A 144,179-nucleotide genomic window follows, 5' to 3' on the forward strand; every position below is an offset into this window, starting at 1 on the left:
ATTTCTTCCTAGAAACCGCCAAGTGCTGCAAATTTTGAAGCGCTATTTTTACATAATATTACATCAGATATTAACTAAGTTTCAGTGTCGGTAAGGTGCTGTATAAATAGCAGCCAAACATAAATAATATTTAAAAACGTAACTCACATGTAAGTGCAAAGCAAACTCTTAATTGTCAATTATGACTTTTTTTTATTTGAGGCGATGTGGGCAAAAATTGTCAGGTCAAACTTATTTCCAATTTTATATTTTAATAGATTTCATTCCAAATTATCAAACAATTAAATTAAACAATTCGAAAATTTTAGTTTATCTGTTTTGTACTACCTTAGAAAAATTAAATGGCCTTTATATTTATCGTTAATCTAGCTTATTAAATCATTCTTGCAAATAACAGGTCATGTACATATCCATAACGTCAAAATAATAGGAACATCTGTACACATTTTTGGTTCAATAAATTGATCTCTTCACATTCTGTCGAAGCTTATAGTTTTTCTTTAGTAAATCATTGTGTACAATATGTTTCTTTTCTGGTGCCCTCTTTTTATCTTTCTGTAAGAAGAAATGTTGATGTTTATTGGTAAAAGGAATGAGTACACTCCTCGTACATAAAGATAAGCACTATGCTAAGGACCAATTAGTCAGCTTGTGATCAATCATTGGCGTTGAAGTTGGTGAAAAATTATTCTGAGAGACAGAGAGAGAGAGGACAGAGAGAAAGAGACCCACTTTCTCTTAAATATTACTTTTTTAGTGTCATTTGCCACGAAATATTCACAAATAGTTTTACTTAATTATCGTTTGGTTAGGACATTTAAATGTCACTATGCTTCAAGATTTCAACAAGTGTCTGTAGAGGTAGAAAAATATTTGGACAAAAATTTATTCTCAAGGTATTCTACATTCTTTTAACATGATAGATGTATACACTGCATTTCAAGAAGTAATTATAAATTTGATAAAATATTAATTACATGAGATCAACAGTGTTTACTGAAATGTCTTAACGATATATCATATCGTTACACACACACACACACACACACATATATATATATAAATTCGACCTGCATTTGCACTATAATTTCAACCTCATGATTTGTTGTGGCGGCGACATGCTTTTGATCCCGGCGAAGTTACCGGCCGACTGAGTCTAGCGAGCTGCTGACGTAAGCATTGGCTATCACCAAGTGGCAAAATAGACAGTATTTTTAAACGAGCTCTATACACTGAAGTTGAGATTCAAAAGATTTTATGCATTTTAACTATTCACCCATTTTGGCCCCGCCCTAATGCCTTTTGGGTCATGTATATCACAATTTTTGAAGAGGGCTTCATATACATTAATTTCTTTTTAATCTATCAACTAAGTAGCAACATTTGCCCTGACCAAGGGGTCGTGAATTTCACTATTTGGTTGAGGTCTTCATAGACATAATATAAATAAAGCATTTTTAACCGCATGAAGATTTTTGAAACGTTGATTTTTTTTTTTGCATAATTGGACCAGTCCATGAGGCTCGGAAAGGGTATAAAAGTCATTATTTTCACAATTTAAATTCCTTTTATCTTAGATATGCTTCAAACAAAAATTGGTAACTATTGGCCATGTAGTTTTCAAGATTTCAAGAAAAAGTTAAAAATGTAAACACTTCTTGTTTGTAGTTTAATGTATGGAAATATTTGGTAAAACTATAGTTAGACAAAATAAATTAGAGTGTTACCATTAAACAAAAGGATTTATCCGAGGTATCCAGTCAATCTATCTTAAAATCATGGTCAGTGGTACCCATAAAGAGATCTAAATGTCAAAACAAGTTGTACCTAAGTAAATGTACTACATTTAGGTAATTTTGGTCCAATATTTAATTAACTTGCAGTATAGAAAGCCTAAATAGATCTACCAACTTTAATCATAAATGCTATTCATTCAATATAAATTTTCGGCTTCAAATACACAACACTTCTACGATATGTATTTAATGTGATGAACATTAACTTATCCATCTTGATCTTAAAAATTTACACAATTGGTCTCCCGGCTACATATACCGTTTAATTATCGTTTTCTTCGGAACCGCTTCCTTGTTTACATGATTTTCTCATATACTAATACAGGAGTATAAACTTTGTACAAATATAGGGGAGACGCCGAATGCATTTAAATTCTCACTCCTCTACAGACTTTGAAGAAGAAAATGTCTTCGAATATCGGAATTACATGTAATTGTTCAAATCGTGAACAATGAGATAAGCAATTGGAAGATTGATCTAGATCAAGTATCGAACACAAACATAGTACATTCTGATAAAAACTCTCTCTAGATTAGCAGAATAAACTTGCAAAAACGAGGAGGAAAACTTGCTTATAAAACATTTTATGAAACAAATTTTTATTAGCATTATGATAATACCTTCATTAAAATATTTTTGCTTGTTATAAAAAAAAATTATGTCGATTAAGTGTTATAAACTTCCAGACTACAACTGGCATTCACAGTGTAATGAATGATCAGGTCTTGGACTATTTACATTGAGCTTCACGGGAATCTATTCCATTCCGACACTTTATAAATGAGTGTGTCAAGAACCGAACTGCTTCACAGTTGACAGCAATCATATCACCGTTTTTTTCTTGAACAAACTTATTAAAGATATGATTGATATTTTGCAATACTGACGTTGACGATACCAAACGGATTTTCATTGTTATTTTTTTTTTCTGCGACATTTTAGCAATGTTAACGTAAAATCTATTGTAAAAACAATCAAATTTAAGTTTAATAGATGATGAAAACCTCCATGTTTTATAACTTGTGGGGATGAAATTTTTTTGTTAAGTCCATCTTGTAAAGTTTTTGGTGCTATTTTTTTCGCTGATTATTTCGGAACTGATTTGTTAGTAATTATTATCTTCTTTAATTCAGATACAAATATTGATTATTTTTTCATTTTAATCCAAACGTCCATCTTTAAAGCCTGTGTATTGCCCAAAGCTGTCCGGGAATTTGTCTCTTATTTGCCACACACAGCAGCTGGGCACAACACGCCTATTCCCTGCACCTAATCTACCATAGTGCCACAAGATAAACTGGCGGAAGGCTGTGTGGCGATACCCCCTGTTGACATCCTGGTCCCTTGGTCCCTTGGTACTACCAGAACATCTTCTCTGTATCTCTGGGCAATGGATAGAACTGCCTCATCTAGGACCAACATGCCATAGTCCTGAAATCATTGTTACATTATTTGAACAATCAATTAATCTTTTCATGTATGGAGAAGATGTAGATGTAATCTCAAGAATATTTAGCCATTGCGTATAGTATTATGGAGACATTTTATCTATTCTTACTGGCAATAATGAAGAGCAGTTCTCTGGGATTTGCTGACAGCACACCCTCTCTATGTCAGAAGGCATCTGCTTACAATTTCCACACGTTCACCAAGATGGTGCTTCACCTGGTGGAGGATGGTACCCTCCATGCCCTGATATTTGCTCCGACGATTCATCTAGAATATCGAAAACCAACGAGGGATCCCTATCACAGAGTTTCGCAATGAGTTGACAACTCTCACCTGTTAAATTGCTAACTGTTTCCTAAATTCAAATAAAGACTAATTAATGATAGTCAATAACATAACTTCTTAATCAGGCCTAAAAAAAAAAAGTACTGTGTGTTTAGGGTAACCCGACCTAATCTACAAACATGCCCCGATCCTAATATTTTTAGATGCATGTTTTTATTCGATTGTGATTTTCATATTATTTCCATTAAAACCCATTTTATGCTCACCGAGGCGAAGTCAGGGGTTGCTTATGCTATATCGTCGGCTTCGGCGTCCGGACCTTGTTAAAGTTTTTGTTGCAGGTCCTATATCTAAGTTACTTCTTGTCCTATCTTCATCAAACTTGCATGGATGATGCATCTGGACCTACATGTAGACTTGAAAGACGGACTTTGTTGAAGTTTTTGTTGCAGGTCCTGTATCTAAGTTACTTCTTGTCCTATCTTCATCAAACTTGCATGGAAGATGCATCTGGACCTACTTGTGGACTTGAAAGACTTGGATACTGAATCTGGGCCATGAATAGCATATGCTAGAGGATAAGGCTTTTGGAGCAGGCGAAAGTTTTTGGTGCAGTTGCCCTTTGATTGCACTTTCTATGTAACTAGTGATACTAACTTCACCAAACATGCATGAATGGTACGTCTTATGATACTGATGCACCAGACAGGCTTGAATGCTGATTCTGAGCCATAGGTTTTGGATGCTGGATGAGATTTAGTTTTTTGGCACAGGACACATGTTTTATAGATATTAACTTGCATAGTTGATTTAATTATGATTTAAATGAGTTGCAGAGGAAGCTTCAGATGCAGAGCCTCATCTCCATTATCAAGGATGCTAAAAAAATCTCCTACCTCACTCAAACCTGCTTGATAGATGTGTTTGTTGGTAAAGGATACAACATGATTCCTATGATATAGTAATATATGGTACACTATTATTTTATATGATACAATATCATATCATATCGTATCTTATATTGTAAAAAGTTATATGATACAATATGATAGTGTATCAATTATTTGTACATTATGATGTGATAATGAATCATAATATTGTTGTGTATAGTATTGTATATTATGATACAATATTGTAAAATATAATATTGTATATACTATTTTATTACATGATATTGTTTTATATGTTATTGCAATACATAATATTGTATCATATGATACAATATTATATAATGCATCATATGATACGATATTGTATAATATATAATATCATATGATACGATATTGTATTATACGATATTGGTTTATATAATATAATATCAAATGTTTTAATATTGTGATGTATTATGTGATATGATATTGTATCATATTTTAATACATTATTGTTTCATATGTTATGATGTTGTATTATGTGATCAAGTACAATAATGTATTTACATGATACAATGTCATATTTTATGCTACTATATCATATTGTACATTATTTATTACATCATTGTATTGTAGTATATGTTATATATTGTAAGTATCATAGGATGCAATATCATATTTTATATTATTGTATTGATAAATATTGTATCTTATAATACCGTAAGAAATGAACATATGATTTCATCAGTCTCCATGTATATCCAAGATCATTAACTATGATTTTCATATAATATGATAAAGGTGATCTAATAAAGGTGATGCCTCGTCTCGGTGAGCTTTGCAATCTGTGATTACCTACGTTTAAATATTTAAAATAGGATTTTATATCTGTGTTTGTGCCCTCATGCAAAAAAAGTATGATCAAAAAATCCCAACCTACCTAACCTAATTTTTTTATCAGTGTTACACTAAACACAATTTTTTTTAGGCCTAACTGAATTAAAGTGTCAAAGCATAAGAGTTATAACTGTTTGTTAATACACACCAAAATATTTTTCTTTCAGTTTATGTTCAAGAAAATTTAATTGACAAGGGAACCAAATTTGGATATGTGAATGTGTAAAATGAAGAAACGCTGTTCAAACTTGGTGTATGTAAAATCAAAATATTTTGACTTGGAGACAGTTAATTTTGAGACAGTTATTTTATGTCATACCTGTAGTTTCTGCTTTCTGGCATTTAAAGCATCCTGAAGGTCTCGAACCCTCTTGCTCGTCATTCGTTTACCTCCTCTGCCCCGGCCTCGTTTTCTTGATCCAGCAGTTTTCAGTTTTTTCTTTTGGCAATTTTCAGAATTTTGTGAAGGATTTATTTGCATTACACCAAACTAACAATATTACTGCTACTGCAGTATACGTTTAAAAACATAAAAAACTGCGTGCACATATGCTGGCAATACTGAAGTGTACAAATTTAATGTAAAGTGTAGGCCCAGAGTGAAATACATGCTATATGTGCATATATTTGCCTATCACAGAAGATCGTAAAAATACATTAATTAAATCTGATTATTTTTAAGACAGGCAGCGGAAAAAATATATTAGAAAATTTCATCGATAAAGAGATTCTAATTAATCCATTTTTAAATTTCTTTACGAGTCAATAAAAAATAACTGATTTTGCATTTTACGCATTAACCCATGGGGGCCTCTTTTCGTTATACAGTGAATCAAAGCTTAACGTTTTCGTTATCAATCGTCATTCAAGTAATTATCGATCTATATATTCACAAGTATTAGCTTGAAACATCGTAGCTAATAACAAAAATTAACTTTCAGTAAGACTTGAGTTAAAATTCATTCAAAGTTCGGTTGCAATCGTAAGTATTGTGTATAGCTCAGCATCCATATTTGATGGTTGACCTCAGTTGACTCGAATGATTGACGTCCAAAAAATGGCAAATCTGCTGCACGTCGTGATTGAAAAAACACGCTGTTGCAAGTTTAAGGTGGCTCTTTACACCCACTTTTTGTTCCAATTTTCAATAGAAGACCACAAAACATATACTTATCAAATATTAAAAGGATGATAGGGATACTATAGGTATTTTAAAAGATTTTTTTTGTCAGATAATGGATATTTCCTTCGGACACTACTTGATTTTATTGTTTATTTCGATAAATAATACGACACAACGTGAAGGTGTCACATACCACATTACTTGTTAAGTAATGAATTTTCCAATTAAATTAAATCTATTCATTTAACAAATTTTCAAAAGAGCGGTCCCCATATGATTCGCCTCAGTTTAAATCAGCCAGTACCGGATTTGCATTTTTCCAGATTTACCTTTTTGTGTACTGCGTCATCAAAAAGTGGTGTATAGAGCCACCTTAACTCAGTTAGGGAATTGTTCTTAAGCCGTTGTATGCCGAATGTAGAATTAAACTATTATAAAATGAAACATATATAGATTTATTTGTTTGTACCAAGTTGCAGCTCATATTGCTTTAAGTAATTCATTTATTTACTGGAAAATTTTACGGGTTAATCTCGTTTTCATATGTCGTATACATCTTTGTAAAATCTTGATATCAAATTACAATGTACTTTCTTTCTTACGCTTAGACTGAGAGTAATTTTTGTAGCTTATCGGGGAAAATAATTGAAAATCGTTAACTGTTCTTTGAAATCTATAATTGGCATCTGTCACGGTTGAGTTATTTATTTAGAAATACATTTAGCTAAAGGCAAATAATGATGAATAATAGATTATTCATTATATAGGGTTTTTTTCTGGAAAGTAGGAAAAACCCAGCTTACTATAGTTCATGTAGTCTAGAGTAATTCATGATATTTAAACATTTAGTCAATATTTATCAGTGTATATTTATTTTGGCGATTCCTGGCTTCGAGTGATTTATCTGTAATTCGATTTTTGTACTTTATTTCACCATTTCCATTCATACCAGACATGACACTTATAAATTTAGCATGACTTTGAACTTGCCCAAATAACCTTGGGTCAAGGTCTTAACATACCTTCTGGTCATAGGCAATATTTGAGTGAATTAAGATTTCAAATGTTTCTCAAGAAGAAAGACATAAACTAGACATAAATTATGTACTTTTCCCGCCAGTGACCTTGAACTTACCCGAATGACCCTGGGTCAAGGTCATGACACACCCTAGGTCATAAGCAATCTTTGTGTGAAGTTAGAATTTCAAATGTCTCTCCGTAAAAAAATATGACCCGGACACGAATTTTGCTTTTATTTCTGCCAGTGACCTTGCCCGAATGACCTTAGGTTAAGGTCATGACACACTCTCTGGTTATAAGCAATATTTGTGTGAAGTAAGAACTTCCAATGTCTCTCCAGAAGAAAGATATGGACTAAACACGAATTTTGTACTTTTTCTGCCAGTGACCTTGACCTTAACCGAATGAACTTTGGTCAAGGTAATTACACCCTCTGGTTATAAGCAATCTTTGTGTGAACTGAGAACTTCCAATGTCTTCTATAAGGTATGGAACGGACACGAATTTTGCACAGACAGATGGACAGAGGGGCGGACGGGCAAAGTGATTCCAATATACCACCCTTAACTTCGTTGGGGGGGGAGGGGGTATGATAAAAACAAATTATAAAAATAGAATCAGACGAACAAAGAGCAAACGTAAGATATTAGATTAATAAGTTTCTGAAAGTCACAAAAATAAATCGCCCCCAATTTGACATTTTTCAATAGTTTTTGGAAAAAAACTTAACAAATTTTTAAAATGATAAGATGCCAGTGGGTGGTTTATTACAGAATTTCAGACAATTTGGGACAATATTGTTACAATTATGGACATCTGCAGGTTACCAAGTCTAGGATGACTAGAGATGGAAAATTTTAGTCTTAGAAAGTCCACTGAAAACTCGCCAAGCTTGCTTTGAGAAGTCGCTGCCTTATTGCGGCTTTAACTGGGATTGAGAAACACTATATTGCCTGTTGTATTTAATCTAAATTGATTCAGAATCAATTTTCAGACGGATTATCTTCCTTCAGACGACGTACAACGTAACCCCCACATCAACTGGATATATCTCCATATGCCATACCCAACAGGGTCATTGAAAAGACATTTTACTTTTTATCACAACCAACAATATCAAAAGATTTGAAACTATCTAAGAAATGGTGTTCAAATAGACAGAAATAATTTCGGTCTTTAAATTAAAAAAGAACGTAAAATCAGTAACGTTTCTGTATTAAACAAGATTTTTTTTAAAACCACTTATGCCCCCTCCTTTTGAAACATCTCTGAAGAAAATAAACGGAAACTGCAAATAATTGAATTATTCAAAATTAAACTTGACCTAGATATTATCTTGATAAACCTGTATACCTAATTTCATTTCAATATGTTTATCCTCTGCAAAGAAAATGAACGGAAACTGTTGGTGGACCGACCGATTTTAAAAAATGTCATACTTTCATAGTTTTTAATACAGCACGTGACTGTCGAATTAATGTATGTCCGGAAAAAGAGAATTTGTTTTTAGGCAATATGGCCGACGTTCGCTCATTTATCTCGACATTTCATATTATAATGCCCCCTTTGAAGAAGGGACGGCATATTGCTTTTCTGCTGTCAGTCACTCTGCCCGTCGGTCGGTCCAACAACAGTTTCCGCGAGAAAACAAGACTATAGCATATTATAATTAAAGGGACTTGGACGCAATTTGTAAGTTAAATATTGAGTTATAAGCAAGAAACAGAGTTTGAAATTTTTCTTTGTTAACAAAGTCTTAAAATTGTTATTGATTACATATGTGTTTTATTGTTAAAAATTTCTATCAAATGTTGCTTTATTCTGTTTACAAGCTTATCTTTTAAAAAGATTGATGAGCTAGCGCTGTAGCCATCATAAAACACAGAAGCAGATTTCTAAAACATTTGTTTAAATTTCTGAATCGATTATTTAACAATAGGAAGGCACAGGGGTGTATTGGAATTATGCTGGAGTGGGGTCTCAATATAGAATTGTAAATTTTTTATAGAGTGGTCTTCACATCGGCAATGTCATAGCTCATTGACTGTGCCTTAATCATAATGTATCTACTGTAATTTCAATTTCGAGGTGAAAATTTTCAGAACTATTGGTACTGTTTGTATTGGTAGCAATCGTATCTTCCCGGGCTTTTCCGGCAAGCTCGGAAATGTTTTCCGAGCTTGAAGGAATTTAAGTTAAAGCTAGCTATTTATCACGATATTTAAAATTACACTTTGCTTTATAAGACCTAAGCTACTGTTACTTTTTGACATTTACAATAAAACACAAAACTTCATGTGAAGATGCTAAAACGAAATTAAAATGGTACAGTTTATCTAAAATAGTGCAGTATTCCCAGAATCCCCCACTATGGAGTCGAGCATGCGTATTCCAGTGAAAAAGACTAACGTAGTTGCTAGCGCTCGAGAGCGCTAGCAATAATATTATTTGCGAACACGTGAATCAGTTTAACGTATTTGCCACGAGTCTTTTTGTCAAAGAAATTGTTATTCCATACTTTACATTATTCGTAAACACATACAAGACTCGAGCTTACATAACAATGAAAAATTGCATCTTTATCTCTCTTAATTATGACTTGACTTCTAATATTCCAATTTTGGTCAATCCTTCGAAATGCGCGAGTAAATTAATCTAAAATCGTGTCTTAGTCCTCTAAATAAATGTGTTATAGTTGTCAAAATGAAGCGAAATGTTTGTACTCAGATATCAACCAAATTTGTCTCTTTTAATGTTTGTAACAAGTTAACGTTTCTTAAAGGGACTTGGACACGATTTGATATCAAAAATTTTATTTTTATTTTTATGTATAAAATGGTTCCCTGGTGCATTCTAAACGATTGACCAATTTAATGTTAAAGTCAAGTTACAAGGGAGATACAGAGGTAAGAATTGACTGTTATGTAAACAAAGCTCGAGTCTTATAGTTGTCTACAAAAAATGTAAAGTAGAGAATTTACCATTTCTTAGACAAAATTACATGTAAAAACAAGTAAAACTTATTCAATATCTTCATAAATACTATTATCAACAAAAGAAATATACATTTGATTAAAACTTACACCAATACAACACATATGACAAAAATGACAATATTCGAGTTTTGTTTCCACAAAGAATTGAATTATGAACTCTGTATCTTGCTTATAACTTGATATTTGACTTTCAAATTTTGATATTGCATTAAAACTTCTATATTTATCAGTATAGACACAGAAAATGGAAATTTTTTTTATTTCAAATTTCAGTAAAAGCGTGTCCAAGTCCCTTTAAAGGCATTTAGCCCAATAATTTCTATAGTTTTAATTAGTAAAATGTTATGAGTAATGTTAAAGGACATGTAGGACGGTCCTAAAAGTGGGTAACTAAAAATTTGGAAAGAATCATAATTAAACAATCACAATTTGTCACCTATATGTGGGAAGAAAGGAAAATGGAAACACTGCGTGTAAACAAAGTCTTGGGAGAAAACGAGAAATTCATCGCTTCCCAAAAGGATCCATGGTATATTGCAATGACTGAATGACGATTGCAAATTTTGTTAAATCAAATATCTGTTGTCTATTTAACACTCGGATTACGAAGGCGCGAGTTTTATATGACAGGGAGATATAGTTACGTATTCCGATTTTTATTAACAAGCTTGGATTCACAACCGACACGTTTGCTAAGTTAATAACACTTGTTTTAAAATAACGAATAACTGTGTTGGCGGTGTGGTTGTAGCTACAGTGTTTATTTATCATGGCAGCAAGCATATCATTTCCTCGCGGAAAACTAATAAAGTTAACATGCTGAGGAAATTCATTAGTTTTTAAGGAAAGTTGAATGTTCAACAATTTGAATTACCAATTTGCGTATAATTTTTGTTCTTCATTTGGCTATATATTGTTCTTCAATTACTCCTCTTTTTAAGTAAACAAGAGGCCCATGGGCCACAAATCGCTCACCTGAAACAATTTTATCTTTGGCATGTTTTTATTCATAGTTATTTTACACATCAAATGAGACTGAAATTTAAGCTCTAAAATACCCATTTGCAGTAAAAAAAAAAATCCCATTTCACTGAAAAAATTGAAAAATATTCGTTAAATAATTAAAAGATCATATTAGCATCTGTTTTGTATTTCAATCATTAAAAGCTTCTTTATCGATTCATCAAATAAAAATATTGCAGGTGTGATGAGGACATTAGACATGTTAGATTTTGCATTCTCATCGATCATCTGTCTTATAGACTAAACTCAATAAACATGGAAAGTCTATATATAGTTGATAAAGTCTATCAATGATTCCTACTTTTTTTCCATAACCATTTTTTATCTTTTGTTCCTTTATCTTTCCTAACTGTGTGTTTGTGAATCAAAACTTCGTAAGAACTAAGATCCACACCTTTTTGAAGTTGTTTGAATTTATGATCCTCGATCCCGATCACTTGGATCCCGATATGTAAGTAATTGATATTGGGATCGAAATTCCAAAAAAAAAAACCCACAAAAAACTAGTCGATAAACATATTTCCAGATAATTTATCAATGATAAACTTATCATGGAAATTTCTTTTTTCTTTTTGAATACTTCTTTTAATAAAAATGATTTAAACAATTAAGAATCTGCACTATCTTAGAATGATTGCATAGTAATCTCACAAACTGTAGCATTGTAATTCTTAAAAAGAAGAGTTTAAAACATTTTCCCATTATATAAGTCTATGTTAAACTTTGAACATCTTTTAGAGCCGTACGTAGTATTAGTCCGGGGATCACGGTTTTCACAATTTAGAATCTACACTATATTAGGGTACTTGTATAGTAATCTCACTAATATTGCACTGTAGTCCTTGAGAATACATTTTTAAAAACATTTTCCCCATATATTTCTATGTTAAATTTGTCTTTTTTAATCAACTTTGAACCCCTCTTGGGACCCCAGTATTGACCCGGGGATCGCGATTTTTACAATTTAAAATCTTCACTATATATACAAGCTTTGGTGTAAATATTGACATATCTGTTGCAGTGGTTCTTAAGAAGAAGATTTTTTAAGACACCCACCCAATTTTCGCAGTTTCGCAATTATCTCCCTTTTAAAAAGGGTTGTGCCCTTTATTTTAACAATTAAGAATCCCCTTCCCATAAGGATGCTTTGTACCAAGATTGGTTAAATTTGGCTCAGTGGTTCTAGAAATCAAAAAAAAAATCAAGAAATCAAAAATGTGAAAAGTTTCCAGACGGACGGACGACGGACAACAGGTGATCAGAAAAGCTCACTTGAACCTTCGGTTCAGTTGAGCTAAAAATCTGTAGACGAGTTACATTACTTTTGAGGTCTTAAGATCGTCATCGGAAAACTTTTCTCATATCGGTGAAACAAAGCTTAATCAACAGTGGGTTTCCGATGCCTTTAAAATCGCATGGTCATAATTTTGGTCTACATGTATATTTATTTATTATTCTTTTGGTCGTCGTCCATCCTGTATTAACAGTTTTACATTAACGTCTTGAAACTACAAGGCAAACTATTAACTTCTCTGGGATAAAAGGATTGTAAATTGTAAAAGTTTTGATCATACTCCCCCCCCCCCCCGGAATCTTATTGGCTTGGCCATATAAGCAATATAGGGCAACATTTTCAAAACTCTTCTCTGCTATCAATAATTTTGGAGAAAAAAACTATATGGATGGTATGATGTCCATGAAGCTTTTTACCTAAATTGTGAAATTCATGAACCCCTGGGCGCGGGGTTCAGGAACCCTATGTAGGGCTAATATTGCCCATAGTGTAAAAATATTGAATTGTTCAGTCACACGAGTCACAGACAACCTATTTGAATTGGTCTTCGTCCGTCATCAAGCGTTGTCTGTCGTTCGAATACAGTTTTACTTTAACATCTTAAAAATACAATGCAAATTATTACCATTTTTGGTTTAAAGCATCTCTGGGATAAAAGGATTGTACATTGTAAAAGTTTTGAACATATTTCCTTAAGGTTTCTCCACCCTCGATGTTTTTATGGTTTAATCTGTGTAATTTTTGTTTAAATTTGATGATTAATATGCAAACAATCAAATTAAAGTTAAATATTGGTATGTTGCAAATATTTTGTTCATGCTGTAGGAGCTAACACAAGTACACTATCAGGACAGTTATAGCAACGACTGCTCTCTTATCAAACATCACATTTATTTTAACTAATTTCGATATAATAAAGTAATTTTTAAAAGAAATTAATCGCAATCCTTTATTTTAAGTATTTTAACATTTTAAGGCCATTTAAAATTGCCAGTATGAAAGCTATCACATTTACAGTGCATTTTGATACGATTTTTCAACCATGAATAAGTACAGTTTAGCAACATAAAACGTCTATAACTTTTGAAATAATGGTTCAAACTCACTGAAAATTGGTACATTTGTAATTCATTATATATCCTATCGAAATCTGCAAAGAAATGTTTACCTTGCCTGGTAAAAAATTATGAATTGTGGTCTCTGTCAAGTTTGCCTATATACGCTTTTATCAGTTTTTCATTGAATTCAGCGATTTCAACTCAAACTACTCTCTATGAATTGTTAAACATTGGTGTCATTTCACTTTACATAGCTTAAAATGTGTTAAACACAAGTATAAATCAAGAAATATTGGCAAAACTATGCACCACATAACACATTATTATAACCGATAACGGTAAAATATTCCGGATTGCTCACAATGACGTCACACGACAATCGAAAGACCTTAAATACCCTACACTAAAACATCGACTACCATTAATTTTGGAAAAACTAAATCCATGATGTCCTCTACCTAAATTATGAAATAATTCCTTACCCCTGGTTCAGGAACCTTGGGTAGGGCCCATATTGCTACATAGTGTATATGTATTGAATTTCTCGGTCACGGAATCTCTCAGACGACATTTTGCAATTGTTCTTCCGTCGTCATGAGTTGTCCGTCGTTCGTTAACAATCTTACAGCTTGAAAGAGGCTTTTTATCCGTATATCGAGCCAATGTCAGATAAAACATGACACGAACCGTTTGCATAAAAAGGTATGGTGAGCTCTGTATCTTGCTTAATAAAACTCTACAATTGACACTTAAATTTTATTTGATCAAATATTCATTACTAAAGCATTTTAAAAAATTAAAATAGACAAAAAAAATTGATCAAAATCGTGACCATACGTTATATCAAAATCAAAAATATTTTTGATAGCTCCTAAATGGGCTTCCATACGACCATGCCTCTTTCACTTGTTCTTCAATTAGTATATACAAGTTCTTTCCAACTTTCTGTTAGTAAGGCGCAAAATGGCTTTAAAAACTGTCATTACAGTCTACTGATAAGCTGGCAAGAAAATACGGAAAACAGAATTCAGTACTTGGAAAAAAACCACCAATGCAATAACATAATTTTGGTGCCAAGAAGAGGAAATGTAAACTTTAAGATAGGACAGCTTGTAAGTTGTATGGAACCAAAAAGGTTTGTAAGAAATTTAGATCTCCTTGGAAGGAGATCCATTGCCATTTGTTGTGACCAAATGCATGCAAGGTTAAAATAAATCGATCACACACTCCCTGGATGTATCATTTTGATCGTTAGGCATTGCATAACAGCAGATATGTTCAAGTGCGCATTCTGCAGTTCAGTAGACGGCAAGGGTGTTCAACAGAGACACGGCACAACACATACTCAGAGAGAATTATAATTAAAAACAATATTGTACAAGAGAAACAAGAACACATAATTGACGCAAGCGTCAAATGAGCCGCAAAAATATGATTGCTGTATGAATCATCATTGGTTGTTTACATTAAAACACACCACAAAGAAGAAAATAACGAGTTGGTTGTTGTACAGTACTAATTTTTATGGTAAATTTAAATAGATTTGTACATTATTAAAATACAAAGTTCATCATTATTTTGATGGAAATTATGTATTTCAAACCATTTTTGTTTTTTTTGCACTGTATTGAATTAGAACTTAATGTATCAGTTAATATGATTTCAAGGGACCACATAATAAAATAGAAATGGATTATCTTAAAGGTACATGTGCGATCGTGCTCATCCGTTAAAAACTGCACAATTCATAGTACAAAATAAGCCGGTAATTTTTTCCCCAGATGGAATTACAAATCTTATCTACACTTCATTTATGAAGGTAATCATGGTTATTTAATTGCATGAGGATCTCAAAGGAATTAAAAATAAATCAGGTCAGCTCAAATTTCAGGTCAATTCAAATTTTCAGATCTTTCATATTTTTGAGTAAATTATTGATATGGATGTCATTTCATGATATCTTCCTACCACATTTCACATGGAAATATAATAAATACACACAAAAGAAATTTTATTTGATGCAGAACATAGAAATTCAAATATATCATTTATATAATAGTTCATGTCATTCAGGTCTTTAGTGTTTCAGGTCTTTAGTATGCTCCGTATACCGATCCCGATAGGCTACATTGTTTTGAAAAAATGAAAACCTCCGAAATTTTTCGAATAGATAATAGTCTCGATAAAAACGCGTCTAACACGACAGTCTATGACCTACTTTACATTTACAAGTAAAACAAAAATATGTAATATTTTTTAAAGGCATAAAACTACATGCAAATTTACTTTAAATTCATAAAAATTAGCATGATATTAATTCTATAAAAAAAAACTATCCCGCAGAAACGCAGTTACAATATCTAAATGTATATCAAATAACGGACCGCCTTCTGGCGGCCCGTAACAAAAAAAAAACTATTAGTAGAAGTAACGTAATTAGTGGGAGATATAATGTTGTTGGAAAACGGAAGACGACAGAGTTAAAGTCCTTTCCTATTCGTACAACATTAAGCTTAAATGTAACAGGTCTAAATTTCAGAGTGACATCCAAACTTTAAATAAAGTAAATTAGAATTTTCAGGTTCTAGTCCTAAAATCCGATGTTGCATGCCTGGGAGTTCTTCATTAAATCAAGAAAACGTTAGACTTTTCTCTTGATAGAAATTTCAATTTCTTTCGCTACCTCATCTGCAATGCAAATACTTTAAAGGGATATACAAAGGAAAGGAATATGAAGATTTGTAACTGTGACATTACCGGGTTTGTACAAAGAACCTGCACCAGAAAAAGTTTCTAGATTTGATAGAGCGATGAGCAGTAAATCGTAACACTTGACTTGATTTGAACATATTTTTATTGTACAAAATTACAACTTCAAAAACTTAGATCATTTTTTAACAATGACCTTGGACTCTCTCAATTGATTTTGGGTCAAAGTCATGACACACCCTCAGGTTATAAGCAATCTTTATGTGAATTAAGAACTTCCAATACTTGTCCATAAGAAAGATATGGACCGGACACGAATTTTGCACTTTTTCCTGCCAGTAACCTTGACCTTGCCCGAATGGCCTCGGGTCAAGGTCATGACACGCTCTTAGGTCAAAAGCAATCTGTGTGAAGTAAGAAATACAAATGTTTCTCCATTAAAAAGATATGGACCTTGCCCGGATGGCCGTGGGTCAAGGTCATTGTCCAGAATGAATTGATCATCCGCGTTTTGGCTTGGTAAGCTCTTTGTAAGCTCTTGGTAGTCTTTGACGAAAACGCGTGAGATCCTCAGTGAGGAATATAGAGGTGTATTTTTTAATTGCTTTTTTTTTGCCTATCGGGTGCGATCGAGATACCTTCAGTCAGCTGGATACCACGTTTGTCCTTGCACAGGTCGATGACCATACCATCAATGTAATAGAATTTTTTCGCGTTACGAAGTATAGCGAAAAATAATTGTCCTGACGACATGTAAACAATTACGAAAGTGTGGGGTTACTAAGTTTACCTTGTTATGGAGTATTTAGCCAATGAAATTTCAGTATTGAGTGTACGTGTTCGAATTGATTCATGGGTTGTCAGTAAGGTTCACTTTCTAGCGCACGCCGTCCCGAGCAAGTCGTGTTTTTCGTCATGGACGCCAGACAAATACAAAGCTCAATTTCAGAAGAAGTAAACAGAGTTGTTTCACGTCAGCAGTCCGAATTGTTAAGTAGTTTGCAAAATATGATGGACAGTCGTTTGTCAGTTTTTCAACAAAATATTCAACAAATTTCCGCGTCTCAAATAAGCAAAATTGAGGACAATCTGAATGAACATTATGTGTTTCGTAAAAAAGGAAACGAGAATCAGTATAAGCATGAAGCCCGAGTGCTCACGAATTTAAAGGAGGCCAGGGAACATTTAAACTGCGGGAGTGACGATGGAGTGGAGTCGGCAAAGAGCAGTATCGCTGAAGGTATTGAAATGGTTAAAAATCGCCAGAAAGTGATTAAGTTGGCAGATTCGTCTCAGCTTGGTTGGAAAGTAGTCCAGGAGTATCAGGCCAACCCCATAGCAGACGATTCGGACGATGAGAAGAAGATGTACAGAGCACAGATGAGAGCCGAGCGGAAAGTTTTCAACGGGAGAAAACGTCAGAGATTCGAACCCTATCAGAAGAAACCAGCGACCGTCTCCCCTATGGAGACAGATGAAAGATCAACGAGCAGTGGAAAACCCGGCAGATGTTTTGACTGCGGAGCTAAGGGACATTGGAGTCGGGATTGTACGAAGAAAGATGACAAAGCAAACAAGATAAGTGAAAATTTAGAAAAAAATTTGCCTATTTCAAATTTGGCGCTTTTTAATGATATAAGTAGTATCATATCTCCAGTTGGTCGTTTAAGATCACGTTACAGCGAATGGGATAACATTGGGACAGGTAAAACAATATTAGATATTATAAAGTCAGGATATAAAATTCCATTCAAAACAAATCCTTCTTCTATTGAATTAAACAACAATAGGTCAGCAAGAGATGAACCAGAATTCGTCACAGGTGAGATAAGGATTTTGATAGAAAAGGGATGTGTGTCACGGGTAAGGGAAAAACCAACAGTTGTAAATCCTTTGACGGTGGCCAAAAATAGAAACGGTAAGCGAAGGTTGGTACTGGATTGCAGGCACGTGAATCCTCATTTGCACAAGTTTAAGTTTAGATACGAAGATGCTGTCACTGCAAAAGAAATGCTTAAAATGGGAGACTTTATGTTTACTTTTGACTTAAAATCAGCCTATCACCATATAGAAATTTATGATGAACACCGACAATATTTAGGTTTCTCATGGGAAGAAAATGGCAAAATTTCATATTTCGTATACAATGTTTTACCATTTGGCATTTCCACAGCAGGGTACATTTTTTCAAAAGTTCTTAGAGAACCGGTGAGGCATTTAAGATCAGAAGGAATAAACATTATAACATTTTTAGACGACGGTATAGCTGCAGGCAGCAGTTTCGAAGTGACATCAAACGTAAGTTATTCAATAAAAATGCTTTTTCAAAATTTGGGTTTCTTGTTTGCAGACGACAAATGTAATTGGATTCCAAGTCAAAACTGTGATTGGTTAGGTTTGCATTGGAATACAGAGAAAGGTCAAGTTCACATCAGCAACGACAGAATTTATCGTCTAAATTTGTGTTTAGATACTATACATGGTGAGGTACAGAAAAATGTATTGTATTTTCGTGCAAAATTTTTAGCAAAAATTGTTGGTCAAATTATTTCCATGAAAGTTGTTTTTGGTGATATTGTTAGAATGAAAACAAGATTTTTGTATTACTGCATATCAAGCAAGGCTAGTTGGGAAGCTCAGGTAAAAATAACAGCAAATGCTTTGAGAGAAATTGAATTTTGACGAAAAAGTGTTTCAATTTTGAATGGAAACGGTTGTTCCATTGATTTTGTAAGTGCATCAGATGTATGCAGCTTATTCTTATATTGTGATGCCTCGGATGTAGGCTTTGGTGGTTATTTTGAATGTATCAATGATAACAATGAAAATGTTTTTATGGGGAGTGTAGTAGGAAATTGGACAGCAGAAGAAGCGATGCAGAGCTCAACATGGAGAGAATTAGAAACTGTTAACAGGGTCATGAAAAGTAAAGTCAGTATTATGAGAAATTCAAATTTAAATGTTATATCAGACAGTAAAAACGTTGCAAAAATCATGCAAGTTGGAAGCAAAAAACCATATTTGCAAATCATTGCAAGCCAGATATTTGAAACTTGCACCGAAAACAGCACTCAAGTAAGTAATGTATGGAAGCCCAGAAACGAAAACAAAAGAGCAGATTTCTTAAGTCGTGTAAGGGACATGGACGATTGGTCAGTACACGATGATGTTTTTAACAGTTACGAAAAACTATGGGGTATGCATACTGTCGATAGATTTGCTACACATTACAATAAAAAGTGTGAAAGGTTTAATTCTAAATATTGGTGTCCTGGTACAGAGGCAGTCGATGCGTTTACCCAGGTTTGGGTAAGTGAAAATAACTGGTTAGTTTTTCCGCCCAGTTATATACCAAGAGTTATTAACGAAATGATAGCAGAGAGGGCCACAGGTACATTGATTATTCCGGAATGGAAGTCGTCCTCATATTGGCCTTTGATATTTGAGGGAAACTGTTATAAAAATTTTGTAAAATTTTGTTATTATCTACCTGACAAAAAATTGATAACGCATGGCAAGGGTAATAAATCAGTTTTTGCAAAATTTCCACTGAAGTTTAAGATGTTGGTATTGAGAATACAGTTTTAGAAATAAATACATGTTCATAATATTAAGATATTTCATTTTGGTGGTGACTAATTTTTTCCAGGACTAGGAGTACAGTCACATATAAACAAAGCAGTTACCGATAGCGGCGTTTCATTGGACAGCAAACTGGGGACTTTCAGCGAGCACATGTGTGGGTACCTTTTATCATCAAAGAGTGACAGTACCAACAAGACCTACAAACATGGTTTTCAACGATGGAAGAAGTTCATAAATGACCACGGACACAGTGAGATTCCAGCACAGCCAATTCATGTTGCTTTATATATTACTTATCTGTTAGATTCTGGTGCTTCGTATTCTACAGTACACACTACAATTTATTCAATAAAATGGATGCATGAAATCAGTGGTTATCCAGATCCCACAGATAATTCCTTTGTGAAATCACTACAAGAGTCGGCTAAACGATTAACGGGTAGACCAGTGCGCAGAAAGGATCCCGTCGACCGTCAGATGCTACAGACACTGTGCGATTCGCATACAGATACTACGGATGTTCTTATGCTTAGAAATTTCAGGCACGTAGCATCAGGGGGGGCCAGGGGGGGCCTGGCCCCCCCACTTTTTCTCGCAGCAACAATTTTTTTAAAATTTACATATAAAAAAATGAAGTATAATGGAGTTGGCCCCCCCCCCCCCCACTTTTTTGGAAGTTAGAAAAAAATTGATATGAAAATTAGGAAATGAGTAGTCAAATTGAAGTCCCCCCCCTCCCCCCCCCCCCGGATTAGGAATTCCATGATGTGGAGCGAAAAAAATATTCGTATGGAAGAAAATTTTTTTTGGAAGTATAGTTGTGTCCCCCCCCCCCCCCCCCCCCCCCCCCCCCCCCCCACGGATTAGGATTTTGAAGATTTTTGGAAAACTTTAAATTTATTTCCCTGTTTTTTTTTTTTTTGGCTAGTCAAGATTTTTTGGATGGGTCTGGCCCCCCCCCACTTTCAAAAACGATGCTACGTGCCTGAATTTAGCTATGATTTTGATAGGTTTTGCAGGTTTTTTAAGATTTGACGAACTAAGTTCCTTGAAATGTAAAGATGTCATTGTTGAACAAAATTATTTGCAAATTTTAATTGAAAAATGCAAAAATGATCAATACAGAGATGGAAACGAAGTACTCATCGCAAAAGGTTTTACTAGTGCTTGCCCATATGACATGTTTTTACGTTATACAAAGGAGGCGGGAATTGATATGTGTTCTGATCATTTTATTTTTAAGCCCGCTTTAAGAAGCAATGGTATTTCCAAATTAGTGACAAAAAATAAAAAGCTTAGTTATAGTGCAGCAAAGCAAAATATTGTTTATCTTTTAAAAACTGTAGCTCCGGATTTAAATATCGGTCTACACTCCCTTAGATCAGGAGGGGCAACTGCTGCTGCAAATGCTAGTGTCAATGAAAGATGTTTACAAAGACACGGGCGATGGAAATCGGTGTCTAGCAAAAATGTTTATGTGAAGGATTCTTTAGAAAAAAGGTTATTTGTGTCAAAACAATTGTTATTATGATTATTATATATATTTTTTCTCTTCTTTTCTCTCCCTTTCTTTGGTAATGTCTAGGATCAGCCTGCTCGGTGCGCTGCAATGCAATTGAAGGGTGTTTTTATTATGTGTAGATATGAAATGAAGTGTAGACTAGAATTTTTTCGCGTTACGAAGTATAGCGAAAAATAATTGTCCTGACGACATGTAAACAATTACGAAAGTGTGGGGTTACTAAGTTTACCTTGTTATGGAGTATTTAGCCAATGAAATTTCAGTATTGAGTGTACGTGTTCGAATTGATTCATGGGTTGTCAGTAAGGTTCACTTTCTAGCGCACGCCGTCCCGAGCAAGTCGTGTTTTTTGTTTTGTTTTTTAACTATATATATATTTATATACATAGGTGTATTTTATATTCCTATTTCTATAAATTATTCAAAGAGTGAGGTTCCACCACTCGCATGTTTGCTGACTCCGCATTTGGCCGCGGATACACAGGTTTCCATAGTATTTTCAAAACATCTGGTTGTTTTCTATCTATGGTTTTTCCTGGGCGGCGGAGGAGGCTTAAATCATGTCATACCATAGTATTATGGATGCACATATTGTAATTTTTTGTTACTCAATATTAATGCCTTTTCCAATGGCTTGTTTATGTGTTTGAAAAATAAACCTGGCGTCAGCCTGCTCGGTGCGCTGCAATGCAATTGAAGGGTGTTTTTATTATGTGTAGATATGAAATGAAGTGTGGACAGGGTTCTAGTAGGTACGGAACAGTTATAAAAACGTAGGAGTTGCGTCTATCTTACTGTTCTATGTCAACCAGTCTCCTCAAAACACCATATTTGTTTCAGAAGATGTTATTTCAGTGTCTTCAGCCATCTTACCATCTTTATTTTATCTTTCGGTTAATCTGTTCAGCCATAATCGTAGTGAAATATTCACGGTCGTCTCGAATGTGCGAAAGAGTCTTGCTTCGCTCTTCAGCTTCATGCATTGTTTGCAAATAATGTAGCATTAACCCAATAAATGTATAAAACAGCACAATTTTAAACCCATGAACGTTCCGGGAAATTTTAATTTTTTATATGAATATATCTTAGGAGCGCCAACGACCGCATAAAAAAGTTGCACAAGGTCATGTGGCCTCGAATTAAACCTTGATAATTTTAAAGACTATTACTTGTCGTAACATAAAAACAATAATGGTTGATATGACGTATGTGTTAGTTACATCAAATCAGTTTTCCGCATTTAAGATGGAATGCTACACCAAAATTTTATTTTATAGATCGTTAACGTTTAATAGACATTTCTGAATATAATTCCGTTGTTCAAGGCAGAAAATATATGCTCTCAATTATTTTTGACATTATTTTTTGTATGTATTTTTACGAGGAAGTGGAATAACTGTTTTGGTTGCAAGTAATACATTGAAGGGATGGAAATTTGTTTATTTATAAATGCATGATAAAAAATATCTAAATAATCATGTCACGATAAATTGTGTAAAAATAATTGTTAGGTGTAAACTTGAATTTGTCCATAGAATTCCAGGACAAAATTACGCAAAACTGTCAAGCAATTTTACTTTGTATAGTGAATGCCATCAACTTTCCGAAGATCCATGAAAAACATTCAAGGCATTCATCCAATTTTCAAGGTTAAATTTCTCAAAATCAATTGTCTCCGTTTCTTAATATTTTTTTGAAATATTAATTGCTCGTAAAGACTTGTCGGAGCTCAGTTCCAATCGATCACTCCAGTTTGCGCTCTTCCTCCGTTGTTCATGCAAATATTTCTTGTCTGGGGGCACTGCTATTATCATTCTAAACAATGTTACGTCATATTCACAAATGCATATTTTTGTGATGTGGAACGATTGGGTCAATATTATTTTAAAAAGACGCTACGTCCGCCATCTAAATTTTTATGCTGCTGTCTAAAGAATTTAGACGGCATTCACGTGACGCATTCACATTCTAGTCTGAAGCAAAACAATAAAATGTTGATGTTACAACGATGATGTCATAAATCCTTTGTTTACTGTTTTGTAAGAGGAACATGGTATTAACTTGAGGAATTTATATTGCTTGGCCAGATTTAGTTTTTCAGAAGTCATGATACAAACAAGATATAGACCTCAGGATTCTTTGGCTGTGTACACAAGGTTCAGAACATGTTTGTTTATGTTATATTAAATTATGTTACACCTGAACCATTGTATCCTATGCATGATTTATCACAATATCTTAATCTTTTTGTCATGGCAAGTACATGTGAATTACAAACAAACACGCTTAAAACGTTAAACGTGATGATTTGACAATTTTGACTATTATTATGTCAGAAAACTGCAAACGAATCGATATCCGCGAAAGTGCCAGGCAACAATATATGTGCAATTCCAGTAACCTTAAAGCTTGCCTAGGACATAAGGGTTGGAGAGTCCTGTACATGTAATTTTTGTAATTATCCAGTTGCTGCTTGTACATCATAAGTCTCTTTACTCTTTTTTACATTTTGCAACTACATGTATAATACAAAATTTAGGTACAAATCGCACTTGATAGTGGTAATATCACGTAGTGTGCGTGTAAGTAATCAGCAACATTCTTTACGCACAGAAATAGAACGAATCTACGGAGTGTTTACTTATTATTATTTGTAAGCCAGTTCAATAATAGGTTAAAATACAAGCAACTTCAGAATTCATCTTCTGCATAATTAAAGATACAGATATCCTATAAACGACTGCATCTTTGTCGATGTTAAAAATAAAGATTCTAAAATAAACCCAAACTTAATTAACATTTGATTACATGGGAACTATTTGATTTTTAGAATCGTTCTGTAATAACGTTAATAACATTTCCTATTTTGTATGTAACGCACTATGAATCATTTTGTAAAGAATAGAATATATTTAGAAATACATTTACCATATTGTGAATGACGGATTTACTAGGTGCATTAAAAATCAAAATTAAAATTACAACAAGTTGTCACATTGCATATATTGGTTCTAAACCAGAAAAGTAAATTCAAATTACAATTTGAAAAATAGATGAACCAAGAAACATAAATATAAACTTCTAAATCCTGAGTAACAAACTGTCATTGGTCGTGTGTTCCTGTAACGTGAATCATCACCTGACAATAAGCACTGGACTGGATAACTATGCCAGTGCCAAGGTGGCGTTTTTGCGCCCGCTTGAGATGCAGTTTCTAGAATTCCTTATAATATTTTTTGTGACTTCATCTTTTGTTAAACCGTGTCCAGAAAATCTACTGTCCTGCAACCATCAAATAAGTCACCTGTAGCTGTCCAAAAAGTTTCTACTCACTAGACGTCTGCAGGTGACATACATGACTGCTGAAAATAATTGGGGTATACACAAACTCACAGAAAAAAAATTATAGGAGAGAGATAATAAAACTAGTTTCTCAAATTACAGGGGAATTAATCAGCTTTTAATTAACGTGCAAACTGCGCTTTATATTCATGAGAATTAATTGCAGACGTGACTGGCATAACGAAGAGGAAATTTTGGCAAATCAAAATAAAATCTCGCACTAAATTTTAAAAACACAAATTTATTCAGTTAGAAGTGCATAATTAACGTTGTTCTTTTGTATGAAATTGGATCAGAAAAGATTTCTTAATCAAAACGGACATTCATAAATCCATGTATTGACATTTTAATCCTATATAATCTCACCATCCTCTACCGCTATTTATACAAAAATGATCAATGTGGACTAATAAGACCAGTGCAAGAAACTTTTTATGTAAACATAAACATGTAAACATATATTGGGACTTCCATCGTTTGATCTGTTAAACCTTCGAGTACAGTTTAAAGATTTTTTCCATTGCGTAATAAAATTATTGAATATGCATAGAAAACTGTCCTTATGAGTTACCTATTAAAATCGGAAAATCGGGACATTACTACAGTTTCTGCTTTAAGTGAAAAACGACGTGTTATGATTACAGATTGTCATCCGATACCCCCGCGTGTTTGCTCCATAATACACAGAGAAAACGTAATATAAACAGACACATTAGGCCTGCATCATCAAATATTAACTATGACGACAGGTCTTTTGAAACTTCTTTTAAAATTTGATTATGACTGTTCAACGTGTCTTTCGTGGTAATATCCGGACGTTTAATGTTAAGCATCCTAAATTGTAATTAAAGTCAACGTTTAGAGTGAAGACCAACCCAATTATAAAAACAATGTAATTTATTATAAAACTTTCTTTAATATTACATATACACTTAAAACAATTATGTATAAGCACCCCGTAATGGCCGACATCCTGTCTGTTGCTGCACTAACCGAACGCTTTCCTTTCGGACTCCCCTTCCTCGTTGTAAAATCAAGAGATGTTGCTATTGTAGTTGTAGATTTCGTTGTCGTAAAAACGGATATGTCGTCATGAGGATGACGTATAGAACAGCGGAAGTCTGCCCCATTAAATGATAACGACATTGATTGGTTAAGAATGTTAAAGTAAGTGTCTGCGGCTTTCATGGAACACTGTAAAGCCGTGACGAGATACACACATTTCACGTACTCGTTAGTGACTCTAAATGCAAATATAAATTCATTAAAATCCTCAATTTCGAAACTCGAACTTTGTAATTGTGAATTGTTGAAGGAGACTGGATGGTCAAAGATCTACTTTAAACTTAATATATAAAAGTTTTGGCCATGACCTTAAAATTAGGTAAAGTCAAAATCCAAATATTTTCAGCAACATCCTAGTCATCTTCGCTAGCCAAGGGTTTACGATACGCTTCTCTCCTTCAGAAGCGACGACTTTTCGACATTCAATGTCTGCACTTTGTGTTCCAAGTCAAATTCGATCTTTGACAATTTGTTCAATTTAGAAAAACAAAACCCACAAACGTACTTCGATAAGCCATCATCATCTCGTGGAGTATAACCTAAAACTTCTGTAAGTTGAGATGAGACCCCGAATGTATGTGTAAAAATTGTTCTGCGGTTTTTCCCAGGCAAAACCTCATGGCAAAGCCTGCACACAGCCATTGTTGTACACAATTCTCAATCGTCAAGACTCTTTTTTCGAACATAAATATAAGAGTTCAGAAGATTTAGACTAGTTGTTTACACATTCTCTCTTCTTGGACGTGGTCGAACGTAAAACACTTTTTGATTGGATGCAGGGGTTAGCCACTGCGTCAAATCAAATAAGTGAAGCTACGAAACTGGTGAGAACTAAATCCGCCAAAGGTTGTAGAGGAGAGAAGCGGATCGCAAACCCTTGGCTAGCGAAGATGCATCCTAGTATATCCTTATAAAGAGCTCTTTTGGGAGGTAATTATAGCCTTAATGAAGGTCTAAATAATAAAACAATCAAAACATAATACGTTTTTCTTCTATCATACATATACATGTTTTGCATCTTCAACAAGAGCGTTGCATAAGCATAGAACACTGTGCCGGTAATTGTACCAGTGCCAAGATGACATTTTTAAACCCGTCTTAGACTAAATTTTAAAAAAAAATTAATCATAGGAAATACCCCTGCTTAAATGATATTAACCACTTTACTTTTTGATGTATATCATATGTCAGGTGAAATATTTACGTTTAAAAAACATATTCCTACAGAAAAATATTCTTTTTTCATAAGAAAATATTTTATATGGAATTTCCTACTGGAATAAAGGAACTTACTATAGGAATTTTGTTTTCAAAAGGATTTTAACAAAACTCCCATAAGGATTTTAAAAAATGCGATGGGAAGTATTTTAGTTCTATAAGAAAACTACCTGTTGAAATTAAATTCCTAAAGGAAATACTTTTCTCCAATAGGAAATATAACTCCTATACATATGATTATTAGAAAATCCTATAGGAGTCCAATGTTTCCTGTAGGAAAATCATGTCTCCTATTGGAACTGTCATGTGAGACATTCAAAACAAAAATAGTTAAATATTCTCTTGGCAATGATGTATCATTTAACTTAATATATGGATTTTTTCAAAACTGCATCTTAAGCGGGTGCAAAAATGCCATCTTGGGACAGGCAAAATTATCCGGCACAGTACTAGTGTTATAACTAACATACTCGCATATTTGTAAATTATATTGGTCCTCCCTCTTGAGCTGGTTCACTCTGGCTTGTCTCCTCTGGTGGCAAGATTTGTACATTAGCATTTGGTGGTTGAAGCAGTTTCTGTGCTTCAAATAATCTAGAATATATAAGGACATAATATACATACATGTACAAGTATAAAGAATGACAACTCTGAGATAAAACTTGCTTCCATGTACATTTATATCACACTGAGTGTTATCTTTCCTAGAACTAAGTCTGTAAATTATGATCGAAAACTTTGTTCCCACACATTAAAAACCTAGTCCCTTAAAACCTAAGTCACTATAAAATTGTTTTTTCAAGCACAATTATTAAGACATTTTATTAAGCAATCGCAGAATTTAAAGTTTTAAAGTCTTCACATGTCACACAGATTGGTCCTTGCTTATTACCTTTTACAAAAATGGGTGGCTAAAACATTAAATAAATGAATTAGATGGTACTGTACCCTGGTAGTATGTCCCACAGACAGGCAGGAAGACGCTGTGCAGTACCTGGATGTTTTCAATTGTATTGATGTCACATCCGTTTGTAATTGTTTTGGAACAATTCTGATACTGGCTCACTAAGCTTTGAAATCAAAACCCTGATTTTGAATGAATTCGTATAACATTTTAAAATGAGCTGCAATTTTCATGTTTACTTTTTTAATACGAAAATATAATTTACTACTAAAATGACAAAAATATTATGGTTTTTTAAATTTCTCTTAGTTATATTTTGGTTGGAAAAGTCGTTAAAAGGCCTTAATTAAAGCAAAATTAAATTATATAATTGTCGTACTATACAAAAATCTATCTGCTTTATAAAGAAAAATCTTTCTTTTGAAAAATATTAAAGGTTTGTTCAAATTTTACTTATATTTTATGCAGACTTATCATACTAGCAAGTTTTTGCAGCAAAATAAAATTCTAAAAAAAATATATAGCTTTACAAATCCCTATCAAAGAATCTTAACGAATTCGTTGCGATTTTTGGAGGAGAAAAAAAATATATATCAACAAGAAATAATAAATTTCGTTGTTATGCCATACTTCGGTTTATACCTGCATATGTTGATGAGTTCTGATTCATTATATGCTGTATAGAATCCGGCGAGGGGAGGTAACTCTCTGACGTATTGCTGTAGACGTTGGGCCGGAAGTAGACACGTTTCTGTGAAAGACTCTGGACACACACTCAGAGCACCTTGTACCAGATACAGGACTAGCAAAAGAATTAAAAAAACAATTATCAAAAGAACTCGGCAATGATATTTCACCTTAACCATTTATTCAACCCTGCAAAGAGAAGTATGCACATGTATGTAACGGAATACAGGAAAATAAAAACATGCCATTGGAAGACACAATGCAGGCACAAATATTTGACGGGATACAATCAATTAAATCCAGAGAGACACAATTTCTTCTCCCCCGCAAAACTGGGCCCTTGACCGAGACAAGTGTGTACATTAAGCCTCCGAGGAAATATGGATTGCATGCGATTGTTGTTAGATTTAGTGTTAAGCTCACAGAGCGTATTACTCTTATGTACATGTATGTCGGCTTTATAATGCATACAGAATTGCAGCACTGTTCTATTTATTGTCAAAAACTTACTAACACAGAACATAATTTTTTTTATCAGAAATTGAAGGGATTCTCTTCGGTGTTTAATCTGGGTAAAATTCAGTATATTTACATGTGTCAAAGCTGCATGTCCGTAGTTGTACGTGAAATTTTTTGTATACAGTTTCTAAAAGTTCTCAAACTAATATCCCCTATAGAAATAATATTTATTATTCCACATTCAAGTTTGAGTATACATGTAAAAAGAGTAATTGATGAAATATTTTGACTTGATGTGACTTATTTAAGGGCAAAGTATTCTTATTGAAGATGCATGAACTGCAGTTTAAATAAAATATACCAATAGTTGGACAGTCACAGTGACACATAAAAAAATTACAATTAAAACTTAAGTGTAAAATGTCCATCAGAATTCAATATAAGCTATGTATGTTTAGCAAAAATCAATTTTCGATAATACTTTTAAATTATGATACAAATAGGTGTATGCATGCCAAATACTTTGAAAGATTTTTATGCAGTATTAGGACTCTAATGTCCTTTTTAAGATTTTGGTCATTGTTTTCTGATGGTATCAAGTACATGTATGTTGAAAAAAAGAAGACGAAAATATTGTCGTAATGACCCAGAAAACTTCGAGACATTAATTTGTATCCAAAATATCGAAGACACTAGAAAAAGATGAAAAAAAAAAACAATCTGTGCCTTCGTTAATGAAATTGATTTAATGTTGCATTTGTTGAGACTTGAAACGAAGTACATGTAGGCAGAGCAGTAGAAATATACAAAACTTAATATATGCTTGGCTTAAAGAATTGGGATTTAACGTTATTTTGTGTTATTTGTTAGGATAACCTGTCAATTAAAAACATATGACTATAATTTGAAATATTGCTTATCATGATTTCAGTAAAAGTTACTATGATTACAAACAGAAGTGTTTGTTATTTGGTTAATAGTTGTTGATAACTTTACTAACTAATGATTAGCAATAAAGTTTGGCTAAAAGACTTCTGTAATTGACTTTTTGTATGTCGTTGCTTTTGACGTGTCAAAGACAAATTGAGAGACCGAAAGTTGTATTTAAAATAAAAAATGCATAATAATAGATTTTAAAAATAGTATTTAGACTGCATACTTGACGTTTGGAATCTTGGTACCATAAGTGCAAGTAAGGTTCATTGTCTTCCATTACAAAATGGGGAGAAAAAACCGAAGTCGTGGTGTGAAATGCTATTGATTCATCTGATATAAATTCCATAATCTGGCCTCTGAGAAATGAACGAAGCCATAATAAGACGTGCAATATTTTGTTTTATATCAATTTTAATACAAACTGACATCTGCATTCATTCTTTTCTTTCAATTATTGGATCTCACGTTTCGTCTCATTACTTGAACTTGCGGGGAGCTGTCTCTTAGTGTTAGACCGTATGGAGGGAATTTGAAATCTTAGATGTAGAAAGACCGTGGACAAAGGTTAACAGACTCTGTTAGACATTGCTCAGGTATCGAACAAAATCATAATCTCAAGATAGATTATGTATTTCCAAGGAAGAATTATGTTCTTGTTACATGATTTTGGCAGTAGAAAGGTAAACGATATCAGAATGATACTGTAATTGTGAGTTGCAAAGATTTAAAAAGACATTTTAAATATTCCAGTACTGTACAGTGTATATATGATATCAGAAAATATTTGTAACATTAATTGTATGTATCACTATATACGATTAGATTATTTTGGCATTTTGTAGCCTTTATTTTAAACCAATTATGAATATTCTTATTGATAATAAACTTTATGTTATAATAACATGCCTTTTATACATTTTTCATCATAATTGCAACAGCTTTACGATATTTTACGAATACAAAACCTGGGTTTTTTTTAACATCATTTTTACAATTACATTTCCTAATTTCGTGTTTTAAAAATATGATAATTTCAGTATATTTTTCGGTAATAGCGCTTACTTTTTACGGGAATCTAAACAAATAAAGCACAACTAGCTACTACAGACTTCTGTTATTTTTTGTCGAACAAGCGCTGACAATATCAGAATATCGGCTCGTGATTCGCCGTTCAATGATACATTCCAGATTGCCTTTCCGTAGCAATAAATAGAAAGAAATGTGTGAAAAATGAGGTTTTATATCTTTTTCTTGCCTTTTTATTGATAGTTTTGCTGTTTCTTTTGTATAAAAACAATGAGTGGAATTAGTAGCGCCCGTGCTCAGAATGCCAAGATTTGGCCGCCATCTTATCGACTCTGTCTCGCGTGCAAATGATCGCACTTCACGGGATTGAATGATAAATTGAATTGAAAAGGCGACCAATTTTATTAGTATGCAGCGGACCAAATATAATCTTTCGATTGGAAATACCCAAGTTGTCTTTTTCATTTTCTCGGAAGCTTCGAAAAGAAGAAGAGGGGAAAAATAAGTATCGAATGAGAAAAGACCCTACAAATGGTATGCTTTATGTTATTATATCGTTTAGATGAAGAATTGTGAAAGCCTTTTGATGCAGAACTTTTTCAAAAACAATGAATGGATTTAAACACATTGTAAGGTTTGGAATCGTATACAATAAACCAATAGCCAAAATTAGCTTTAAGAATGATTGCATTTATGACAAAATGAAAACAAAAAATATCTTTTGATACAAAATAAAGCCAACTTCATCTCAGGATCAAATTTCACACTAGTTACATGTATATCCTTTGTTTTTTAATTGTAACCACATTATTATGAATTAAATCATTTAAAATAAGTTGTTTATTAAAAGCCTGTTGCGAAAAAAAAATCATAAGGAGACAAAAACCTGCATAATCGAATACCCCCTTCCCAAACCATCCTTTTGATTCACCAACTCTAATGTTTTATCAAATTATCTCCACTTCTTCTTTATCATTGACAAATCGTTGTGAAGATTTTTGATCGTCTACTGTGTTATTAACCGTCTGCTGTCTGCCGAATTCCATGTTTCCATTCCACATACGAAAACATTTATTTCAACACATTGGCCGGCCTGATGAAGTGGAATCAAAAGCGTAATTTTCACTTCCGCTATGTACCGTCTGCGTTAAAGTAGATGATGCGTGCTTTGCGGGTTGGAATCCGAATGTCCGATCTAATGATGAAGCCGTACAATCGAGGAACCGCAGAATTGGTAATGATATCAAACTAATGCTTTCGATATTGTAACAAATAAGTTGGGCCTACTATATGGTAAAGAACGTTATGGCCAAGGGTCAAATTTACATAAAGGCCATTATTGTGAATATAAGAATACATTATTAGGCCGGATAGCAGGATTGAAGCCTCACGCGAATGTAAACCGGTTCGATAGCTCAGTTTGTAGAGCACCTAACTAGAAAAATTCAAGGGACACAGGTTCAAATCTCGGTCTGGTTTTTTATCCCATCCCGTAGCAGAAAGTTTAAGTACCCTATTTGTTTGAAAAAATTGTCAGAAAGTTACGAAATCAGAACAGTCGCAAATTATGTTGTGCAGTGCAATACATTTCAATGTTGCTAAATATATGACGATGTCGAAATAGTCCAGGAAGGATAAGCTTAATAAAAATTTGATAAGACAGGGATAAATAAAATTCCATCAAAAGAAATTAAATCAATTAACAAATGATAGTATAATCCAAACTTTGCAAAAGTTGTTTGTGGGTTCAACCCAAAGGTCAAAACTCAACTTTTCCCTTATTTAGGCTACCTAATATTTGGGCGTCCTGTGATAAAAACTCTTTGAATTTAATTTATTCCTTCAATGTATAGGTTGTCCTATCCTTGGGCAATCAAACTACACAGCGGAAACGGATTTTTAATGTCAAATGACAAAATACAAACCTCTAAACCACAAAGGCTATTGCGAGAAATCTACCGGGTTTTTTTCACTCAAAGACGCGGCCAAGGAACATAACAACTTTTGTCATGTCTGGATTGGTCTATAAACTAGAAAAAACCCACCGTATTTCTAAACGGATATATCCAAAGCTGTAGAGAAGTATTATAGAAATCATTGCTTCAGTCGAATAGAATTCATATTTTATACACTGTGCTCAATGTGATGAACGTACTAAGTGATGCTGGGAATGATAGAATAATGACGTAATTGATAAAATAAAATAGTCGAAATAACTTAACAAATTCAGTAAAGATTTGGAGACACCATAAATAGATAATGAATTAAAAGGCACCGCGCTAGCTATAAAAGAGGAATAAAAGACTGGGGGGAAAGTGTTCAAATACTACCGAGCCAGCAGGTCCTAACAGATTGCAGATCAATTACTACGGCCATCTTGCAAACATTAAAAATTGATTCCGTCAGAAGCTTCCAAAAAGCTGCGCCCCCTGTATTAACTAACAGTCTATAATATAACCTAATAAAATCTCTATATTAGGCGCTTGTATTACATCGCTATTCTGGGGGTAAATGTCTTGGATTCATTTTGTCTAAATTAGATAAAGATTAGCAACAGACTGATTTACATCAAGCCATAAGTTCCCACTTTGTAATTGTCGGTGTCCATCGATTGAGCCCCAATACATCTCTAAATCTTAATTTGAAGACAGCGGGAGTCGAGCTCGACACCTAAACATCTAGGAGTTAATCAGGATTTAGCAAGGGAAACTCTTGATGGGTGAACTTTGGATAAAATAGCTCCAACTATTTATATGATTGGTTTGGTTTGTTCGGAACAACATTTCAAACAAATTATTTCTTGAAATTATATGTGTGTGAAATTACACCCCCCCCCCCTCCCCCTTCCCTACATGTGTGCATCTCAATTTAAATATTTGCACCCGACGTGAAAAAAGTGTTAGTGTTTACTTCTCTCAAATTCACAAATAGAAGTATATAATATAATAAATTTATTAACAAGTCTCAGAACGTCATAAATTGATTTTAGATTGCGTCTAGTACATTTCTGATATCCATAATAAAAGTAATACAGCCCCCAGTAAATTAACAAAAAATAAATTTCGGAAGTTTTCTTTAATACTAATGCACCAATAGAAAAGAGTAGAACATGATAGTGAAGTGTCATTCAACCGAAAACGTGTTACATGTATTTCACCTCTATTTACTACACCGATTTAATCTTTCTCCACCGGATCCATAAAGAGTGATATTAAATACCAATAAAAAACTCAATTTGAAAAAAACAAAACACTTTTTCATAGCATTAATACATGTAATGGATAATGTTGTCCATTATTCATATGTGTGTTTACTCTTCACAAATGGATTAAGGTTTTTTGAGTACTGGATACCTTTTTTAATTCTATTCAAAGATGAAATAAATCACTACAAAAGACACTTCCGCTTTCACATGTACATTGATGATAGGCAATTGTTTGAATATTTCATTGTCGATTGGTCAAAGATATTAAAGAGGGGGTTCACTTTTACATGTGAATATCATTTTACCAACAAATTTGAACCATAAAACTGAAATAAATGCATTTTCGGAATTATAGCATAGAAGGCAAAATATGACCAAAAAAGATGTTGTTTCGCACAAATACTATACCTGTTCTGTTGCGGACTCTAAAATAATGGTCATAGACACGTATTTAGCTTATGGAAGTTATTTTTATAATTATTCATTGTTTTTAAAACTAAACATTATAATATACATTCTAATCACGCGTCAAATGTCGTTTTTTGATACTGTACACGTCAAAAGCCAATAATTACACAATATTCCCTAGATCCCTTGGTATTTTGTTATAAATAATGGCACTGTTCGCCTTAACATAACGTAACTTTATTATTTCTCACATTTCTAGATATAATGAACAGAATTCTGATAGAATATATACAAGACAGAAAAATACACACATAAAACGTCCTGTAATTGTCACCTACCACGAGAAAAAATGATCATTAGAACATTCTATTTATAAAACGTACTATCTCATCTACCCTCATGAACAATAGATTTTACGAAATTATTAACTCATCTTATAAGTAATGAATAAGATCATTATTAGACTACGGTGTATGCCACAATTATCATAGAAAAAGTTCAATATGTGGCAAAATGGACAAGAGCTGGTAACACATGAGATGCTACCAGTTTATCTGTTAAGTTAAGAATAAAATCATTATAAGACTATTGTATATGCAACAATCATCATAGAAAAATTTCACTATATATAACAAAATGGGCAAGAGCTGTTACCACATGGGATGCTACCAAATATATAACTCTAAAATGAATTAAAAGCAACAAAATGTCACTTGCAACTGCATACTGCAATTAACAATTTATGATCGGTGAACCCAAATGCGTCTACACTGTTGTATTGCTGAATGAATCCAAACAAATTTGATAACTGTTAAAAAGGGTATATGTAATTTGACTGAATCTATTCTATCGTCCTTTTCGTCCGTTTTATCGATGTCTTTAATTCAATATCTTAAGATACAAAAGACTCCAATTTCCGGCAAATCATTTTGAAGACATAACGAAAGGTAGTATTGATTTTTAATCCAGTTGCAGATTCTTTTTGTATGGATCTTTTACCAAATTCTTTATCTAATTTGGCGCCATGAACTTTATCAAACCTCTTGGTCAGATTGATATGCACACGAGATCTGTGACATGAATTCCGTACAAGTCTGTCTCAGAGAGAGAGAGAGAGAGAGAGAGAGAGAGAGAGAGAGAGAGAGAGAGAGAGAGAGAGAGAGAGAGAGAGAGAGAGAGAGAGCCAGTTGCCAATATACAGCTTTATAAAGTAATGCTGGAATTTTACTACGGAATCTTTGAAGAATCCACACATCAACAATAACAATGGAAACTTCACACATTTTCTTGATATTATTTTATCACAATGAATCATATTAACAAGTTGTGAAAATTAAGACAGGTGAACCTATAAATGTAGCTATCTGGCTCCGTTAATGAACCTTGCAGTCTAACCGACAAAATGTTGAACTTTCTACGTATTCTTGTAAAAGATTTACATGGCCCTTGTGGACAAATGACTATGGCAGAACAAAAACCAATTATTTTCAACCAAGGATACTTGTCAAACTCGAAACTACCAATTACAATACAAATGTTTGCCAGCAGTACGTTATATAGACTTCGTTATAAAATTCAAATGAGCTGTTTTTGCAAGAATTTTTAACAAACCTGTTTCAAAATCCTAATCGACATTTTGTACAAAAATAAGAAAATTTTGAAATATATACAATATATTTTCCAATTGAGTTCGAAGAATAAAGGAATAAAATTAATAAGGTCATCAACTTACCTGGCAAAATAAGAAGAGATACGGAAAGAGTAGGGGGCGAATGTCCTCGGTACCCCATCAGAGAACGTGTCCCCAAAGGAATCCACCGTACCAACGATCAGATAGCGTGTCTCCCGACGTCGGAACAGCCAAATTTCCAGAAAATTATCAATCAGCGTTATATTAGAAGCGCCGCGGCAGTGTTCCGTTCCATGGTAAATGGATATCAGAATGATCTTCCTTTTCAATTCCCCAAATACCTAATATCAGTAGATTTTATGTGTCGATTCTTCATATACACAAAAAAGAAGTTCATGATCAAAAGTTCAAACATGAAATAGCCTTCCCTTTATACCCGCATGACCGGACCCGCGAGGATACGGAATGGTTAAAACCACAAGTCCTTATAAAGAAAACGGTGCACTTAAGCATAAGTTATCGGTGTGCAATTTTTTGGTGTGGTATTCACTTAATTTCCAAAAGTAGAATCGACAGTACGGCCCAAGACTATCGTAACTATGACACAGAAACGTTGTGGAACTCGCACATAAAGCTTCTCCAAAGTGTTGAATCGGAAAGCAATAAATACATCACTGCCTTGTATTTATAATACATCACATCGCCAATGTAGCGTCCGGCTTCTACATCCACCATTTACTGGACCAAGAGTCTGAAATAGGTAGCATTAATTGCATTTCCCGACATCTGGCTTGTCGGGAACGGTCCCTGGGAAATCGCTTGTATGTTTAACTTGTCAATAACTGTTATTAGAAAAGTACCCAAGCAAACAGAATTTCAGATAATACGAGGTACACCGGACCGACAATAAGAGATAGGGAAGGAAGTATTGGTAGAAATTATGAGAGAAGTGTTCAATATTGATAAAACAATTACTAGGTCTGATGTTTGGCCCCAGAATGGGTACAAGTACATGTACTAAATGTGTACGCGTTTTTTCTGATTTATACACGAAACAACAAATGTACATGTACAGGTATAGGTTCGTGTAAGTTTAGGTTATAAGATTAAGTAGACACAAAACGCGCGATTACAGTCTATCTTTTTTTGCACTAAAATTCTGGTTTGTACATACTAGTACTACCTTGCTTTGGACGATTAGATGCTGAATAAGTTGCGCCTCCTGTCCTCTGTATGTATGTCAGCAACAAGACGTCATAGACTTTAAAGGGTCACGGTCACGATTTTGGTCAAATTTTATTTTTCTAATTACAATGCTTTATGAATGCATTTCTAATGATCAAATGAAATTTGTGTGCCCGTCGTTGAGTTTTAAGCTAGATACAGGGTTCACAATTCTTCGTCATGTAAACAAGGCTCGTGCCCAGTTTTTGTTTACACAGGTTCAATATACCGGTAAAAATCTTTTTCAAGATGATTTGTCTATATTCTTATTCATTTTAAGCATAAAAATACAGTTCCTAACGATTAACACATTCATTTTAGGTCTAAAACTGGAGTTTTCCCTTCAACATTCAAAATGTAAACAAAAGCTTTGTTTACATAGCGAGGAATTGCAAGCTCTTTAACTCGCTTATAACTCAACAAATGACACTCAAATTTTGGTTGCCTAGTGAAAATGCCTTACTGAAGCATTATAAACATTAAAATCGAAAAAATAATTTTTGACCAAAATCGTGACCATGCCCCTTTAAATGATAACGCACAGTGTGTATGCGTAGGATAGAAGGAACACTTTGTTTTTTGAAATGATTAAGAAGCTGCGGACAATTTAATTTGTTAACTCAAGTTATTCTAAAAGTTGGTTCACAAGTCCAGTAGCATGTTGGGACAGTTTATTTTGCTAAGTAACATGTATTCTTAAAGGAGGTTTACAAGTCATGTGCCGATCCAGAAAATGTTTCCTGAAGGAGTGGGTCCATTGGACATTTAACACTGCTAAAGGGGGTCCGCGGCATCTTCTTAGTAATGTGGCCATGTAAAAAGAAATTTGAATTTTCGGGGGGGGGGGGGGGCGTTGGAATCCACACATGCAAGTCTACTACTTGAAGAGATGAAAAGTGTAGAACATTGAGATGATTGATCTTGATCTGGGAGTTTCTATATGTACATCTTTGATTATGAAAGTTTATGAAATTTAAACTATTATTATTTATTTTAACAAAAATTAAGCCAGTACATATATAGGACATTATTGTTGATATTGTTGATAGAGGAACATCATATTCATAATATATTAAAGATTTAAAAATTTTAAACATATTTGACCATAAAATGGATTAATTTTTTTTTAATTCTTTGAAAGGTAAAAATATGGAAATACCAGGACTAACAGGTAAGAAGCTGACACTAAAACCCCTTGTACTACGTTGTTAGACAGCAAAATTGAGAATAGATAGATCTATTAAGTTATAATTAAACTAATTGTTTAATTCGACGAAAAGTACGTCACGATAGGGCGGTGGTTCCTACCTTCTTTGTTATTTGCGTCTCTGAGTTTATACCGAGCGCAGCGAGAGGCGGGCGAAGCCCGCCTCGCGAAGCGAGGATTAATGGTAACACGTATATATAAGAAAATCAGTGAAAAATGAATGTTCAATCAGGGGTACTAAGGCCAAAAAAAAATTCTTCCAGCCCTGGGCGCCGCCATATTGGCAGCCATTTTGTTTTTAAAAAGTTAGTTCAATCATTGATTGACTGGTACTTATCGATGTTTATTGCCCCTAAACTCGATTAAATAAGTTCCGGTGTTTCAATAGAAGTTAATTTGAATTAAAAGAAATTAAAAAGGAAACCAGATAAGTTTTAGTAGTGCTTCAATCAAGAAACACGACTTGATCTATGTATGTCTCATATAATTATCAGATGGAAAATAAAAATATTAACGTCAAGGAACTGTTCTTTTAGATACTGAACAAAGTATGTAATTTTATTACAGCGACATTCATATGAATTAAATTGATGAAAAATAAAAGAAGAAATGAAAAAATTCGGAATCACGTAACTCTCTTCGGCTATTTCCGAAGACAAAACTTGAACGTTTTACGTCTGAAATATGACATCATAATGTAGACTGAGCACGCGACGTTTAGTTAAACTTCGGCTAATAATTTGAAAAGGCAACTAGGCGGATCCTACTGTGTGCGTTTCAAATAAATTTTATTCTACAAAAATCAAATTGCACTGTGTTAAATCTGCGCTCGGTCCAACGGTCCCACCGTTTACATATTATAATTATTGCAAGCTGTTGCATACAGTATACACATTAAATTTACTTCTCTCTAAAAAGTCAAAATTACTACATATGCGAGGTCGTACCTCTATCCTATCGTCTCGTTTAATGCGCTTTTTATAAGTTATTAGTCATCTACCGGTTTTCACCGGAGGGGACTATAGCTTTCCTCTGCGTCCGTCAGTCCGTCTGTCTGTCCGCCCGTGTCTGTCCCACTTCAGTTTTCCACACTTTTTTCTTTATGCGTTTGAGGAATAATATGAAATTTGCTGAACAGCTTCAAAATGTCAAACTACATATCAAGTTTACACTTTTGTAGCGTCTGGTTGACATATTTTTGAGAAAATTAATTTTTTATATTCCAGTTTTTTAATGTTTCGGGTTCGTTATTTGGCTCGGTGTGTATCAAATAAACGAGGAATGTATGTTGTCAGTAATAATATCGTGCATTTCTTGGACCATTCCTTTTACTGTTTCTAACAAACAAATAAGTTCTGTAAAATAGTGTCAAGCATTGTGTTGTAAATTTAATCGACAGGGTTCTATGTATTATTACAATCGGGTTCGTTATCGGGTTGGTCTGTTGAGACGGTAAGAAATGATATTCTGCATAACAGTGCGTTGTTTTCACAAATTTCTACAAACCGGTAAGGGACGTTTATTGCTTATGCAATACTCTCAGAATGCTTGTTCTTAAAGTACTGAATGCATCTCTTTTCAATTACTGATTCGCGCGCTCAAGCTTGTTTTTATTGTGGTTACGCTTTTCATGTTTTCAAAATATTGCGGAAATCATGGAAAATCAAACGACGAAATATTCACTTGAGGCAACATTGAAAATTCCATAACTTGGAATATGAATATGAAGGATTGCGAGTTTTGCAAAGATTACGTCATCAAATGAATTCGGGATCACTTATTCGCTGAAATCTGCTCCAAAACCTAGCAAATCGTAAAAGCAATATGCAAAATATTATTAGTTCCAACTCGAAAATTCAAAACAATCTGTCAAAAAAGCACGTCAACAGCGTTCCCAAACCACCCTCACGCTATACGTTCCCCTGACAAATGGGACCGTACTACTGTATTAATTGCTGACAGGAAGTCTGTGGTGAGGGTTCTATAATTACTTAGTTCTGTGCATTATCCAGTCTAACCCAGTGTCAGCATCTTGTGTATTCGGAATTCTGGCACATTTTAATGAGTCGTCCTGGGTTTTTTTTTTCATAAAGCGGTGGATCTAATGATATGGGTACGACATATGCATCTAGAAATTCAAGACTTAATGGTACAAAACACTTTTAACGGATTCATTATTAATGCTTCCATTAAAGTGTTATAAATTGCCATTGTAATATGACTTATTTATGGGATGAGAATAGACTGACATATTTTGTAAAATGATACGTGATAATTATCCCAAATATTATAAATTGTGCCATTTCAGTTACAATAAACTATCTTTATTAATACGCCACATGATTACTATTTTCTATACATATTACAAAACGGTAACATCAAACAACAAAATGAAACAACAGCATGCAAATACAAAACAAAGGTAACGAAACAAATTAATTGAAAGAAAACACTTATATGATATGACCTTCAAATGAACATTAATACATGTATCATTGATATTGACAAAGGATCCACAACAGTTTTACCAAAGTATTCTTACAAATACTGTAAAACACTTTGAAAAGGTGTACCTCATTGCATTATACGCAAGTCTTCGGATTGTACTTTAAAATTTACCTTAAACGAAAATAAATAAATCTTAAGGCTATACCACAGACATTTATCCAAGCAATGACGAACTTTTTTAACCAATAGAAATAAAAGATATTAGATAGAAGAAGGTCATAAATGTACGAATAAAATGGAGTAGGCCAGGTTAGATAAAGTACATTGTCAAAAAATTGAATTTTAAATTTGGTAAGAAGATTGAACCAAAAATAACATTAAATTCATTTATAACAATACTGTATATGATGTAACATTCTCAAGCTTCTAAGCTGTTATAGAACGAGGATTGTTGGACATTGGAAAACCAATGCTCAACATCTAGCGATAAGTTTAACTTTTATCTTTGTCTTGGAGTTTTCATTTAGTGTAGGCATAAGTGAGTACAATGGCGCTATTAACGCGTCAATTTAAGTTTAATAAATTGCAATTGTAATAGGATTAACAGCATGAGAGTAAAATAAGAAATTTTTGGTGCAATGAAATATTGGCATTATCTCAAGAATCGCCAAAAAGTTGTATGACTATTCGTTAAAAGGGTGACATGAAATTAATAATTTGAAAGAAACTTATTTAGTATTTTACAACCTAATGCTTAAAAAAAAAGCTTCATCACTAAATATTTTTCCTCTCTCTCTCTCTCTCTCTCTCTCTCTCTCTCTCTCTCTCTCTCTCTCTCTCTCTCTCTCTCTCTCTCTCTCTCTCTCTCATATCAATCCATACACCTGTGTTTTTATTTACAGCGATTCGCTCCATTTATTGTCATACAGTTCGAAATTTAAAGCTGAGTCATTCACTTACACCTTCTTAGACATCTCATGATTTATGGCTCGTGGTTTTAAATACGAAAAATATTACAACAGATAATCATGTCAGATCCTAAAAAGAAACACATTGAATCAGTTTTGCTACTGTATAAATTGTCCTGGTCACATTCATTATTTGGAAGTTTTAAACTGATCACAAAATTTGAATTTGTGCAATAGATAGCTGTCTCTTGCAATTGAAGTAATGGTCCTGAACATGTATGATTATAACTAATAAGATTGGTTAATTAACAAACTAATATTTGTACAATGTACTTTATCAGCTAGATGAAAATTAGCAATCATTTTCTTAAAATATGACTGATTACTTTTTATCCTCCTTGCTTTAAAAAATTATTTTTGGGTGAATTTATCACCAATTGACTGCTAATATTCATGATATAAGAATTCAATAACTACTTTTAAAACATCCATCTTTTAGGTAAAATCGGGCGTTCCGATGGCAAAGGCGTAAATCAAGGTACAAATATCATTCGATTTGTATTTGCAAAACCTCATGTCACGTCTGAAATTTTCCGTAATTCCCCCACCCACATTTTGTTTGACCCTGATTGACCCGTGTGTGGCGAGCTACTGATGACGAATCCCATGGGGTTTCAACAGACTGTCCCTATAAAGTATTTCGCTCTGTGTCCTGTGGTCGCTAAATGTCATCGTTGATTGTTGACCCAACACTTAATATGGCTGACGAATCGACAAATATAAACGTCTGGGGCTTATCTGTCTTTTAGAGGAAGACAATTGATTTTGATCCGTCTGCCTGTTTGTGTCTCTATTTGTGTCTCTTTCTGCAACGTAAATGTTTTCTGTAGAACTGTAGCTCTTTCAGACCTGGAGCTACAGACCTGCAGCTAAAAATAAAAGAGAAAGGCCATGGACAAAGGACTTAGGTAAAGGTCAGTGAAGGGTCAATGTCTTTAATGAAGGATTTGCTTCTATTGGATATAGTCATCGTATGAGACAGCGTTATACAAATATTATTATCGCGTATTGGCATGCAGCCAAATACTAGTACTGTACACGTGTAGAGGCTGGGTGGTCAACAAATTAACAATCAGGCCTACCTTTTTTATTGATGTCTTAAGCTTTAAACTTTTATTTTGTTAAGAAATATACTATATCTTTTACCGTTAAAATTTCAGTATTTTTCTATATTTTATATAGAGATCTTATTCTTAAGAAAATCAATATTTTAGCCTATAAAGGCCACGAACATTGAGCCCTCTTAATTTTAACCTTTCGCAATTTCTTCCCCCCCCCCCCCCCACCCCCTACCCCTTTCTTTCTTAAAAATGTCCACTCTTTAATTAATATTGGAAAAGGAAAACTGAGGAGAGTTGCATAAAAACTGTACAGATCAATTACATGTGGTTTGATGTAAAACATATACGTCGGGTAACACATTCATCTTGCAATGAAGTACATAATTATTTGATTGATACAATTTTCACAACTTGCCAAAGAGATACAATAGAAAACGCAAATTTTGATTTGTACCCTAATTGTATCATTATTTCATAAAATTTCTGTAAAATTGGTGTCTGAATAGCGCAAATTCATAATTTATATACCCAGGCATTCTGGAAAAGGAAGGTCTGATAATTAGCCACTTCGTTTCCTTTTATCAAGTGACACTTAAAGAAATAAAATAGGGGGTTATATCCGGAATTTTTGGAATATGGAGCGCTAGATTTTGGGTTTTCATTGTAAACACAAAATTCACTAAAGGAAGACTCTAAATAAACGAGCATTTCTCTAATTAGTCAATCATTATTGATAATCTTTGAAACACCCTTTAGTCATACTTGATTTATAAGGGCGATTTTGTTAAATTAAATGAAACATAATAATTTATCAATTTAAAATTTTCAGTCTGAAATGATATAATAACATTGTTATTTACAATTTTTTTAATTCCACCAAGAAAAATATAACTTGTTTGGGTGTAGATAGTGACAGTTCCAGTGTGTTTGTGGTTTCATAAGTGTGTAATACTATGTTTTTAGTGCACAAAAACTTTTAAATTGTTAACGTTAGCAATTACTTATTACTAAAACCGATTTGGTTTGACTTTACCGATCGCGTCGCGTTCAACTCTTTCAGCTACGTCATACATAAACAATACCCAATTGGTGGATTCAGCTTACCGCTGATTGGCTGCTGGTTAACTAAGACTAAATTATGCACGGACAGAACAACAACATATCTGAGAATGAAAAATTCACATGGGTACTCGTGACTGTCGAAATTGGGCTATTTTTCGAAAGTGTACACTTGTGATAAAACAATACATACGGTACATAACATATATAGCTGTAGCTCTATGTATAAATTTTGGGTTAGAAAATATAAAGCTACAGTGCATACAATACTTACATGTACAAAAAAACTTTACGGCAATTTGCCGCATATAAAAATAACGCTATTTGAAAAAAATAATAATTCTTCATTTAGTTTACTACTGTTAATAATTGTGTTTTACTTGCCCCAAACTTTCTCCTATTAAACAACCTTCTTCCGTACTCGGAAGGCGGATCAAGAACTGTATTTTTTATGTATGTAAACAAACCATTGTTCATGTATGGAGCTGGTGATCGGCGGTTCAGAGACAGGTAGAATAAAGAAATCTGCAGTAAATGGTTTGTGGATATTTTAGTCAGTGTATATATACTACACCGAAAGTGATAGGGCAACAGAAGAGAAACGAATCGGACACTTGTCTAATGAAGACGCACATGTACAAACCCCCTTGCACTCTCCACTTCCTTCTTTCACACCATCGTTCAATTCTTTTATTGACTGTCGATTGCCGATCGAAAGGTGTAGAAATCGAGGAATTCATATCTATCACTTCGACTGGCAAGTTAGTAGGTAATACATGTGCATATTACACATTTACGGTATTTACATGAATTGAACGCTGAGTTTTGCGCAGAATTTAAACATAGGGGATAGTCGATTTTGAATGAATAATATTGGGGGGAAATGAACTGTTCTGAGAAATCCTTCAGCTCTGGCATTGCATAAGCATGTACTAATAACTCCGCCTAACTCAACCAATCATAAAGTTTTCACAACGGCGGCGTGTATAATTTATGCATGACGTAGCTTACAGAAATGATCGTGACGCTATAGGAAAAGTCAAACCAAATCGGTTTTGATAATATTTACAAAATAAAGTTCAGTGAATAAGATTTCGAGATAACGTTACTTTATTTGAATGAATAATTATTGGATTATGACGATAGCAAGACGATACAACTTAAATGTAAGAGTTAGCAAGAATACATAGTAAACGAACGAATTATCTATGCTATATGCATTTATTTTTGTGGTTGCCGGGGGTGGGTGTCCAAAGAATAATTGTGTTTGTCGGATGGGGGGGGGGGGGGGGGTTAATTACCGTGTGAAACTAATGAATATGAATTTTCCAGGATGGATTCGCCCCCATCCCCGTTCCCTAGCCCCAACCCCTTCTCAAGATCCGCGCATGCCGTTACTCCATAAAACAGTAACTGGATTTTTAAGGATATACGAGGGTTGTCCAAAAAGTTCGTGGACACATGTAATTTCATTCTAAATAACGACGCTATATTTAGAAAAGTATTAAAATCTTTTAATATAGACTATAATAATGCATGTGTATAAAAATCAGAACAATGTTCATTCTCATAATGTAGTTATCACTACAAAGACATTGCGTGTACAGGCCGCACGGCCCAGTCTGACGGTTACACGACGTTTTTATAACGTCGTACGTAGCGCGTTGGTGTCTGTTACTTTTCAACGTAGTCACCTTTGCACTGCAAACACTTCTGCCATGAATCGAACACATCCGAATACCATTTACTGTCGATTTTAGGTATGTACAATGGTTCGAGTAGCATATTTAAGTTCATCAGAATCCTCAAATCTTACTCCTCTTAGCTGTGATTTGATGAAAGGAAAAATTGCAAAATCCATCTGAGCAAGATCCGGACTGTATGGCGGGTGTTCAAGACGATCGAATCCTAGGAGTTCGATTTCCAGACACGTGGAAGCTGCCGTATGTGCAGGTGCATTATCTTGGTGTTGGCTGATATTTCCAAGGTCCACAGCCATGGCAGGGCGTTTTTTCTTAATTGCCTTTAAGTCGCGGCGTAACACCTGTAATAAATAAAACCAATGTTTCGTTTGGTACACTGTATGTGGCTTTAGAATATGTGAATTTATTCAAAATAAGTCAAAATTAAGATTAGAATGTCCGGGTATTAAATTTATGAATTACGATATGCTAAATGTAGCGAAATGGACGTTTTTAAATCTGTAATTACAATTTAAATGTGATGAAATGGGTAGATCTCTACCTTGGAGTAGTATGCAGCATTCACCGTCTGACCGGGGGGTACAGCGTGGACCAAAATCATTCCGTGCCGATCAGCAAAGAATATGTACATTTGTTTACCGACGGATTTCGCAACCTTTGCCTTTTTCGGTGCTGGTGAACCCCGGTGTTTCCAAATGCTGGATTCTGTTTTTGTTTCTGGATCAAAATGATGCAGCCAAGTCTTTAAACTTTTTTCGATGATGCATTGAAAATAATGTTACTGATATCTTATCACTACAGTTCAGTAAATATGACCTTGAATGAGAGACTGTTCTTAGGTATTTGACTACTATGAAGCCGATACATGTACTTCAGTTTGACTAAATTCATAAATACGTACTGTACACGGTGAACATTAATTGATCAAAGCTATGAAATTACTTGAATTGTCACTCAAATTACAAAATCCTGTCACACAAAACTATATTTTGAAATTTGTGTTTAAACAAATGGAACGCATCTCACTGTAATATTTCAGGGTCCATGGGGGCCCTTTTCTGAAATATTTTCCATTCCAGTTATTCCTTGATACGCCATTGATACGCCTTAATCAACGTCGCAAGCCACGGCCAACATGTACATGTTAGACTCTCTCTCTCTCTCTCTCTCTCTCTCTCTCTCTCTCTCATGGAGTGATCTATGCGGACTCCCAACCTTGGCTTAAGACGAAGACAGTATTGATTTTAAGATAACATTTTTAATTTATCGTTATGCAGTTTTAAAGCGTTAGTACATTTATGATTATTATAACTTTTAATGTAATTTTCATGTATGGATATAGATACATGTATAGCATAGTATAATTAGCCTCATGATTGTATATAAGTACATTCAACGCTTCTGAGGGTAAGTGATGTGTCAATCACTGTCAATATTTTTCACATACATTTCTAAACAACATTTTTCAAGCCTCAGTTACGAATGTGAACGCACGTATGATGTTTATTTATCACCTCAATTCAAAGATGGACAACAGTGGCTTGCTCCGGAAAATGTCACTAAAGTTATCTCTCTTTGATGGTGTTTGCCCTACTCGTGAATTACTGTTGAACGTGTACAAAAATGTCACAAATTATGCGAGGCAAAATCATTACATGTTTATGAGAGTATTAGTATACACACTGAAAGCTCCATGATAACTTCGAGAATCTTCAAGAAAAGTCTGTACGATCAAGTTGCAAAGAGAGAATGAGGTTATGGAAAAAATTCGATCCCGTATATTTTTGGTCTAATAAGTTGAATTCTTTCCAACATTTTATCATCAATTTCACATATGTGAATAGAATCAATAACGTTTAATGTAATCAAAAGAAGTTTAGAAAGTAATTGTGAAATTTGAACTCCTGTATTGCCATTTAAGCTATTAATAAAACCGTTGAAAATAGTTCATGACAATGACAGGGTTTTTTTTTAACTGCATAATTTAGTATTGCGAAAAATCCAATAAAAAATAATGAATACAAGTTGCTGTCCTTTAAAAAAGGACTGTAATACGTGGACCATTTGCATGTGTTTCCAACGAAAACGTGGAAGCCTTAAAATTCACAGGGGCTTGGTTGTTGAATAGTGAATTTCCTAATTATTTGTTCCCGAAGAAAAAAATGATTAAAATTGGTAATCTTATGTGTATTTCTGTGTATTGCAATAAATAAATTCACTGAAACCCCCCGTTTCAGTCATTTTAAAAAGTGTATTCAATGTACATTTTTTTAATCTACATTGAATACACTTTTTCACTTGACTGAAACGGGGGGTTTCAGTGAATTTATTTATTGCAATACACAGAAATACACATAAGATTACCAATTTTAATCATTTTTTTCTTCGGGAACAAATAATTAGGAAATTCACTATCCAACAACCAAGCCCCTGTGTTAAAATTATCACAGATTCCACCGACTCTAGCCCCCTGCTTTTAACTACTAAATTTATACGTTGTATTGTGTATGTGTATAGTTGACTTTTAATCTCAGAATTTAAAGGGTTCATACTTCTAAAATAATTATGATCTATATTAATGAAGATTGCATGTATAGTATCAGGCATTCGGCGAATTCTACTATTTGCGCACATTACGCTTCGCACTACTTTGTTAACTATGCAGTGACAGCTTTGCGTAAATCATTTTCATATTTTGATGCATTTTTCTTGAGATTTAAACTTTTATACAGTGACATAATTATTCAATCATGTATTATATACAGTCACATAATTATTCAATCATACTTAAATGCTTAAATAATTTTAATCGGGAAGTACTCTAGCCTCGTCTTCTATAAAAGTAAAGTTCAGCTACATGTGTATTCAGAAAACAACAAAACATTGCAAATTATGATATTTGATGCATGTTGTAGTTTCGGCATAACATTACCTTATTTCATAATACTGACAGTTTATATCGCATGCCGATCATTTCTTTAAAAGGAATACTTTGTTTCTGTAATGTTTACCGACAACTTTACAATTACAGCGTCTTTGAACTTACATGTACATATGGCATGGAATCCCAATCCCGATTCAGATAAACCTGTGCTAGCCCTGTTCCCTGAGCTACCCATTAGTCACAGGAACCAGGCTAGCTCATGAATTTTCCCCATAGCATTCGGTTTAACCTCGCCTATATATTTTCTGCGTGGACCTCAGGGTCCACGCAATAATACAATACCTGCGTTGAGGGTTGAAAAAAAGAGGAAAAAAGAAAAAAAAAAGGTAAAAATGATATTTGAAAAGACACTGTGTTGAAGGGCATATACTAGAAGTATTTAGTGTGCTTAACAATTTTATTTGACAATTAATTGAATGATTTTTTTAAGTTTCGTGATATGAATGAATAATAATGCTTAAACTAATAAGACACATTTATGACGTCAAATTGAAAGTTAGACGTACATGTACAGTAAAATGTTAGTGTAATACTGTAAAAAAATCAAATGTTAATGTAATATAAATACTGCAAAAATAAAATTCAATGTTAGTGTAATACTATAAAAATCAAATGTTAGTATAATACAAATACTGTAAAAAATGAAATCTTAATATCATACTGTAAAAAATCAAATCTTAGTATAAACCTGTAAATAATCAAATGTTTTCAAGTTCTCTGAACTCATGTCAATCGTAATTCTAAATCTCAAAAAAATTTCGATGCTGTTTATTCCCCTTATTGTCTTAGCCCCTAAACTCATTACAGGTACATAAAAACAAATTAAAATAGATTGGCGATCGAGTAATTAAGAAACGTGTATACAATGAAATGCTATTTTTGCATTGGTGCGGTCATGTGTGTTTGTTCTATTATTAGGTTGTTGACATTCTTTTTTCGCTGTGAACGATTGTTTAACTTACCCTAATTATTTGCAGGTCTCCATAATCAAACGTATGCATTTTCAAAATTACACAGCGGAAATGAGGCTCGACTGACTTGGATGAAATCATTTAATTTATTGATGTTTTCAAAAAATATTATTGTATGTTTGTGGTACATGCAAATATAAAAGTTTGCACTCAAATCTAAACACACAAACGAAGTTACAATTGATAAAAGTCCAGAATATGTATTAGGACTCTACTTATATATTGTATATGCTAAATGGGTTTATTTTACGCTTGAAAGTCGAAGTGCGTGAAAGGAATTTTTAAATTTTCAGATACGTAACATATGTTTATACATGCACATGCATGTGTATGGCATGCTTACTTTTTCCTCTGAACTATGATTTTCTTTAATTGTCTAACATACCGTAGATTTAAATATCACATTGTGTTTCTTTATTTACATCGTGCGTGTAAATTAAAAATTGTTTAAGATTTTAAACGCGTTTTTTTTTTATTAAAATAAGTATAAAGATTTGTATATAACAATTCCCTCCATAATATAGACTTTCTTCATATTAAGCAAGTTAATCGTAGACAACATGATTTAAAAATAAATCTGTATGTTTTCTTTTTCTTTTTTATTTCCTCTCCAGAACGCAGAATGTGGCAGTTAATCCTGATACTGTGTAACAGTTTGATGTCAAATTCTATGATCGTAAACATCGTCTCGAACGTCATCAATGATTCTGTGACCAACGGGGGGTTCCCCTTTTCGGAATGTAATGTACGTATGTTATTCGTCTTTTACATACATGTATCAGGTTCATATGTACTTACATGTACATGTAAGCTTAGAAAACAACTCCACCTTCTTTAACATGTACATTACTATTTTCACTTTAAACATATGATTTTATAAAAGAAAGTATGTGATATAAAAACAGTAATTCAACAGGTTTAAGCCCAAGATAAAGCTTAAACCAAATCAAGGGACGGATCGGGAAGGAGATCAATGCTACGTCTTTATTAAACGTAATGCGGTTTTTAATTTACGAATGGTGCAATGTAGTTAAAAAAAACTATGTGTAACTTTAAAAAAGTTACAACTATCTTAGTAACATGTGTGCACACATTGCATCTCTGTGATAGATAACAACTAATAAGAATTTATTCATACAACTTTAGAAAAATTTGTCCTTTAATGCTTCTTTTCCCTTCAAATGTGTTGTTTTAATTAATTCCAATGAACATGGCTGTCTGGATTTCAAAACTATGTTTATTATCACATCTACAGGGAAAACTGAAAATGGCGAGTGAAATCCAATCGTTTTCTTCCTTAAACTTAGAATATGTCAGCGATTTTAAAAATAATTATATAGCCGTATAACATGTCAAAGTCTGACGTCATACATTGTTTTATTTGATCATAAAGTTCCTTGACGTGCTATATCTGTTTTTGTCTTTCATTAATATTTCTTATTAATATGAAGTCAATAAGAATAAGATTTTCAAGCGTTTTGTAGTTTATTTTACAAGAAATAAATACCAACAGAACATATCAAATTGCTGCGGCGCTGCTGTGTTGCTCATTGACACAGAAGCAGAAAAAAATCTTTATGATTTGTATAAATAACATACAAAAATAACTTACAACAACAAAAGCACATAAATGAGATTCAAAAAAAAGAGACATTCATAAGTTAAATAAAATACAAAATCAATTCAAATGTTCAAAGAATCTAGAACACAAATATGCTCAATTAATACGTTATTTTCCGAGCAAGTCATACCGCCAGTGAAGTTTTATAAAAAATCAATTGTTAATATAAAAGAGCTTTCCAAATTACTTCGAGTTCTCTTGCTTAAAAGTTTAATGGTAATACTTTGAAGAACAAGCTACCAACCATTACTTCGAATACAAAACTAAAACAAACTTTCAACCCCCCCCCCCCAACAAAAATTTCATGTGTTATTACCAAATTAAGAAAACAGAATATGAAAAAAATTAAGTAGTTATATGTAACCCTCTCACGTAATCATATGCATTTTAATCCTCAGTATGTACAGTACATGAATATTTTACAAGGAAATCATTTCAAACACAGCTTTGCATAATGTACAAAAACGATTTTTTTTCTTCAAAATTTGTAGTCTCTCTCACCACTGTCTTCAGATACAATAAATAATCACAATCATACAATATAATATAAACACAATTGTGAGGAAAGAATTCTTCCTTTTATTACTCTTGCTTGTCTTTGTCTTTTCTCCCTATGCGCGTTTTTCGCCATTTTGGAGAGACAGAATCTACGTGTAAGCGCATGCGCACGTGATTCCAAACAGTTTGGGACTTGAACACACAAAACTGACTAGAGACTGCTAGTCAAACGTCCAGAAATTTGCCAGCATCCGTGAATCCATGGAAACTGTTAAAAACAGCCATATTTTTCTCTGGATGGTCTGCGTGAATCTTTTTTGCTGATTAGCAAACGTCATTTAATACAGTACTTAATTCTTGCAATTCTTCGATAGTCAGATCGAGTGCCGTTTTTCCCTCACTCTCTCCATTGCAACCCGCGAGAATTTGTACACAAGTCTTCTGCCTTCAACTCTTTCCAAAATTCCCCTCTTGTAGTAGTGTCTGCAATACATGATAACAACTAGGTAAAAATCGATAAATGTTTTGTCAAACAACCAAAAGTGGTAAAAAGAACATTTTTGAGACAAATGTGAATAACGTTTTCTTAGAATGCTTGATTTACAGTCCTGGAAACTTCTTATCGAATTTATTTACGTCATTATTAAGAAATTACACGATTCTAACTAACACTGACTAAACATGCTTTTACGACAGTAGTAAATAGTGACGAAGTTGTCAAGTCGATACGACAATCACCTTCTGTTTGCTTTACGAAAAAATACCCTAGCCTAGATTTTTAATAAATCGCAACAAGCGGATTTATTGTCTGATTTAGAAGAGGATGTGTAGTAGATTTGTTTTAAGATAAACCTACTTTCACGGTCAATACAGCGTGGGGGGACATGCACGATAAAGACATAATTATGAGTCAGTCGTACGCCCATCAGCTCGATTCATTCATGTTATTTGTTAATCATTGTGTAGATCGATTCGATTATCAACTTTTTATATCGACCTTATGAGAATTGCCCTGCACCGAGACAGTGAGTAGACAACATAAGGAAATGGTCAGCAGTGGTTTGTAATGAATCAGATCTATCCATGCGTGTCTCGTAATGGCATGAATGAACAGAAATAACTCTTTTTTACTATAATTAGTCAGATTTGTAATGCACTAGTTACCTCATTGCTCGGCTAAGTTTTTCGTAGGTCATATTTTCGTTGTTTTTCAGGCCTCCCCATAACTGAGCCACTGCCTCGGATTGAACAAAACGGAAAACACCTTCCCTCTGGTTCTCCCACCTAAGGAACTGTGGGTTGTACATAGGGTTCATCAAAATCTCGTAAATGAACTCCCATAGATGCTGGTTCTTCGCTACAACACACGGATAAAAGTAAAAGAGTTACTGATTGTCTGCTTTAAAAACGCGTACATCAAAAGTTAGGATAAATACATCAACGTTGGCCTAGAGTAAAGTTAAAGTATAGTTACCTTTCTTCTCTCTTCCGTTTTCCTCGTCATGATGTTGACTCTTGATTCGGGGACGGCCCGGGCGCCGACGGATGGGTTGGTGAATGTGTTCCTCGTGTATGTAGGGCAGGCGTCTGGCCATGTTGAAGTTGGAATACATGATTTGGGAGGGAATGTGTCCGTATGGGGGTAGGGGGTGATGCTTTAGTTGTGCAGCTAGAAGATAAAAACCGCAGCGTTACCAATCAAAGTCATGAGAAAAAATGTTGAAGTTCTAGTGTAAACATAACTGTTTTAAATTTCTTGATTATGTTGTTTTACCTTGGAATGGATTTGGCATCGGTGGCATGTTTTGGCATTTGTATTGGGTCATTCCCGGAACTTCGTACATATATTGGGATGGGGCGGACTCCATTTTCCCCATATCTAAAGTTAAATAAAAATTACAATATGTGTTACGAAAAAATACAAAATGAGTAGTTATTACTTCAAGTTTAGTCTTAGAAATTATGATGAATAAAACGCCTTTTTGAGAGCTTAAATTTACCTTGGACGGAATAGTACGAAGGAGCGAGAGGCGTGGAATCGGAATTCATAGTTATGTGTTCCCTTGGCTTTGCTGGGGAGAAACTTAGATCGTTAGCCTTTGGACTTAGGTGCCCGGGATTTTCGCTTCTTTGTTGATAGTACACTAAAGCAAAAACAATTAATTAATCATTAAATTTGAAAAAAAACAACCCCATTTGAAAACTGACGTTAAAGAGAGAGAGAGAGAGAGAGAGAGAGAGAGAGAGAGAGAGAGAGAGACTTACATCCATCACACAAATCCCTGAACATTTTATAAAACAGGCGGCCGTAGGTAGGCTCTAGTCGTAAGAATCCTTCCAGACCCATTTTACAGAGGTTGATTCCGGCAATGTTACGGAAATTCTCCGCGTACAAGTGTTCGCAGTCAATTCCATTCTTCTCGGCGGCGTAAAAGACCCAGTCCAGAACTTCCTGAGACGACCAGTGTTCTGGGTGCTTATTTGACCAGCGAGCGAATTCATTGGAATCTGTTTTAAAACAAAGAATAAATGAATTAATAAATATGATGTAAGATATAAACGAAATGATCTTAACATTTGTCACATAAGTGCAATTTCTTATTCTTTAACGGGTTCTTTGGGAATTATGAACGTTGTTTAGAATCAATCAAATTAATGATTATACCGAAATAAAAGAAAATTTTATTGAAAAGATGATTGGTGAAAACAAGTGATGATTAGACGCAATGATAGGCAGTATTCTACGATCAACGGGTTATGGGCATGTTGGACAAGAGACAGATTTGTGTTAACAACTTCAGACACGGGTTTTTTTCTTTTGTGAACTCTTTTTTTATCCTTTGTTTTAATATCACAATACTTTTTCGGGGTGAAAACGGTACGTTTTAGAGCTGAAACAAGTTGGGGCCAGGTCGAATCAATTTTGATCTAATGTATTGGGAGTTAAAATTAAAATACAAGCGTTCTTAAAAATTTTTGGATTCCTTCTTAAAACGTACAGTAGATGCGATTAGTACATATGCATATATTATCTATAATATAATTAAATCTAAAGCTAAATACAACTTATATTAACGATTATTATCGCATCGATTTTTTTTTATTTACAATTGTGATACATGTACTTTAATGAAATTTTAATAAATAAAATATACAACATGACTATTTTGAAATAGTCATGTCGAATATTTTATTTGTTTAAATGAATTACATCAGAGAGGACAATTGTACTCAAAGAAACCTTTTACAATGTACGAGCGATTAATATGATATTGCCCTTACGAACTCGAACTCGAATCGACTTCGAATTCTTTTCATTCTATTTTAATATTTTAATATAGAATATGTTACAGAATCCTAGCAACAAAGAGCTCTTGTTTTTCTTTGAATTGATGCATTGAATATTACATTAAAACGTCAAGCTACAAACAAAAAACTAAAAATTTAGTACAATGATTTTCCCCTTGAGTCACTTAAATTTGGTCGTGTAAAATTAATGACATCGAATTGACACGGATGATTTTACCATTTTCACAATTTACAATAGACTGATACAATATACAATGTATTGAAAATGCCACATTCTTAATTAACGAGCCAGCTCAACTCTGATTCGTTGGGCGCTTGAGCTAAAAATTAACTATTGAACAATTATCTGCGCAACATTTTCGTAAATATTAAAATTCAAATGATCTTTAGGTTGGCGTTGCTTTCACCTGCATTTTTCTCGATTAAAAGTGCAATCGCTATATTCACTTGTTATATGTACAAGAAATTACTCTCGTAAAAAGTACCAAATCCCAATTACTTTAAAGTATGAAAACTGTATTTGAAATAAAAAATCAACCCCATCGAAAAAGTTTCCATGATAGTTACAAGTAATTTGATGATAAAATTTAAAAAAATAAAAGTAATAAAACACAAAACTTCTGCATACCTGACATTTTCGCTCTTTTATTTGGTGGATATTGTCTGTCATAACTTGCGTTTCTGTCTTCACACACGGGACTACTATCCATTAATTTAGCACAGTAAGGCACATCATAATTTCCCGGTTGCGTCAGTCTCTCGTGACTCTCCGAGTAGTCTGTGGGGTAGGATTGGGCAGGGTACCCCTGGTAAAAGTCTGTTGAGTCCGGAACTTTGCACGCTGTGTCCGGAGATTCTCCCCGCATCTTGGCAGGATCCGTTGTGTTATTATTGCTACTGGAACAAAATATAGGCTCCACGATATTTTCAAAGTGATTTTGCTGCTGTTGTCCCGTGTAATCAGTGCCTTCTATGTATGTCTCCTCAAATGGGAATGGATCAAGCATATCGCAAATCTGCAAATGCAAAATGACCAAAGAAATTAATTGTCAGATATTTAAGAGAATATCGAAATAAAATCTTATTATTTTTCGAAAACTGCAATTTAGATTAACGAATGCACACGATAAATGGACTTCCTTATCACCTTCACACATTGTGGCGCAGAAATAATCATTTTGAATCAGCTAAGAAAAAACAAGTGCATCTAGTATCTTGGATACATACATATTGAGATGGGCTAACAGACGGCATTGTCAAATTGGATGTCACATGGCCAACAGGGAAAACTACGTCACTTCCTGTAAAACAGAACAATACAATTGGATAATCAGACACGTGTAGCTAGATATAAATAAACGACGCTCTGTGCCAATGAAGGCCGCCAGGTAATTTGATTGGCTGCTTGCATAGCCATCGAACTATTTCATTCACAAATGTGTGTCACAACTACAATCATTTAGCGTTGACAATACAGGTAAAAAAAACAAGTAGCCAATGAAAAGCATGAGACAGCCGGAGAGCACTTGACCTGTTTAATGCATAAGTTGTAAATACACACGGGCAGGTGACATAGCATGCAAGGGGAAACAGGTATATTGAAATTAATAAGCGCTGACGAGAGGAGACCGAAAAAAAAGACAGACATCGTGGCAAATTACGAAAAGTCAATCGATTTTTTCTTTTAAAATAAACAGGTGTTGTTCTGAACTGTAATAGTGATATAATATAAAACACTGTTGGGTTATCAATGCTTCTGTTCATTAGATTTAGACATATTAGCCTGCAGTCTGCATTGCGTGATTTTAGCGGTTTATTTAAGGGGAAAACAATCAGTAGGGATTAGAGCAATACACGTTTTGAGTTTTATTATACAGTGTGGGGACGATAAGAGGATTACAGAAATGGGGGTGGGTGCCTTGCAAATATTTGCTTTTACCGATATTATCAATTTCTTATTTTCAAAATTACAATACTTTGTATTTTGCAAAAATTAATGATCGTGTCAAGCGTATTTTAAAATATATATTGCTGACTATTATGCACTAACTAATTAACTTGCTTACATGTACATAATTACATACTGAAATTCATTTAAGTAGTAATTAAAAGCTTCTCTTTGTTGTAAATATTATACAGAACAAAACACATTTCCAACGAATTCATGATTTTAACTCTCCAAGCAACAGCGATCACGTGACAATGCGGATATACATTCATAAGATAAATGAATAATTTACTGTCGAGGATTTATCAGGCATTTGTCGGAAGACTCTGTTGTATTTTGAAATCTTTGTTATTGTCAAGGTGAACCTTTTTTTTTCTTAATTTAGTTTTTGAAAATAACAGATGCTTTTGCATGTTAGTTCCTGACTCAGAAATAAAGGCAAGGTGTTTTTAATAGATAAATGACTACTACTATAACTGAACGAGTTCCTTATACCGTATAAATTTCAGTTGTAGTTAATGTTAATCCTTTGAGTTTTAAAAATGATATTTCACTTTAATAGGTCTTTCATTTTGTGTAAAAAGTTCAGGTAGATGCACATTTTAATACTCATTAAGTGGTGCGATCAGCGTGAAAAAAATGCCTGTCATAAACAGTGTGTTGCCAGTGACGAATGATTTTTTTTTTCAATCTAAAAAGAATAGGTTCTCTAAAAGCTTCCGGTGTACATTCCAAATTGCCTCCCACAATTTTATTGAAACAATTACACCTAGTATTTCATTGCCACACAAAGGGAGATCCGGAGTGTTGTCATCCAAATCAAATGTCGCCCCCTTCAGCTAGTAGCCCGACCATCGCGTGTCTGAGAGCGGGGGAGGGTGAAGGTACCGACTTCAAAGCCAGGAACCTCTCTCTCTGCAGGGAACTTAACAGAAATGGCACTTCGTTTGTATATACTTTGATGGAGTTGGGTGTTATGGTAATATATTTTTTATTGTTGAAAATATCGACTAATGGCCTGAGGCGAAAGAAATGTAGTTTGACTTTCACTTAAACGGTTATTGAACAAATGGCTCATGTGGGGATAAAGTCATTTTCTACATTTACCGACTCGTACTCATGCAAATAAAGAGTCTATATATATTTTTTAGAGTTCACTATTTAAATAAACTTGATTTTGGGGTAGGTTTTTTGGAGGGGGGGGGAGGGGGGTAGGGGGTAATGAGTTACACTAAATTGAATATCATGAATTCATAATAATAACTGCGATTAATAAATTCAGTAAGATAGGTCTCGACTGTGTTGTTTAATGAATCCAATACATGTATGATTTAATGATCCAAAAATTATCTCTTTCGCCAAGAGGCCAACGAATGATATCAAGCGGCAAGGGCGCCTTTAAAAGGTGATTCTGAAATGTTTTCTATAATATCTTTTCAATCGAATAAAAAATAAATTGCGATTTGTCAAATATTATCTCATATTATATGATTATCCTGTTAATTGCCAATCTTCAAAACAAATATTTTTTAAGTTCATCACGACAAATTCGTGTACTAACCCCGCAGGTGCGCGTGCGCTTGTGTTTCTTTGCATGTGTCACGTGTAGAACCTTGTTATTTGCTAAATTACAAAAAAGTTGTGTAATTATTAAAGTGCTTCATATTGCACTTTTTAGGCAAAACGCGATAAAGGAAAAAATGAAAAGTTTAATTTCAAGTTCATTTGTATCTCTCAAATCAAGAAATAATATGAATTTCTAGCCGATTTCAAATTCTCTATCAAATGTGCCATCCACGTTTATCCTGGAAGATTTTGTAGTCTACATGTAGTGCAATGCTGTAACATCAACACATAACATACCCAGTTATAAGATTAAATCTTATCGAAAATTTATAAAAATCAGTATCTATCAAATTTCATTTACAGAGTTGAGCTTGATTTATCCTTGGATGTCAATTTTATTTTTGGGAGTTGATTTTAATCAACTCTCCTATGCACTTACTCGGGCAAAGCGAAAGTGAAATAGTGTTTGGACCAAAGCACAAATCAATACCGCAGACAACACTTACTTCTTGAAAATAATCGATAAATTCGATGTTATATATTCTGAAGCATTGTTTTTCAAGAAAACTTATTTATTAATACCATGAACATAGTAAGATTTTAAATTGTACAAACAGTTTAGATATTTCAGTTTAGATATTAGATATATATATATTAAGTCGTATGTATTCCTACGCTAGATCAAAGTTGTCTTGTTCAACCAGACGCTTGGCTGTCTCCGTTAATATCCGACAAAAGAGTTTCTCTTGCTTGTCGGAATTAAACGGAGATAGCCGAGCGTTTGGTTGAACAAGACAAGAGTTCAATCTTGCCTGGATCCATACATTTCGATTACTGATACTTCTTGTCATGCAAAATCACATATTTGATTTTGAATAAATGATAATCGATAAAATCAACTCCCGTCAGTACTTCAGTACTTTGATTGAATCTGCGATTTAAAAAAAAATATAACCGGATCTTGGTCTTCTTTTCATGGCCTTTTAACCTTGGATTTTCCGTCTGAATTAATTTTAGAAATGAAATCAAACATTGGTTAGCACAGCTCACATACTCTTCAATACTCTGACTCATCTGTTATATGCACCGAATGTACAATAGGGTGTTTTTAGTTTTCCTTGAAATTAACTTACATTGTAAGTTACAAACTGGCGCACGCACCTGTGGTAAACAATAAGTTTAAATTGTGATTAACATTGACCGAATAAACATACATTAAGCAAATAAAATAGTTTTTGGCAAACTTTGTTTGCCTCCGCAATTTAAGTCAGTCAATGTGTGTATTTTATGGTACATGTGGGATATGTACCCGTTTCCAACCGAAGGCAAACATCAGATATTTTATCTCTCGATGCGATAATATCTACGCAAGATTATATTGATATGTTGAACGATCGAAGAATAAATTTGGACGAAATCAAACAGACAACATCAAACTATCTCTTAACAGAGATAGACAAAATGAGTTCATCACTCTTGCAAACTGCAATTAGACAAGTGACCTTTTAAAGAAAAGCATTTTTTTCCGAACAATACATCAATAATTGTGATAGAATTTACCTTGAGGATTCTGGGACTCGACTGGAGCAAAAGCATCTGAAAGAATCAAATAAGGCATATACAATTTGTGTCGCAGCTAAATGACTCGTACTTGACGCTTAACCTTAAGCAGATAAGAACAATTAGCATCACGTTGCCGGTTGTTGTTTTTTTTTCTGCTAAAGAGCGCACAAAAACGAAGATTGCCCACCGAGACACCTGTTCACCGGAGATATACTTTTGCTTTCCTAGAAAATTACTAAGGACCTTCATACACTGTACATGAACCTCTGCGGGATGATTATGTTTTTTCCCTGAATTTTTTCGTCCTTGAAGATGTCTTAATTTTGGACCATCTTCAAATTCGAAGCTCGTTTTAAATGTCATATAAAATCCTTATCACACTACTACGAAACAACACGATAGAACAAATACACGTATTTTAAGATCCGAATTGCGTATGAATTCCAGACAGATATTTCGTTTATGATGGAATTAGTCTCTACAACACGCCCCAACCCCCACCCCAACTGGTTATTAAAAAAACCCCACAGTATCAGATTTCAGATTAAAAGATTAATTCCTAAGCGAGCAAAAATAGTTTAAACTTTGTCAAAAATGAAAAATGATATGTAATCATGATCATGTAGATGTAAAACCCCTCCCTCATCACCATAAAAAAGACACGTTTAAGAAAAATAGAACAAATTAAGAAAAACCTCAACAAATATAATGTATTAAAAAAAAATCACTAATTACTCCTAAAAGAAAACTAAATCAGAAATAAACACAAATCAAAAAACTCAAAAAACCCACTCACTTTTTGGCATTATGAATGCCATGGACGCGTGGAACTGAATTTATTCAGTTATCATTGGCTGAAGAGTTTCAAAGTAAATATATGGTAACTCCTATCGTAATAGGATATTTCTCTACACTAATTAAAATTTGAAAAAAGGAAACGACTTGTATAGTTATTGATATACAAGTGTTGGATATTGTTAGATTTAAGTCTAGTAATCATGTAGTTCTCAACCAAAAAAGTAAAATCCAAAACTTCATGGTCATTACAAAGGCACAACCAGCTTTTCCGGAACAATCGAGTGGAAGTCTCATAATAACTTAATTTTATCAATTTCATCTTTCCAATAATTGATGCCATTTTTGAAAAACAGTATGAACACTAGTGTATCCAGATAAAAAAACTCGACATTTATTAAAATGAATTCATTGGGCATATTTTATTGACAAAAGTCAACATGTTATTAAACAGAATTCGAAGCTCTACAACTTAGATAGTCCGTTTATTTATTCGGGTCTGAATCTACCGGCCCTTTTTATGCGTGTCCTATTTAGAACGCATAACACCGCATGGTACACGAGAAACCGAGATAGATCTCGATCTATTACATCTACACTCTACCTCTTATGAGGAATTGTGACGTAACCTCAGTAGTACTGCGAGGTAAAATACCAATATAAATGCGTGTATACATATTTATTACTATATCTTACAAATTGATAGAAGAATCATGTTCTGCTTTGTTTGTTTTTCATCGCTGATTATTACACTGATACCACAGGGGCCAAGCCCGTTTTAACATCAATTTCAATGTCTTTATTTATGGTTACATTGAAATAAATGTAAAAACGGGCTTGGCCCCTGTGACTGATACCCAAAAAAAAGTTTATATTATCGATATCTGCCTGACAGTGAAATCTACCGTGAAATTATCAAGCTTTAATTAGTGATAGTCTACTTGTAATGTTCTATAAGTTCACACTTGATTTTAACAATAAAATCCTTTCTTTGGTAATTCATGCGGGTTATGAAGGTAGCGACACTGCAATGATCGCAACCTTCATAACCCGCATGAATCATTTCCATTTTTCTTTCAACAAATTATTTGATCGTAAAAAGTAAGTAAAAGTATTGTACATCAGTAAGCTTAGATTAAAGAAATAGCTAAAAGGTCTTATATTGTATACTAAGTCGGACATCACCATGAATATTTCGTACAGTCCGTGATTTTTCTTCGGTTGCTGGATCATGTAGATTTTAGTCTTATCTTAACCTAAATTACAGGCCTAAATATCTCATGGCGGAATGTGTCCTTTTTCATACACAGTATTATGATATCATTTATGTGATGTTTACTGTAGGAAAAATATACAATATTGACTAAGAAGGCTGAACTCAAAATGATAGGGGGGGGGGGGCTTTGTACATGTAGTTTTATGAGTAAAGTTTTTGCTTATATTTGCTTATACTCATATTCAAATTTGATAAAGGCATGTGGACAACAACTACAATATTGACATTACTATTGATCAGACAGATACGTAAAAATATTTGTTTTGCAATATTCGATGATGAAAAATAAAAAAAATTGTGGAATTTGTTTTGTTTTTTGTTTTTGTTTTGGTGATTTAATATTGAGAAAAAATGGGATATTTTGCCCAAGGAAATAAATAAAGTCTGTTAAGAAAACTTTTTTTTTTCATTTCAGTTAATAAATATGTTGCATGGTTTTGTTAAGGTTGTCAATTAAAGATTAAACAATTGTCACTAATATTTACCAAGTCACCAACAAAATGAATAATGTAATAAACATGTACGAGCGCCAGTATGTAACGAAAATAAATAAGTAAATAAGTAACCAATATCAACAACAATAAAAACGAACGTTATAATAGTAAAACTCACAATCCATTAAAAAAAAACTAAATACATAATATAATATGATATATTTATCATATATTTAATTCTATTCAACATTTGCAACGAACTGTAGATAAGGGAATGTGAAGGGAGAAGAAAACACCTAGAATGCACCCTGAAATTAATGAGAATCAAAGTTTACTCGAAAAATCGATCAGAAGTAATAATCGATGAACATTTGTTAGAGGGACAAATTGAATTATTCTTACCCGTACATAGAAAAAGTCCGAGGTCCAAGTTTTCAAATACACTGTCTGCGCAAGTTGTCACTAAAGGGATGTATTGCATAAAGCTCGTAATTTGCTATGATTGATTAGCCAGAAGATCTTGTCCCGGGGGTAGAATTAACTAATAAGTTGGGTGGGTATTCACAGGTATATGTAGCCGACAGTTCAGACCGTTTTATATACGTAGATGACTTTGTGCGTATATACCTATATACAGCGTTGCAATTATGTGTTAAGTACAGAATGTTGACATGGGGTTCGAATTTTGTTTTGTATCTATTAAATTCACTTTTCTAAATGCCTTTCATTTATAAAATAGAGACAAACTAAAAAAAAGGGTTATTGTTATATAAAAGTTCATTTTCTATGATATGAACAAGGTCACTTTTTGATAAAAAAAAATCATTATATAATGAATTTGAATACATTGTAACTGACATATTATGGAGTTTCTCAAATTCTGTTACATGTATACGTTTGAAAATATGCAGTCGGTTATGACTGAAAGTCTGTTCTTATTATAAAAGAAGAAAGGGACCGATTTACTAAAAGACTCTCTATTGAGACAGAAGAACTGTTTTCATTTTCTTAATCACTCGCGCAGATCTAGAATTGTTTGTTAAAATAAATTATACGTAACCAGTTTACTCACACACCCATCCTCTTTTAAAACAAAATGATAAAAAAAAAACCTAACACACTAAACAACACAAAACACACTAAACAACACAAAACACACTAAACAACACAAAACACACTAAACAAAATAAAAACTCCAAACAAAAAGATGCTACAAAATGCAATAAACCGCTCACACAATGTTATTACACAAATTTATATTATATTACTATTAGCGGCGTAAGAACTTTATTTTCAGCTATTTGCGCAAAAACTTTTTAATTCCCTGTATAAACTAATGTATACATGTATATCATGAATAAAGCACTTCTAATTGCAACTATCAGATGAAGGATATTCTTTTTATTTGATTGGAATTGAAGTTTTTTGATTGTCATAACTTTCTTTAAAACAATCCCTTCTTTTATGAAAACGTCTACAATTTCGATATGTTGGCACACATATTTTTTTAATTTATCAATTTAGAATCATTTGACAATTACTTATTTCTTACAAAATTTTTATCATCACCTATAACAGTAAGATTGACTTTATTTGCTAACTTTAACTAAATATGGTTTATCATTAATGCTTGTAATTACTTCCGGGACGTAAGAGTTATTTTATTGGTCTTATTTACATTGTTTGCGTCTTCAAGCTAGTTTTAAAATAAATAATTTCAATTTTTCTTTGTTACATTTTATCCATCTTTTAAGGACATTCAAACATTTATTTAATTTATAAATGGTTGGTAATCATTAGAAACAAAATGTTTACTTTTCATTATTGTCACCATTAATTATTCAAAATATTTAGATTATGCATACATGTACATGTATCATAATTAAGTATTTATTTATGAAAGTTTTTGCATATATGTAATAGATTTAAAGGTAAACAAAATATTAGAACCACAAAACACTATAATTTTACATGATCAGAATAACTACATGCACATCAATGTGTTTCTACGAATTCTAATTTTTTTTAAAAACGAGCGACGGTTGATTGTTATATTTAAATTCACCTTTATCGAAATGGGTTGCTTTAAATTTACAATTTTCCGAAGTTAAAACTATTTTTACAAAACGACTTTTTGTATCATATTTCAAAAAATGTATCTTTTATTTCTCAGGTTTGTACTAACAAATGTTAAAATAGCAAGTTTTGCACGTTTAACCACATTGATATTTACATGACCAGCCTATTCCTCGTATTTAAAAAAAAACCCAAACATGTAAATTCAATACCACTTGGAATCAAATCATTAAATTTGAACATTAAAAATACTATGCTCAAAATTTATAATACATTCGTTCATACATACTTTTGCGTCTTTCTTGATAGATAACAAAAAGATGTGAAGTAATACCAGTAATAAATCTATATTGTAGAAATTGAAAATAAATAAAATAACATTGTCTTATTTTCAGTTATTGTAAAATTTGCATGTATAAATTAAAATGAAATTATAGCACACCTACCTATCTCTCTGAACCAATGTATTATTGAAATATTTTATCGCAAACTTAACTGGCGAGCAAGCGACAAGTAAGATGTAGTATTAATACAATGTGATTATATATGTATTATTCTACTGGACAACTAACGCCAACGCAATCAGCTCAAGCTTGAATGAAGAGTAAATATTATGTCACGTGTGTTTATCAATGGTATCTTTGGTTCGGCACACCTTTTTTCTTATCTGCAAAAATTTGTTTATTCCCAAAATAAAAGAGCAGAATTTTAGTACATGTACCTGCAATACTGGGATTATCAAAATAGAGTTTACTTAAAAACTTTTCCCCGTCTTTCATTATTTTGCTTTGCTCTTATTGACTATGCGCTTCATTAAAAAAACAAGTCTTGAAGTAATTCTATAACAGCGAAATGCTTTTCCAATTTTTCTTGTTTTGTACAATGTGAATGCTAGTTCGTGTACATGTATACCAATTTATAGAAGCGCATGCGCATTCATTTCTAATCATGTGTTGAAGGTATCACACAATGACATATGTGAAAAGTTCGCTTTATAAAATAAAAAATAAGTATTGGAACGAACTGTAAAAGGAAGCATTTCTGAAAAAATGAATAAAAATATTCAACAAAAGAATATATATCGTGATTTAAGTAATTAGTTGTATAAATAACAAAAAGTATTTTTCACAGCAGTTTCCTACATGCAATAACAGTTATGTAATGAATAACCTTATATGTCTATTTCTAGGCAGATTTGAAAATTCACTATTGTAATAAACACATTGTTAATTTTTATTTCCTGTACTGGGTGTTGTAGATTATGCTTTGGATAGAGACTGAGTGACCAATCCTGTTGTATAATTTACGCATGTCTCAAAGAACAGGTGTTGATTGAGCAAGCATTATTCAATTTTCTTTGACCGTGTTTTTAAAATACACTGTACCGAAGTATAGAACAATTATACGCAGTGCATTATTATTTGTTATGAATACTACTTGAACATGTATCTCTCAATCAGACGACGTGTTTCATAATGATGATGATGATGATGATGATGATGATGATCATGATCATGATCATCATCATAAATATCGTCGATGACGAAACAATCCACTGATATATGAACTGATTTACAACATATATTTTGCTATAAAGTTCATAAATTCTTTCAAACGATATCAATGCATTTGACACCAGTATATACCCGAAATAATACGAAAATTGAAACTTTTTCGTTATTACCAAATACTGCCACCTGCCCGATAATTCTTAGCAGACGGTACAGTGACATTCATTTTGTTTTGATTTAATAGTAGCAAGTCTAATCTATTTCAAATACATATTACAAACCATTTTGCAACATCTTTCGAAAGCCTTATTTTTACAGGATCTGCTTTTACCGGATACGGATTAAACATGCACGATAATTTCCTTTTGAAATGAGGTCATTTTACGGCGCATGCGCGCATAATGCACATGCTATTATTTTGAATCCATATTTTCTAATCAATGTTAAATTGACTAAGTCAGCAATTGATTCACAAGAAGATCTCCTTCCCCGGGAAAAGAACTCGTTTCAATACTCTGTCTTCTTAATAGCGTTTCAAATAGTTCGTAGTTCAAACGATTTTTAACGGTATTGTTTCAATGAACATTTACGGTTCATATATACATTGTATTGACTTTTATTTGATTGGTGAAAACAACTCCCCTGACAGCAAAAACATAGGTTGAAAAAAGAAAATGATCAAACTGGCCCAATTTTTTAAATATTATCTCTTAAAATAAACGCCTATCTTTGTCAGTCTATTCTATAACAATTTCAAAGAGAATGTTGGCTAGGTTGAGGCAATTTCATCTCCAAGTGAAAAAAAATGAGGACACATGCATAATATTCTTATTGCTGGTGTTGGTACGAAGATGGCGATCCTTAGGAAAACCGTGATATACATCAACTGACGTAAAATATCAATTAACCTTTTGGAAACATTATAGCGTTTATCATTTGTTTGACTCGTAGTTTACACAGCCTCAAGACTTTAATACGGTAGTTTAAAAGAAAAACGGAATAGCGCACCATGATTTTCTAAACCAGATTTAATGTCATACATCTCACTTGATTCGTCGTCCGTAAGAATGATTATTAACTATCATGTTATTACTGAAACCGGGAGTGATGTTGCTATAAACAGTTAAACATAACACCGTTGTATTTCACAACAGTGTAAAATTCAATAATATGTTTTCTTATTACGTCACTGAAATTTGCAAACGTAATTTTTATTTTTCTACAGTGTAGATGTCCCAAGGAAAAAAAGAAAACAAGTTAAGCAAGTGTTACATGTTGGGGATACGTACATGTTCATGTGTTCTACGTTAATCAAATAGTCCCATGTCTTGTCCTTCTTATCATTTTTTTCAACATTTGAACTTAAGCGGATGAACTTAGGCACAACTCCAGTTTGACATGCAAGTTTAGCTATTAAATCCCTTTCCGAATTAAATTTACTCTGCTTGTTATTTATATTTTTATGAATCGGGATTAAAATACATCCGTAATCTGTGAAAGTGATTGATCAAAGTTTCAACATCATGACTTGTCCGAATTCGGTAGAATTTGTGTTTGAAAAACATATTACTCTGTTATGACGTTGGAGATAAAATGCAGGCATGCACAAGAAGCAAAGGGGCGGGAAAACTGTATCTTCCACTTACCTAAATGCATTTGCAATAATGTTATCTTCTATACTATGAAAAAAAAACTTTGGAAAGACAACTCATCCTTCAACGTTATCTTATAATAAAAGTTATCTTAAAACAAACCCTCTCCCCCTTTTTAAAAACCGATGTTTGGCAAATTAGTCCTTCATTGGAACCTTTTTTGTTTTTTAAAGTTTTACAGATATGCTCCGCCTCAAAAGCCAAATTTGAAGAAAAAATACGTAAAACAATACGTTGAATTCACGTTATACAAAGCGAGACACATGGTCTTTAAAAACGGTTGACTTTAATTGCCTGGAGTTTTCAGTAGTTTGAAAATAATTATCATACTCTATTGTTGTGACAAAAATTTAAAAACTTAATTCTAATTCTAAATTGGATATAAAGTAAACTTATTTTAAAAACTATAGCTTCTTGATCATCATACTTACCGTAGTGCGAGCGACGGAGCTAGTCTCTCTTACAGGCTGGCAAAAATTTACGTTCATCGATTAATAATGAAATAGTTGAATCAAGACACACTTTAGATAAAAGAGTTAAAAGTTTATTACAAAAAAAAAGAAGAGAAACACGTGGTGCAGGATTCAGTAACGCGCGGATCAATACTGTCTCTGTAACACACGGATCTACTCACACACTTCCCGTTTCAGCGATTGGCCTAGATTGACCAATCACGACCGAGTCCTGAATATACTCATTTGCAGCATCAATAACTCAGCAGTATGTATAAGTCAATCCTAAACTCAACTTAAATGGATGCAATATTGATTAAAAGTAGAAAACCAACACGTTTTCGTCTCGTATATATTGAAACATGTTTGGCGGAGATAAGACTCCATTTTGGAATGTAAATTGTTGTATATAAATGTTTGCAGTGCTTAATTCTTGTCTTGAAGTCTTTACACAAATGTACTTGATTCTACCTGTAGATCAATGGCTGTGCATTCCAAGACCTCCTTAAATCTTTGAACTCTAGCTGTGTTCATCAAACAACAAGAACTGGCCTGCGGTTAATTTCAGATGATAGAAAAATATTTCTATCGCATATTTTGACGTGTTTTTTGGGGTCCCTTTCTCTTTCATAGTACACGAAATAGATATATGCTAGAGGGAAAGTTTAGTTAGCTTTGATTAATACTTAATGCGGTTTTATTGAGAAATTTAATATACATTTCCTTATTAATAAATATGACATCACCAAAAGTCAGGCGTTTCAAATCATCTTCATTTACACAAGAAATATCAACCGATTAGCAAACTGCGCCATGATGCCATTTTCATGGTTAAAATTTCAAAGAGAATTAAATCGCTTTAGTGCTATATCTACAAGGAAATGTTGAGTGATGGAACAAAAAGTTTTTATCAAATCACCTGAGGTACTCATAGTGTGCACCCGTTGTGAAATAAATTATTATGAAAAACCATTAGCATGACGTTGTATTCTTTTATCTCTATTGCAATATTGCATATAGTGTAAAATAATAATCAAAATCGATAAGAATTAATGCTTGTAGTAAAACTCGGTAAAAAATGAATCGTTATCATTAGCTACACATTTATGGACATTGACAGAGAGAAATAAAGTAACGACGAACAGGCCAAAAAATTATGAAAACTTGCCTCAAATATTACTATACCACCGGCGATGAATTTAAACCTTGCCTTTAAAATAATAATTTCGTTCGATGACGTAATTGACTCGTTATCTCTATCGCCTAAACACAAACTGTATTGTAATAGATAGATAGGAATCTTCGCTTGCTAATGATACCTTCGGTATCCGCAGTATCGCTTTAAATAAAGTATATAAAAAAGGATTAAGGGGGTACCACGCTACGATGACGTTGAGAGTGCTTTAAGTGGCAGTTGACAGTTTGACGCTCCAGAGCCTACTTGTAGATTTAATTTGTTTGAATGGGAGATTCAAAGATGAAATAATTCTGTCAAGGACTCGGTGTCTCGGTGACTACTTGTCATACCTAAAGTTACAGATGGAAGAGCCCACTTACGGCATTGTTTTCCCGCTCAGCGCTTCACAAACTCACGTTAAATCTGTATATTTTGACACCGCCAAATTCGGTCAGCAGTTCTTCTATAATAATTGATAAATATCTGAGGTTTGGAAATACCACATACTGATTACGTGGTGATTTTTTTTCTTAAAAAATTCGATCATTATCAATAATATTATTTACAATGTATGTATGGAAAAGTTATATATTGTCGTACGCTTGAAATACAGATACTTGATGAAGAAGAAACTTTTCATACACAAAAAGATGTGTTTACTATTATTTGATATCTAAAGCTATCTGTATATGTTGCATGTAAAAAGAAACAAAGGATTCATTGTAACTTAATATAAACTGTACAATAACTACTAAATATGCTACAGGATATACTTAGATGTAAGTTATATACAATTTAATGAAAAAAAAATTAAATGCCTATTATATATATTTTAGAAATAAAGCATAATCGTAAAATATTAATGAGTTAACATGAAAGTTGTTAAAATCATGTACGCATACAACGTATAATGTACAATCAGCGATAGCATGACAGAAATAGATTGACATTAGGCATATGCCATCTAAAATAGCGCCGACTTCTCTATTAGGTACAAGGAAGCACTGAATTACAGTAGTGTATAAATATTAGGGACTAGACTAAAAACGATAAGGCGGAATATCATACTTTAAATCGCTAAAAACCTTGGCCTGAATAATTTAATTGAGGAGGCTGTGTGATCAACAAGTAACCGTTAAAATCTTCCTAATGTTTATTCATCTGACTTGTTTTTGCTATAAACTATGATTTAGCAAATGAAAATGTTTTAAATATGTTTTCTTCAAAATGTTCTTATATCTTTACATAGAGCTTTTCTTAGTGAGGAGAAACCGGCACGATCATTTCGCCCACTTAATTAAGCCAATTTACAAGTTTCTAAGGAACGTGCACCAAAGAACGAAAACAACAAAGATAAGTCTTTGTTGAGTCCTACTATTCAATACAAAAGAGTTAATCAATGATGTATAAATTAACACAATTCTGATGAAATTCTTAAAAAGACGCAATGAAAATGTGCGTCCATTATTATATGTTCATTTATTTGAGAAAAAAACCGCATACTATTTGGTCAACTATGTGGTTCATTTTCATTTTCACAGTAGCCGAAATTTTAAGACGCAATTTGCTTGAAAGACTCAGACTTTGGTCAAGTTCAAAACACTAAATTCTGCACGATCGTATGTATATCTATAGATGAGAGAAACTCCTCCAATAAGTTGAACGGTAAATATCGATAGTTTAAATGCCGGTTTTTCAAGAGTTTCCGGGTAACAAAGTTCGCTGTTCAAATAGATACCCTCGGATAGTTCGTTATCTTAATATGTTTTCAATTTCTGTTGCAAGTGTTATCTCCCTATATACAATTTACCTGCCCTGTCTCGTTTTTACTTTTTTCTTGGTTTTTTTTTTTTACATTTTGTTATGAGAAGTTAAGGGAGATAGTGGGCAGTTAAGGTTGACAGGTGTCTTAGCGTGGGTCAGAGAGATTGAGGACATCAAGGTAAACCCGAAACCCAACGATTAGAGTTTGTTAGTCTTCCATTATGGACGTTTCGGTGTGAATGGGTTAGTCCTTGTATATAGATACTGGGTTATCTCTCTCGATCAAACGCCCGCACTTCAGCAGGCTAGGATACTTCCGCGTTCATGTACCTTGTTATGTACCGAAATGTACAGGAATAGGACAGTCAATATCGCTTAAGACAATAGTTAAGATGTTGTTAAATATACAACGAAGCAATATTCCGAAACCTGTTATAGTTAACATGGCAAAAAAGGGATAACAAAGATATAAGATTTAAATAACTATCTTGGATAAGAAAAATCGATGTGCGTATGGGATTACACCAATTGAAATACGCTTTTTTCATTAAAGGCGGAAGACAACAAAAAATATCTTACAACTTTTTGCTCATTGTGGTTCCTATATTCATCTACTTAAACTAATAGGAATGATCAGTGAACGCCGAGTAGTATGTTACCAGCCCTCGGGACACAAACATCAATGTACAAAAAAAGAAGAAGACAAAACACAAAACCTTGAAAACGATTACGTGACATCTTCCAAAATCACCGTATTCTTATGTAAATATGAAGGATCATATACTTAAATCGAAGTCCCTTTATGTTTATCGCTTCAATCATTAGAGCACTTAATATCAGTAGTATTTATTTCCTGTAAAAGCTTGAAATGGTAGAACTTAGTATATATTGGGATATTAAAAGCTATTAAACAGCAATTTTACCACCATCAAAAGATTTATTACAGTCCATAGTATCCCTCTTGCGCCAAACGCATGCACTTTTAACGATCTATACATGTACATGTATGTATTTAAAAGGTAACCAGTCAACACACTAAAATCTATAACCAAAGCGCAACACTGGGTTTCTAGATCATCATGTTAATATTATCGAACACGTTAAGTACAGATACTGGAATTGTACAAAAACTGCTTTCTTGTAGTGGTCACATTACATTACAGTGGTTCGACCATTTAAATATCAACATCTCGCCCGTACTTTCTTTCACAATTTTGCAAAATCATTTTTTTAATTATTACACCCAACGTAGATTATTTGTTCAGATGGCATTATTAATTCAATTTTTCGCAATGTGAGTAGGCTATTGTGACATAAGGATAAGAAGACTCCATTGCACGTGTTGCATGAAGCATGCATCACTTTGACTGGAGTGCTATGAATGGTCTTCCGCATTGTTAACTTAAATAGCAAGTTTCACTTTAACGAGAGAAAAAATCAGCAGATGCATGAAACAAAAATAATTTTTAGCATAAAAATAATCACTGTATTTTTCTTTGAATTTAGGAGAGGTCGCAGTGCCTGTCTGTGCTATGCGTCTAACACCGGAGGTTATGATCACCTGTTTATACATCGAACATGCAAACTAACAAATTGTCATGTGGAAATTGACCGTCTGATACTGAATGTTAACATGCTTGAAATATTCACAACATGTTGATTTTAACTGCCGTCATGCATTTCACCCACAAATATTTGAGGAGAAATATACACTTTTATCTTTCGTGTTCAAATTTTTGTTCTGCAGCGATTCGACATTTTTTTGTTTGTTTCTAAAAGCTACTGAAACATGTTTAAGTAAAACTTAATGCATGGTATTTGTTATTCCTGCAAAGATTCCACAGTCATTTCAATTATCCGAAAAAGCAATAATAATGGCTTAATATATAGCAATTGAAGACAAAAAAGCTCTAAAATTGTTAAATTGCGCCAAGTGACCCTGTTCTCTAAACACCTTGTAATATTAAGTATCATCTAAAATTTACATACCTATCGAAGATTCCATATCTTCTAATAATACCATTTTAACTTATGAATCCAGATTTGATAGACTTTGTAAATCTACGTAACAATAATCTCCACCGCGATCTTTTGTGGTGTTCTGTGGTGTTCTTTTTAAGGACCACCTCTTCATTCAGAAGATTGCTTTCTCTTCCGTATTGAAGGTTTTTGTGCAATAAGTGCTGGTATTGGCCCTAGTTAACCTTCACTTTGTTAAAACATTGACAGAGAGCTTTTGCTGAACGAGAAAAATATGTGTGTTGATCTTTTCTTTCTTCCTTTTTTACTTACTTTCGGGGTTTTCTAATTTTCCAGTCTGCCTGATGATATCAGAGTTTTTTGTTGTTGTTTTTTTTTTTATTTTTGAGATGCAAAAGACTATAATTAAGAAATGTCGATATTTGATTATGCAAAGGCATTCAAACTTTGCGCAGTTTTCATTTCGAACATTACAATCTGTATACATGTACATGTACTATACATAAAAACACTCTACCACCATACCATCAGAGTCGGCAAATTTAGTACATGAATAATTTGGGCTGGTATTTTAGACTAGGTAGTATAAAAAACTGTCGTTTATAGCACAAATTCTTTAAATAAATTTGTTGTCAAACTGTATTTGTCTAATTGGTGGTCCATATTTCTTCCTTGTTTAATGGCAAGACAAATTGTATTTTTTTTAAAACCTAATCACACCGAGACCATCTTCAAGCTAAATCTAACGACAGATAAAGATAAAAATATAATAAGTTTTGATGCACATACCACATTTGATTGATAACTTGCCTTTCGCCATTCATCTTTTTCATATTTTAATCTTTTATTGAGGAGCAAATCGCGACCACATTCTGGTGAAACTTTCAACATTGGCCTTTTAACAGTAATGATTCTTTATCGTGCCAACACCTACTATTGTGACTCGAGACTTCATCTAATAAGTTTCAACCTATAGACAAGCCGCTTGATGTTGTAAAGGAACCGGTACTAGTTTATTGAGCTGCGGCCAAATATTAAACCTGCAAACTTCGATTGCCGATCGAACGCTCTCTTAGCAATTTCCAGGGGAAAAATCAACTAGCCGACACACAACTCCAATTATTCCGTCTTAATTAAGAGTGAATTTAAAACAATTTTCTCTCTCTAAAATTTACTTAAGATCTGCAATTGATTGAAGATTATTCATTCAAAGACTTAAAGAATTAAAGATATATATATATATATATATATATATATATATATATATATATATATATATATATATATATATATATATATATATATATACACACACGAAAATTAAGTAATAAATCTACACTTTATTTGTTTTGCAAGAAATCAAAATTTATCGAGACTAAGAATAAAATAGATAAACAAGTACTAAATGTACCCGCACAACGCAATGCCTTCTCTTACTAATCAATTAGTAAGCAATTATTCCATTTGGTTTGTAAGTAGGCTCTTGTAAATCAATGAGGAAGCAACTCGACAACAGCTCTGCATAATTGTCATTACGTATGTATATTAAGTAAAACAGAGACAGATTTTTCAATTTTTAGCGGGTTTTTGAATTACTCACAGTAATCTCGTGTAATAAATTTATTATCAAATTCTCAGCGTTGCAAAGACACACCCAATTACAAGAATGGGTGTATAAAAATACTTTATTTTAAATTAAAGTACCCAAAATCTGATAACTTTTCAAACGCCATCCCTCCCCCCCCCCCCCCCCACTCTCAAGATTCACCCCTTCCCCTTCAAGATATGGATATTGTACACCGATTTTGGTGTCACGAGAAACATTTCCAAAATTCATTTAGACAATATGGACTATGTTAATTAAATAAAATTATTTATTTCTATTAGCCAAATAACTCAATTATACAAGGTTTCTACAACTTTTGTTTTGTATTTGAGGGAAGGGTTGTAAAAGCTGTCAATACAGTAAGTTTAAAGTTAATGCTTAAAATAGAACTTTAAGATAAGGTGACTTCGAAATCAAGGGTTTCATAATACCTAAATATATATTAAATCAAATTACTGTATATGGGGAAAATGAAATATATACAGTCATGTCCAGTGTAAAGTGAAATGATTAACAAAAATATATTATTCTATGGACTACTTAAGTTTTATATATATATATATATATATATTGGCTGGGTTTACTAATTAATTATTTGTAGGAAATTTATAAAAACTATTCAACTGAATAAATATTTTAATCAAGTGTTGTCTGGCGTTTACTGTATTATTAAACACGTGTAACATTTGTTTATAGCTTTAAAAGCACATACTCAGTATCAATCTAGGAAGCATATCAGTTCCTTTAATGAATTCTATTTGTCAAAGAAAAACAGTCCTAAAACATTGTATACAAGAAGAATAAAAAAACAAAACAAGACGCATCATTTTAATTTTGTAAAAAAAAAAAACTAACTTTTAACAAGTAAAATAAACTGAGTTCATTTTGAAGCTGATCACATGTCGACAATTTAGACAAAACTAAGAATATGGGGAGAGAAAAAAAATCCATAATTCGAATGATTTATTCGATTCCCATCAGAATTTCCAAAATACACATTAATAGAGGATTATTTTTTTCTTTTTCACGACTCCGTCTCCTGCATACTACTTATAGCATTAACGTGGATGGTTCAAAGTGCGCCCGATAGGTTTGTTTCCTCTAGTCCAACGTGATATTGGAACTTAACAAACATTTCTATAATTTCCATTTCCCCTTTTCCGTGAAATATTTACCCTTTTTTCCGCCAAGATATTGTCACTTCATAGTTTTTATCCTATTTCCTTCATACGGTTATTATATTTAAACATTTGGATGAATTTTTATTGCGAGACCTCTTGGCAATTTAATTCACTTTTTGATAATTGAAGTACGTTGTATAAACATAAAAAGGTCTTTGAAGCATTTGAAATCTGAGAGAACTTATGTGATAATTATTTTTGAAGTATTTTCAGCAATCCCAAAAAACATGTTATAGTTCAGCCTAAAAACTTCTAAATATTTTGATTTTAAAACACAGACATCAATATATTAAAGTGATATATTATTAAAAAAAACACTCGAAAAGTACACAAACCATAAAAAATACACAAAATTTATTAAATTATTACTAGTTTTATTTTTTACTACAAATAACAAGTATTCAATATATTGCTTTTGCAATAATTTCATTAATTTAATTTTATGAATTTATTATATTAATTTAAGTTAGTCTCGTGTGCAATATAATATACGGAAAAGAAATTAAATGATACGTATTCAGTAAAAACCGCATAATCCAACACAAGTGCCATCTTCTTTTTAAAATTAAAACTAGGATTTTCTACCCTTATAATTTTTATCGTCTCTTTATTAAATTTCTTTTGCATTCTTTGTACTGTAATAACAGAAACCCGGTCTTTATTCGGACATGAAATTGCTCTTCCAGCGAATGTCGGTTTAGACAGGCTACACTGTATGCAAAATCATCAGTATCATAACTCCCGGTATTAATAAACGAATTCATGATGACTGAAAAAAAGGAATCTTAATCAAATATGTAAATATATCTAGTCATTAATACAATTTATACGTTTAGTTCGGCACAAGACCTATATTTCAGCTGCTTTACATGTTAATGCCGCATTGACACCTTATGGGATTACGCTTAAAGTACAAACACGGCTGGGTGATAAAGATGTCAGTGTTTGCATGGTTTATAATTACTGACTAGAAATCGGTGTTTTGTTGAATACATAATATAAGGAAACGAGTGATGGCTAATTGATCAAACAAATGATTTATGGCTTCAGGATTAATATTTCGTGTTCAAAGCTGCACTTCTGTGTAAATCGAAATACATGCACATAATGTAATGATGTGTATTAAGAATTACGTTTATTAATATGGAACATAATTTTTATTTCTTGCAGTATTTTAAGACGTGCACTATTCACCGAAAAAAAATCAGTCAAATAAAGCAAAAAAGCAACTACATGGGGAATTAAAGAAAAAAATTATATTTACATATTTTTTCTAACCATTGAACATTTAATTTGAAATGTTTTGATTTAATTTCATATGAAGTTAATTACAACTGTAAAAAAATAAATCAACATAGTGTGTTCCAATAGCTTCCAGTTTTTACTTAAAATACACTGATGGAAATGAATAATTGGAAAAAAAGGAAAGGTGTTTGTTTCCCTATACTGGTCCCTAAGAGAGAGGAAGGAAGCTATACATTTTTAATGAAGAAGCAAAATTGCACATTCTGAAAACGATTTTTTTTTAGTTTTGAATGTAAAAAAAAATAACGTCTGTTAAACTATATATATAGCACTGGCAAAAACCTAACAAAACCTAACAAAAGTTTTTAAACGTGGGTTCATTTGCAAATAGATAAATTATAAAGTTTCTATGCATGCAGGTCTGCAACGGTTGAATAAACTTAGTTTTCACAAATAAAAAGAAAAACAGCCAGTGCAAAAACAAAATTTCAATCTTTTACGGATAATTATTTTCCCAAAAATAATATTGAAATGTACACGTAGGGTGTATAAATTGCATACTACCTCAATGTCATGTCAGTGCAAAATTTCATCTGAAGAAACGATCGGCTATTGGTGATAAAAACAGAATTTTTTGTGTTTTCATTTTCAAAAATTCACCTGACACAGTCAGAGGTGATATACAACTTTTACTAGAGGTGGTTATACAGTCTGTAGTCGAAAGTCAACTTTATGACATAATATTGTTTTACGGAAAATGCACAAGGATAGGTGCAAAAATACCACCTTCGCAATGATATAGACAAACTTCTTGAACCATACATAAAGTTCATTTCTGTTTGCTATATAAAATTATAAGATTTTATTACTTTGGAAAAAGTATCCTTTTTTATCCTTTTTGTTTGAATCTATATGAACATGAGCACGAACACAAATATATGTAATCATTACATTATATATTCAAGAATAGCAAAAGGCATTTAAAGGTGTTAATCGGCCTAACATAATAAAACAGTTAAGCTGCACATATCGTGAAAAAAAAACAATCTTCAAGTAAAACTATAATACTGAAAATTGAATAAATTATGAATTTAATAGGCTTCATCATCGTCCAATGATAAATTTTTCACAACACCACTGTAATGCATTTGCTTTCAGATGTTTTTTTTCTTTGGAAAAAAAATCAACAAAATAATGAATTGCGAAAACTAGCATACTTTATGATACTAATAGGGAGTTCATGATACCCAACTGATAGATGATTAAGGGCGCTTGGGTCAATTAATTAAGAACCAACTTACCGTGTATTCTGGGACCTGTTTTAAATCCCCACTCTGAATTAGAATCATGCATCGTGCTTTGTAACTACACAGACAACTTATGACAAATAATGAGTTCTTTTGTTTTTAATAAAACTTTTTATTTACCAAAACAATTAATTGGCGCTAAGTGCTACTTCATTTTTACCCAAAATTTCCCCGGTTTTCGGCTACACGTACTCTATGTTATTTTTAGCACTAGACATTCTCAGCAAATTCTGTACAAGGGCAAGATCAACGTTACGTCATCGTTAAGAAACGCATGAATGCACATTTTAATCAGCTTCCTTCACGTTAAAAAAAAATCACATTCTCATTTAACGCAAATTAACACTTTGACAGGGAGAGGTAATTAGAATTTTGAAATCTTTAAATTAAAGATCTGTGATGAAAAACTTGACATTTGTATCTAAATTTACCAGTCATGGTATCAAAAGAGATGATTTCGCTTTTATTCATGTCATTTGTTGTAAGGAGTATAGAAAGTATAGAAGTTTGATAAAGTATGTTGCAGTCGATTTGCATAAGGCGACCTTTGTCGTTCAAGGAAATTACAAATGCACTATTACGAGAGCATTTCATTATTTACGCTACTTTAACCTCATATCGAATGTTTTATTATTTAAAGAAATCAAAATTTGTCCACCAAACTAAGATAACATGTTGCAAATTAAGCGACAAAGCTTTTAATTAAAATATAAATATTGTTAGTCTTCTCAAAATAAGTATTTTTTCTTTGATACTACTTTAAAATTTCATATTAAGTCTATGTTGATTAATTTAAAATGATAAAAAATAATTAACATGAAAGAAAAAACTTCCATGTTAGAAAACTCAACACATTTAAACGTTTATTTATAAAAACCTTCTAAACAAAGTTTCTACTTACGTCCAGCTTTATCGTTGTTGTCCATTTCCGACATTAACCCTTGTGCCCCCAGATTGCTACAGAGAAGTGAATTCTGAAACAATAGATAAAATACAAAGTTTTTGAGGAAATCCGGCTCAATTTGTGTGATGCTATTTGATCGCGCAAGTTCAAAATAAGCGCTTTCACTCTAACGAATTTCAACCCAAGTAAAAAAAAATAGTGCATGTGCATTTAATGCTTCATTTTCTTTACATGTAAAGCTTTTAAACATGCGAAACCGGAAATATAGTTGTAAGCTTAAATTGTTTTTAAACAGAAACAACTAAGAAATAAGAATTATATAGCGTACTAAATGCGTTTCTATGCATATTAGATATGATTTATAAACAATGTACATGTATTTTGCAATATTATTCTTTTGGTTGTGATCTTTAAATCAGTTTGTGATAACACTTGGTCAAATGCTTTTAGATGTACATAACTGTTAGAATTTAAAATTAAAGATTTTTAAATTAAGGAACAGTAAGTACATTTGCAAACTCAGACATGCAAAATGTACTAAGTCTTGTAATTAAAAACTTGGAAAGTTAATTCTATGTTTCATCATTTTAAAATTTCATTAACCCAACTCAATTTCACAAAAACCGCATTAAAATATATCATTTGCCGAGAACCATGAACAATCGTAACAAAAACAAACTATATATGCTATGAAATTAAATAAAAGCTGTACATTATTCCCTCTAAAATAATGCATGAAAGTAATAATATTTAAAATATCAAATAACTGGTAAAACTAAATGGTAAAAATGTCGATGGAACTAAAATATAAATGTAAAAGAATGACCAGACAACCCAAAATTATATGAAAGATGCAAACTCATGAATTTGTTTCATGTTAATTTAAAATATATGTAAGATAAAAAATAAAATAATTTAACTGAAATTCAAGAGTGGAATTACACTGCGTAATACATTTGTCATTGTATTACGTAAGAGAATGTTCGTCCAGAAAACGAATATTTAACAGACAATTGTTAATACAAGAGTCTTAGATTAAGTTTCGAGTAAGGCACCAACTCAACCGGGAAATCCATGTTTCAAACATTAGGACCTGAACTAGAGAATTTGAAAGTGAATATAACCAATCAAGTTCAATACAGGAAAAGGCGTGAAAATTACCATATCTATATAACAAAAAACATTGCAATGAGGGTGATGGTATTGGTTGTCATAAAGTGAAATAAAAATACAATTATTAATCATACCCCTTATTGTTATAATCACGCTTTTTCCGTGTAACTGACAAAGCCATGTTCTATATATACTTTTGATTGCGCAAATATATACATTTATAGAGAAATAGTCTTTGGCAGGGGCATCAAGGAATTGTATTATTTTGATATTTTTGGGAATACTTTAAATCAAACGGAGCATTGTTCATTGTGCTAGATAAAAGGCACTGTTTTAGAAGAACTCCAAATTCGACATAAGATTTTAAATGATTGAATCGCTAATTATAAGCATGCATGTACTTGTGCCAATATACACCCTGATACCCCAAAAAGCCCTTATTTCGAATGCTTTAAAAAGCTGATTCATTTGACAGAAAAAGTAAAGTTGAAAAAAAGATATATAAGAGATACAAAAATTGAGTATCATTTGATTATTGGTACCATAAGGTTTCTACGATACTTCAAGTCCTTAGTTTTGGCCTCTGTACCTGATATTAAATGACATTTATTGCGTTTTGGATCATTTTAATTGGTTTTGACGGAAGCAATTGACCTTATCTTTAAAGTGTGAAACAGTCACTAGATTTTTTATTTTTTTTATTTTAATCTCTTTAAGCGCCTTTTTTTTTAATTTGCTTTGTCTAAAAATAATAGATTTACATGTATTATATATACAAATGCAAGTAATAATATATAATATTATCAAATTATGACAGAAACATGCAGAAATATTTAAAATAGTATTACTTTCTTCAGGACAAGCAACGTATCATTTTGCATTTCGTCCCTGTGAATTGCATATAACATAAAAATGAATGCTTCTTTTATTTTTCAAATTGTAATTGGGTGTCCTTTATGTGTTATTAAAAAATTTCTACACTAAAGTCAATCATGTATTAAAAAGGTGTACCCCAAATTATTGAAAAAAATCTGCACTATGTACAATATTTCCATATCCTAGATATGTTGGAAATGAAGAGAAATGCGGAAAAGGATATTTGTAAATTTCAATTGATAAATTAAATGCAATATACCTTTCGTTGATGATACAATGTAACATGATCAACTAAGTAAAAATATTTAGAAATATCACAGTTAAAGTAACTGCCATCAAATAGGACTTGATGTGTGTAGCATGATGTGAATGTATATGTACGTAAAACAGAAACACTGATTAATTATACACCGTGCTTACTTCAAGGAAAATTGTGTCTTTTTCCCCTTTCCTTTTCCTTAAAAATGATCTTATAACATTAGTTGATTCATGGGGATATGTCCTATTCACTTGGTGGCGTTTAATCCAAAGGTTTACTAAATTCCGCTCTTGTGGTGTGCCTTACTTTGCATGTTTTTATGGAGTGTTTTAAAAGTATGTACATTTAGGAATGATATATATATTCCAACACATCCGCAGTATTGCCGATTAAAAAAACGTATTCAAAGGCAAGAAAAGGAACATTTATAAAATGTGAGTATTGAGCATACAGTTATAAAAATTTTCGACATTGCTATACATAACTTAAGTTACATGTACCATTGAAACTTGTCCATCAAAGGAAAAGATTGAATTTTATATGCTTGGTACAGTACATGTATATCTGAGCCCTGATACGCTTTTGCATTCTTATAATAGCATCTATTATCTATTATCTATGCCTTCTATTGACATTCAAACACAGGTTTTTTTTACATTCATCTGTAACGATATCAATCAGGAATGTTTACTTTCACTTTATAGTCGGCGCATACATTATATATGTATTGATAATTGTGTTTGATGTATTTCATTGCTTCCCAATGTAAATATAGATATACGCTTTTTACAAAAATAATCATTATATACATGTACATCTTAACATTGTTCTTTTAGTTGATAAACTATATTTCACTGTTAATATCTCATGAAAAAGAGATTTGAATAGAACATTTTTTTTCTTTCGACTTTGAATATCTGAAACGAACGCCAAACCCCCAGTGCGCATGTCATGCACGTGTCTTTCCGTAATGGTATCACATCATTCTGAGGACCCTGCTGAACAAGTCATTATGACTGACATAGCGTGGACTTAATGTACATAAATTAGTGTCACTGATACACTTAGTCTAGTTTATAAATTTCGATTTTTAAACGATTTAATTTATTAACAGAATGTTATGCTGTACTAATAAACTCTTCATAATAGTTTTAAATAGGTTAATCGGGCATTTGCTATTAGAAATTACACCATTAAAACACTAATGCAAGAGTTGTAATAACAACTTCAACAGAAAACTTCAAGATATATAAAAATCGGTGGCTGGTATTACATGCAACAACAAAGTTTCTTATTTATTGAGCCCTAATGAAAAATAGAGCTCTCGATATCAACAGAAATTTAGAGATCAGATATGTTTCCTTCACTTATACATGTACCATTTTATGGACTAAACATTTGAAGATGGATTTGGCAAACGTTTATATTTGTACATGTAGTCTACAGGGCCTTCAAAGCATATATTTTGCAAACGTAATGCATCAAACGTAGCAAGAGAAAGAAATAGAATTGTCAACGTTTGTTAAATATATACATAACGAACCTTTTGTTCAGCATAGATCAAATTGAATTTAAGATTTAAAAGTTACTTATACAAAAGACCATTTTTGAGGGCTAAAATGTTCAGGCGACCTGTTTTGTGAGAGTTTTTTTTAATTCTTATTCATATAATAAGTTTGGCCCACTTTTTGAGAAGATGGGAAATAGTCGGTGCGAACCCACTCATTAAGCTTGGTTACCGGATACCATTTATATATGTACCAACCGACAGTTGAATTGGAAACGTATTTGTCTAAAACAATAAAAAATATTGCAAATAACAGTACGGGAAGGAACCACTTATCAAAATTAGCTTAAAAGAATCAAAACACTGAGATACATTGAGGAGTATTGACGCAGTGCGCGGTTAGAACAGTCTCAAAACGATTGCATTTATTACGACTGTATACTTTATTCTAAATAGAACATATTTCAGATATAAGTTGTTTCAGTATGCATGTCTTTGATGTGCAATTATAGAGTAAAGAGATTCGGTATAGAGTTAACAGTTGTCACGTCTCAGTAAAGATGTTTTTTAGCTGTTTATTTTATGGAAAAGCCCATAACAACGGCATAGACTTTTAACAAAATTGTTCGATTCAAGCAGAGAATAAAATCTTATAAATTGCCGGTTCACCTTCTAGCATCACTCTAAAGTTTCGAACCTATTTATTATTATAATGTTTTATATCATTTATGGTTAGGTTAGGAACCCAGTAGTTTACATTTTATGAATTTTACGACTAAAGTTTAATCAGCAAAATTACTTAACTTGTCAACAACAAAAAATATAGACTGCATATATTAAGCAATAAAAAAATTCGAACAAATGCAACACAAAATGACATAATAATACTTGTAAAAAACGGATCACTCTTTAGATAAAGTTTGGAAATGTAAAAATATACTACAGCTAGAATGCATTGTCGTTATTATCATTAATGAGTTGTTACTTGTATTTTTTTGGTCATTTTATTACTAATAATCAGTTATCATCATTGTATCGATATTTCTGTTTTCTGATATAATTTATTTTTAGTTTGAAAGTGTAAGTTAAATAAATTTTCATTATTATTTTGAATATCATATAGAAAAATATTTTTTGTTGAATTATATAGTTGCTGAAACTCCAAATAGGAGTTTTACAAAAATGTCGTCTAAAAATTGCACAAAATATAATATTGTAACGTAAAACAATTGATGATTTTTTCCTGCATATTAAACAAAGACCAATTGGGAAATAATCATAAAAATACTTACTTAACATTCCACAAGATTTGGCAATTCCTTCGGAAGAAAAATCAAATAATGCAAAACCGAATCACTTAGCAGAGTCTATTTTATCAAACCTTCGTGTAAAGCTTAAAGTTTAAAACTATTTGCAAGACATGAATTTAATATTCATGGAATATCAATATTCATAAATAACCTAAATATTTTCTGAATTCATAGATTGATCAAATCGTAAGACTGATATAATTATGTAGAAAAAAAACAATAAGAAGAAAACCATTTGTTGTCTCTATTTAAATCATTTTTTCAAAAACATTGCAAAAACATCCATTGTTGTGATATTTCCTATGTTGAAGTGTTTCCGAGTACAAAGAACTCCAAGCGCCCGTTTCCTCTACTGTAAGACAATATTTCCTAGTCCCAGAACGAACGTAGCGTACAACAGCATTGGGTCACTGTGTGTATACGTAATACGTTTATAAATATATTACTTTTTTAACTATCAATAAAGAGAATAGTGCAAAGCAATAACATTTATTATTCGAATCTCGAAATTTCAAAATGCAGAATGTTATATTTAAACATACTAATAACAGATATTCGTGATGTAAATAACAATTCATTTGGTTTACTCAAACGTATCAGACAACACAATCATATCAATTATTACTTTGCATTTATTATAAAGAAAGACGGATTGGAAAACTTTACGTCTAGTAAGTGAACATCAATATCAAACAAATGAAGAGAGAATATATCAAATAATAAAACAGTTTTATACAAAGTGATAACGCCGGTACTCTGTCTCTATAAATAGGGATATTCAAGTTGTGAGTTCCAATTTATGAGTTTATACATAATGAATGAAAAACAAAATCGTGCGTATGCATGCATCATTCTGTGAAATTGATCAAGAATGAAGATAATTCTGCAATGATTCGGAAAACTTGGCAGTTTCGTATGCCACATAACAATATTATACAACCATCACAACCCAAAGGTAATCACTTTTTTAAGTACACATAGTCTTCAATGACATTGTCTATCATGACCACTAACAATGCATTAAAGTCTTGGTAATTAATCAGTATTTATATACATCTTTTTTATAAGAAATATAAGAAACACAAGAAACAAAAGAAACACATGTAAAAGTAAATTGTAAGATTAAATTTTCTCTATTGTAACACATAAAAAAATGTAGTCAAACCACATTGCCAGAGAGAGAGAGAGAGAGAGAGAGAGAGAGAGAGAGAGAGAGATTTACTTTTCGAACTTTTTATTTTATCAAATTTCAGTGTCATCTGTGGTTATGCAGTTGGAAGAAGAACAAAATCAAAAAATCTTTGAGATAAGTAAAATATATTTTATAGGTTCTACGAATTTAAATATAAAGGTTTAATTTATACATTATTTTATCTTGTAGGTAAAATAGAACCATTTCAGTTCTTTACTAATGCTTACATGTATCATATGAATTTTATCAATAAAAAATAACAGAAATATTTTGACCCAAAAATGTGATAAGCAACAAATTGTTTTTTCACCATCAAAACAAAATGTTTAATCAGTCTTAATTTAAATACTTGTTCACGAATAATTTTACTAAGATACCGAGGGTTTGGTTGTCTCGATAAATTTTTATCTTTTTAAAAAAATAAAACAAGCATAAATACTTCCAAAAATCTGTGTTCATATAACCTTTCTTTCTGTTAAAAGTTAAAAGAAACAAAATGATTTTCTTATTGAAAAACATAGAAGACGTGTTTGATGTAAAAGTTTACTCACATAAGAATGACTCTTCCTCCTCTGCATCTAAAACCACAGATTCAAACTGGGAATCAAAAACAACTGAAGGAAATTGTTACAACATTAAACCTATATCATTAGAAAAAAGAAGAAATCAGTCGACCCGAAAAATATTATGAAAAATATCCTTATGCTCTCTTGCATGCTATTATTTCTATACTTACAGAAAAGTTGTATGAAAAATGGGTCACATCAAAAATTAATGCAAAAGTAATTTATAAGTCGTCAGCATGTTGTTTTTCAGTTACTTGGGAGATTTTAAATACTGTTTCTTCACCAGTTAAACAAATTTGGGTGTATTCGTTTGCTACCTCCAGAATTGGATCTGAATATCTCAAACAGATCTCCATTATCTACCTTCTATTTGGAAAGAAGACAACGGAGATATACCAGAGATCTACAGGAGATCTCCATACTTCAAATGAGCAAATTAGGATTTCTCTTGCAGCTCTCCAATCGACCAAAAGCCAAGTCATTAAATCTAAACATGACTACAGTACATATTTTCATGCATAGTTTTCCAAACCAATGATTGATTGATTAGTTGTATGTTGTTTTGCGTCCCGTTGGGAGTGTTAAAGAACAATGACGGATCTTTATCGTGCCAAGAACAAACACCGTATGAAGTCACAAGCACCTACATGTACTGTCAGACTCATTGCGGATAAATTCTGTTGATATGACATAGAAAGGATTCGAACATCGACGTCACGCATAGAAAGCGTTCTTAGCGTCTCAGGGATCTAGAACTTCAATGTGTTTAGATACAATGAAAACGTGTAGTTAAGATTGTTTTTATTATTTATTGACATACATAGCAGTCTAGCATTAAGAATATGGTTAAATTGTGAACTGGCGAAATATTTTACCTATCACACAGTATATTGCTAAGTAAATTTGCAAATGTTATGAATAGAACATGTAATAGCGGAATTGTGTTTGGTCAAACTGTATTTAATTTCAGTCGTCATTTCCGTTGAATGACTTTAGTTTTTGTGCAAACTTTACATGTACCTGTTACGAATGACACATTCGAAAGTATAATTATTGCAGATAGAATAGTCGGAAAACTTATTTTGCAAAAAGGAGTTGATAAAAGCAATTATTGTTTCAAAAAATGCTATTGATTTTGTTTATTATTTTTGACTAAAATAATTCTTTAGTATGGGATAATTGTTATTTCTTGGTAAAAAGATTGATTTTCTTGCTAGTATAACTCTTTAACGGGAAAAACTTAACGTTACAGCCAATACATACGTTTATACATTAAGGGAATCGTATATGAGAATTTCCGTTCCGTCAATAGCTCATGTGTTTGTTTCCTTAAATGAAGATTTGATAATGGAGAGTAATTATACATTCTGTATTTTTGAAAATCTTTTTTGTAAACAATTATAATGAAGATCTGAACATGTTACCTTTTACATGTATATGCACAATAAACTGACCAAAGGAGTAAGGATATGTTTGGTGTTTTGTGGGGTTTTTTAAAATTTATTTTAATTTTTACTTTTTTAAAAAGTTCTTTTTCAAAGGAACTACGAAATCTGGGGAGTTGTCTCATAATAATCAAATTGTCTTTTGAAGTCCCGACTTTGAAATCACCAAAGTCTCCATCTCCTACTGAATTTGATACATAAAAACATCATCTCTTAATAAGGTAATCAATACAATCATAACAATAAACTCAAGTGCATGTGAATCTAATTTAATTCGTATTAACCATTTGTCCAATCAATCTAACCGTCCATTCCTTATTTCCTACTAGGAAGAGGAGATACACCTTTCGTCTTTGGCATGGCGATCTGACAGTTTACAGAGATATTACGAAATACCACCCACCAGCCGGTATGAACCGACGTTAATATTCCAATCGATGTAAGCATCGAATACCGTCTGTCAATTTAATGCATACCTGTCTTTATCGACGGAAACATTCACTTGAATTTGTTATATAATTCATTATTGCTATAAAATGAATAGGAGTGATAAAATACTAATTGGAAATATTAGATGGCCATCGTTTTAAAATTATCAGGGGTTATTAGTCCCATAGGACTCATGAATTGTTGCTTAATGTCTGATGAACACGCGGGAGATATTTGTGTGTGAGACTCCACTGTTAAAAGTTCAAATGTCATGAATTATGCATAGCTCTATTATTTATGTTTAGAATTACGATCGTCCACTTAAAACACAGGTACGATTTCATTAGTCACTGCTTGTTCATCCAATCAGATTGCAGAAACCTTAGTTCATATGTTTAATTTCAGAAAAAGAAAAAAAATAATCTTCAAATTCTAGACAGGCAATAATTAGTAGATCAGGAAACAGTGTTAAGAGTTTGACCTTGATTCTTTAAGCATGTTAGAAACTTTATTTGCATGCGCATGTTTTGTTGTTTTTTTTCAGTGACGATACGTATGACATTTCTAAAAATAATTCTTGAATTACCCTTTATTTCTTCATAGCTACCGTCTAACAATTCATCTTTGCCAGCTATATTAAGACATTAATATTATAACTAGGCCAATATATAAATCTCCAAACTTAAAACGATGCCGTTCACCAAAGATGTTGCTGAATGTAATGCATATTCATGACCAGTGCTAACTGTTTAATGCTATATTGGCAGATTTGATTTCCAACTGACCCAGTTGCTGAAGTTTACAAACATTTTTCTCCTAATTTCCATATTGAAATATGAATAAATGTGTATGATTGTGTTTATTGCGGTTCAGTTGAACACCGATGTTATTATATAAAAATAAGGTGATAATTTATTAGGATGTACATATAACTTAACAGTTTTTTATTTGACTATTACCGTTAAATTGCCATGTTTTATTAGTTAAATTCGGTTAAACATGTGATGAATACTAAAACGAGAACTACACCATGTACAATGGTACAGTCAGATGTAATTGTTATGATTCGAAAACAGGTGTTTGCTTGCGGATAAAAATATTTGAAAAAGTGAAATCTAACAAAAAGAAAATGCATGTCAGTAATAGGATCAGTGATATTTCAAATGCAATGAAGGTCGTATGATATTTTATCTGATGATTTATTGCTTCCTTATCTAAAACGTAATAAATCAACGGCAACCTGCAATTTTGTATATCGTTTAATAATGCATATGTTTTTCCAAGCATCATTCATCTCTAAAACAATGGAAAATATTTACCAAACACAGACCATCATGAGGGTGTAAATTAAATTAGAATTTGTTAATTTTTAAGATTTTAACAAAATTTCTGACAAGACCGGTACACGACGTCATGAAACTATTGGATGCGTTTAGGGGTATTACAACGTCCATTACTTTATTGTTTCAAAAAGTTGTAATAAAAGATGCATTATATATATTCTCAGTGACATTTATCACTAAGAACTCCCCTTTTTTCACTCCACATATTACATAAATTACATATTTAAAAAAAACAACTTTTGACTTTGAAAAAAAAATCAAATAAGTTTAAAAGAAATAGACTCCCTGGATATAATTTCTACGGTAATCCTTCGAATTAACAAAATGTATAATTGAATGAAGAGGACCACAATGTATCGTTCATGTTGACCTGATCACTCAACATTGAATAGAAATTGCAACCGCAATCAAATTTTTCGTGATTTTATTTTTTCAGTTTGATATCTTTTTTGTCAAATTTGAGCACTGCTTTCAGAATTTAAATGAAAAAATGTTTTGCTAATGGTGACAGACAATTAAAATGAACATAGAATGGTGCAGAAAATTTAACATGCAATGCATTCTAAACATAGTCGTGCATTATCTATCAAGGCGTTTAGACACTTCCGAAGCCAAAGCTGAGCTTTTGATAATTATTTTTGGGAAATGCTTATCAGTCTAATGGACCTACATAACAGAGCGATAAATCTGTCACTCTTCGTTGATAATGAATAAGATTAACATGTAATATCCTTAAAACTATTTGAATATTTCTCACGGTAGTGTCTTCTGATTGGTTAATTACTGTTTTGTACTCAGTTTTCATTGGCCAAGATAGCATCCACCAAAAAGCATGTTAGTGTCTGCTCTAGAAGTCCCCGCCACGACCTATGTTTACTCATGCGTAAAATTGTCTGTCTCAGACGGTGGTTTTGGAACACATCATATATCAACTTTCATGTTACTCATTAAAGTGAAGCAGCAAAATCGGCCCTGATAGATTTATAGCATTTTTATTCAAATATTCTTTAATGCATTTTTCGCATTCAATTTTTCATGTGTATTAATCAGGTAGTACTTTTACGTGTAGATTTGTACTTCGTGTTTCCGCAATTGTATTTACGGAACTGACACGAAAAACAATATGTGGTGTTCAAGTGCAACCTGATTTTTTCATTTAATTAAAAGTTACCCTTACTGATAAAGCTATTTTAAAAAAAGATAATTATTAATATTAATTATTTTATCAATTTTAACAGCTGTTTAATAAATGGGATATATCAAAACCCTTTGAAGAGGTAATATAAATCTTATTGTTTTCACCAAAAAGTACACATTATTAGATATATAATATTATAATAAATTTGCTCTAATTGATACATATTTCATACGTAGTGTTAATTAAAATAATTTTTTTGTGATTATGAATTTGAAAATGTCTCTGTTGCTAATGCAATGAGATTTAAATATTTCAAGCTTTATTTTCACGTGTACCTTGTAAAAGTTGGACAGTCAACAAATTCACATATTATCTACCCTAAGATTTTAACCATAACTCCTTAAGGACGTTGTTTACTCAGGGTTTGAGTTCTCAAATCCGGATTGTCAAAAAGTTCAATTTTATGAGTAAAATTTGTTTTAAATACAAAATGTATTTATTAAATGAATTATTATTGACATAACAATCGATAATTGTATTAAATTATGGAATTAGGCTCTGACAAAGTTTGACTTTTAGCAAAACAGAGGAAATTCGGACTAAATTTTTCAAATTTTGTTTTCCACTAAAATATTTTGGTAGTTCTATAATATTTAAAGTTAAGATTTCATTTGTTAGTCAACATAATTTGGCATATTTTCTGTTGGTTTTATCTTGCTTTTTCGTTTAGATATTTGTATGGCACACACTACAAACATATTGAAAAATGCTTAAAAATGATAAAAGACACCATATCTCAAAATTTTGATCATTGACCTCATATAAATTTTATGCCAGTAGAGAAAAGTCAATATACTTAGTTTAATACTATAAATGCTTTAGCATTATCATCATTCAGTTTTTTGTTATATTGAATCAAAAATGGGTAGTAATTTGAAAACTGATAGAGGAAACTCGGACTAGAATATCTATAAAAAATGTGAATAAAAACTAAATGCTTTGTATCTATTTAAAGTCACTGCCATTCATAAACTGTATTTCATTTTTTAAAGAGTTAAGCAATTTGTATTATTTTCACAATTAAGAAAATCTCAATCATAGTGTAAAATTTTTATGGATTTTTCTTAAATTTTCAAAAAATATTCAATGGCCATTAACTCAAAAAGTAGGTCATTGACCTACGTTTTTGAAAGTAAAGAACAACACTACCATGTAAGGTCAATAACACACAATAGTTGGTTTTTCATTATCATCAGTGGAATTTTTTTTCATTCTGAGTAAACGTCATCCTTAAGCCATTAAATTATATAATTTAGTAAAGAAAAATAACTAAAAACTGAAATTTAATTATTTTTCTTTACAAAGCTCATCTGAAGGAGATATTTAAAAAAAACGGCCATTTCCATTTAGCCCTCATATTTTTCAACAATAAATGGTTTAACTTTAATTCAAAATGTAAAAAGCCCCTTTATCATTCAATACGTATATTAAACACATTTTGATTATATAAAAACCTGCTAATCATTCATGCAGTGATTTTAACATATTTTTGTACTTATCTTATATTCTATGCTTTTAAAGTTGTTTTTTGTTCTTAAAGCAACTTAAGGTGTTGTTTTACTGGATGCACCAATTGTAGAAAGGACAAAGAGTGTGAGGCGCCAATATGCTTACACAAATATCCACGATTATACAAAACATTGCAGTATTTGTCAGTATATCAAACTTTCTATTCGTCTCTATGAAAAACACACCCAAAGAATCTAATAATTTATGTATCAAATAATTCATGTTTTAAACATGGGAGTTTTAATAAATAACGACGAAAAATAAAATACAGATAGCTGAAACATACCATCTTTTTTATTTTATTAAAGTCTAGCTGTTGCAATTCTAAGCGGTAATTTAATTTCGATCAAGTTGTTTTATCTCGTGGGGGGTGTTGTTTGTTTGTCGATTTTCTTTGAAGGATTATTCCAACATTTTATCTTTTAATCTTAATTTTTAGAGGGAATGAGCTTAAGGCAGATAAAATGCCTTTATTATGACAAATAAGCTACTGAAAAATAAATTATCACCACATCTTATTCTTTTAAAAATTTGCTCCAACGATAGATATTTAACAAAAATAGATTAGGTACGTATTTTAAGTCCGTAAGCTATGTGCAAAATTCGCATATAGAATTTAAACACACCAATTAATTATGAATAAAATTGATGACTCATTTGTTAAAACACATTTGGTAACCTTATAGAACTTAACTTGTTAGGTTAATGGTTCGCTATTACATGTACATGTACCACCAATATTTGATGAAATTATTGTTTTTTCTTCGAGCAAAGTTTTTATACTGACCATTGTTAGAAATTGTGCTTTGACAAAATTATATTAATTATCATATCATGAAAAATAGATTTTAATGGAAAAAATAATTTAAAATTGTATTTTACAGATAATCAAATGGGCATTTGGCTCCTTACAATGGAACTTAACAAGATGCGTCACATTGCAACTTGCGTAAAATTCATGCGCAAAACACAGGGAAGCTAGTCCGAGTAACACAATTATAGCTTCGCCTTTGAAGCACTCGTTTTGTTTGCGGCTAAAATCAAAGAATTGTCTTCACTCCCCTGAATGCCAAAAATACAAATGGCATGTTTTCCCGGCTTTCCAAAAACTCTCCGCACATGTAGGGCCTACATTTCCAAAACAATATGAGTAGGCCGGGGAAACAAGCTACAAACATTAGATAATGAATTCAATGAATTTTGTTAATGCGACTTTACGCAAAAAATTATAAAAAAGGATTTCGTAACATAGCATTTTATACCCTGATTTCGGAATTTAACGTCTATCACGTGTTACTCTGACGATCAATAAATTGGGTCAAGGGTTTGGTTAGTCGTTTTTATCTTTTTGGACGGTCAGTCTCACAGTGTAATATTTAAAATTACTCGGCAGGTGACCCGGAAGATGACAGTGATTGTTTCTCAAATATCGAAACATATGAACACTTTGTTTCAATAGTATACAGTCACCTAGAAGCTGAATATATTTGTAAGTGCACTCAAAGAACATTATCAGTTTAAAAAAATAAATGACCAAAAATCCATCAATTTTTCATAATAATTAGACGGTAAGGCCTCCTTGTCTGTGGTTAATCTAAAGCCCACGTGTTGTCGGCACACTGTTTGTTAAATCAAGGATGATAAATCCCATCTTCATGTAACACGTGTGTTTCAGTCAGCTTTTGAAGCACTTTTCAAGTTTATCACACAACATAATATTTCTCATTTCGTTTCCTTCCAAAATACTTTTACTTTTTGGTTCGTATATCAAGAAACAATAATAAATATGTTTATTGCAAGAATTTTAAATATTTGATGGTGCACCTTCTATCCTCGTATTATATACTGATACTGACACATGAACCCAAAGGCGTAATTAAAACAAGATCGACTATTTTAAACCTAAAGCTATCCTTTTTTCAAAGGACATCATTCACAAAAGGCAATTGTAAAGGGCAGTGTTCCAAAGACCGTTTCTAAATTAGCGAATATAAAAATATGCATCCCTATCAAATGTACAGCTCTGCAAACCCACCATTACAGGCTCTTGCTCTTAGTCGGAAGATTAAAGTTTATAATTTTCGCTCACTATTTTCATAAATAGTTAACATTTCTAGATAATTAGGCACCATACCTAGAAATAATTTTATCATGCATTATTTAAAACTTCGACTTCTTCCGACGAACAAAAGTGGAACTTGTAGGGTTTTTTAAATCAAGGGATGAAAAAGTTTCATACACTGATTTGGACGGTGAGGGGGAGTGGGGGGATGTCAAAAAAGTCGACAGGTAAACGGGGTTCAAGTATCTTGCCAACATAATTGTCCTGTCGACCAGTCAATATGTCTACATGCCGACATGTCAGTCCATCGACTTGTCTACCTGTCTACAAATATTAATAACAAAAAACACCATTTAACTTCATATATAAAAACAATTCCACTCTAAGACACGACGTTTATATCCAACGGTGTTCCAACACAGAAACAGATTTTGAATGCCTCCTTGGATGTGAATTAAAATAATAAAAAATAAGCCAAGTCAAAAAAAGTGGCTGACGAAAAGTCCTTTTCCTCCGATGTGGAGAAACAACCGAACATTTTAGTGTAAATTAGATAAACTCATCTATAAATACATATTTTTGGACAGGCAGAATTAATCAATTAAGTATTTAATTGGTTGATTTTCCTCCCACAATGTAAGTTAAGGTTAGTTTGCAACTCCACCGTTCTTCAATGGAATATGAAGATTAAAATGATGCTTACCGAGTACACGCATGTGAAAACATAGTTATTTTAAAACAAGTTAAGACTGATATTAAGTCTGGATAGTGTCATATATGGACTCCAATGTTGTGTGATTTCCATGACACTCGTGCACTAAACTAAACATTATCTCGTCGCAAACATATCAAAGAAAACGCCAAGTACATGTTTGGAAAATTTATAATATTTTATCATATTATATCATCCAGTTTTGTTGCATATATATTCAGTGGGAATGGGTGTAGTGAGTTGGTGTTAGACAAAATCAACTATAACAGCTGTTGACATCCACAAATTAATTGTAATTCAATAATAACGATTGATTCTCAACAGGTGGGTACACCATCTGAAAATTAATTTTTAATCGGAACATTTCAAATAATGACATGAATATTTATGCTGTTAATTTACAAATATTTTATTAAAACAAAGCTCTATATGCGAAAAAAATTGTATTTAAAATTTTATCTAATATCTATTCTATTTAAATTATTAATTTCTACACTATGTTTACTCATATCAACAAGTTGAACACATAATAAAGGAGTGTTCCTAGTAATTCTTGCATCATCTCTTAACACCAAAATGTGTTCATTTTAGAATTTGTCTTGCTAATTTATTACATAGATATTGTTCTCTTCTGTTACCTTTTTTGAATTTAGGAACATGTCTTCTATAAAACCATGCAAACTTTAAAGTTAGCAGAATCAGGCCTTGTTAATACTTGTTTTATTATGTTTGTATGCCTATTTATCCAACCATTATATCCTTTCTCAGTTTCTAAAAATGATTTTATAACTACGCCTTACATGTATATATAATTAAAATAACAAGCATTCTGAGAGTATTGCATAAGCAATACACGTCCCCTACCGGTTTGTAGAAATTTGTGAAAATCCAATGCACTGTTATGCAGAATATCATTTCTTACCGTCTCAACAGACCAACCCAATAACGAACCCGATTGTAATAATACAAAAAACCCTGTTGATTAAATTTATAACACAATGCTTGACACTATTTTACAAAACTTATTTGATTGTTAGAAACACTGAAAGGAATGGTCCAAGTAACGCACGATATTATTACTGACACCATACTTTCCTCGTTTATTTGATACACACCGAGCCCGATAACGAACCCGAACATTAAAAAATTGGAATATAAAAAATTAATTTTCTCGAAAATATGTCAACCAGACGCTACAAAAGTGTAAACTTGATCTTGACATTTTGAAGCTGTTCAGCAAATTTCATATTATTCCTCAAACGCATAAAGAAAAAAAGTGTGGAAAACTGAAGTGGGAAAGACAGACGGACGGACAGACAGACAGACGGACGGACTGACGGACGCAGAGGAAAGCTATAGACCCCTCCGGTGAAAACCGGTAGGGGACTAATAATCAAGATGTACTTATGGCGGGAGAAGAACTACAAGAACAGAGGGTGTATGTGTTAGAGTTTTATTATTTAAACAAATTATGTAACCCCATTACTATATTGTGTTATATCAGATTGATATTATAACAGTAAAAGTCTCACAAGTCAAGAAATATTAAACGTGTTATATAATATGTAAAATGCCTACTTTAAAGAACAAAAATTAAATGTACAATAGTAGAAAGTTTGAACAATGTCTTGCATTGAAAAGTTGTATGTTTTCTAAAGTTTAAATATGTTTAAAATGAAAACAAATCTAAGTTGTTACATATTTTAAAAATTTTTCAATGTATTCTAATAAATAAAATGTTAACAGTTTTCATTTCAAAGAGGTCATAGGGCATTCTATTAAACGACGTACTTTTTTCTCTCTTTTAAAAATGATTTAAAATTAAAGAAACACATGATATACATTGTACCTATCCTTGAACCCATGGAATTTATTTCTCAAAAAGAATAATTCTCGCACTCCTTTAACTAGGTATGAATGAGAATTAAGTCACTTTAATTTCACGAAAGCAAAATTAATGCATTAATATTGTTGATAAACATTCATTGTTGTCTCACCCTTAACAAATGTCTCCCGCATTACACATGCAGTTAAACATAACGGACACTCCTATCTTTACGCAACAATGTGAAAAAAACAAATCTTCAATCATTTTTAACAGTTTTTCAAAAACTTCTAAAATCAGGCTTTTCATCCTTTAACAAATGAAAGTTTTTGTCCATGCTTAAGAGATTAAGATCATTGTATTTTGTCAGCATTTGCATATTCAAAGAGAAACAACTCATTTACAAACTTTTCTAGATTAAATTTACCGTATCTGGCACATGGCCAAGACTATAGCAATATACTGTTTGGAGATGTGGGAAGTCTAGTGCATATTCGGTACATTTACCAACAATGCATTTGCTTTGGGTTTTTTTTTTCACATTTCATGTATGTCAATAATTGTAAACATGTGCCATTTTCCCTAAACAAATCCTAATCTTATGATTATCCATGTACAAATATTAAGCGCTTTGTTTATATAATAGTTATACATGTATCTAAATCCATATATGTTTTTTCTATGTTATCTCCTCTTTTTACACATAATATTATTACTTCAATCAATATCCGGAAACGAGGAAATTAATAAAAGTAGCTAAAGTTTAGATGTCTTTTTTTTGAAACCGAACGACCCTGAATTTGTTGACCGGCTATTTTTCCTAATTATTTTAACTACACGTGCAGTCACTTTGGTAAACAGCCTTGTTATGGGCTCATTTTCCTAATTACCTATTTACAATGTTTTGTTCATTTCTGATCAATTATCACCCGGAAACAAGGTAATAACACTGTGCCGGATAATTATGCCAGTGCCAAGGTGGCATTTTTGCACCCGCTTAAGATGCAGTTTCGGAAAAATCCATGTATATCAAATGATAGACCAGTGTCTAGAGAGTATATAATCACTTTTGTTTTTAGTGTGTTTCACCTGACAGGTGAGATATTTACCTTTAAAAATTAAAATCCCATCGGAAAATGATAATTACCATAGGAGACTTGATTCTCCTACAGGAAATATTGACAATCCTATAGGATTTTTTAAAAGTCCTAAAGGAATTATATTTCCTATAGGAGAATGGTATTTCCTGTAGGAATTTGATTCAGACATGTAGTTTTCCTATAGGATATTAAGTTTTCCTATCGGATTTAATCAAATCCTATTGGAATTGAAATTCCTATAGGAAGTTCTTGTATTCCGATAGGAAATTTCAAATTACCTATAGGAATATTTTTTTCCTATGGGAAAAATTATTTTCCTAAAGGAATTTATTTTTGAAAGGTAAATATCTCACCTGACAGGTGAGATACAATGATAACAAAGGTGGTTGTTAACTCTTTTAAGGGGCATGGTCACGATATTGGTCAATAATTATTTTTTCGAATTTAATGTTTACAATGCTTCAGTAAGGCATTCTTAATAGGCAACCAAAATTTGAGCGTCATTTGATGACTTATAAGCCAGTTACAGACCTTACAATTCCTCGCTATGTAAACAAAATGTTTGTTTACATTTTGAATGTTGAAGTGAAAATACCAGTTTTAGACCTAGAATGAATGTGTTTATCGTTAAGAACTGTTTATTTATGCTTAAAATGAATAATAAGATAGACAAACTAGCTTTAAAAAGATTTTTTACTTGTATATAGAACCTATGTAAACAAAAAGAGGGCACGAGCCTTGTTTACATGACGAAGAGTTGTAAGCCCTGTATCTTGCTTAAAACTAAACGACTGGCATCCAAATTTCATTTGATCATTAGAAATGCATTCCTAAAGCATTGCAAATAATAAAAACAGAAAAATAAAATTTGACTAAAATCGTGACCATGCCCCTTTAAGCAATGATCTATCATATGGCATATTTGAATTTTTCAATATATGCACCTTAAGCGGGTGCAAAAATGCCACCTTGGCACTGGCATAATTATCTGGCACAGTGTTTAATAAAAAATTACTAATGATAGTTATGTGTTTTATATTATCAAAATGATAATAACTCATCTAGGGCAGTCAATTGCTCAAAATAGAGTATTTTAGTTTCTTCATTGTAAGTCCGTTAGAGTTTTAAAATCATTGTTTTCATTCTTCCGGAAATTATATGGTTTTTCAAATTTGTTTTACTTCAATATAGTTTTGAACTCAGGTCAATTATTAAAATATTAAAGGAAATTGCCTTTTAATTCTCACACACTCTAAGCATGCAAACAAAACCCTGTACTGCAGCTGGAATTTTGAGTGAATTTTTAAAAATCTAGACAAAATATAAGCCATCATGTTTTCCTTGATGTTGTAACTTCTTTCCTTTTGACATTCTGATATCAATGTTTCTCTTTCGACGTTTCATTCGTGTATGCAAAATTTTGTTCATCTCTCAATTAAAATCATTAATTCTGTGTGAACAAATACTTATCGTTTGATAAGTACATACCCTAGTGAACATTTTAATTTGAAGTTTATTTCTTGTGTATCGATCAATGTAAGCAATTTATAGAAAATCGGTAACTTTGCTTGCCAGGACCCTTGTATAGGGTTTTCATTTCTAAATAGAATCGATTTATGAAGAATATGGCATATCTTATTCTTTAAGTCACGGAGTCAAACTACATATGTACAGTACACAAAAACGATACGGCCCGAATAATAAATAAATATAAACAACCCATATCTTGTCCACATACATGTAGTACTTTGAAAAAGGTTTCTCATTTTTAACGTTTCTCACCTAGCACATAAAGTTTTGAAATATATTTTGTATACTTGAATATATACCATTACAACTTTGTAAATGTTGATATTCTTTATGAAACTAAGCTTTTTAAATTGCCTTGTATCATGGATTGAAAGAAAGACAACTCAACTATTGTTCTTATCAAACGCCTGATGTTAGTCGCCAGTGTTGTCTTCAGATCGTTGACGCGATTATTTTGTTTTAAATAATACACTTATAGTATAAATCATATTAAGCAAAGTAAAGGACAATACTCACCGATAAGCGTCATGCCTATATTTCTGCACAGATATCTGGAGATATCTAGTAAACTGTAGATTTATTTACGGTTAGCAATAACTATCATGCAATTATATCCAACATTGTTAACTGTTTATTGATTTATAGACACTAATATGTCTATCAAATAAAAAAACCAAAATTTCAATATATAAATGATATTTTTTGTGCTCTCTACAGGTGTTTATTTCAAGTTTGTAACCGAATATCTTGGAGAGCATACACTTAAAAACAAAGGAATTCCAAATATTTAAAGTTTTTATCCGTGCTTCTCTCACTGCCACAAGTATCTTCACCTTCTTCGTAATTATCATTGAATATACCTTTATATCTCAATCATGTCAAATTAATGGATTCTGAAATTATATAACTATAGGCAACCAGTCGGTCACGTTTGATCCCCTGATCAGGCCGGAGAATACTGATAGGTCAAGCAGTCAGATAAAATCGGGATACCGTATATATAAAGACTTCCTTTAGCGATTTTCCGCTCATTAATAATTCATAACCAAAATGATTCGACTAATCTTGTGTGTTGTCGGAATATCCTGTGTATTCTCTGCTCCGCAGTATAGAGATTTGATTCCCAATGGCTATCAAGTGTTTAATCCTTGTGGAGCGAACTTTTGGGAGGCTGTAGGTCATTATAATGCCGTTCACCACACCATTGACAAAAACCCATTCGGAAAGGTAAAACCGAAGAAAACGGATATGTTTGACACTTCATATGAAATATTCTCAAATCAGCAGAAAAACACTATTTTATGAAAAATACCATGATGCGCAAGAAATATAGAAGGAAAATAGGCAAAGAACATGCAATGCGGATTAAAATCACGTTGTGAATTTCAAACATTTGGAATCAAACATCTGATTTGCATTTTCACAATTGATGCATGTACTTTAACCAATGAGCTTTGCATCAACCAAATCTATTGAAACAAACAAATTAACAATACATTGGAATCACCATCTTGTGAATTTATTTCTTAAAAATATGGTTTACTCTTGTGAGTTACCTTAAATTAAAATCAAATGTATGAACACCAAACTCTATATTAAAGTATTTAACTAGCTAAAGAGTTGCTAGTTACTAATATACAGTTACATGTAGCTGATCTTTTTGGCTTAGGCAAAGTTATTTTACTTAATTTTCAAGGTATATAAACCTATAACTATTATTTACAACACTCTCACAAGCTGTATTTATTTAAAGAATTATTAATACATGTAACTTAAATAATCAGAGTTCTTGTAAAAATTGTAATTTTAATTTTAACGTGTCTGTAAAGGTTTTCTTTCTAACTAGTATCTTTGATGCTCTCTATCGTAGGTTTTGAATTGTGAAAGTTACGATCAACGTACATTAAACTAGACATTCCTCAGCTGATCTAACCATTTTGATTCATTATTTTGTTTTATTCAGGACTTTGCTGCAGCTGGACGAACATGGACTGTTGATCTCTGTCAAAAAGACTCTGACGGGGATGGAAAATCTAATGGTGAGGAGCTAGGGGACCCAAACTGCACGTGGACAGCAGGATCCACCCCATCAGGCAAATCAACGGGACAACCCGGTGAGTTCTCTTTATATATACATTGTACTGTTTATTGATTTTTAAAAACAATTAAATGATAAGCCAACGTTTCATCTTAATACTATTGGTGAAATTACATAAATAATACTTGTTTCGAAGTAAATATAAGCAAACATTTGCGTAAAGAAAACTTTATTTTAAAGTATATCGTGATTTCAACCGTTTTGCTGTATATACAGTACTGACGTCTTAAATATTTTGTTTCTTTTAATTGTTCCCTTTTTGTAGGTATATGTGAGCCTATTCGTTCTGGGGTTTGTGCATCAGTAGCCTTTTCTTGCGGATGTCACGGTCATCAGTGTGTGGGTTGAATACTCAATAAACTATATATTTTATCCAATAATGTATGTTTTTATTTTTTATAATAAAAGGCTTATTTGTCAAGTTTGTAATTTCCCAGTGGGGTAGAGAAATTGATTGTTTGGTAACAAGGTTAAGACCAACAGAGCTAAAGCAATTCTGCAAATAGCAGATTCGGGTTTATAGCATCATGGTGTAACATCTCCGATTTATCCACGATAATTTGAAGTCGTAACATCTCATGCAAACTACAATTTGAGGGTTTAATGCTTACCCGTCAATTTAACTTAGATGCAGACTTCATTGAAATCGTTTTTATTTTTCTCAGGAATATCACTCAGCAATCTTGGCTATTACTATCATAGAGTTACAAAGGAGAATGTGCAGCGGTCAAGGTATTCACTTTAAAGGGGATCAAGGCATACTGTAGCGGTCAGACCCAACCTAACAGAAAGTAGACCCCCAACTAAACCCTGGGTTTACTTTCGGGGTTAACTAGAGTAGACTCAGAGTTAACCCAGAGTAAACCCAAAGTAAACCCAGAGTGGACAAGGAGAGTAAACCCTGTTCAGAAGTATATCCCTGACAGCAGACGCTACATGTGTATTTGGAATATACAGTTACTGTACTAGGGGCAGGAATTACAGGCAGTTAGATGGCAAGACAGGTCTGCTCCATAATTCAGTGCGTAAAGTGGACCACAAAAACAAATTCCAAGTAAACCTAAAATAAACACCGATGGGACCCAAAGTAAACCCCAAGTGCACACATATTTTCAAACAGCAGATCCAGAGTAAACCCCAAGTAAACCCCGAAAATAAACCAAAGGTTAAGTTGGGATCTGCTCTGGTGTTAGGTTGGATTTTATTTTTACTGTACGTTTTAAGACTTTTATGAATAATATTTCAGTTCATTTTTTTTTTTATCAAACTGTCTTTTTCATAATGTACATGTAACAACAAATCTCAGCGATCAATATGAACTGGAACCTTTAAATAGTAAAATATTTTTATTTTCAAACCTTTCTAACATTTAGTCTTATCTGGCAATCAACTTGTCAAAAGTCAATTTTATTGAATGTTCATTAAATCAAGATGGAAGAAAATTAAAATACAACTCGTTCCTTTTTTTTTACTATCATACAACTTGGCATAGATATAGTTATCAAAGTTTAGAAAATCACATAGATTATCTTTTTGGAGGGGAAATGGCATAGAAAAATATCACGTTTTTGCAATTTGGAATTGCCGTAGATTTATGATTTTTTTTTAGCATTTTTAAAGCCAAAAAAAATTAATATTGGATTTCTTCAACTAATGTGAACTTATGATAAGATAGTAAGGTTTCAGAATATATGTTTAAAATATAATTAATTATCACATTACATTTTAATAGCTTTTTAGATGCTCATTCCACAAATAGATTGGTGTGAAATCAGATTTTCTCTCTAATTTAAAAGTCAAAACATATATATTAGCCTTTTCTATCAATTTATATCTGTATGTAAAATCAAATATATTTTATTATTGGAAGAATAAAAAATACTCAAAATATTTTTTAAATTAAAGAAAATTAAAGGAAAGGCTAAGCAATATCAATTTTAGTTTAAATATTAGTACACGCTGAAAGAAACTCTGATATTCTATCATTTCGTTGAATAATAGAAACTCCATACTTTAAACAGATGTCAACATAACTGCAAATAGCTACATTTCTTTTCATCCTTCTTTAAGTTGAGAGAAAAACGTAGTGACCTTGACCTGACCTTGATGCGAAAACGAAATGGTCAAATTTGATTAAACTGATACAGTCATTTGGTTATATGATCTGTTTGACAAATTTTATGAACTTCTTAATATAAGAAGTATTTCTGATAACGAGAAGACTTCTTCCTTAAATCATTACTGAAAACTATAATGATAAGAGTCCCATTTTTTACACCTCTATATATACATTAATTTTATGCACGGAGATAATGTAATGTATTCTGTCATTATAGGAACAAAGATCATTCAAGTTAAATATTGCCGATTCAAAAACTTTTTTTCTATTTTGACTGCATCAGCAATTAACATCTTTTGTATACACTACGACCGGATAAATCCCCGACTATAATTAATACTATATTTTGGTCATAACTTTTAAGTGCACGAAATCAATTGTGATTTTTTTGTGCAACAATGGGCAGTTTGTAAATCTCGCATAAGAGTATCACATCTTGGACGTAATTTCGCATAATGGAACCACATAAATGTATTGGGCGAAGTTTGCAACGATGAACTCTATTAGTGATCTGAAGAAAAAATCTGTCTGGTGTCTGGAAACTGTGTCATATTATGTCAAGATGTGCCACGGCATTCATATGTACATGTTACGGATATATAGAGTATATAGTTTGCATGAGGATATGACTTCAGATTACAATATCGTCAAGTGTGAAGACGAAACCATTGAACAGCTTATATATAAGAATTGTGCGTGACCTAAACTAGACAATTCTTGTCTCGTCGAGTAAAAGAAACTCAAAATGATCAAACTAGTGCTATGCCTGTTTGGAATAATAGTTGTATCCGCTCACCCCTATTACAGGTACGCTATCCCCAACGGCTATGCTGTGTTCAATTCTTGTGGGTCATCATATTTGGAAGCAGTGGGACACTATGTTCCCGATCACCACACAAAAGAGAAAAATCCATTTGGTAGAAGAATTTTCTTAAAAGCTTTTAATGCCGTATTAAGCGGTATTTTCGTATGTTATATGAACTAATTTAATGAAGAAATATACAACATACGAAATGACCGGAAAATAGATAAATCATTATTATCTTTTCTGGAGTCCCTTAATGTACATAAAAAAACATCTCAGTCTTTGTTTCATTTGTCTCCGAAGGCATTGTTTTTCTACCGACATGTAAACGTCATAACGAAAAATGTTCAACTTGCGACCGTAACTGTTCATAACGAACAGTAAAAAATTAGATTGGAATTTCATATACTATCTTCAATACTGTAAAAAGAAAATTTACCAAAGGTTTAAATTGCAGAGTTTACAACTAGAGTGTGAAGAAAAAAATTTGTTTTTTGAAAAACATAAAATACCACATACATGTATCTGCTAAAATCTTCTAATAAAAAAATAAAAAATTAGATTGGAATTTCATGTACTAGCTTCAATACTGTAAAAAGAAAACCAAAAGTTTATATAAATTACAGAGTTTACAACTTGAGTGTGGAGAAAAAAAATATTTTGTTTTTTGAAAAACATTAAATACGACATATCTGCTATAATCTTCTGATTAAAAAAATAAAAATTAAAAATAAAAGAGCATAGTTTACTGTACATACAGGGGGAAAATATATTTAAAACTAAAAACAAAAACCGTACATGATAGAAAATACACGTAGGTATAAAACGTAATAAAAATGAATCGAAACCTAATATTGCAGTTTCACAAAGGTGAAAGCATCTAACAATGAAGTAGTACAGAAAAAAATAACCGTATTCTGTTGCCTGTTTGCTACGCCTTCGCTGCTGCTGGACACGTGTGGACCGCTGACCTCTGAAATGCCGACTCGGATGGAGACGGCAGGTCAAATGGCGCGGAGTTAGGAGATCCGAACTGTGTCTGGACCGCGGTAGCTACACAGGTCATCTGGTTAGATTTCTCCCAAAAATGAATGAACAAAATACTAGTATCTAGCATTGTTTGATATTTTACTGAAAAGCTGATGACAATGACAATTTTTTTTTATTTTTGATTGATCTAATCATAACTAACATTGATGACACAGGCTGCAATAGCATTCTCAATGGTCCTGTCATTCTAAGTCATTCTGTCTTAACCTTTCTTAATAATCTTCTGATTTTAGTCCAATGCCAATGTGCTTAGCAGAAATGTTGCAGATTCTTTATTGACAATTCCTGGTACATGTTTTATGTTGTTAATTCTCCTTGGGAATTTGAATATTCTTTATGTTGATAATGTCAACAATTGTTTCAAATTATGGATGTTGGTTTTTTAATCGCCAACACATCATTGATAAACCAAAAGCAATTAGTAGTAATTATAGACTCCAGCATTGACTTTTACTCGATGAACATAAACTTGTCAGAAAAAAGCATAAAAATTTCGTATACACTACATTTTCAATTCTAAAACAAATAAAACTACATTCTTTCAAGATACCGTTTAATAGTAATTTTTTTTTTATTTTTTGCAAACCTTTATATAATAACGAAGGAGTCTTATCTGATTTTCGACTTTTCAAAAGTCATTTTTATTAAATGTTTATAAATCAAGATCGAAAGATATTAAAATATCATACTTTCTTTTCTTTATTTTGCTATCATACAACTTGGCAAATAAATATTTATGAAAGTTTAGAATATTTCATAGATTATACTTTTGGCGGAACACAGGCGTAGGATAATATCACACGTTTTTGCAATTCAGAATTGCCGTAGATTTTGGGTTCTTTTCAAGAAGATGGGGGAACAAGATTGCGCAAATGCCCATTTGTTTTTAGTTATAAAATACAATTTCAAATTTAATTTTTTCCAACTTAATATTCTTGATGTTATTATACAAATTTACAAAAGCACAATTTCTAACTTTATTCAGTTTTGAATATTTTAACAAACGATAAGAAGAAAAATTAAATTGTAAAGTTTTGGTGGTATTGAACCCACAACCTAAAAATCCTAGCTCAATTATGTTACCCGTTGTCTGGTGCACTAACCACTGAGCCATTACAGTCACAACAAACCCCATTGTTTAAATGCTTTATGCCACTTCGTCCACAAATTTACGGATTTGTATTATTTTTCTAAAACGTTCAACTGTTGCGATACAAAATGACATTTTTAAAGTATAGTGGGTCTTCTAGCCATGTCTCCGTTGGTTGAAATCGGTTTGATTTTCTTTAAACCTTATATAGACTACGAAAAAAATATGGAGCTCAGGCCTACTCTATAAAAACTAAAGGCGTTGAAGTTCTAAAAATGAAACTATTTGCAGATTTTGACACGCATACGCCAGTTTAAATCAACCCACTCCAAATATTTAACATATTTATGGGTTATAAATCAATGTAATGGTATATATTCATTGTTTTCAATAATTTAGAGAGAAATTATGAGAGTTGTTGATATTTTAATTATTTAGTATCTTCGCTATCCTTATATAGGCAGTTTACACGCCTTATTCAGCCATCTTCTTATAATTTTTAAAGCAGATAGATTAATGTTTGATTTTTTTCAACTATTGTGAACTCATGATAAGATACTGAGGTTTTGGAATATATGTTTAAAATACAATTTGCATTACATTTTTAAAAGCTCTTTAGACGCTCATTCCACAAATAGATTGGTTTGAAATAGGATTTTCTCTCTTATGAAAACGTCAAAACATGTATACATGTATTAGCTTTTCTATCAATTAATATCTTTATGTAAAGTCTTCATAATATGTAAAAATCAGATATAGTTTTTTATTGGAAGAATACAAAAATAATCAAAATATCTTCAAAATTTAAGAAAATTAAAGGAAAAGATAAACAATATCAATTTTATTTCAAATATTTACTTCAATTTAGTAGTATAAGCTGATAGAAATTCCGATATTTTAGCATCTCATTGAAGAATAGAGACTCAATACCTGAAACAGATGTCTACACAACTCCAAATAGCTACATTTAGTTTCATCATTCTTTAAGTTGAGAAAAAAAATGTAGTGACCTTGACCTGACCTTGATGCGAAAACGAAATGGTCAACTTTGATTAAACTGATACAGTCTTTTGGATATATGATCTGTTCGACAAATTTCATAAATTTCGTTATATAAATAGTATAGCTGATAACGAGAAGACTTCTTCCTCAAAATCATTACAGAAAACTATAATGAAAAGAATCCCTAAATTTACACCTTTACAATGCGTTGCATAAAGGATACAAATACATGTATATACATTTAGGCAAGGAGATAAGGTAATGTAGCCTGCATTATAGCAACATAGATCATTCAACTTAAATATTGTCGATTCAAAAACATTTTTTTCTATTTTGACCGCATCAGCAATTAAATGTTTTATTCAAAATATTTTGGTCATTACTTTTAAGAGCACGATATCAATCATGATTTTTTTACAACAATGGGCAGTTAGTAAATCAATAAGTAATTAAGAGTATCACATATTTGGAGGTATAATGTGCATAGTGGTTTCACATACATGTTTGAACACGTACGTGAACTCAATTAGTGATGAACTCTATTAGTGATCTGACGAAAAAATCTGTCTGGTGTCTAGAAACTGTGTCAAATTATGTCAATATGTGCCACGACATGTATATGTACACATTACTCTATATATAGTTTGAATCAATGACTTGAGATTACAATTACGCCGCGTGTGAGGACGAAACCATTTATCAGCTTATATATAAGAATTGTGCCTGACCTAAACTAGACAATTCCTGTCTCGTCGAGTAAAAGAAACTCAAAATGATCAAACTAGTGTTATGCCTGTTTGGATTAATAGTTGTATCCGCTCGCCCGTCTTACAGGGACGCTATCCCCAACGGTTATGCTGTGTTTAATCCATGTGGGACATCATTTTGGGAAGCCGTGGGACACTATAATCCCGATCACCACACAATAGAGAAAAATCCATTTGCTCTGGTAGAAGAATTTTCTTAAATGCTTTTAATGCCTTATTAAGCGGTATTTTCGCATTTTGCATTAAGTAATTCTATGACGTTCGCAAAATAGGTTAATTCTTCAGAATTATCCTTGCAAGTGAATAATGTCAGTAATATCAAAAAACATATCACACCTGATTATATCAACAAATATATCACACCTGAGTCAGGTGTGATATGTTTGTTGATATAATTGACATTGTTTCAAGAATATTTCTTTAAAAAAATATATTATTTTGCCAACGTCATAAAACTAGTTCATACTACATACTGTACAAATTACATAATTACATTAATGTACATTCAGAGTAAAGATATATTCAAAAGAAAAACAAAAACCATATTGGATAAAAAATACATGTAGGTATAAAACGTGATAAAAATAAATCGAAACCTATTATTCCAAGTTCACATAAGGTTCTAACCAGAAGGACCAAGCCCGTTTTAACATTAATTTCAATGTTACCATAAATAAAGAAATAAAAAAAACTACCAGCTCGCTTCAAAAGCCTAATAAATCAATTATTTTTTACAACACTTGCAATATGCATGTATTTTTCAGAAAAGTAATGTCTAAGATACACTCATGCCGAATTTCAAGTTGATGGGTAGTAAAATAGCGGAGATATACGTCATTATTCTCTCGAAGTCGCCAGTTTATTTTTACTCGGACATTTACCGGTCCAGGGCTCACGATGGGAATTTGCCCATGACATGAGTTCGACCCCTTTCTTTATTCATGGTTACACTGAAATCAATGTTAAAACGTGCTTGGCCCCTGTGGTTCTAACAATAAAGTTATACAGAAAAAATAACCGTACCCTGTTGCCTGTTTGCTAGGCCTTCGCCGCTGCTGGTCACGTGTGGACCGCTGACCTCTGTCGTGCAGACTCGGATGGAGACGGCAGGTCAAATGGCGCGGAGTTAGGAGACCCGAACTGTGTCTGGACCGCAGGAGCTACACCTGAACGTTCATCCACAGGTCATCCTGGTAAGATTTCTCCCAAGGAGGAATGAACCAAATATATAGCATTGTTTGATATTGTACTGAACAGCTGATGGCAATGCTAATTTTGCTGATATCTATGGCAAAACTTTCCTAGATCTAAACTCTTCATAGATTTTAGTTTTCTATCGATTTGTTTTTAACTTCCTTGTAACCTGCGTAATAAGTATCATTTATTTGTTTATTGCTCGTTTTTTTAGGTATTTGTGAGCCTATTGGATCTGGGCCCTGTGCCTCCGTAGCTTTTACATGTGGGTGTCAGGGACAAGCCTGCGTGGGTTAAATTGAATCTTGTTTCTGTTGTGTGTACTTTTATATTAAATTATTTTTTGAATTTTGATTTTTCTGTTGAACATTTCTTGCAAATGACCTAAATCTTTAGAAGTTGTCAATTCTTAATTAAAATTTTGAATATCGCAAAAAGATTGAAATTTATTTTCCTAAACGGAAACGCTTAAATGAAAATATATTTTCAAACATTAGAAGTATTTGAAATACTGAAATTTAGCAGAGATTTTTTATATTCTTTCATGCCGTAAACCCATAAAATACCAGTAACAGTTATTGATTAGACTTATTATTTGGTGACATAATATTGAAAGATTTTAGATTTATACAAGTAATTGATTTTTGTTCAGAAACTAGACATGTATCGTTATTTGATTCATCTGACAATTTATGTGCTTGTCGGAAACGTTGCAGATTATAATTATTTATTGACAATTCCTGGTACATTTTTATTATATTGTTAACTCTGATTAAGAAATTCGAATATTCTTTATGTTAATAATGGCAGCAATTGCTTCAAATTATTGGATGTTGGTTTTTTATCCGCCAACACATAATTGATATACTAAAAACAATTAGTGGTAATTTGATACTCAAACACTAACTTTAATTCGATGAACATAACTTAAAAAGGCATAATAATTTCAAATGCACTACATTTTCAATTCTAAGACAAGAAAACTACATTTTTCGAAGATTTGATATGGTATAAACTGTTTAAAGGTATAATGATAAAAAAAATTTTATTCGAGGTATTTAAAAATCAAAGGTTGTACCGGTATATGCACAAATAAGTTATTTTTAGGAGACTAGATACGTTATATGATAATTTTATCTAATTATGATTAACCAATGATATGGACAAATATCGCTTCCACTGTAAATAAATGACAAGAGCTTCTTATCTTTCTCCTCAAAATTATAAATATACGTTCACACATGGATGCAAACCCGTATTTCAAGCTGATTTGTCTATCTTCTTACTCGTTTTAAGCATAAATAAGCATCTTCAAACGCTTTACATTCATTCTAGGTATAAAACTGGAATTTTTACTTCAACACTCAAAATGTAAACAAAAAGTTTGTTTACATAGCAAAGAATTGTTATCTCTGTAACTCGCTAATAACTCAACGAATGACACTCAAGTTTTGGTTTCCTATTAAAAATGAATTATTAAGGCATTGTAAAAATTAAAATCGGAAAAATAATTTTGACCAAAATCGCGACCATGATAAATTCTTTTTTTTTTTTTTTTTTTTTTTAATGAATTTTAGGTATCCAAAAATCAAAGCTCGTATATAAGGAGACTACATGTAGTTACGTAATATGACTAACCAATGATATGGACAAATATCGCTTCCACTGTAAATAAATGACGAGAGCTCCTTATCTTTCTCCTCAAAATTGTTTTAGATAAATTTTTAATATACGTTCACACATGGATGCATGGTTGTGAATTCTGTTAATATTTTACATCTAGAATCTTATATCACTGAGACATGACGTTGTCTAATTTTCCCCACTATATAGGAAGGAGAAGGAAATTTAGACCTTTATGTCAATGAGATTTCCCTGCATCATGTGCTTGTGTCAGTATTTCAAAATAATTGCGTTTATAAACATTTCTACATAAACTTTGTGCAATAAATGCCAAAATTGATAGCATATTTTACATTTATCCGCTTCATAATTTTAACTTGTACGCTTTTATGTAATAATAATTCATGTACTTATAAACATTTTCCTATATACTTTGCGTAAAAAAAGCTTTAATTGCCATTATGTACATGTATTATCCACTTCGCTCGTTTCAACTAGTATGCCGATCGTCTTCAAAGTCGATGCCTTCTGAGTATCATTGTGACATGAATGTCTAGAAGTAATTACCCAAAATTAGACGTTCGCCTTATGTAGACCTTCGTCCGCCATTTATCGATTATCTAAGGCAGTAGATGCAGAGCTTGGGGTAATTTTTATTAATGACAGATGTAATGCACCATTCTGGTTTTATCGGTAGTTAGCTTAAACTCCAACATATCAATAATATAAAAAAAAGCAATTAGTACTAATTAGAGTAGTAATTAGCGAATCAAATACCACTTTTTTCGAATAACGCACATGAACTTGTCAGAAAGCTGAAGAAGGTCGTTTACACTACATTCATAAATCTAAAACAAACAAAAACTACTTTCTCCCTCGATATAATGATTAGTATAAATTGTTTTTAAGTTCTTGTGATATATTCTTTTTAAATTCAAGTTCAAGCCAGTATTTTCTGTTTATTCTGTTTTCAACAGTTTAGGACTCGGTATTCTTACAGAACGTCAAAGAATTGCATCTTTTTTTAGGATTTCAGGGTTATATCACACAGATTCTTAATAAATACTCGCATTGTGTTTAGTCTTTATTATTAAGGGTAACGGTACAATAAGGGCATACAAGATCAAGGCGTTCAGCCATCTTCGAAACAAAAAAAAAAATAAACCATTTTAACAGGAGCTTGAACTTTGGGTAGTTGTGTGAAACAGCAATGTGACGTATGCTTGTCCATTTCATTGTAGGCCACTCGGACGTGGCTCTTTGAAATCAACAAGATTTGTCTGGCTTTAGACTGAAGACTACGCAATCGGTGTATATTCCGCTTGAAACGAGCGTCATTTTAACTTGTTTTTACGCATGAAACAGACAGTTACATCCTACTGAAAGTCCAAGACCTGATTAAAAAGGTTCTGCTGGAATCATTTAAACGTTCGATTATCAACTTATTTATAGCTCACAGTCGGCGTTTCTAGCCTATTAGTCACTTCATAATTTATAGCATGTATGGATTTGAGCTGTTATAGAATAAATAAATAATCTTTTGTCTTGGCAAACTAATATGCTCACTGATTACGGATTTTGCGTTATATTTTACGATTTCCAACAAACTCATTAAAAACTTTTACTTGAATTTATTCGAAATCACAACAACATTTCTCTGACGTTTGTTTTGTCAAAAAAAAAGGACGATATGCTTCATCCCTGCACACCACAATCAGAGAATGTACAGACCCGGGAATTTAACTTAGATGCAGACGATTGTTCTATCAAATATTGATAGATTTAGGACACAATTAAAATTATCAAAAATAACTCAGCCACTTTAGATGTAACTGCTACAAAGAAGCTCCTATAGGTACATAAAACAACAACAACAATAACAAAAGAGAGATACTAGGTACAGATATGTAGTACGATAATTTTATCGAATTATGATTTGTAATAATTATCAGCTGTTTGGTTTTATGATGTTTCGAAAAGTAAACTTTCCTTTTTCGAATGTAAGAAAAATTGCCTGCAAACCAAAAACATGGATCGTTATCGCTTCAACAGTAAATAAATGACAGGAACTTCCAATATTTCTTCTCAATAATGTTCTAAATAAACTATAAATAAAGGTTCACACATGGATGTAAAGCAGTGGATTCCGCTATTAGAATTATTTCAACAAGAGCTTATGCAATCTGTGTGTACTTCACTTGAAACTAGACAGTGTTATTTTTAACTTGTTTTGACGCAAGAAAAAAATAGTTGCACATACCTATACGTCTTACCGAAATTAAAAGGTCTTGTTAAAATGGTTCTATGCATGCAGAAGTTTATCTCACAAGCACTTGGCGTTATATATTTTTCTGATAATAGAAAAGAGGGCCGATTTTATATATATATATATATATATATATATATATATATATATATATATATATATATATATATATATATATATATATATATATATATATATATATATATATATATATATATATATGTTTTATTGTATTCGATTAACGCTTACAATCTATTCAAAATATATTACTATAGTCAGGTACTCTTTACACAATTGCGCTGAAAAATAGATTCGTTCATGAAAAGCAAATAAATTACAGCTAATGTTAAGAATATCGACGGATATTTGACACGTGGAAAAAACAAGATTAATGGAATTTTTACCAAGAAATGCAGATGAGAATTATTCATATTCCTACGCTACCTGCTTCGATCCTCTGCCTTTTTTTCACAAATATATAGGATATTCTACGGTTGACATTTTTCTTTAATATCGCTTATTTATTGCTAACAACACTTTTATTATGGTTATTGCTCGTTAGTTAAATATTTGTTGGATATTGGGTAACCCATGTACATTCTGTTACAGAAACCGGGCTTTTTATTGCGAGATCAGTAACCGTAATCCATTTGTTAACCCTGAATTGATAAACACTACCTATCAAGAAAAATGGAATACTCTATATGCAATATTTTGCTAAATAATGACCGAGTTCATTAGCTGTTATTTTTCGCAAAAATGTTTAAAAATCAAAATCAAAGTGATTTGTACATCTCTGATCGATTACAATCAGAATTCAAAATAACAACTTTCTATCTTGATATTTGTAGGAGGGGTTATCCGTATAATAGGGGTACCCTTTTGGCAGCCTATCGCCCGCCATATTCACAGTTTCAATAATCGGATTTTTTCTTTTCGAAAACCTTGTTCAAAATACCAGGTATATAATCAGGTGTTTGTGGCTTATATGATCAAAAACATCTTTTCTTGGATGTAATTAGCAAATTTGGTACCCTTCGCTATGCGGTATTCGCATATTATCTGACGTCAAGTTCTAAGTTATCTGTCTTTTGATGTTATCTGACGTCAAGTTCTAAGTTTTAAACTCATCACAAACCGTGCTGACGCTGAACGGCCAATCGTAACTTCTCGGGCCTTTCCGACAGAGCTCAGAAAACACCTCAAATGAATTAATTAACTTTACCTGATGTCAGAATTTTATACAAAATGAAGACGCTTCCTATTAAAGTAAGTATCGGCTAAGTAGCCTTGAGTGTCTTTTCTGTGGAATTTTCTAGGGTAGATCATTGACTTTAATGAAGTCTAGCTCACATATCAACAGATTGTAAAATGTCTTGTATAAATATCCAGTTATATGAAAAGGGGGTTGTCATGGACGCCTATGTTATGTATTTGAGGTGTTTTTTCCAGCTCTGCCGGAATGGTCCGAGAAGTTGCGATTGGCTGTACGTCATCAGCACTGAATGGCATGTGCTATGAATACTATGAATGGATATTAAAAAGGTCAATGCATGGTTTGCTTGCAGTGGTCAATACTTAAAAGAGCTACGAAATACTTGATTTATTTTTTCAACTACAACCAGAAGGGAGAGCTAGAGAACAGGCAACACATAAAGGTCATATTAGATTCCTACAATGTCGTCTAAAAGTACAAGCAGAACAAACGGTTGAGAAATATTGTAGTAGTACTTTGGTCCACCATTCACCTGATGAATTGTGTCAAAATGTACTACGGCCTACATACATATATATCGGTTGTAGTTATGACTTAAGATTACAAAATTGTCACGAGGGAATACGAAAGAATTGGTCAGCATATATATATAGGAATTGTACGTTACCTGAACTATTCCTGTCTCATCCAGTGATAAAAATTCAAAATGATCAAATTATTTATATGCCTGTTTGGATTAATAGTAGTATCCTCTCACCCCTATTACAGGGACGCTATCCCCAACGGTTATGCTGTGTTCAATCCATGTGGAGCATCATACTGGGAAGCCGTGGGACATTATGATCCTAATCACCATACAATAGACAAAAACCCATTCGCTCAGGTAGAAGATTTTTTAACTATTAGTAATATTTTATACATCCAATAGTTTAATTTCGGGTTAACATAAGGGGAAAAAAGGAAAAAATACATGAAAATGCAGCAATAAGTAGTTAGTACCATAAGGAATCGAAACCTTTAAAATAAATGCAATTCACAGTAATGAAGAATAAATTCTATGTTACATGTAAAGAAAAATAACCGCACTCTGTTGCCTGTTTGCTAGGCCTTCGCTGCTGGTGGTCACGTGTGGACCGCTGCCCTCTGTAATGCCGACTCAGATGGAGACGGCACGTCAAATGGCGCGGAGTTAGGAGACCCGAACTGTGTCTGGACCGCGGGAGCTACACCTGAACGTTCATCCACAGGTCATCCAGGTAAGATTTCTTTCCGGAAGAAATGAACCAAATATATAGAATTCCTCAATAGTAAACCGGATAATTGATGTTAATGCCAAGGTACTATTTTTGAGGGTGTCTTAGGACCTATCCCTAAGATCATCGCATCTGTATGTTATACAATGGTGATTATTTTAAAAAAGAGTAAAAATGCCACCACAGTGTAATAATCTTCATCTTATATTTCGTTTTCTAAGGTATTTGCGAGCCTATTGGATCCGGAGCTTGTGCTTCCGTAGCTTTCAGATGTGGGTGCCATGGGCATTCTTGCATTGGTTGAATTGAATTCTATGTTAGCCATGTATAATTGTTTATGTAAATAAATAAAAAAAAATTTGAAATTCGAATTTGATTTTGAAAACCATTTGCCCGCGTGCTATGAACCTGTACAAATAAAAGTAGTCGATATAATTATTGTGTTGACTCTTGAAAAATGTAAAAAGTATTAATTCAGAAAATTTACTTTATTTATAATACAAAACTGAGTGACTTGTTATTTCTATTCGACTTTTTGACATTACACACAAAAAAAAAGAAGAAAATTAGCCGAAACATTTTTTTTCAAATGGGCTATTCATAACGTTTCTTAATACCTGCAAAAACCTGACATATAGGTAGGGGGAACATTACACCAAATTGAATATGCATCCACTTAATATTTTATCCACAAGTTTTTTTTAAAATCCAATTGATTTCTATTTAAACTATGAACTATTACTAGCGAGCGTTATATGCAGGTATAAAGGTAACAGGCTTTGTAGAAAAAAGACAAAACCAACGTTTTCAGTTTCTGTAATGAACACATTATCAAATAAGTAATATTTAATTTAGCTCTTTGAAGTGATATAAAGTTTATTTAAACAATAAGACGTACGTTTTCTTTGTTGGTTAATGCAGAATATGATGGTGGCTAGATTGCAGAAAAAATACACACACTTAACCCACTTACGCGAGTTATTAAAAAAATTCAACAATGATCGCTTCCTTCATAACCCACATTAATCATTAGAGAAAGAATTTTGTTGTTGATTTTTAAATCTTTCATTCAACAAATTAATAAAGGGATCGTAAAAAGTAAATAAAATTAACTTAACTATTGTTAATGTTCATCAGTAGGTTAGATAAAAGAAAAGACTTACAACCAAATCGTCTTCTATGGGAATTTGACTCTGACATCATCACGATTATTTCGTGCTGTCCGTGATTTTTCTTGGGTTGATGATCGATATATGGGACGTGTAGATTTCAGCCATGTCAGTTTCTACAAAGCTGTGAATTGCACTGAATTTCCGAATATAAATGGAAGCATACTTAGTGGATGTAAATAATTTTAATTAAAAACAATGCATTTGAAAGCAGTTTTTAAGAGTTAATGCATATTCTCCATAAACGTTTATAACAGTGACTAGACCGTGTAGACTTCTACATGTTAATTACTATAATAACAATCAATTTTGTTTTGTAAATAGAGTATAAAATATTAAGTGAATGTAGGGGAATAATATAAAACGACCATATCACGATGTAAATAGTCTATAGTAATTCTTCCGCTTACTAGTGCACGCCTTCCTTTAAATTTTTAAAACTGTTTTTCATATATATTGTTAGCTCGATCATGAAATCTGAACGTTTATTCAAATAATGTTGACGTCGTTCATATATGTTTTGTTTTATACTTTCAACGTTAGCGAGGTGATCAATCGAAGCTTTACATAGCTACATGTAGCTACACTGAGAGTACGAACTCTACGGACTTGCACGGACTGACCTCAGACTTTCTCGTAGATTTAGTATGCAATAACACCTTCACATACATGTAAATGGAATAAATTGCTGTCACCTCTGTGTAACATGTTGATGGGTGTAAACGATAATTCTTTCTTTTTTTTTTTGCACTTATTTGTTAAGGATAATTAAATATTGAAAACGGATTCTGATATAAATTTGATATAAATAAAATAAGATAAACAATAAAACACTTTCTTTGGTGTTTTAGACGGGTCATGAAAATAGCGATCATTGAAGGAAAGTGTTTTACAATCCACTAACAAATTTTACTGATTTACTGTGGATTTTTATATCTTCTAAATTCCTTTGCAAACATATGAATTTATCGTAAAATAATTGGAGTTTGCAATGTTTTACTCAGATTTTTTTGGTAAAAGGATACGGCTGAAAAATGTTGTAACTGAGAATTTTTACTTACTGATTTAACGGGAAATAATTTGGATTTGTTTTAGTAATTGAGAACTTATTATAGGTACCTGAGCCAAAAACGTTCTATACACTAAGACAATGTGTATGTTGACAAATGCAGCGTACACTAAAAAAATTGATCAGAAGTCGTTACAAACTGTTGAAAGAAAGAAAAAAATAACCAAACTGCGTTTACTTTTCCCCCCTCAAATCTCCTCCCCTTTATTCTTAAAACGTTTCCTATACATTTGTATCTTTACTGAGTTTTGAGTATATAAATTGTACTTCAACTCTTGGTAAAAACCCTGAGACAATTTGATCGTGCTCTGGAGGGATGTGTCCTCATGAAAACCAAAAGACAAAAGGTTATCTCAATACCACGAGGTTTTCAGAGACCTTATCTCAGAAATTGTGAGAAAGGCGTGATCGCATTGCAGTTTAACCGGGTCATTTATGATGCAACAACCATGATAAATTTAGGTTACTCGTAAGTTTATTGGGACTATTACTATTAAGTTATCCTACTACATGTAGGTAGAAAATTATTTTGATTAAATTAAATTCTTTGCATTGATGTTACTCACTTAATTTTAGGTATAGATTTATAAAATCATCTTCTTTTATAATAAAATAAGTTTATTACAATCACATGTTGACCAATATGGTTACTGTACAAGTCATGTGTATTTTTTTTGAATGAGCGATAAGATATTTAAATTACTGCAAATTGATACACATATTCAGACCCTAAATATGTTTTACATGCAATAAAACTTGCTTTTTAATTGAAAAGTCAAATCGTGGATTGAAAATCAAAGTGATTGAAAAACCTACAAAATCATATATATTAAGTTCGTATATGTCAAGCCTTTAACGCAAATTATTCAATATCTATCACATAATACCAATAGTGCCACACGTACGTGTATGACCTATACTCATGGTGCACCAAAAATGGAGCCATTATCAGCATTATCAATATTACATGTATAAACGACCCCATTCGTCGCTTTTGTTCTTGAACTATATCGCCTTGTATGAGAGAAGCTCCACAGATATATTGGATCAAATAAAAGACACTGACCTTAACCAAGTTTCAATTCAGTTTTCACCATAAATAATCAACGTAAAAAGATTTTGTAGGTTTCCTGAATCACAGTATTAGCAGTTGGTCGTTGTGTGTTGACAATCGTCTACCGTCTATGTTAATATAATATAATTTTATATTGACTGTATACTTTTGAAACTACTCTGCAAATCTTGTCAGATATCGATTTTGGTCTGCGACGTCTGAACGGAAAAAGAAATATAATAATTGATTCTCGCCCAAATCAGAGACAATGCATGTTTTCTCTACTCCGTGCTGCAGATCTGTAGCTCACAAGTCTGAAAAAATTGGAACAACTAGAGAGCTACATTGCCACCCATTGAAAAAAAATCTATATTTATTTAAATAAACTGTTCATCACATGCACACCTTGTCTCGATCAACCACTAAAGGATATAGAAAAGTACGGCAATTATTTGTGCACATATATTCTTTGTTTAACATACGGCCTAGCGTATCTCACCCATACACCTCCAACATCAATATTCCTAACCTTTTTCGTTTTGCGAACTACAGATAAAGTTCTAGAGAGAATCCCTAGTGCCGTTCAAAACTTAACAATCTTAGCTGTTTGTCCAATTCTTGTAGTAGTATAAAGAAAACATTTTCAAGCTAAAGGAAATTTACGGTTTAACACATACAGGTATCTATATGGAAATCAGAATAAAGTCTTAAAAGGAAAATAACCAGAATATTTCAATGGAAATACTGTGGATAATTCAATCAGTCTTTCGAACAGCTGCCAAATTTCTCAAATATTTGCCCTACACAATTAACTTTGTATTAATAGAAGATTTTTTCACACAACGACTTGTTCCATTCAATGGGCTTCAATGAATCAATAACATAGAAAAAAAAACCTGTAGACAGACCTAAGCCACAACTGCAATTGAAGTACGACATGGTCTTTTTTTCTTTCTCGGAATAAAGTCTGTTTTATCATTGCCTCTTAACGTTCAAATATTTGACGAAATGTAAACACTCAGGAACTCTTACAATTGTACATGTTGCAGTGGCGTTGACCAGTTGACGAATTCGAATTCATAATTTTGAAATAGCCTCTGTGCTGAAATCGATACACGAATGGAAGTGGTGGAATTCGGCTACAAACCCGAATACCGATGAGACCCAGACGTGTTTGTATCTACATGTAATCAATGGAAATTATGTCTAAATATATGTTCAGAGCTTGAAATATTGACTGCTAAGTTATTATGCAATGTTAAAGAGTGGTATGGAGAAGTTCTTGAAAGTAAGGGAGCGATTTTTTTCAATTGTTTATTGTGTGAACAAAAAGTGTTTTTTGTGTGATGTATAATGTAAACTGAAGAATGTGTAATGTTCAGACTGGATTGGTTCAGAAAGGATCCATCAGAGAAGTATAGGTAAGTCTCTAGGTGCAGATGCACTTAAATATATTTAGTGTTGCATTGGTTTTAAGTAGTTACTAATATATATTGATTGAATCGGTGTTCTTTATATAAAAAAGCGATTGTGTTGTAAATGTAAAATTTATAAAGTTCCTTTAATATACTGCGTAAGCAAATTAAGTCATTTGATACACATTTTACGATTGATTTCATTTACGATAAAGGCAACTTTTGATAAATTAAATCTAGGATTTCTTCAAAAGTAGTAAAAATTTTCATACGATTTATTGTTTCAAATCTTTAAAGTTTATAAAAAAAAAAAAAGAAAATGGAAAAAATGCAGTAATAAAGATTATAATTAGATGGTTGTTGTATAACACACCAAGACTGTCTATCGCCAAAAATATTTGGATAGTCAATGACTTTATCAAAAACTGTCTTTTAAATAATTTCAACAAGTAATCAAAAATGATTAGCCCTTATTAATATTTCCTAAAGGTTAACTACAGCGTATAATATCCGATACACGATCTTTTTGTGTTACGGCAAGTCTTTGAATAGAGAACAAATATATTAGTTTAAATTTACATGCATGTAGAGTACCTTAAGAATACATTTTTTTTCTAAAGCGTGATTTCATGATTAAATAAATCACCGTCCAATTGCAGCATTTTAAATAGAAACTATGTAGATAGATATACATAAATATTCGTCCAGTCAAATATCCAATAATTGACCGATCTGACCTTCATCCCCGGACAGAACTTTAAATTCCCATTGTAATCAATGTAAAGACATGTACGGTGTACCTCCTTAGGTCGTTGTTTAGGGGGTGGCATTTAATATCTCATAGCAATATATCAAACAAACCTCTTTGAAGCTCACTGGAGCCTGAAAGTCAGGAACGATAACTCTAAAATTCCAACATGGACGGTGAATAACCGATGGGCCAGAAGATTGTAATCAAAAACCTATTAAACAACAATACACCTTGTGTCTTTACCGTTAAATACTTCGACATTGGGAAATGCTTTACTGTTCATCATGACTAAATTTATAAAACTATATAAGGGAATTGGATAAATGCCGGATTGATTTTTATAAGGTGAGTCTCTGAGTCCCATTGATTTTCTTATAATAAACATTTTATGCTTGTTGCCATTAGTAAGTTACAACAGATGTAAACATCGAAGTGAAAGTAACGCGCTAGGTCTGCGGGGGGACTACCAAGAGTCCCAAAACATTACTGTCAGTGACCGTCTGATTCGAGAGACACACATTTTATTAATTTAAAAAATGTATAGTACCGGGACATGTACATGTACACTGTATCTTAAAAATAGTACCACTGAGAAAGGAATTTGGATGTCTGTTTCCTGTAATAAACTCAAAGTACCGGTAATGGTGATTATTTATATAGAGCCGCGTGCCCAAGAGTAACAAAATAAAATCATATGTATTATTTAACTGCGCTAAATTGATTTATGGAGAGATTGTTGTTATTATTGTTGGTATTGCATGTTCATTAAGTACTTAAGTCTAATATAAGTTGTCTTGTATGCGTGAAATAATTACTGTACAAAAGAAAAAAAGATTCTCTTTCTGTGGTTGACGTGAATGAATTTTGTTTTTGACCTTTGTTGAATTCGGAAATCACTTGTTCTTACCATCGGCTTAGGATTAAACCTAATCCTACACAAAGCTGGACACAAACTTAATGAAACGCACACAAAGCAAATAATATGTCAATATATAGTACATTTAAACCAAATGCATTACCAAATTTTCATTCGATTAGACCTGATGATTCTTTGAGCCTCAAGACCTAGTTTAAATTGACCAACACAATCAAATACACACATGGATAGATTAAAGAGATGTTCATCTCAAGTTAAAACTGTATGACAGACAATGGTGCCTCAACTCTAATTACCAATATGTCCTTTGACAAATTAAACATTTATCTTTTTTTTTTTCAATACAAGCCATTTTTTTCTAACTCGGCATTGTTCCATATGAATCATATTTAAAATGTTGCATTGGTCATACAAAAGAATTTAGCATTTTTTGTTGGTTTTTGTTTGTTGTTTTTAATTTTCCCCTATTTTTTATGCTTCAAAAACCAAGTAATCATTGTCCTATTCAATATATTGTGTAAGGACAAATTTGTAACATTTTCTGCTTGATTTAAAGACTATATCCCAGGTATAAGATTAATTACTGTTCGCGGCAATTGTCATTACTGGCATTCAAGAATTCTAAGTATGATAACTTAGTGCACATTATTGAAGAGAGAATAGAATCTGTCGGTTCAATTCATTTTTATATTTCCTGACACAACCACCTCATTTGTCAGTGAGGTTTCTATTTTGTTTATTGAGGGTTTTTTTTTTCTTGAGTGAACGTGAGTTCTATTTCATTGACAGAATGGGCTGTGGTTCTAGCTTTGACGCCTCCGATGGTCCTCGAACTGTGGTTGTGTTTGGTTCCACGGGACTACTAGGGGGTGCTATAGCCCGCCGGCTACTCCAAGAACCTTTCTTATATAAAGTCCGATGTGTTACGAGGAGATCGTCTGGTGAAAAAGCTCGGGAGCTTGCCGAGCATGGTATGAGACTTTTCTTAAAGGTCTTCCGATGTGAAGAAATTTAATAGATACATCATCATAGTACATCATCGGAAAGATTATTAAGTTATTTTTTTTTGGAATTTAGTCATGAAATTGATGCTTTTACAAATGTAACACTTTGAAAACAATTCTCACAACAATCCTGTTTTTATTTAAGCATACATGTACATGTATCTTTATAAATATATTTAGTCAGATATTTTAAACGCTATCGAAGATAAAAGTATTATCCTATCAAAGGCTTAATCTATTTCTTAAATTGTCAAAGCAAAATTTTATTATATTTCGCAATCACGACACAAAACTTGTTTTCTATTATATTACAGGGGCTGTAATTGTTAACGCTGATCTCGGTGAAACCAAGAGCTTGGAGAAGGCACTAGAGGGCGCTGACATCATGTTCTTGACGACCCATTATTGGGAGGAAAAAAACAAAGAAAAGGAGGTCATTAAGGTATAATGCTACTGACGAGAACTCAATGTTCTCGCATTATAAATATTCATCAAATTAGGCTTATATTGGTCTTTGTCCTATAAGAATCTTTCGTTTAGATATATAGATGAGGAAACATTGTATCAAACCTCGGTTATCTGTATCTATTTTACCTTTTTGTCCAAGTCTCTAAATTCTGATTTGATAAATTTAAAAGTGAAGCAATACACTAGCATTGATTCAACAATCGGCTGTCTTGAGTCTGCTTCATGTAATCTATCCAGACAATGCCGAAGAAAATCGTGATTGCATAGAGCTGTCGACCTCAGTACTGCATCAATAATTCACGCACTGGGTATAATAGTCTGCAGGACGCTATCCAGCAAAATAGGAACAGACTGCACAACTGACAGGCGTAATTTAATATTCATTAAAATAGCAATCAATCTAGATGAGAAGTAATTACATTAATTAATACAAACAGTAGAAGATTTTTACAACCCATAGCATGCGCGGTAATTAACGTACAGTCGGTGAAGTGTTTGATATATAAAGATTTTATGCTCTGAGTCTCGTTTATTATGGACCAAAGTTTGCCAATATGTAACAGATACTTCTTAATCGTACGTTTTATAGATAATTTTTAATATGTAACAGTTTTTATCATTATTAAGGTATTTTAAAACATCACAATTAACTATTACGATTATTCCTGTATAACCTACAAACATATTTCTTTTTCCAGTTTTCATTCTTTTTTAATTAGAAAACTAATATAAATCTATGTTAGTAAATCAAAAGACACACATGCAAACAGTTATTTATTTTAAAATGAAATTTGCACCAGCCTATGGAACTATTAAAATTCAAATTATAGTCTAATGTGGGGAGATTTCTATAGGAGCCCATAAATCCTAGTACATGTTATTGTACATTAATAATAGAGCTTAATAACTCTAGCAGAATGTCTTTCAGAAAACATATCTGGTATCTCTCAACTTTACTAGAAGGTAACCGTAGGAAACGGGTAATGCTTATGCAGTACTTAGAAATCTTAATTAATATACATGTGTTTTAATATTAAATATCCGTTTTAGGGCCTGAACGCCATTGATGCTGCCATTCAGTGCGGGGTCAAGCACATCATTTTTAATGGTTCAGAAAACGTCAAAAAGATAATCGGAAAAGAATGTAACCATCTCGACTCAAAGTCCGCCATTGAAGAATACATCCGCGAAGTGGGTAAGTACATGTATGGTGGCGCGATGAAAGGTGCTTGTCTTTCGATTGTTATACTGCATTTGAAAAGTTATCACATTATTGATATTGTCCTAATAATCGTTATTTGAGAATATTTTTGTTCATTGAGCGAAAACATAACAAACATTTGAATGAAATACAGAGTTGTACAGTTTTACAAGGCTAAATTGACGGTTAACTTGTTCTAGGGAATAACGTAGCTTTCTGTCCATTTAAAATTCAAATAGGTAAAATGAATTAAGATTCAACAGTTTTCCCCCTATTTAGAAAACATATCATTTAAGGGTTTTAGTTATCCGATATCGTATCCCATTAGGTACGGAAGTGCTTTGTGGCCAAAATTCCTCTCTTTGATCATAACTGTTATTTCCATTCTGCTTACTGCTTTCTAAAGACAACCCTTCCGTGGACGTGACGGGTATAAATAACTCGCTGCCGGGTAAGTGATCCTGTTGGTTCGAGTGTTAGGCTCTGCCTGTGAAAGGATGACAGTATCCAAGGTCACATCCGCGAGGTGGCGTATTTAGCGTTTTCTTAGTTGCAAAATGTTCGTTTTGGCGGAATAGAATTGCTGGCGATGGACGTAAACTTTTGCTGTATTGATTGTATTGAATTTGTACAGTAAATATTGATAATTAACGTGGTAAAAAAAATAATAATGGGCGTGTCTGTCAACAGACTTTCATAACACTAGACAGAGCTCCAAATTCATTTGAGATTGTTTTACCTTGAGAAAACAAGACGACCTTTTGCATATTTCAAAAGTTGATCCAATGTTGGAATCGCGCATGTAAGTAGTTAAGAAAACGCATTGTCATCCTCCATTCGTTTATTTTTTGCATGATTTTATCTCTGGTTTTTTTTTTCGACTTTGAGAAATTGTCATCCCAATTTAATACAAGCCAAAATTGAGTTGTATAATTTTGTCTTTGTTAGTCACGCTTCTGTTATGTTCCACGCAACAACTTGTTTTGAAGTAGTCCTAGATTTGATACATAAAAAAGTAACAACGTATACTGCTACTTTGAGTTGCAATGCATGCGCAATTTAGTGTTGCAAAAACAAACACGTAATGGACAAATTGAAGTACAATATTACTTTTAACAGTCGGTATGATCTAGACTAAGTCATTAACACAAGGGGAATAATCCTTAGAACCGTGTTGGATATACAGTGTACATTATATTACATTACATTACATTGTTGATTATAATCTATTACTTGATCAACTTATTTCATGATAAAAGATAGAGTAATTTATGTAAAGGTAAAATAATAAATATGATATTGGTCCAAAAGTTCTAAAATTTTCCGATATTTTTATGAAGTATGGACAGTCATTATTTGATACTAGGACATTGCCATGTAAGCAAGTTATCATTTGCCAGTTACTGCATGGCTACAAAACATCAATATATGTTTCACTTTTATTTTACCGTAAAGGTCAAACGACCCAATGGTGTAACAACCTGTTTACCAAAACTTTTATTTATTTTTCCCAAAACAGAGATAACAACAAATGATATAGGTAATGAGAAAAGAGACTATGCTTTTTAATATATACATGTACATTTCAAACATGTATACTATATTACTATATTCTCGAGTACACTCTGTAGCTCAGATATTCTACTTACAAGTGATTATAAGTATATTAATATAATTATTTGAAAGTAGTTATATTAATATAATTATGAAATATATCTATATATAATTCATTCCCTGGAACTGGGTTTTGTATATCTGTTCTATCTAACAACGTTTGTAGCTGTTGATACTGCTTATATTAATAATAACGTAAAATGTTTTCAGCTTTGAATATGTTTGTCAAAATAGAATACCCTTTTAAAAGATTCAAGTAAACATACTTCTTTAAGATTCATATCAATTTAAATTAACAGGTATATCAACAAACTATACAATGATCTTTAATGCCAAAAGTGAAAAGCGAATATTTCAAGAACGTCAATTTATATTTCAATGACTAGTCTTGAACAAACACTGTCATGTGCATGTATAAGGATTAACATTTTTAATTGTAAACATGTTTTTAAAGAGGCCGGGTGATCAACAGCTTACCCAGCAGATCTGCTTAGATTGTTCGAATTGAATTGCTAAGCTTAAGACTTAATAACATTTTTATAAAGAAAAAAACCCATATATTTTATCTTTAAAATTTGAATCACGTCTATTTAAAATCTTTATTCGGAGCTATTCTTAAGGAAACTTATTTAGTTCAAAAATCACCAAAACCATCCAGCCCCTCTAAACTGACATGTTAGATATTTGTCATGTTTTAAATTTTGAATTTAACAGTGGGCAGGAAATACAAAATTTACAATATGACAACGTTGTAAATTTTTTATTCAAAATTTACAACATGACATATTGAAGTAGAGCAGTTATATCCTTGGTATGTTTGACAACCATTCACGTGCATGAAACACCGTCGACATTTGGCTTTGCTTGCTTTTTGTAGGAGTGTTTGTTGGTACCGTGTTTTTGCAAAATTTCGGTGAATATACCTGCAGATTAATCATGATAATGCTTTGGAGTTTATTAGTATAGCTGTACTATATAATTATGCTAGTAAGAGTGGAGTGAGAGTAGAAATTCTTTTCTTTTGGTTTTAGCGTTTGTTGAATAAAGGACAATATCTTTCTTTTTTTAAAGCCATCAGTAGTTGTGTACATGTATCAGCAAATGATTGAATTCCCTTTGCGTTTTTTAATTCCTTTTGGATACAAAAGAAGGATTGAAACGAAATGCTTTATCATATAAAAATCTTAACTATCTGTTTTAACAGAGAATCTAGTTGGTAAGTGAAAATTTGCCTTGAAGTTCATGTACTAAATGTCACTCAGAAACCCTTTGACTTGATAAAAGTTGTCAGGGGGTAAAATTTGGTGGAAATTTTTGACAAAATAATAAGAACATATATTCAATATCAGGAACAATAAAAATATATATTTTTTAAAATTTTTATCCACTGATGAATGAAATAAAATTAAATGAAATGTTCTTAACAGTACAGTTAGTTGGTAAGTGTGCAGTCGAGTCTGATTAACTTCACGTTCCAAAGTAATATTTAGCAATTCTTGAAAATACTGTCGCAAAACGTTTTGAAACTTGCTGTATTAATTCCTGCAATCCCAACACTTGTTTGAAGAATGGCACTGTATTATGGTTTCCCCCCGAAGATTTACGTTACTATTTTTACTATGATTACTAGTTTTGGCAATTTGATTGAAGTCCTGTGGATATGTAAATTTTTGTGAACGCACTTGCAGGGAAAAAAAACTAACATGCACACTGTTTTCCCGTTCCTACATGTAATAACTACTCCCTGGTTGCTGTCACATGAAGAAAAAAAATAATTTTAAACATTAAATCATATATACTACTATATGCTGTAATAGTTATCAGATTTTTTTGTATAGAAACATTTTTTGTAGGAAAGCCATTAAATTACATGAATAAGTAAAAATAGATTGACACAAATAACTGCTTTGAAAGTTCTTTGGACAAAACTTCTACAGCGGATACAGTCAAATTTAATAATTATACATGTTACAAATGTTGATTGTTTTCTTTGACGTCCGTGTGAAGAGTAGCTTCATTCCAGGAGTGCTTATAAAACACTGTGTTTCCTTCCTGTCAACGGCTCACTGGCATGCAATAATAAGCGTTTCCAAAGCACAAAAACTGCAGCAAAATACTGTCTGTGTGGAGTGTCGTAACACCCCCCTTCCTCCATCCATTTTCCTTGATTTAAAAATAAATATCAAGACAAATTTATGATAAAGAGCGTTGATATTTGCCAGTCTATTTTCAACTATGTTCATTTTTTCCAAACGTTGCATAGTAATTTTACATGTTTAAAGTGAAATTGGTGAAAATGAGATTTACATTGTGAAAAAAAAGGTTTACCTGTAGTAATTGGATTTGTGGTATGTTTCAGGTAACACAACAGGTAAACGCACGCGGCACCTCGTGTTTTTATAGGACTAAATCCATGTTCTCATGTATTAATACTGACCTTATCCATACATGTTCACTAGAGTCAACGTTATCATCTGTTTTACCGCACAATTTACATGTGTAATATACTTCTCCCCAAATACAGTATTATTAGACATTTTACTTCTAGTGACAACAACTTTACCATGAATACTTGTTGTAGATGTAATTACATTTAATTTGAACCTTGCATGTGTATACGTTTATATTTTTCTTTGTTCTTTCTATAAAACATATAATGAAAAATATATTTAATGCTGAATTTAAAAAAAAAGTCTCGATTGGTTTGCTTTGTATAAGATGCTACATTATACATTGCGAATTCATTTGAGTTACTAAAATCAGTTATTCAAGCTGAATGATATTTAAAAAAAAAGAATTACAACATCGATTTTTTTGTCGTAAAGAATGAAAATGAACAATGTTTTCCCTTCCTTTAATAAATCGGTAAATGATATCTACATCATAGAAATGCATATCGACCTTACACTTAGTGCAATGTCTATATCCTTTTCATTAAAAGTTGTATCGATCGTATTCAAGTTATGTAGCATAAACTATAATTACCATGTAGAGCTAATCTTTACTATTCTTTTCATAACCATATACTGACTTTGTCCTTTATTTCATCTTTAAATCTATTATTTGACTATATAAGTAGTAGATTTTTTTCAGTTTCAGTATTTTACTAACATGACTCAACCATTTTTTGACCTTTTTATAATTAGTTTTATTTTTGTCACAATTTGTTCGCAAGAAAGATAATTATTGTAATTAACATTGGATTCAGTGAAATGTTTAACATTGTTGTAAATAACACATACTTTTCAGGGGCATTTGCCACATCTCATCCATATTATTTTGATGATTAACACATTTTTTTCTAGATCTGTTAATGAAAACTTAATTTTGTATTTTCAGGTATAAATTTTACAATCTTACGTCTCCCCTTTTGGTTGGAAAACTTTTATTCAGTCTTCAAGCCGCACAAGCTAAAACACGCGGTTTACGCCGTGGGTTAGTGGTTTTATTCTTATTAATTTTAAATAACATGTTCTTAAAGCAAAAACAAATAATTTAGTATATCAGTATTTATATGAAACATGTTGCTCTACATACCATAAAGTACATCTATATCTATGGATATAGTATACAGTTGAAATGATGTATATGTAATTGCATTGATATTATAATTGATATTAAAATCTAGGACCTAAGTTATTTAAAAAAAACTATTAAACTATGTGTTTTACTTTTCTTTTATGACTTATTCATAAGTATACCTATCGAAATTACCAAGGCGATGTGGTAAAGCATCTATTGTTTGCTTGTAGCCTTACCTCTAGAAGGCTCTGAGCTTGACGTAATGTCAGTCGAAGATGTAGGTGAAATCGTTGCATCCATTCTAAGGCGACCTCGTCAGTATTACGGCAAAACGCTGAATTTGTCCGTGGAGTCTTTGTCCATGGAAAACATTGTCGATACTTTTAATCGACATTTCGACAATCGAAAATTTACCGATCCAAAGGTACGTACATGTAGACCAGACTGAAAAAGAAATTGACCATAGATGAAATGAATGCACTTTAAAGATGAACTCAAGATTTATCGAGTATTTTCATGCCCTGAACAGCACCATATATATGAGCAAGTCAGTCAGTTTGAAAGTGCTTCCTTGAAATGGTCGTCATTGGGCAAAAAAGTTATATAATGACACAATTTTGTTTGTTTACAATACAATTGCACAATATTTTAAGGATTATTTACTTTTGATTTCATTTCTTCATTGCAGATTAGAATCAAAGATATGGAAAAATTTCAATTTCCAGGCTCGAAAGATTTAGCGGCAATGTTTGAATTTTATCAAAGTGGACAGGCAGTGAGGGACATTAAATTAACTAGAAAGTTAAATCCTCACGCACTGACGTTTGATAGATGGTTGTCCGAAAACAGGGACAAAGTCGAGGAGGCTCTACGAGAAGCGAATTAGGAGAGAAAACTCAGAACCCATTTACCTTGTTTACAATATTGATGGGTTTTTTCAACATTTCTATTTAAAGTAAAATAGATGTCGTATGAAACAGAGGTTTTATAGAATAACCTTTGCTTTATACAACGGCACAATGAAAACACGATGTTTCATTATTTCAACTAGTCATCTGCATTATAATATTGAATTCTGTTTACAGAAACATCAACATTCAAAAACGTCACCAGTGATATTGTATTTAAAAATGGGGTGTTGAAATGTACTTTTTACAAAGTGAGATTGTCGAATATTTTCAATCATATGTAAAATGCATAATTACGTATGCAAAATTGTTTTCTTTTTTATTATTTTTATGTTACCAGCCAAACTGTGATATATGCATTTATTCTTTTTTGTAAATTTAATATATAACAAATAAAGATTTATCAAATATATATTAATAGTTTGAACTTATTCAGGACAGTGTTAAACATTAAGACTAAGGTACATTTATATATATATCCGTACTTACAATATAACATGATTTGTACACAAGCGCGCTAGCGTCTTTTTTTGTATGGGGGGAACTGTAGCTCTTCGTAGAGCTATACACCTGCAGCTTTTGTAGCAGTCAGAGAAGAAGATACAGTTTCTTTTATTTTTAGCATTTAAGTTCAACGGTTGTTTAAATCTCATGAAAATACACATATACTATCTTGAACATGTGTGTATATGAAATTCCAAGTTATGTACTTTAATCTGGTTTCAAAGAATGATTATGACTTCAACATTTTGGCACATTTCTAAGATTTACTCAAAAATGGTAAAAAAGGCACATTTTCTGATAGTTTTTTGAAGAGAAATTATGTCTACAGCTGTCGCCCACAACAAAATTGATATATCTTATGTGTTTTAACATGATAAAGTTATAATGTGAGTTTCATCGTGAGCGACGGCTAAGTTTGCATTATTAAACAATGCAAAGAGACTAAGTGTGAATCCATATCAAAAAAAACTCGGATGATAATCTCTCCGTTTACACTTGCACATGCGCAGTGAACGTTCATGTAACCAAACAAACACATTTTTCTTCGCTTCAAATTCAGATGACCTTGTCAAAACAAGGACGAAAAGACGAAACACAAACAGCCTTGGTAAGATTAATTATAATATTAGTGGCATATAAACAGTGATGTTTCAGTTAAACGTCAAGTTACAAAATTTTAAACAATTTGACTCTTGTTTTGTCTAAAGTAATTTAAGGGTTTGCCATATGACATTATTATACTTTCATGTTAAATACTGAAATCTGATTGTTTTAGACGCAGTTGATAATCCGTTCTATTGCTCTCAGCGTTAGCAACACACTTGGCAACGGGTAACACAACCAATTGTTATACGCGCGTAAAAGTATGCGCGTACGGTTCGCCGTAGAATTTACTTTATTTCTGTATAAAAGCAGTAAAATTTTCTTTAAAAGTAAGACATTTAGTATAATAAAATAAATAGTGCCTGTTTGGGAAGCTTCGTGTCGGTTGACAATGGTTTTCTCGGGGTGTCAATTTCAACAGTTACCCTCCCAAACATATAATATCTGTACATCCATATAATGTACAGATATGAAATAAAATGAGAGTGAAACTGATGTTTATGTAACTATAACCTGTTTAGATAAACAAGGAATCATTCTTTGAGTATTTGATCACTACATATTATTTAACGAATGATTCCACATTACTTATATTTATATAATTTCAGCAATTGTACGATTAACTAGACTCTTGTTGCAAAAGCAACAAAAAGGTCTTCCGTTTTGATATACATGAATCAATTTAACCGTAGACATTGCTTCTCTTACATAGAGAAAATAGTTAATATGATAAGTATTGTAAATGATATATCCAGACGTTACTTCCATGTAAAACAACGAGATTGAAAAAGAAATCAATTTTTGAAGTACTCTCTGTGACGACCGGAAGTAATGCCGAACTAAACAAAACAGGTTATAAAGTTTGGTTGTTAAAAATATGATTTATTTGAATCCTTCCGGTGAAAACCGGAAGTGGCAGTTGACAAAATAAAACCCGCTAAACATATCATCAATCAAATGTCTATCATTCATGAAAGCTTTGTGTTTCATTCACTTACAGTGACAAAAATCTTGCGGGCATCAAATTTGTAAAAGGGAAAGCTACACAGAGATATTTGAGATATCTCACCGGAAGGAACAGTTATTTGAAAATTTAACATTATAAAGATGACACATCTAAGATTGTATACTGATATATTCATTCCATGTAAAAGAAATAAATAAAGAAAAAATATATTATTTGTAGTGCTTCCGGTGACAACCGGAAGTTACGCCGAACAAAATAAAATAGTTTTAAAAAATGTACATATATAGACATATATAGGTCTATCATCCCACAAAGTTTGATTGTTCAGGTCGACATCATTTATGAGATCTCGTCGAAATAAGGTTTTTTGTCTCGGGACAGGAAACGGACACACGGAAGCGTTCAATGTAAATTGTATTAAATATTTCTTGTATACTTGTCTTTTGTACATTATTGTTCATCGAAGTCACTATAAATATCAATGAAAAACAGTTAAACTGATAAAGAGTTCGATTTGTTTGAACTCCTCTTGGACCGGAAGTGACGGAAGACAAAATGAAACCGGTTAATTATATCTTCAATATAATGTCTATCATTCATGAACGTTTTGCGCTTTGATCACTTATAGATTCTGAGAACTTGTTGGTACAAAATGAGTTTCAAAAAAGCTACCTGAGATATTTGAGATATCTCACCGGAAGTAGAATTTTTTTGTTGATATAACATTGCATTGATAACGTATGTATAGATTTATACTTATATATCTAATCTATGACAAAAGAATTTAATGCGTAAAAATAGTTATTTTTGAAGAGCTTCCGGTGACGACCGGAAGTTACGCCGAACAAAACAGAATAGTGTAAACACATGTACATACATAGATCTATCATCCCACAAAGTTTTATTGTTCAAGTTGTCACCGTTTTTGAGATCTCATCGAAATAAGGTTTTTTGTCTCGGGACAGGAAACGGACAAACGGAAGTGCTTAATGTAAATTTTATTAGTTATTTTTTGTATACTTGCCCTTTGCATTTTATTTTTAATCGAGCACACTACAGATATCAAAGACAAAAAGTTAAACTGATAAACAGCTCGATTTGTTTGAACTCTTCCTGTGTGGACCGGAAGTGACGGAAGACAAAATGAAACCGGTTAAACACATCCTCAATCAAATGTCTATCATCCATGAAAGTTTCGGGCCTTGATCACTTATAGTTTCTGAGATCCTGCGGGTACAAAATGTTTTTTAAAACAGCTACCTGAGATGATTGAGATATCTCACCGGAAGTAGAATTTTTTTGTTGATTTAACATTGCATAGATAACTTATGCGTAGATTTATACTTATAAATTTAATTTGTGGAAAATGAATTTATTACGTGAAATGACTATTTTTGAAGTGCTTCCGGTGACGACCGGAAGTAACGACAAACAAAACAAAATAGTTTAAACACATCTACATACACAGGTCTATTATCGTACAAAGTTTCGTTGTTCAAGTCTTTACCATTCTTGAGATCTCGAGGTGACAAGCTTTTTTGTTGCGGGACAGGAAACGGACGACCGGAAATGATTTTTGAAAAAATGAAAAAAACGTCCCTAGCGTTTATCATTTCCTATTATTCCTGAAAATTTCAAGGAAATATATCCAGTCATCTCTGAGAAAATCGGGGAAAAAAATAATAATAATAATAATAACTAGACTCTTGTTGCAAAAGCAACAAAAAGGTCTTCCGTTTTGATATACATGTATCAATTTAACTGTAAGACATTGCTTCTTTCACATAGAAAAGAAGTGGATATGATTATTATTGTGAATGATATATCCAGACGTTACTTCCAATAAAAACAACGAGAATAAAAAAGAAATCAATTTTTTAAGTACTTTCTGTGACGACCAGAAGTAACGCCGAACTTAACATCAATGTTAATCATATGTACAATCACAAGTCAATCTTTCCTCAAAGTTTGGTTGTTCATGTCTCTGCCAAATCTAAGATCTCTATGAAACAATATTTTTGTCTCGGGACCGGAAACGGACAATCGGAAGTGATTAATAACAACAAAAGCTAGTATTTCACATACATTTGCTTAGCGTACATCACTGTTTATCAGGCTAGATGAAACACCCAAGAAAGTCAGTTAAACTTGTTAAAAACATGATTTATTTGAATCCCTCCGGTGAAAACCGGAAATGACAGTTGAGAAAATAAAACCCTCTAAACATATCATCAATCAAATGTCTATTATTCATGAAAGCTTCGTGTCTCAATCACTTTCATTGACAAAATTCTTGCGGGCATCAAATTTGTAAAAAGGAAAGCTACATAGAGATATTTGAGATATATCACCGGAAGTAACAGTTATTTGAATATTTAACATTATAAGGATGACACATCTAAGATTGTATACCGATATATTCATTCCATGTAAACGAAATAAATAAAGAAAAAACAAATTTGTTGTAGTGCTTCCGGTGATGACCGGAAGTTACGCCGAACAAAATAAAAGAGCGTAAAAACATGTACATTAATAGGTCTATCATCCCACAAAGTTTGATTGTTCATGTCGACACCGTTTTTTGAGATCTCGTCGAAATAAGGTTTTTTGTCTCGGGACAGGAAACGGACAAACGGAAGTGCTCAATGTAAATTGTAATAAATATTTTTTGTATACTTGCCTTTTGAACATAATTGTTCATAGACAACCTATGCATACATTTATACTTATATATCTATTTTATGGAAAAGGAGTTTTATGCGAAAAAGTAGTTATTTTTGAAGTGCTTCCGGTGACGACCGGAAGTTACGACGAACAAAACAAAATAGTGTGAACACATCTACATCTATATGTTTATCATCCCACAAAGTTTGGATGTTCAAGTCTTAACCGTTTCTGAGATCTCGTTGATACAAGCTTTTTCAACGCGGGACAGGAAACGGACAAACGGAAGTAATCAATCTAAATTGTATTTGATATTTATTGTATACTTGCCCTTTGTACTTCATTTCTCATCCAGCACACTACAAATATCAATAGGAAAAAGTTAAACTGATAAACAGCTTTATTTGTTTGAACTCTTCCTGTGTGGACCGGAAGTGACGGAAGACAAAACGAAACCGGTTAAACACATCTTCAATCAAATGTCTATCGTCCCTGAAAGTTTTGTGCTTTGATCACTTATAGTTTCTGAGATCTCGTTTGTACAAAATGTGTTTCAAAAAAGCTACCTGAGATATTTGAGATATCTCACCGGAAGTAGAATTTTTTTGTTGAGTTAACATCGCATAGATAACCTATGCATACATTTATACTTATATATTTATTTTATGGAAAAGGAATTTTATGCGAAAAAGTAGTTATTTTTGAAGTGCTTCCGGTGACGACCGGAAGTTACGACGAACAAAACAAAATAGTGTGAACACATCTACATCTATATGTTTATCATCCCACAAAGTTTGGATGTTCAAGTCTTAACCGTTTCTGAGATCTCGTTGATACAAGCTTTTTCAACGCGGGACAGGAAACGGACAAACGGAAGTAATCAATCTAAATTGTATTTGATATTTATTGTATACTTGCCCTTTGTACTTCATTTCTCATCCAGCACACTACAAATATCAATAGGAAAAAGTTAAACTGATAAACAGCTTTATTTGTTTGAACTCTTCCTGTGTGGACCGGAAGTGACGGAAGACAAAACGAAACCGGTTAAACACATCTTCAATCAAATGTCTATCGTCCCTGAAAGTTTTGTGCTTTGATCACTTATAGTTTCTGAGATCTCGTTTGTACAAAATGTGTTTCAAAAAAGCTACCTGAGATATTTGAGATATCTCACCGAAAGTAGAATTTTTTTGTTGAGTTAACATCGCATAGATAACCTATGCATACATTTATACTTATATATTTATTTTATGGAAAAGGAATTTTATGCGAAAAAGTAGTTATTTTTGAAGTGCTTCCGGTGACGACCGGAAGTTACGACGAACAAAACAAAATAGTGTGAACACATCTACATCTATATGTTTATCATCCCACAAAGTTTGGATGTTCAAGTCTTAACCGTTTCTGAGATCTTGTTGATACAAGCTTTTTCAACGCGGGACAGGAAACGGACAAACGGAAGTGCTCAATCTAAATTGTATTTAATATTTATTGTATACTTGCCCTTTGTACTTCATTTCTCATCCAGCACACTGCAAATATCAATGGGAAAAAGTTAAACTGATAAACAGTTCGATTTGTTTGAACTCTTCCTGTGTGGACCGGAAGTGACAAAAGACAAAACGAAAACGGTTAAACACATCTTCAATCAAATGTCTATCATCCATGAAAGTTCTGTGCTTTGATCACTTATAGTTTCTGAGATCTCGTTTGTACAATATGTGTTTCAAAAAAGCTACCTGAGATGTTTGAGATATCTCACCGGAAGTAGAATTTTTTTGTTGAGTTAACATCGCATAGATAACCTATGTATGTATTTATACTTATATATTTATTTTGTAACGACCGGAAGTTACGACGAACAAAACAAAATAGTTTAAACACATCTACAACTATAGGTCTATCATCCCTCAAAGTTTGGAGGTTCAAGTCTTTATCGTTTTTGAGATCTCATTGTCCATAGCTTTTTGTCGCGGGACAGGAAACGGACGACAGGAAGTGAATTTTGAAAAAATGAAAAAAACGCCTAGAGATATTATTATTTTCTATCAGTCCTTAAAATTTCAAGAGAATCTATTCAGCCATCTCTGAGAAATCTTGTGGACAAAAAACGGACAAAAAAAATAATAACTAGACTCTTGTTGCTATAGCAACAAAAAGGTCTTCCGTTCCTCATGTATTAATCTGCACAAAAAATCCAGTTATCTTGTAAACAGAAAATGGATATAATATATATAAGTTTTGTGTCTTGATCTATCACAGTTTCTGAGATCTTATTTATACTTTGTTTTTAAAAAAGAAGGCTCCCTGAGATATATGAGATGTCTCACCGGAAGTAGAACTTTTTTTTACCATGTGTAGATGAATTTTTGTATTTCTGTAGCTAAAATGTTACTTCAATGCTAAATAACCAAAATATTTTTAAAAATATCAAAATTAGGTGTACTTCCTGTGACGACCGGAAGTTACGCCGGATAGAACAAAATAGTGTAAACAAATGCAGATACATAGGTCTATCATCCCACAAAGTTTGGTTGTTCAAGTCGTTCCCGTTTTTGAGATCTTGTCGAAATAAGATTTTTGGTCTCTGGACAGGAAACGGGCAAACGGAAGTGTTCAATGTAAATTGTATTAAACATTTCTTGTATACTTGCCTTTTGTACATCATTTTTCATTTATCTAACTGAAAATATCAAAGGAAAACAGTTAATCTGATAAACAGCTTGATTTGTTTGAACTCTTCCGGTGTGGACCGGAAGTGACGGAAGACAAAATGAAACCGGTTAAACACATCTTCAATCAAATGTCTATCATCCATGAAGGTTTCGTGTCTTGATCGCTTATAGGTTCTGAGATCTCGCGTGTACAAAATATGTTTTAAAAAAGCTACCTGAGATGATTGAGATATCTCACCGGAAGTAGAATTTTTTTGTTGATTTAACATTGCATAGATGACCTATGTAAGGATCTTTACTAATATCTTTATTTTACGGAAAATAAAATAAATACGTAAAAACAAAAAAAATTGAAGTGCTTCCGGTGACGACCGGAAGTTACGCCGAACAAAACAAAAATGTTTAAACACATCTACAACTATAGGTCTATCATCCACCAAAGTTTGGATGTTCAAGTCTTTATCGTTTCTGACATCTCGATGTGACAAGCTTTTAGTCGCGGGACAGGAAACGGACGAACGGAAGTGAATTTAGAAAATATTTTACAAAAAACCTCTAGATGTTCATTTTTTCAGTAATTCCTGAAAATTTTATAAGAATTTATCAAGACATCTCTGAGAAATTCATAAGAGAAAAAGGGGAAAAAAATAATAATAACTAGACTCTTGTTGCTATAGCAACAAAAAGGTCTTCCGTTCCTCATGTATTAATCTGCACAATAAATCCAGTTATCTTGTAAACAGAAAATGGATATAATATATATAAGCTTTGTGTCTTGATCTATCACAGTTTCTGAGATCTTATTTATACTTTGTTTTTAAAAAAGAAAGCTATCTGAGATATATGAGATGTCTCACGGGAAGTAGAACTTTTTTTTACCATGTGTAGATGACTTTTTGTATTTCTATAGCTAAATGTTACTTCAATGCTAAATAACCAAAATATTTAAAAAAAATCAAAATTGGGTGTACTTCCTGTGACGACCGGAAGTTACGCCGGATAAAACAAAATAGTGTTAACACATGTACATACATAGGTCTATCATCCCACAAAGTATGGATGTTCAAGTCGTTACTGTTTTTGAGATCTCGTTGAAATAAGGTTTATGGTTTCTGGACAGGAAACGGGCAAACGGAAGTGTTCAATCTGAATTGTATTCAATATTTCTTGTATACTTGCCATTTGTACATTATTTTTCATTTATTTAACTAAAAAATATCAAAGGAAAACAGTTAAACTGATAAACAGCTCGATTTTTTTAACTCTTCCGGTATGGACCGGAAGTGACGGAAGACAAAATGAAACCGGTTAAACACATCTTCAATCAAATGTCTATCATCCATGAAAGTTTCGTGTCTTGATCGCTTATAGTTTCCGAGATCTCGCGGGTACAAATTGTGTTTTTAAAAAGCTACCTGAGATAATTGAGATATCTCACCGGAAGTAGAATTTTTTTGTTGATATAACATCGCATAGGTAACTTATGTATAGAATTATAGTTTTATGTTTATTCTATGGAAAAAAAATTTATTGCGTAGAAATAATAATTTTTGAAGTGCTTCCGGTGACGACCGGAAGTTACGACGAACAAAAAAAAATAGTTTAAACACATCTACAGCTATAGGTCTATCATCCCACAAAGTTTGGGTGTTCAAAACTTTACCGTTTTTGAGATCTCGAGGTGACAAGCTTTTTCAACGCGGGACAGGAAACGCACGACCGGAAATGAATTTTGAAAAAATGAAAAAAACGCCTAGAGATATTATCATTGTCTTTCATTCCAGAAAATTTCAAAAATATCTATCCAGCCATCTCCGAGAACTCTTGTGGACAAAAAAAGGAAAAAAAAAAATAATAATAATAAAAAACCTTACAATCACTATAAGGTCTTCCGTTGGAAACGGAAGACCTTAATAAGAAACATTACAATCACTATAAGGTCTTCCGTTGGAAACGGAAGACCTTAACTAGACTCTTGTTGCAAAAGCAACAAAAAGGTCTTCCGTTTTGATATACATGTATCAATTTAACTGTAAGACATTGCTTTTCTAACAGAGAAAAAAGTGGATATGATAATTATTGTGAATGATATATCCGGACGTTACTTATATGTTCCAAATCTAAGATCTCTTTGAAACAATATTTCTTGTCCTCGGGACCGGAAACGGACAAACGGAAGTCATTAATAAATACAAAAGCTGGTATTTCTCGAACATTTGCTCAGCGTACATCACTGTTTGTCAGGCTAGATGAAACACCCAAGAAAGTCAGTTAAACTTGTTAAAAACATGATTTGTTTGAACCCTTCCGGTAAAAACCGGAAGTGAAAGTTGACAAAATTAAACTCGTTAAACACATCCCCTATCAAATTTCTATCAAGTATGAAAGCTTCGTGTCTCAATCACTTACAGTGACAAAAATCTCGCGGACATCAAATTTGTAAAAAGGAAAGCTACACAGATATATTTAAGATATCTCACCGGAAGTAAAATTTATTTGCTAATTTAACATTATATAGATGATATATAAAAGATTAAATACTGATATTTTCATTTTATGTAAAATGAATAAAATATTAAAAAAGCAAATTTTTGAAGTGCTTCCGGTGACGACCGGAAGTTACGCCGGATAAAACAAAATAGTGTTAACACGTGTCCATACACAGGTCTATCATCCTACAAAGTTTGGTTGTTGAAGTCGTTACCGTTTTTGAGATCTCGTCGATATAATGTTTTTTGTCTCGGGACAGGAAACGGACAAACGGAAGTGCTTAATGAAATTTAAATTTTTTATTTCTTGTTTACTTTCCTATTTTACATTATTATTCATCAAAATAGCTATAACTATCAAATAAAAACAGTTTAACGGATAAACAGTTTCATTTGTTTGAACTCTTCCGCTGTGGACCGGAAGTGACGGACGACAAAATGAAACTGTTTAAACACATCTTCAATCAAATGTCTATGATTAGTGAAAGTTTCGTGTCTTGATCACGTACAGTACCTGAGAACTTGCGGATACAAAATATGTTTTAAAAAAGCTTCCTGAGATAATCGAGATATCTCATCGGAAGTAGAACTTTTTTGTTTATTTAACATTGCATAGATGACATATGTTAGGATCTATACTAATATTTTTATTCTATAGAAAATAAATTAAATACGTAAAAACAAAAAAATTTGAAGAGCTTCCGGTGACGACCGGAAGTTACGACGAATAAAAAAAAAGTGTTTAAACACATCTACAAATATAAGTCTATCATCCCTCAAAGTATGGATGTTCAAGTCTTTACCGTTTTTGAGATCTCGAGGTGACAAGCTTTTTGTCACGGGACAGGAAACAGACGAACGGAAGTGAATTTAGAAAATCTTTAATTAAATATCTCTAGATGTTTATATTTTCAGTCATTCCTAAAAATTTTATAAAAATCCATCAAGACATCTCTGAGAAATTCACAAAATAAAAAGGGGAAAAAAATAATAATAACTAGACACTTGTTGCAAAAGCAACAAAAAGGTCTTCCGTTTTGATATACATGTATCAATTTAACTGTAAGACATTGCTTCTCTCACATAGAAAAAAAAGTGGATATGATAAATATTGTGAATAATCTCAATCACTTACAGTGACAAAAATCTCACGGATATCAAATTTGTAAAATGGAAAGCTACACAGAGAAATTTGAGATATCTCACCGGAAGTAAAATTTATTTGCTAATTTAACATTACATAGATGACATATGTAAGATTATATTCTGATATTTTCATTTTATGTAATATGAATAAAATATGAAGAAAACAAAATTTTTGAAGTGCTTCCGGTGACGACCGGAAGTTACGGCGATCAAAAAAAAACAATGTTAACACATGTTCATACATAGGTCTATCATCCCACAAAGTTTGGTTGTTCAAGTCGTCACCGTTTTTGAGATCTCGTCGAAATAAGGTTTTTTGTCTCGGGACAGGAAACGGACATGCGGAAGTGCTCAATGTAAATTGTATTAAACATTTCTTGTATACTTGCCTTTTGTACGTTATATTTCATTTATCTAGCTAAAAATATCAATGAAAAACAGTTAAAGTGATAAACAGCTCGATTTGTTTGAACTCTTCCGGTGTGTACCGGAAGTGACGGAAGACAAAATGAAACCAGTTAAACACATCTTCAATCAAATGTCTATCATCCACGAAAGTTCCGTGTCTTGATCACTTATAGTTTCTGAGATCTCGCGGGTACAAAATGTGTTTTAAAAAGGCTTCCTGAGATGATTGAGATATCTCACCGGAAGTAGAATTTTTTTGTTGATTTAACATTGCATAGATAAGTTATGCATAGAATTATACTTATTTATTTAATTTACGGAAAATGAATTTAATGCGTAAAATAACTATTTTTGAAGTGCTTCCGGTGACGACCGGAAGTTACGACGAACAAAACAAAAGTGTTTAAACACATCTACATACACAGGTCTATCATCCTACAAAAATTGGTTGATCAAGTCTTTACCATCTTTGAGGTCTCGAGGTGACAAGCTTTTTCATTGCGGGACAGGAAACGGACGACCGGAAATGAATTTTTAAAAAATGAAAAAAATCATTCCTACACTTTATCATTCTCTATTATTCCTGAAAATTTCAAGAAAATCTATCCAGTCATCTCTGAGAAAATCGGGGAAAAAAATAATAATAATAATAATAATAAAAAGAAACATTACAATCACTATAAGGTCTTCCGTTGAAAACGGAAGACCTTAATAACTAGACTCTTGTTGCTATAGCAACAAAAAGGTCTTCCGTTCCTCATGTATTAATCTGCACAAAAAATCCAGTTATCTTGTAAACAGAAAATGGATATAATATAAATAAGCTTTGTGTCTTGATCTATCACAGTTTCTGAGATCTTATTTATACTTTGTTTTTAAAAAAGAAGGCTATCTGAGATAAATGAGATGTCTCACCGGAAGTAGAACTTTTTTTTACCATGTGTAGATGACTTTTTGTATTTCTATAGCTAAATGTTACTTCAATGCTAAATAACCAAAATATTTTTAAAAAATCAAAATTGGGTGTACTTCCTGTGACGACCGGAAGTTACGCCGGATAAAACAAAATAGTGTTAACACATGTACATACATAGGTCTATCATCCCACAAAGTTTGGTTGTTCAAGTCGTTACTGTTTTTGAGATCTCGTCGAAATAAAGTTTAGGGTTTCTGGACAGGAAACGGACAAACGGAAGTGTTCAATCTGAATTGCATTTAATATTTAATGTATACTTGCCATTTGTACATTATT

At 32.4% G+C, this 144,179-nt stretch overlaps 7 protein-coding genes and 1 long non-coding RNA gene across 35 annotated transcripts; 6 read left to right on the plus strand and 2 right to left on the minus strand.

The window, feature by feature from the left end:
* The first annotated feature begins 17,219 nt into the window (after nt 1-17,219).
* Nucleotides 17,220-20,752, plus strand: LOC117681455 (uncharacterized). Of its 6 annotated transcripts, none has more exons than XM_066085672.1 (2): nt 17,220-18,818; nt 20,170-20,740. In XM_066085672.1, exons 1-2 carry the CDS (start codon nt 17,436-17,438, stop codon nt 20,173-20,175), a joined length of 1,389 nt encoding a protein of 462 aa, XP_065941744.1. In that variant the 5' UTR covers nt 17,220-17,435; the 3' UTR covers nt 20,176-20,740. The 6 variants fall into 6 exon arrangements, 2 of the variants coding, with proteins under 2 accessions (XP_065941744.1, XP_065941743.1); XM_066085671.1 differs by having other exon boundaries at nt 17,220-19,007; nt 20,170-20,739; XR_010714251.1 differs by lacking the exon at nt 17,220-18,818 and adding an exon at nt 19,169-19,451 and having other exon boundaries at nt 20,170-20,752.
* Nucleotides 20,753-25,848: 5,096 nt separating this feature from the next.
* Nucleotides 25,849-37,389, minus strand: LOC105320944 (uncharacterized). The gene is made up of 5 exons (XM_020064366.3): nt 36,610-37,389; nt 28,799-28,958; nt 28,201-28,322; nt 27,723-27,846; nt 25,849-26,212 (listed from the first exon to the last, which is right to left on the minus strand). The coding sequence occupies exons 1-5, from the start codon at nt 36,665-36,667 to the stop codon at nt 25,870-25,872; spliced, it is 807 nt and encodes a 268-aa protein (XP_019919925.3). The 5' UTR covers nt 36,668-37,389; the 3' UTR covers nt 25,849-25,869.
* Nucleotides 37,390-51,558: 14,169 nt separating this feature from the next.
* LOC117689291 (ETS homologous factor) lies at nt 51,559-80,035 on the minus strand. 12 transcript variants are annotated; one of them, XM_034469979.2, is made up of 10 exons: nt 79,955-80,035; nt 60,595-60,630; nt 56,748-56,821; nt 56,149-56,536; nt 54,477-54,719; nt 54,212-54,355; nt 53,986-54,090; nt 53,686-53,880; nt 53,376-53,568; nt 51,559-52,694 (listed from the first exon to the last, which is right to left on the minus strand). In XM_034469979.2, the coding sequence occupies exons 1-10, from the start codon at nt 79,986-79,988 to the stop codon at nt 52,586-52,588; spliced, it is 1,521 nt and encodes a 506-aa protein (XP_034325870.1). In that variant the 5' UTR covers nt 79,989-80,035; the 3' UTR covers nt 51,559-52,585. The 12 variants fall into 12 exon arrangements, with proteins under 12 accessions (XP_034325870.1, XP_034325897.1, XP_034325852.1 ...); XM_034470006.2 differs by having other exon boundaries at nt 56,668-56,821; nt 79,955-80,027; XM_034469961.2 differs by lacking the exon at nt 79,955-80,035 and adding an exon at nt 79,048-79,135.
* A 2,212-nt stretch (nt 80,036-82,247) lies between these two features.
* Nucleotides 82,248-88,662, plus strand: LOC136275432 (uncharacterized). The gene is made up of 3 exons (XR_010713996.1): nt 82,248-82,639; nt 88,374-88,446; nt 88,555-88,662. It is a non-coding gene; the product is annotated as an uncharacterized lncRNA (long non-coding RNA).
* A 12,258-nt stretch (nt 88,663-100,920) lies between these two features.
* LOC105337669 (temptin-like) lies at nt 100,921-102,403 on the plus strand. Its single transcript, XM_011442507.3, has 3 exons — nt 100,921-101,160; nt 101,897-102,047; nt 102,297-102,403. Exons 1-3 carry the CDS (start codon nt 100,984-100,986, stop codon nt 102,377-102,379), a joined length of 411 nt encoding a protein of 136 aa, XP_011440809.2. The 5' UTR covers nt 100,921-100,983; the 3' UTR covers nt 102,380-102,403.
* Nucleotides 102,404-108,823: 6,420 nt separating this feature from the next.
* On the plus strand, nt 108,824-110,412 carry LOC136269520 (temptin-like). The gene is made up of 3 exons (XM_066084628.1): nt 108,824-109,046; nt 109,907-110,057; nt 110,273-110,412. The coding sequence occupies exons 1-3, from the start codon at nt 108,870-108,872 to the stop codon at nt 110,353-110,355; spliced, it is 411 nt and encodes a 136-aa protein (XP_065940700.1). The 5' UTR covers nt 108,824-108,869; the 3' UTR covers nt 110,356-110,412.
* Nucleotides 110,413-115,793: 5,381 nt separating this feature from the next.
* Nucleotides 115,794-116,787, plus strand: LOC105337671 (temptin). The gene is made up of 3 exons (XM_011442509.4): nt 115,794-116,046; nt 116,269-116,419; nt 116,638-116,787. The coding sequence occupies exons 1-3, from the start codon at nt 115,870-115,872 to the stop codon at nt 116,718-116,720; spliced, it is 411 nt and encodes a 136-aa protein (XP_011440811.3). The 5' UTR covers nt 115,794-115,869; the 3' UTR covers nt 116,721-116,787.
* Nucleotides 116,788-120,597: 3,810 nt separating this feature from the next.
* Nucleotides 120,598-131,880, plus strand: LOC105337672 (nmrA-like family domain-containing protein 1). 12 transcript variants are annotated; one of them, XM_011442511.4, is made up of 10 exons: nt 120,598-121,129; nt 123,541-123,722; nt 124,070-124,197; nt 125,274-125,418; nt 125,831-125,875; nt 126,944-126,964; nt 129,398-129,409; nt 130,378-130,473; nt 130,791-130,984; nt 131,249-131,880. In XM_011442511.4, exons 1-10 carry the CDS (start codon nt 121,083-121,085, stop codon nt 131,444-131,446), a joined length of 1,068 nt encoding a protein of 355 aa, XP_011440813.2. In that variant the 5' UTR covers nt 120,598-121,082; the 3' UTR covers nt 131,447-131,880. The 12 variants fall into 12 exon arrangements, with proteins under 12 accessions (XP_011440813.2, XP_065940702.1, XP_011440815.2 ...); XM_066084630.1 differs by lacking the exon at nt 126,944-126,964 and adding an exon at nt 128,243-128,254; XM_066084632.1 differs by lacking the exon at nt 120,598-121,129 and adding an exon at nt 121,995-122,219.
* The last annotated feature ends 12,299 nt before the right edge of the window (nt 131,881-144,179 follow it).

The sequence above is a fragment of the Magallana gigas genome, chromosome 5 (genome assembly GCF_963853765.1).
Source record: "Magallana gigas chromosome 5, xbMagGiga1.1, whole genome shotgun sequence".
NCBI lineage: Eukaryota > Metazoa > Mollusca > Bivalvia > Ostreida > Ostreidae > Magallana > Magallana gigas.

Bases quoted from the DNA above. Each gene is read 5' to 3' on its own strand.
- LOC105320944 (XM_020064366.3), bottom strand. From the start codon at position 36,667: ATGGGGTACCGAGGACATTCGCCCCCTACTCTTTCCGTATCTCTTCTT. The intron at 27,847-28,200 runs GTACAGTACCAT...TATATATTCTAG, and splicing joins CTGTGGGACATACTACCAGG to ATTATTTGAAGCACAGAAAC. The intron at 26,213-27,722 runs GTATGTTAGTTA...ATTTGCATTTAG, and splicing joins TATAATTTACAAATATGCGA to AGTCACTAACGAGTACGTGA.
- LOC117689291 (XM_034469953.2), bottom strand. From the start codon at position 63,583: ATGCAATACATCCCTTTAGTGACAACTTGCGCAGACAGTGTATTTGAA. The intron at 56,822-60,594 runs GTAAATTCTATC...TCTGTTTTACAG, and splicing joins CGAGTCCCAGAATCCTCAAG to GAAGTGACGTAGTTTTCCCT. The intron at 52,695-53,375 runs GTAACTAGTGCA...CATGTATTGCAG, and splicing joins AAACTTAGCCGAGCAATGAG to ACACTACTACAAGAGGGGAA.
- LOC105337669 (XM_011442507.3), top strand. From the start codon at position 100,984: ATGATTCGACTAATCTTGTGTGTTGTCGGAATATCCTGTGTATTCTCT. The intron at 101,161-101,896 runs GTAAAACCGAAG...TGTTTTATTCAG, and splicing joins ACAAAAACCCATTCGGAAAG to GACTTTGCTGCAGCTGGACG. The intron at 102,048-102,296 runs GTGAGTTCTCTT...CCCTTTTTGTAG, and splicing joins CAAATCAACGGGACAACCCG to GTATATGTGAGCCTATTCGT.
- LOC136269520 (XM_066084628.1), top strand. From the start codon at position 108,870: ATGATCAAACTAGTGTTATGCCTGTTTGGATTAATAGTTGTATCCGCT. The intron at 109,047-109,906 runs GTAGAAGAATTT...CCTGTTTGCTAG, and splicing joins AGAAAAATCCATTTGCTCTG to GCCTTCGCCGCTGCTGGTCA. The intron at 110,058-110,272 runs GTAAGATTTCTC...TCGTTTTTTTAG, and splicing joins TTCATCCACAGGTCATCCTG to GTATTTGTGAGCCTATTGGA.
- LOC117681455 (XM_066085671.1), top strand. From the start codon at position 17,436: ATGGACGCCAGACAAATACAAAGCTCAATTTCAGAAGAAGTAAACAGA.
- LOC105337671 (XM_011442509.4), top strand. From the start codon at position 115,870: ATGATCAAATTATTTATATGCCTGTTTGGATTAATAGTAGTATCCTCT. The intron at 116,047-116,268 runs GTAGAAGATTTT...CCTGTTTGCTAG, and splicing joins ACAAAAACCCATTCGCTCAG to GCCTTCGCTGCTGGTGGTCA. The intron at 116,420-116,637 runs GTAAGATTTCTT...TCGTTTTCTAAG, and splicing joins TTCATCCACAGGTCATCCAG to GTATTTGCGAGCCTATTGGA.
- LOC105337672 (XM_011442511.4), top strand. From the start codon at position 121,083: ATGTTCAGACTGGATTGGTTCAGAAAGGATCCATCAGAGAAGTATAG. The intron at 121,130-123,540 runs GTAAGTCTCTAG...TTTCATTGACAG, and splicing joins GATCCATCAGAGAAGTATAG to AATGGGCTGTGGTTCTAGCT. The intron at 125,419-125,830 runs GTAAGTACATGT...TGCTTTCTAAAG, and splicing joins AGAATACATCCGCGAAGTGG to ACAACCCTTCCGTGGACGTG.